This window comes from Halichoerus grypus, chromosome 11, assembly GCF_964656455.1.
Source record: "Halichoerus grypus chromosome 11, mHalGry1.hap1.1, whole genome shotgun sequence".
In the NCBI taxonomy this organism is placed as follows: Eukaryota; Metazoa; Chordata; class Mammalia; order Carnivora; family Phocidae; genus Halichoerus; species Halichoerus grypus.
In genome coordinates, this window is record NC_135722.1 from 16,856,820 (window position 1) to 16,999,845 (window position 143,026).

The 143,026-nt window shown below is 52.0% G+C and overlaps 1 protein-coding gene across 2 annotated transcripts; it reads right to left on the reverse strand.

Moving 5' to 3' along the window:
- Positions 1 to 45,748: 45,748 nt before the first annotated feature.
- On the reverse strand, positions 45,749 to 96,159 carry CD82 (CD82 molecule). 2 transcript variants are annotated; one of them, XM_036097698.2, is made up of 10 exons: positions 96,008 to 96,159; positions 76,421 to 76,495; positions 70,491 to 70,573; positions 64,885 to 64,957; positions 60,466 to 60,590; positions 60,252 to 60,326; positions 51,437 to 51,538; positions 47,766 to 47,972; positions 46,970 to 47,053; positions 45,749 to 46,666 (listed from the first exon to the last, which is right to left on the reverse strand). In XM_036097698.2, the coding sequence occupies exons 3-10, from the start codon at positions 70,551 to 70,553 to the stop codon at positions 46,589 to 46,591; spliced, it is 807 nt and encodes a 268-aa protein (XP_035953591.1). In that variant the 5' UTR covers positions 70,554 to 70,573; positions 76,421 to 76,495; positions 96,008 to 96,159; the 3' UTR covers positions 45,749 to 46,588. The 2 variants fall into 2 exon arrangements, with proteins under 2 accessions (XP_035953591.1, XP_035953592.1); XM_036097699.2 differs by lacking the exon at positions 76,421 to 76,495 and having other exon boundaries at positions 96,008 to 96,141.
- Positions 96,160 to 143,026: the final 46,867 nt, after the last annotated feature.

A 143,026-nucleotide genomic window follows, 5' to 3' on the forward strand; every position in this document is an offset into this window, starting at 1 on the left:
TTGAGCCCTTCCTCTGTGCCAGGCTCTGTGTTAAGCACTTCACATGGATTTTCTAATTTAATCCTAGAAATAACCTCATGGATAGTTACTATTATTATTGCCAATTTATAGATGCAGAAACCAATGCATAGATCAGTCAGGTAAACATGGTGCTGCTTCTCTAACTCCACACTTCTAGCCTCCAGGGTTCCTCAGAGCCCAGCTGAAAACCAGTGCACAGGTAATCCTAAACATTTCTGGAGCCATGGCAGCCACCTTGTGACCATGAGGGTAGTTGAGAAGCCAGCTGAGGGCCCTACTTCCACTGAGCCGCTGAATTTGCCAACTCTCCAACTGCTCATTCTGGGTGAGATAAGACATTTCTTGCTATTTGAGCTCTTTTCATTGGTCTTTCTATCACATGCAGGCAAAACGTGCCAACTGAGGTGCTCCATGAGGTCTGCGGTGGAGTTGCCTGAAGTCACACCCTAGCCAGGGACGGTGGAAGGCTATTGCCCCGGTGGAGAGCTGTGTGACCCAAGCCTCCTCCCCATCAGGAGGTTCTGTCTCTTCTATCCGGGAGGGGCAAATCCATCCTCAGACCTTTCTAGACAAAGCAGCTGTCAAGAGAGTGTTGCTGTAAGAGAGCTTCCATGTTTATCCAGCAAGAAAAGACATTCCACCTAAGGTGAGTGGCAGACAGACCGTGACATGTGTCCTCTAACCAGAAACACACATGAGTCTGTCCTGGGTCCCTGGCAGCTTTACCCTGAGAGCTTTTATATCTGCCCATGACTTGCGTTTCATGCAGCCAGGAGTTCCTGTGGATCACTCGGGATCTTGGAAGATGCCAGAAATCCTATCAGCTGGGACATTGAACAAGGCTGAACGAAGGGACTTTATAGAGGTGTAAACGAGGAATGCCTGCGGAAGCACCCTAGAACCAGCCACAGCAGGGGGCCGTTACCTCCCTAGGCCTGAAGGCACCGGGGCAGAGAACCCTGCCAGGACTGGGGTGTGAGAGGGGCCCCCACGGCGGGACACAGCTGAACCTAGTTGTAAACACCCCAAACCCTCTCCCCTCCCACTCTGGTCTCCCACCGGTGTCTCCCAACCACCATGGAGAGTAGGGGAGCCTGGGATGCGATCCCTAGAGGTTGACCCCCCCCCCGGGGCAGGGAGGGCAGGGCGTAGGGGGAGGGGCAGGAGGTCCACGGGCGTTCCAGCCACTTGCTCCAGAACCTCCACGGCCCCCACGTTGTCGGAGGTGCAAGGGGAGCCGAGCGAGACCAAGGCCCCCCAGTTCCGGCAAGGCAGGACCCAGGTTCGGAGGCACTGAGCAGACAGCTGGTGGTGGGCTGCCTTACGGTCAAGCAGGGAGAACCCCAGGGGTGAAGGAGGCAAAGAGCCAGCTACCCTGCCAGGCAGGCACCAGAGGGGTTCTCAGGAAGGGCGCTTGCAAATCAATGGCAAATGATGAAAAATGCAGACGGATAAATAACTTAAAAGATCCAGGCTTCCTGGAAGTGGTTTCTGATCTCGGCGTGGCTACTGGGCAGCCAGGCTGGCAGGCTCTATTTTTAATCAGTTTGGTGGAGACAACTGGTTCCTTGGGATTGCTTTGAAAGGGGGCTTTGCCTCTGTTTTCCCTATGGGGCTGCTTCCGCCCCCGTGCCCCGGCGCCCTCCCTCTCTAGCCCCAGCATGCGAAAGGTCACCGGGAGCCCCTTCTGTGCACACAGGAGAGGTGGAGACCGTGGGTTTGGATCTCAGAAAGAAGTGTGTTCAAGCTCCCGTCCTGCTGCTTGAATGACGTATCTGGGGGCAAGCTGTTTGATCGTGGAACCTAATTGCCTCATCTGTGAAATGGGACAACAGTAGTACCAACCTCACAGGGACGTTCTGAGGATTTAACACAACTGTGTCTGTGCAGGGCTCAGCACGCAGTACCTACAGAGGAAGCGCTGGATGAATGGGAGAGGAAGCTGAGCTGAAATTCGGTGGGGGCAGAATTCGGGTCCACGTCCTAGCTCTACGGAGCTCTCTAGGCTTCGGTGTCCTCGCCTGTAAGATGGGTGGCTTGGCTGTATCCACCGTCTGTGGTTGACCCGAGGGCCGGGTGACATGATACCCATGTGGCGCCAGATCGATGGCAAGTGCTAGACAGATGGCAGCTGTGGTGGTTGATGTCATTATTTCATAAGAACCCTGGGATCAAAGAACAAATAATCAGAGTCACTACTAAAGGGCGGCGTCTGAGCGGGGGGAGGATGCTGCCACGCGCACACACAATGGAATATTATTCAGCCTTTGAAATTAAAGAAACTCTGTCATTGATGACAACGTGGATGAACCTGGGGGGCATGAGGCTGAAATGAGCCAGATGGAGAAAGACAAAGACACCTGCTATCACTTATATGTAGAATCTTTATTTTTTTTAAAAAAAAAAGTTAAATTCGTAGAAACGGGGATAGCAAAGTGGTGCCAGGGGCTGGGGGTGGGGGGAGATGGGGAGAGGTCGGGGAAACGTACAACTTTCAGCTATAAGATGAATAAGGTGAGGAGCTAATGTCCACAACCGTGGCTACAATTGATAACACTGTATTGCATCATTGAAACTTGCTAAGAGATCAGAACTCAAGTGTTCTCACCCAAAAAGGGTAGGGGGAGTAGAATGTGGGGTAAAGGAAAGACACAAGACACGTTCTCATGCCCAGTGAACAGACCGCGCCCCAGGATGCCGTAGGTAGAGAGGCAGAAGCTCTCTCTCCCCCACACCGAGGGCCTGCATTTCCTAGTCGATACCGCACACGTGGGGCCCTCTGACCTGTCACAGTGCCTCCCCCAGCCAGACGGGTACCCTGGAGAGCAGGAGACCATGTCTCTCTTTCCCCATTTCCCATATCTGAGTTCTGGACCGGTATACAGTCAGTGCTCAATAAGGACAATTGCACATGTGTGCATTGTGTTATGGCTTACAAAACATATCCACACCTGTTATCACCTCTCAACCCAAAGCCTCAATCCTCAGGCTACCCCCATTTTACCAACTCAAATGGCCCAGGAGACTTGTCTCAGGCCACCCAGCGGCTGGGGATCTAAGTATGCTCGCATCAGAGCTTGGCTAGTCCTCTGAAATGCTAGCTGAGCTGGTGGTTTGTTGGGTTTTTTTGTTTTTGGGGGTTTTTTGGGAACACTTACAGTGTCTCAGACCACGTGCTCTGTGTGTTACATCCACCGTCTGATTTAACCTTCATCACAGCCTTATAAGGGAAGTGCTACGCTTGTCCCCATTTTACGCTTGGAGATGCTGAGAATCCTGATGTAGAATTACTTGCGCCGGCCACACAGCCGCCGAGCAGAGCCCTGACTTGGAACCAGGTCCACTCCGGAGAGCCTTCCAGAGCCTTCAGAGCTCACCCTCTCAGCCACCACACTCCGACCACCATTTTCTCTCCTGACTCCAAAGCCAATTGGGTGATGATGCAACACCCCTTCCTCCAAGATGTCCGTGTCACTTGTCCTCTCGCCTCATGCCCATACCCAGGACAAAGCAAGGCTGGGGGGTGGGGGACGCGCTGAGAGGTGAAATGGCATGACCAGGGTCAACGCAACAGTTAGGCAACAGATCCAGGATCAGAATGAGGTCTGGTGCATTCCAGAGCCTGCGTTTCTGTCATATGATATTGCCTTTAATCATATTTAATTAATTTCATATTTAATGTTACATACTTACATGTCATAGCAGAGTCCTTATAGGTCATTAATTTCTCATTTATGGTTCCTACACATTACATTAAGGATTCATTTGTTGTAGTTAAGGATTCAAGAGATGCTGTGTCTATAGTGTTTACTGCACATGGTTTCTATAGAGAGTGTGGACTCTCCAAGCAGCTCTGAGCTCCTTTTGAGCAAAGACTGGGTTTCAGCTGCCTTTTAGCTGTGGCACCCAGCGCGGTGCCCGGCACAGCACGGGTACTTAAAGCAATGAATGAAATAAATGAAGAGTGGAGGAGCTGAACGTCCAGCCACATTTTCGAATTTCCTTTGCTGCTTTCCAGTGCTCTTTCCTTCCCATCACGACCTCAAAGATCTGAAGTTGCAGGAACCACGTGTGGCACAACAGTATGACCCAGGATTCGTGTCAGCTGCCAAGGGGTGGACTGTGTATGGCAGGTTGGCTGAGCACATGGGCTCTGGACCCCGCTTGCCTGGGTTCACATTCTGACTCTCCCATACTAGTCACGGGACCTCAGGCAAGTTACGAGCCTCTCCCATTAGCAGAAGGGATTGCCACAGGCAAGCAAGACTCGGGGATAGGAGTCCCTGCCACCTGGGTGAAGGCATTTCGGGCTCGACGAAGGGGCCAGGGAGACGGGGTATTTGCAATCAGTGCCTTAATGCCTCTCCTCCATCCGACTCCCCTTGCGGCCAGCTTTGTACTCTTGCCTGGCCAAACGCATAAAGCCCTGTTAATAATGAATAGGCCCCTGTCTGCCTTACTTAACACTGAGCTCCAAGCAGATGCACAGTCCTTTATAAATGATCTGGTCCAGCTGATTAGGCCCCACGGGGCGCATTCCTGCAGCCAGCCTCTTGTTCCCCGTAATGGAATCATAATGTTAATGTGATTTCAATTAGGGCTCCGTTACAGAACACAGGTGCTAGAGTGAGCCTGCGGGCCGGGAGACCTCCCCAGGGACTCATTTTCCTGGGAAAGGTGCGTGTGTTTCCAAGGCCTCCGCCAAACTCAGGAAAAAGCAAGTCACCGAGGCTGAAAGGAAGCTGTGAAAACAGAGAGAAGAGATATCAAAGCCCACATTCCCTGCTCTTCGGGGGCCCTGGACCTGTGTTTCTTATTTGAACTTGACTAGTGTGTAGGCGCCCTTAAGAGGAGGAAACATGTCTTGGGGACCCCTGAGGTCCACAGGCCCTCACACCCCTATTTGAGCAATTTGGGCCCAAGATCCAAAATATTACTCTAGGAAAATATCTTTCCATTGTAAATTATCACTGCAAAAGAGAGACCATCTTGATAAATGGCAACAGCATTTTTTTTTCTTACTAAAAATAGCTCATATGTAAGGAGGGTTTACTACGTGCCAGGCATAATCCTTAGTATTTTATGTGTATGAACTCATTTTTTAGATTTTATCATCAAAACGAAAGCATGCGTTTTTGGAAAATTTTCTCGGGATGCAAGGATCCCCAAGAACACATTGTCAGTCCCCAGTCTGAGAAACCCTGATCTGGATCAGCCAATCTGGATGGCACCTTGAAGCACACTGGACCAATTCTCGTCCTCTGGATGAGGAAGCAGACAGTCAGAGAGGGGAAGGGTCTTGCCCAAGCTCTTCCAGCAAGCCCGGGGCCAAAAGGAGACAGGAACTCGGGTGTCCTGACTCCCACCTCTAGTGCCTTCCATCATGCTCACTGTGGAAAAAGTACAGAGGAAATTAAAAAAAAAAATTCCAATTCTAGAAATTTCCATTGTTAAGATTCTAGATATCCTTCCAGTCTTTTTTCTATATACATATACGCACTTTATAGCATAAAATGGGGTAATAATGAATAGACTATTTTGTAATCTGGTGTCTTTCCCTGCCTAAATCTATCAGGTCCACTGGGCAGCCCTGGGACATTTATTTCTCAGACCGTGTCATAAAGTACCCCAGAGGTTCAGGGTGGCCTTTCTTGAAAGCCTCATCTTGCCCCAGTTCTCCCATGGCTCCTCTACTCCAAATACTGAAAGCCATTTGCATTTCTCTGATCAGGTCATCTCAGTGCCTCCATGCCCTTGTACTTGCTGTGCCCTCGACTTGGGAAGCCATTCCCTGCCTAGAAAAATTATATTCAACCCAAATATTACCCTCATGGTGAAGCCTTCCCTGATCTTCTCTGGTCTCCTCTTCCTCTCCCCATGCCTTTCCCCTCTTGCACTGCTTCTGCAAGGACTTTCTTTTTAGTTCCGTTAGAGCATGTACTACTTTGTCTTTCTACTGTACAGAGTGTCTGCGAATATAGACAATGTTGTCAAGGACATTTTCAACCTGATAGATATATGATAGATAGAGATCGATCGATCGATCAATAGATAGATAGATGTTAGATAGATAGATAACATTGTCTATGCTTCTAGACTTTATGGACACCCTGTGTTTTCACTGATCAGTCTTCTTCACTCTATGGTGAGCACCAGAAGTTAGAGATATGGTATCTTCTTCCTATTTGTATCCCCGGGGATACAAATTATTTATTTATTTATATGATTATTTATTTATCTCAGGTGATTATTTATTTATCTCAGTTTTCTCAACTGTAGCATGGAACTCCACTGGATAGAGGTAGATTAAATGACATAATACAAGTAAAGCACTTAGCACAGTACCTTTCATAGTCATATAGCTTTCAATAAATAGTGGCCATTATTGTTCATTGCAGTATTGTTGTTAAGCCTATATTTTTTTGAACAAGGGATGTACAGAATGAGGGAGGGATAACTGAATGAAAAATGATGAATGGATGTCTAATGAGTGAAAGGATGGAAAGATGGAGGATAATGGATGATGTATAGAGGATGGATCGATGGTCTTAGAATGGAGAGATGGATGGATGGAAGGATGGATGGATGGATGGAAGGACGGATGGATGGATGAACAGGTGGATAAGTAAGGATAGAAGTAAGGAAGCAAGAAAATGGCAGGAATATCCAAAGGTCTTAGTGACTAGAGATAAGACTCAAATTCTACCTGTCATCCAAGACTTTAACTACAGCCCAAATGTCGACTAGGTTCTGTAACTTAGCCTCCCACTGGCTGCCTCTAGACCAACTTAGGGTTATGTCTCTGAAATAAGTAGAGATTTCCTTTGGGGCACCTGAAGAACCAAATGCCTAGTCAGAAAACTCCCCTTGGCCAGAAAGGCTCCCCAGAGCCACAGAAGTCCCTCAGTTCAATGACCCTAAGGTTGCTCCTTGGGGAAGAGAAGCCCTGAGCCCTTCTTCTACTGACAAAGAACAGTGAATGATCATGGAGACTTGAGGGTCTCAGAGACGAATGCCCCAGAGCTGCCCAACTGGCCCTAGCCTCAGGTTCTGAGGGGCCTTCTCAGACTCACTCAAACAAAGTCTCAGAATAATCTCCACCCAGCTCCAAGATGGATTACAGAAGGAATGGGGAGCAGGGTGAGCCCCCAGGAAAGACCTGAAGGGGATCCCAGAACCCTAGAGCACCAGCACCAGCAGGGACTCATGGATCCCTCCAGCCACTCCAGCCCTTGCACAAATGGAGACACAGAGGCAGGAGAGGGTGGTGGTTCCCAAGGTGTCCCATAGGTCAATCAATGGCACGGTTGGGCTTAAATGCAGGTCCCAGGCACTGGGGCCCATTCCCCACCCTCACTGCCACCAGACCCTCTTATCTACTCCTTGGTTGAGTGTGTGGAATCAGTTAGGAGCTCCAGGACCTCTCAATGGGACCATGGCTAGCACAGTCTCTTGTTTATATTCAGAAACTGATGTTCCTTTCACTGCAATCCCTGTAATGTAATAGGTGAATCAATACCCAGGATTCCTGGAAGCCAACAGACCCTCCCCACCAGCCCTGCAACTGCAGGAAGGAGGTGGGGCAAATGTCTTTACTGCGTGAGCCCCTGGTTATTATCTCCGGGACTCTGACCTGAGGAGGGGTGAGGATGGCATAGTGTTCCGTGGACCTGCAAGTGCAGCACTGTCTAGTGGTAACTAACTCACGCCAAGAGGCCCATCCCTGTGTAATGGAACCATGTGCCTGGGGTGGCAAAACTGGCACTTCCCCTTACCAGCTGTGGGGCCTTTCTGCATGGCTGGATACAAGGACAATGGGGCAAGGGACACCGAGGAGGGTGGCCTGCCAGAAAAGAGGAAAATTAGGCATGTATTTTGGGTCCTAGATGCCAAAGGAAGAGAACTTTCCAAGATGCAGGAATTTTAAATAGCGGATTGAAAGCCTATTTACTCTCCTTAACCCAAAGCTCACTGGAAACAATGAATTTGGAGAAGAAGAAGAAGGAAAAAAAGAATAAGACCTCCATCTTTTATTAAACTATAAAGAATACCTGCTAAGTGCTATAAAATATGATCTCAAACAAGAGAGAAAACAGTCCACAGGAGGAAGTGGTTGTCCCTCCAGATGGCATAGTGGAGAGGACTGTGGATGACAGGGGTCCGGGCTGAGTTCAGGCCATAGACATGTCAATCACTTCCCCATCCAGACCCAGTTCAATGCCACAGGGCAGTGTGGGGTTGGGGAGGGAGCTTGCTTGCTGACTCACCTCTCTCTCTGCCCAGCACCTAACACTGCCCAGCATGGGGACACTGCTAGTGAGGCAGAGAAGGAGGGAGACAGGTAGAAGTTGCAGATTGCAACTCTGGAGCCTCACAGCCTAAAGGTCTTTGCTGAGAGTCTTGGAACGCTCAGCATGGAAACTGGGGGGCTATGCACTCAAAAAGGAAATGAAGGATTTAGTAAGAGTGTGTTGGAGAGCACACACCCAATCACTCCCCAGATTACCTACCCTGCTCCTTTCAACATCATCCTTCAACGAACAGCTGGCCTGTTCCAAGGTGAATGATGATCACAAAGAATCATCATGGGGCTTAAAAAAAAAAAAAAAAGGAAATGGAGGTGAGGAACATAAGCAAAAGGAAAAGAGCTTATATCATAAGAGGAATTACTGTAAAAAACAAAAACAAAAGCTGAGGGAGAGTTCAAGCACATAGCTCTCCATGCACTCAAAGAGATCGCTGGCGGTCTGAGCTCTCTGAGCTAAGAGATGTCCAGGGTTCCTTAAAGAGGTATGGCAAGGCCATAGACAGAAAGAGACTGAATTGGCGGCACTCAGGAAAGAACTGGAAGCAACAAATAAAGCTGTTTAGAAATTAAAAAGCGTATCAGAGAAAAAAAAAAAACCAGGATAAACAAAGAACAGAGAAGGGCACGTAGCGAACACCTGCAGAAAACCACACAAAAATAAATGGAAAGGCACAAATAAATGTATAAAAATAGTATATTATTTTACTAGGGCTGCTGTAATGAAGTAGCCTAAACTGGATGTCTTAAAGCAACAGAAATGCCTTCTTCCGAAGTTCTGGAAACCAGAAGCCCGAAATCCAGGTGTTAGCAGTATTGGCTCCTCCTGAGGGGTCGGAGGGAGAATCTGTTCCTTGGCTCTCTCCTGGCTTCTGGTAATGCCTTGGCAACCCCTGACTTGCAGCTGCAACCCTCCAATCTGCCACCATTGTCACATGCGTTCTTCTCTGTGTCCCCTCTTCTTTTTTTTTTTTTTATGAGTAAAGAAAGTTCTACTTTAATACCTATAACAATACAATTATAGATTGTGAAACTCAGGTTTAGAATAACAAAGTATCTTTTCCAAGGTCAAATACCTCATAACTTGGAAAGACAAGGTTCAAGAAAATGTGCTTTTCTCATAAGTATTTAATTTGAGGAATAAAGTAATACTTTCGTTTCAATGGCAAAAAGTAATTAAATAAACCATGAGTGTTGGAAGGACTATTCAACTCCACCATGTGAGGACTTCAGTCAACTGATACTTGTTCCTCTGACTTCACACACAATCTCAGGGAAGGATGTTACCAGATCCTTGCTTGCAGAAGAGATGTGATTTATGACCTTCATTATGGTGACCCACCACAATGTACTAGACAGCCCCAAGAAGCTCCTCCATGCATGCAAATCTCAAAAAGGGTGCCCCTGTGCCAGGGGATCCCCTCTTCTTAAAAGGACGCCATATTGGATGAAGGGCCCACTCTAGTTCAATATGGCCTCATCTTAACTAATCACATCTGCAACGACCCTATTTTCCAATAAAGTCACATTCTGAGGTACCAGGGATTAGGACATCAACATATCTTTTGGAGGAGACCTAAGTCAGCCCATAACAAGTAGTTATAGGAAAGACTAAAAGACATGAAGGACAGACCAGAAAGATTCAATATTTGCACAGTGTTTCCAAAAAATGGCATGGAAGAAAGATGAAAAATATTCAGACATAATGGGGAAAAACTGTCCTGCAATGAAGATCTGAATGTGGAGACACAAAATGGATTCAGGACCATTAGGGTAAAGCATGATATTCTAATAAAGTTCCTGAACTTCAAGGCCACAGAGAGAATTATACGGCATCCAGGCAAAACTCCATCTTGAGTCTCACAATGGGAGAAATCAGGCTGGCTGCAGACCTCTCAACAAATACTGTGCCAGGGTCAGTGGGCAACATCTACAAGGTCCTGAAGGACAGAAATTGTGAATTTATACCTAGATATGTTTCCTTCCAATAGGAAGGCCAAAGACAGACATTCCCAAGCAACCAAGAGCTTTGAGAATGAGCACCTCTTACTCCTTCTTGAAACAGACAGTTGGGCAATAAAATCTAGCCAGCAAAGGATTTTTTTCTTTTTTAAAAATTATTTATTTATTTATTTATTCATTTTGGAGAGGGGGGAGGGGCAGAGGAAGAGGGAAAGAATCCTCAAGCAGACTGCCCACTGAGCCCAGAGCCTGACGTAGGGCTCAGTCCCAGGACCCTGAGTTCACGACTTGAGCCAAAATCAAGAGTCAAACCATCAACCAGCTGAGCCACCCAGGTGCCCCAGCAAAGGATTTCTTAAAATAAATAGCTCAGAATGGAGAAGGCAGGGTAAATATATTGGTGATAAGCACTGAATCCATTTAAATATAGAAATAACAATCTTTGTGAATTTGGAGTATTGAGCACAGTATAAATGCTGTAAACATCAACAATAAAATAAGTAATATTCATGTGACTAACAAAAATTGGGATATGGAGGACAGAAAGTGGGAGAAAGTGTGAATGTGTTGATTTCCTCATTTTTCACAGCAAGAATCAATAGATATTTGGAATAAAGTTGGAAAAATGGCATTTTTGAAATACCATAATTATTCTAATCTCGTAATTAATATTTTACATAATCATGTTTCTTAACTTTAAATGGCCTGCTAGAAACTAATATCACTGGTAATGAAAAAGAATTTTATCTGAAATTTAGCACTTTCTTCTGTTTCAATTTTCTGATGTATTTTTAAGCTTTTTATTTTGAAATAATTTCAGATTTACAGAAAAGTTGCAAAGTGTTTTCCATATATCCTTCCCGGCTTTCCTTAATGCTCACATCTTACATAACCATGCCATATTTGTCCAAGCTAAGACACTGATGTTGGTACAATACTGTTAAAGTACAGACTTTATTTGGACTTCACCGAATTTCCTACTGATCTTTTTCTGCTCCAGGATCCAATCCAGCAAAGCACAGTACATTTAGCTCTCATGCCTCCTTAATCTCCTTCAATATGTGACTGTTTCTCAGTCCTTTCTTGTCTTTCATGACACTTTCGAAGAGCCATGCTCAGTTATTTTGTAGACTGTCCTCCAATTTGAGTGTCTGGTGTTTTCTTATGATCAGACTGATACTATAGATTTTGGAGAATACTGAAAAATTCAAGTGCCCTTTTCATGTCATATCAGTAGGTATATGATAGCAACATGACTTATTACTGGTGACGTTAACCTTGATCACTTGCCAGGTTTCTCTGTGAAAAGAAACTATTTTCCCCTTCCATACCTTATTTTGACAGAAGTGGGTCACTCAGTCCAGCCCTTAACTCAAGGGGAGAGGAATTAATGTCCACCTTCAAGAGGGAAGAGTATGAAAGAATTTGTGGAAACATATTAAAACCACCACAGTAATTAATAAATATTTTTGGAGAGATACTTTGGGGACATTCATCTGCAGTAATTATTACTCTTGTGCTCAAATGATAATTTCCAATTGCCCTCATTCATCCCACAGTTATTATTTGGCATTCTGCATAAGGAAGATTTCTCCCTTCTCCTGCATTTATTTATGTAGTCAATCATTTGTTTATGTCAGTATGGACTCATGAATATTTATTTTATTCTTTGGGTTATCACCAATACTATCATTATCTATTTTGTTGCCCAAATTATTCCAGGCTTATCCATTGGCAGCTTTATCAGGGTGGCTCCAGGGTCCTTTTTCTCTTCTTTCTTTCTTTTACTGACAAGACTTAATATTTTAGAGCAGCATCAGTTTTACAGAAACTGAGTGGAGAGTACAGAGAGTTCCCATTTACTCCTCCCCAGCCCACCTCCATTTCTTCTATTATTAATACCTTGCATTAGTGTGCTGTATTTGTTACAACCAATGAGTCAGTACACATTATTATTAACTAAAGTCCATAGTTTGCATTAGAGTTCACTCTTGGTGTTGTACATTCTATGGATTTCAACAAATGTATAATGACAAGTAACCACCATTATAGTCCCGTGCAGAATAGTTTCACTGCCTTAAAAATCCCTTGTGCTCCACCTAGTCATCGCTCCTTCCCCCAGACCCAGGCAACCACTGATCTTTTTATTGTCTCTGTGCTTTTGCCTTTTCCAGAATGACATATGGCTAGAATCATATAGTGTATAGTGTTTCAGACTGGCTTCTCTTACTTAGCAATATGCATGTAAGGTTCCTGTATGTTTCTTTGTAGCTAGATAGCTTATCTCTTTATTACTGAATAATATTCCACTGCTCGGATGTACCACAGTTTCTTCATCCATCACCTATCCATTCACCTATTGGAACATCCTGGTTGCCAACTTTTCTAAACATTCATGTGCAGCTTTTTATGTGGACAAAATTTTCAAGTAAATTGGATAAATGCCTAAGAAAACAATTGCTGGATCATATGATAAGATTATATTTAGCTTTGTAAGAAACCACTCTCTTCCAAAATGGTGGTAACTTTTGAATTCCCACCAACAACGCATGAGCGTTCCCAGTGCTCCACGTTCTCACCAGCATCTGATGTTGACTGCATTTTAGATTTTAGCCATTCTAATAGGTGTGTCGTGGTACTCATCATTGTTTTGATTTTCAATTCCCTAATGACTTATGACATGGAGCATCCTGTGTCCTTTGGAACATGCTTCCATTTTTTCGTTTTGTTTTGTTTCGTTTTTGTGAGGACTTTCTTCCTTTCTGGTACCATATGATGCTCCAGGCTCATATTATCTGTTTCAGCATTAGAATCAGCCATGTCTCCAAAGATCCTTGGTCTTTGTATTGGAGAATGGTATTTAGAAATCAAGATCTGAGGGCCAGGTGTGTTTGTTGCTATTGGGGTATCACTGCTTCTGGGTCCTTTCAGTAGACAGAGCTGGGAAATATAAGTATACACACATAACTGTATTTATTTCTGTATCTACCTGTGTGGATATATAATGCATATATATTTATGATATACATGAGTTACATGTGTCTAATACATACAATAAACATGTGTTCATGCTGACATCTTGAGTGTAATCCAAGATTACAGCATTCATTCTAGCCTCCCTGCCTTATTTATTTGTGACTTCTTTCTCTGGCAGTGAAAAACCTGGCTCTCACAGTCTAGAATATACATACTTATTTGTTCAGCCCTAGTATACATGTAAAGTAGTTTTAGCATGGTTCACCTGGACCCCCTGAAGAACAAATAATGAGAACAGAGTGTCTGTGTATAGTGTTTCCTCTTTAGCTTTATGGTATCCAGTCAAAATACTGTTTTTAAAATTAGGTCATCTTTTTCCCCCACTGGATTCATTTTTTATACTGTTAAAGTCAAGTAAAATTAAACTCAGTATTTTTTTTACCTAAAAATAGAAATTTGTTATCTCAGATTATTATAGTATACCTCTCTGTCTTTCTACTCTCTCTCCATACTTCTATCCCCCTATATGCATAAAGGCATGTTTGGAATTGTAGTAATCAAATGTTAATAACAGTAGCTTCTGGGTGATAGGATTTGGGGGTGATTGTTTTTTGCATTATTTGAGTCCATATTCTGTAATTAATTTTTGTATAAGCATGTATATTATTTTGACAGAAAATGAAAAAGTGTTCTCTAAAATCAGGGAGAAAATGGCCAACAGGTAGAACACCGCTAAGGGGTAAAATTCCTACTGAACTTAGTAGCTAGAATATAATTTTTGAGCCTGACGAAAGCTATCACTTGGGAAGAGTGAGGGGCAGGAGCCAGACTGGATGGGTAGAGGAATAAATGGAAGGTATGGACAAGGCAAGCAATGAAGTTGAGTGCTCCTCAAATATGTAGCATGCCTAGGAACTGACTATCCTGTTTGAACATATTCCTGAGCCCCACCCACCAGGGGTTTAGTTCAGCAGGTCTGGGGTAGAGCCAAGAACTGGCTTTTCCACCGAACTCCCAGCTGATGCTCATGCTGCTGGTCCTCAGACCACACTGAGCTGCCCAGATGTAGCCAAGTCATTTGAGAAGAATGACTGGCTGTGAGAGAGGCAGGAGAGAACAGTGGAGAGGAGTTGCTTTGTTTGGTTCATTTTACTGTTGATGCCTATTTTTTATATGCACCTAGTAATAGAATTACAAAAAGAATTAGACAAATCAATAACCCTAGTGGGAGATTTTAATACACATTCCTCAGTAGCTTGTGTAACATGGTGGCCAAAAAAAAACCCCACAAACCAGTAAGTATGGAGATGATGTGAACAACATGATTAACAAGCAATGCCTGATGTACAGAAAAATACATCAAATAATGACAGAATTATTTTCAAGGGGACATGGAATTTGCCAGAATGATTCTACTGGGCCATAAAATAAGTTTCAACAGATTTCCACAGATTGAACTAACACAGAATCCAGTCTGATCTTTGACCATTGTGACATCCATTATGACAATAACCACAAAATTTCCAACATTTGCAATTTATGCATTACACTTCTTTTGCTGTAATTTCAAATTTACCCAAAAAAGTTGCAAACATAAAAATAGTACAAAGAACACTCTATGCCCTTTACCCAAATCCACTTATTGTAAACATTTCACCCCCATTCGCTTTATCGTCCCCCTCCCCCACTCTCCCAACACACACACACACACACACACACACACACACACACACACACAATGTTTTACAAGTTCTCAGCTGAGAGCGACACTGGCTTACCGGCCATGGGACTGAGTCCCTCATAAGTGGATCCTCTAATCTTCAGTTGAGCTGCCCAAGCACCTAGATGGGACAAAAGTGAGCCTAGCCCCAAATTGCAGATTTGTGTGTTAAATATCATTTTATGCCAATGAGTCTTGGCCGTTTTGTTACACAGCAGCAGGAAATGGAACAGATATTGTGGGCCTTGGGGGCTCCCAAGGTACATGAGGGCATTGTAAGTATTATGAGGGCCCACTGAAGCTCCTGCATTTCCAATGAGACCAGTACACCCTAGGAGGTGATTTTCTTCTGCTGTCCTGGTGCAGGTAAGGAGACAGCTGAGAATTAACTCATCTAAGACTGGAATTTTGTAGGTGAGTACAAATGATAAATGGAAGAGGGGGGATTCAGGAAGGCATTGGCAAGAGTGTCTTTGACAGGGTGGGTCATGGTAGTCTAGAGAAAGGGAGGTAAAAGGTGGTTACCGGAAAGGAAGTAAATAGAGGGGTATGATGGTTAATTTTGTGTGTCAGTTGCACTGGTAACAGGTGGTCCAGACATTTGGCAAACATGATTTCTAGGTGAATCTATAAGGGTATTTCTGGATAGAATTAGCTTTTGAATCATTAGAGTCAGTAAAGCAGTGCCCTCCCCAATGTGGGTGGGCATCACCCAATCCATTGAAGGCCTGAATAGAACAAAAAAAATGGAGGAAGAACAAGTTTGGCCCTTCCTGCCAGATTGCTTGAGCTGGAACATCATCTCCTACCCTCAGGGCCCCTGGTTCTCAGGCCTTCAGACCTGAAGGTAATTCAGACTGAATTACCACTGCCCTTCCTGGATCTCCAGCTTGTACATGACAGATTATGGGACTTTCAGCCTCCATAATTGCATGAGCTGATTGCTTATAATAAATCTCTCCATATATATATATATATATATATATATATATATATATATATATATATGTCATCTCTCTTTGTGTATATATATATATTCTCTCTCTATATATATGTCATCTCTCTCTCTCTCTCTCTCTCTCTATATATATATATACACACACACACATGCCATATGCCACACATATATAGGTGTGTGTGTGTGTCTTTGATGAAACCAATCTCCTATTGGTTTTGTTTCTCCAGAGAACCCTGACTAATTCAAGATCTCGTGACATTGACAGATGGCTGTAATGGGACCAATTCATCAGGTAAGATGGAAACCAGGAAGCCGGGACCTCCAGTGAGAAGATGCATGAAGAACTGTGGCCACATAGGGCAAAGCAGTTTTGGGTCTGATGTGACTTTCTCCTACTGGCCACTGCTGATGGTCTTTCAAATTCGAGCCTTCCCTGACCTTTCAATACCCTTCTGTGTGCCCCTCAGGGCTCTGCCTCCCCTCTGTCCAGAGCCCTTTTCTCCCCCCGCCGACCTGCTGCCCGCCCCCATGTCTGGCTCCCTGAGGGCTGGCTCCATGCTTTGTCACCTCGTCACCCCCGTATCCCCAGCACCTAGTCCGGCACATGCAGAGGCCCAGAAAACCTTTGCTAAATGGACCAATGTGGGAACACAAGGAGTGATGGATGGACCAGAGTCCAAAAGGACTGTCGTGGTGCCGGGAGTCCAACACCCTTTCTGCCTTGTTCTTTCCATCCCACTTTCCAGAAGGTGAAATGAGAAGCCAGAGAGGTTAGAAGGCCTGCCGGAGTCACAGGGCAGAGCAGCCCTGGCCACCAAAGCTGTAGCAGAAGCAAGATCAAAAGCGAGGGGGGTTGAGGACACCTGGAAGGGAGCCCAAGAGTCTTTGCTCCGCGGTGGGTCAGCACCTTGCAGGACCACGGCAGACTCCCCTCTTCCCCCATCTTCCCCCACCACAGGGGCCGGGGTGGGGAGTGTTGGATGACCTGGAGCATACATTTGGCAGCCTGTTAACTTCCTCCTTGCCCAGCTTGGGGGGGCGGGGGTAGGGGGCTGGCTGTCACCTCATTTCCGAAGCAGCTCCAGCTGCTGGGGAAGCAGCTGGACCGCCCAGCTGTATTTCCCCCTCACCCCGCACCCCCCCCCCCAGCAAGTCAAAGGAAAAGGACAATTAAAAAGAAAACCCAGGGGCAGGAAGGCAGTTTTCCAAGCCCAGGTTGGGGCTGCCGGGGGGGAGGGGGAGGCACCCTGAGGAAATCCCATTAAATGGATGTTTATTTTAATGGGTGGTGAAGGGAGAGGGGCTGAGACCAATCCTGGGGGTGGAGAGAGACAAGAGAGGAGAGAAGATGCAGGGTCTGTGCCCACAGATGGGCCTTTGTGAGGCTGCCCTTGAGTGAGTAAGTGGCCTAGGTGCAGTGCATGAGGCAGGCAGTGAGTCCTGAGGTGGCTGGTGCACAGGCTGCCTTCTTGGGGAAGGGAGGCACTTCCACCTCTGTTCTTTCCAACGCACCTCCAACAGCCCGAGTCCCTGTGACACTCTCTGCTAGGGTTAGGGCCGGGCAAACGGTGACCAATCAGCCCCGGCCCAGGGCCTCAAGCAATGGGGGAGAACCCCCCACCCCAGCTAGGCAGGCTGTGATAAGGGGCGTGGGGCAAGTGCTGGTACAGCAGGATCACAGAGACCACGGGAACACGAGTGTGGGCCCAGGGCCACAGGGCAGACATCCTCCCCATGGCTGTCCCAGCCTTTGGGACCCAGGGTCCTGGGGAAAGGGTGCCCTGGGACCTGCCCTCACCTCCAGGCAATGGTCTGGAGGGCAGCCACATCCTGAGCATCTGGAAACCGAGTGAGACACTGGGAGCCCTTCCCCCAGCTTCTCTGCCCAGGTGGGTCCCTGTCATCCCTGATGGAGCTGAGGACCTTCCCGACGACTGGTCAGACGCTAACATTCTTCAGGGCGAGCTCACTGCTGCCCTCCCACTCACTCCCTCCCGTGGTCCATGATGCCTTACCAAGACACTGAAGGGTATTCGAGCTGAAAGCTGAAATGCTTCATTCATTACCTTATTCATTCACTCACTCATTCATTCATTCAACAAACTTCCATGGGGCATCTCCTCCATGTCAGGGACTGTTCTGGGTGCTGGGAATTGCAGTGAAGACAATTAGAAATCTCCATCCCCTCATGGATAGAGATGATAAAGAAGTGGGTAGAATATCTAGAATGTCAAATGTTGACAAGTGCCGTGGAGAGGAATCAAGGCCAGGGCAAGGTCGGGGAGGGAGGGTATTCACGGCAATATTCAAATAGCTTCCAATATTCCTCTTCATTCTGAGATGGAGAGGTGCGTGTGGCCAGGCCCAGAGCTAAGCTTTCTCTCACTCCCTCCTCACTGCTGCCCTGGGAGTCTCCGCTTTGTGAGTGACAACACAGAGGCCACCCGGAGAGGACACCACACCTGCTAGCAATGACAAGCCAGTTGGAGTGGGCCCCCACTGGCCCCCCACCCTCAAGGAGTCCGGTGCGAGGGGGAGGCAGAGAAGAGGTGGGCCTCCCCCAGCCAGCCTGGGGGCCCCCAGTCATGGGCTCTTGCTTTGGCTCTGACTCAGGAAGCCTTCACTGATCAGGAGTCTTGCTAAGTGTGTGGCCCTGGTCTGGGGACGGCCCCAGCACTGACCATGTCCCAGGCCCTCTTAGGGGTCCCACCTGCCCCTGCTCAGCAGCTAGGGAAGCAGTGCGCTCAGAAGAAAGAATGCTGGGTGGGAGTCAGGAGTCAAGGGTTCCAGCCCCAGTCCCCGACCCCAGCCTCACCTGCTTTGTCAATTCAAGGCCCCGTCACCTCTCTCTGTCTCTCTCCTAGTCTGTAGAAGGAAGGAGTTTGACCCAGAGAATCCTTGAGCCCCATGGGGTCTATGGCTCAGTTTTCCCATCTGGACGAGACGCTTTAGCACTGATGACTGCACCCCTGAGATAAGATATGATGGCCTTCCCCATGAATGCAGATTCAGGGGGAGCCTGTGACGTTGGAGGGAGAAACTGGGCAGTGGGGGGTGTGGGAGGCTGACTTTTCGCTGACATCCTTCCAAATTATCCACTTTTTTGTATCTGTGTGTACTAGCAATTAAAGAGCTAAATTAAAAAAAAAATTAAACTCGGGCGTCTGGGTGGCTCAGTTGGTTAAGCGACTGCCTTCGGCTCAGGTCATGATCCTGGAGTCCCGGGATCGAGTCCCGCATCGGGCTCCCTGCTCAGCGGGGGGTCTGCTTCTCCCTCTGACCCTCCCCCTCTCATGCTCTCTGTCTCCCATTCTCTCTCTCAGATAAATAAATAAAATCTTAAAAAAAAAAAATTAAACTTAAGCCGCTCCACGTCGTCCCGCCTCCCAGGGGCTGCGAGCCTGCTTCGGTAAGTAAAGGCTCACGACGGACCCTGGAGCTGGCCTTGCTGCGGATGCTGGCTCAGGGCCTGGCACGTAGCAGAGACTTCCACCCACACCCTCTGCATTTGCTCCTGTGAGCGTGGATTCGCCGGCCTCCCCACCCTGCACCTGCTGGAGTCAGGCCCCTTGGAGCACAGAGGTCCCACCTGATTCATCTCAGAGCCCCCCACCGCACAGGCACGCACGTGCTCACACACACAGGGGCACACATACGTGCAGACATGCACACGCACACACACACACGCACACACAGACACACACAGACATACAGACGCATACACACAAACAGACACGGCTACACACCCAGACACGTACTCCCACCCGCCCTCTGGGGTGCTTTACACATCCCTTAGTCAGTGATTAAGACATATTTACTAAATAATAAATGAGTGCAAACTCTCAGATCCAGGAAGCCAGAGCCCCGCCGGTCTGCAGCCTCCCTCGCCCCCCAACCTGCCTGCAGTCGGCCGGAGGGAGAGACTGCGCAGAGTTGGGGTGCTCCCGCTGCCTCTAAGGGACCCCACCCTCCGTCTGGCGGGCCTGTGAGCACTCTGGGTCCACCCCAGCCAGTCCGCACGCCCTGAGACCAGCAAGCCTGCAGTCCTGACCTCTGTGGTCAGGGCCATCTAGCCCAGCTGGGCTGTTCCCTGGCTCAACTTGAACCTGGCTCTCTCGGGATGCAGCATTCCCCATTCACAGGCAATGGCCATCAGACCACACTTGCTGTGGAGGCGGGAACGGCTCCCTCCCTCCCTCTCTTGAGCTGCATTGAGGGTAAGGTGGACTGAACATCAAATGTTGGGGTTCAGATGGCTTTTTGAAGGCAAGACCCAGTGCTGGCCCAGAGTGCCCGCCTACACCTGGACCCCAAGGCCCCTGCTGCCTCCCGGGGCACAGATGGAAGGTTCAAGAGGGAACTTGTAGGCATCAAGTTTCCAAATCAGAGCCCGGCTGCAGAGGGGGTACATCTAAGAACTACACCCAGCTCTGGAAGTTCCTTTAGGAATTATCTGGTTTAGTGGTTCACAATTTGGGGTTTCGTGCACCCCCAATAATATACAATAAAGGGGGGCTGTCTGACAAGATTACCTTGACTAGCCCTTATTTCATAAAAGAAATGGCACTCTTCAATGCCAAAAATGTGAGGGGAAGGTGGGCATGATTTCAAGATCATGGACAGTTCTGCACATGGAAACCGTGGTGCCCTTTGGAAAGCTCAATATACAGTGCTTGCTTTCCTTCCTTAGCGATAAGACCGATAAAGACCTCATTGCTGACTAGCTCCAGGAGGCAAGATGGTGTTTGGAATGATGTAGAAACTGTGTGCAAACTGGGGCCCGGAAAGGAGTGACGAGTTCGAGGTCCCGTGGGAAGCAGGTGGCAGAGCGGAGCCCAAGTCTGGGGCTCTTTCCGCACTGCTGACTCCTTAAAGCGAGGTGGGCTCCGAGGGCCTGGGGTCGTGGGGGACTGGTCCCTGCTGGAGGCCTGGAGGGGCGATGCCTAGAGCCCTGGAGGATGGGGAGCCTGTGGGCCCACCTCTTCTCAGCTCCCTGCCGTCTGCCGGGCCCTGCTCCAGAGCCAGGCTCCAGGCTGTGGCGTCAAACTCTTGCATCCTCCCCAACTGCCAACTGTTCCCTCTGGAATGCTCTGGGCCCTTGGCTGCCGGCTTTCCCGGCATGATGTTTGTCTGGTGCCAGGAGGGACAGGGCCACATGTCCCCCATATGCCACCGGGGTGGGACGTTCACACTGAACAGCTGAGCTGGCCTCCCCTTCCTCCCTCATCAGACTTCCCTGCCTCTCTCCTCCTTGTCTTCCTCAGGGCACCTCCCCCTCCTGACCAGGAAGGAGGTAAAACGGGGTGTTCTAGCATTTGCAGGGCCCCCATACCTTCCAAAGCAGGTCCACGTGCATTGGTTTCAATTAAGCAAATACACATACTCTAAAATCAAACAAAAATCAAACAGGCTCGTATCTTTTGCCAGTACCTATAGGGACAGGTGAAGAGGTTGACCAGACATCCGTCTCTCCGCCCTTTTCTCCAACTGATCACCCCATCATCCATCTGTCTCTCCATTTCTCCCTTCCTCCCTTTATCCACTCTTCCCTATATTCATCTTTCCCTCTCTCTTTCCACCTCTCTGTCTCTTCCTCAATCTCTCTATCCTTTCATTCCTCCATTCCCTCCCTAACTTTCCATCTCTCCATCCATCCATTTCTCCCTTCCTCCATCCCTCTCTCCCTAGTCCTTCTACTCATCCTTCCACCCTTTTATCCCTGAATCCAGCCAATCAGTCATCTTTCCCTCTCTCCCTCCATGCCACCGCTCATCCATCCTACCATCAATCTATCTATCCATCCATTCCCCCATCCACCCAACCAATCAACCATCCATCCACCCATCCATCCAATCACCCATCCCTCCCTCTGTGCCTCCCTCAATCTCAGCATCCCTTATTCTTTTTTTTTAAATTCTAAGTCTCCCTTTTTTAAAATTTTTTATTGTTATGTTAATCACCATACATTACATCATTAGTTTTTGATGTAGTGTTCCATGATTCATTGTTTGTGTATAACACCCAGTGCTCCATGCAATACATGCCCTCTTTAATACCCATCACCAGGCTAACCCCTCCTCCCACCCCCCTCCCCTCTAGAACCCTCAGTTTGTTTTTCAGAGTCCATCGTCTGTCATGGTTCGTCTCCCCCTCCAATTTCCCCCCTTCATTCTTCCCCTCCTGCTAACTTCTTCTTCTTCTTTTTTTTAACATATATTGCATTATTTGTTTCAGAGGTACAGGTCTGTGATTCAACAGTCTTGCACAATTCACAGCACTCACCATAGCACATACCCTCCGCAATGTCTATCACCCAGCCACCCCATCCCTCCCACCTGCCCCCACTCCACCAACCCTCAGTTTGTTTCCTGAGATTAAGAATTCCTCATATCAGTGAGGTCATATGATACATGTCTTTCTCTGTTTGACTTATTTCGCTCAGCATAACACCCTCCAGTTCCATCCACGTCATTGCAAATGGCAAGATCTCATTCCTTCTGATGGCTGCATAATATTCCATTGTATATATATACCACATCTTCTTTATCCATTCATCTGTCGATGGACACCTTGGCTCTTCCCACAGTTTAGCTATTGTGGATATTGCTGCTACAAACATCGGGGTGCACATACCCCTTCGGATCCCTACATTTGTATCTTTGGGGTAAAAACCCAGTAGTGCAATTTCAGCATCCCTTATTCTGCCATCCACTTTCCACCTTTCCATCCCTCCCTCCTTCTCCTACCCATCCCTCCACCCTTTTACCCTTCATTTAGCCAACCAGCCCTCTCTATCACCCCTCCATCTGTCTCCATCCCCCTCCACCCTTTCTCTCATCCATCTCCCTCTCCATCCCTCTCTCCACTTATTGAGAGCTCTCTGTGAACCAGGCACTACCACCATATCCCATGAGGGGACCAGCATGCTGCATACTGTGACATCTCAATAAGCATTTGTTGACTGGACCTAATGGCACCCCTGCCTTCCAGAGCTTACCCTACAGTGAGAGTTAAGTCCACAGCTAATTCCAATTCTGCTGAGTCAGCAGTTGAGACTCCTCTGTGCTAGGGGAGCAGGTGGACAGAAGAGAAGCATGGGAAGGACCACTGTAAGGAAGGAGTCCTTACAGTGAACCAGGATCCTTACTTACCCGCTTTCTGTGTTTCCTCTTAACCGTCCTGGGAGGAAGATAGGATTTATCCCCATTTTATCAACTGAGGAACTGGGCCCAGAGGCCCTGGTGCAGGAAGGAAATCTGAGTACACCTCTGCCCTACCATCAGTTCCACAGTAGGGATCAAATGTGTGATGCCTTTTCTGGTTTTATTGTAAATCCTTCCTCCAGCAAATCCTGTGTTCCCCCAAACACAGCCCCCACTTCAAGGCGTGATGGGTTTGCCCCTGCTCCTTCCCCTGGAATACTCTAGTCCTCTTCTCCCAGAAGAAATTCTACCTGCTCTCCAATATTCATCCCCAAGGATGCCTCCCTCAGGATGTCTTCTAAGATTGCCCCTACCTCTACCAACTTCAGCAAGAGTTAACCATTTTCTTTCTTCCCGCAAAAGTTTACTTACTTCCCACACACACACACATACACATTACATTGTCTGCCTTGTCTGAAGATGTGTTGAGTGAGGGGGCGGTGTGTCTGTTTTCTCCTTTTGAGCTCCTTAAGTGGGTTGGGGACCTACCATCTGAGTCACTTTGCCGCCCCCACCCAACATACACACTTCACCTAATACCAGAGCATGTACACTGGGCAAGCAATATGGGTGAGCCAGATTGATAGTACCAGGCCCAGCTGCCACTCTCCCAGGTCTGTCTCTGTGGGGAACTGGGAGATGGGAGGCCTGAAATCCCTCGTATCCCTTGCTGAGAAGGTATCCTTTGTACTTTATCCTTTGTAAGTTAGCTCTGACTTCTACATGTAGGTGTGTTTGGTTTTGGCTGAAAGTGGAGGAAAATGGAGGAAAATGGCTCCCTCCATTTTCCTTTGTTGTCTCTCCACCGTTGAGACATGAATGACTGACTGTGTCCCAGGGAGGGGAGGAGAGGAGTATTGAACGGGACAGAGTGAGAGCAGAGGGAAACAACCAGGGAGAAACAGAACAGAGAGCCCAGCTTCTGTGGGTTTTTTTTTTAATTAATTAATTTATTAGAGAGAGAGAGAGAGAGCAAGAGCAGGGGGAGGGGCAGAGGGAGAGGGAAAAGCAGGCTTCCCACTGAGCAGGGATCCCAAGGCAGATGCTTAACGGACTGAGCCACCCAGGTGCCCCAGCTTCTATGTTTCTGCTGGGGGACCCAGAACCTTGACCAGAACAGGGGCTGTGACCCTCATGCCCCTGGCTCTCTGCCCAGGATGTCTGGGGGACTCCGTTAGACCACCTCTGAGATTTCCTGGAGAGTCCCATGTCATTGGAGGACTCTCGCTGGAAGCTACTCTGGTGCCTGCAGGGGAGCCTCCGAGAACATGGTTTTGTGTGGGCCACGTGGAACTTCACGAGGTCATGCCCTCCCAGGCCTTGTCATGTGGGAGAGAACTCAGGGTCACGGTCCCTGGCAGGTGGCGGCAGAGTGACCATCCGTGGAGATGCCCAGTCCTTCTCATCCATCCATGAAAGATGAACAAGACAATGCTAGAGGTACCAATAACTGTGCTAGGTTTCAGGAGATGCTACCTTCAGGAGCCATGGCTTCTGAAAGGCCATTTTTGCATCCATATAAGGGATTTTGGCTGTTTTTTTTGGGGGGGAGGTGTGATTGGAGCTTGGGGCTGGGAAAACCCTCCCTGGGGCTCCCCACAAGTCCCAGGCCCAGTTGCCACTCTCCCAGGCCTGTCTCTGTGGGGAACTGGGAAATGGGAAGCCTGAAATCCCTCATATCCCTTGCTGAGAAGGTATCCTTTGTACTTTATCCTTTGTAAGTTAGCTCTGACTTCTGATGGATTTACATGTAGGTGTGTTTGGTTTTGGCCGGGCCTCCAACCCAGCTCTCTGTGGAACGCAGAGCACCATTCTGCCTATAAGCTCATGAGCCCCTTACCCCTACACCCACGATCTGTTGGAGGGCAGAAAATGCCCTCCGGCCAGAAAGCGCCATTCACTGACAGTCAGAACCCTAGGTAAGAAGGGGCATTTGAGCCCGGAAGGAGGGGAGGGGAGCCGAGAGCGGGGAGCGGGGGATGGCAACCCCTGATCCACCCCAGCTGTTCAAACATCCAGGCCCCTTCCCTCTTCCTTGCAAAGTCCCTGGTCAGCGCTCAGCCCCGGATCGCAGCCGCCCTGGGTCCCTGCAGTAAATACCTCGCAGAGATTTCCTCCAGCAAACAGGAGGCTTCTTGCTAACCCTCCTAGGCCGGAAGCCCACCAGCTCCACAGGAGCCACCAGGGCTGGGTGGAGCAAGGAACAGAGTGGATGATCCTGCTGAGCTCAGAGGCAAAGCACAGGAAAGAGCCTGGGAGGAGGTGAGAGGCCACGGTGCCGGCTGCCACCCACACCAGCCCCTGGCACTCTCCCCATGCTCCCACCTCTAGCCCTCGTCCACACCGGCCCCTCCTATCCCTTCTCCGCGGCTCTCGGTTCTGCCCACTCCAAGTTCCAAGTGCTTCCAGATGGAAAGCATCTCTCTCCAGCCGCTGGTCCCGTGGTGCCTTGTGTCCTGTGGCCCCGATCACGTTCTGCCTTACAGATATTAGGGTGAGGGTCATGCTGCCTTCCTGTAGCTCTCGAGGCCAAGATGTGAGCTGAGTCCTGCCACGTGGTCCCCAGAGGGTACTGGACCCAGTGGCCTGGGGAGGAGCAAGGAGAACTCGCGGTTACTCGCTTAGTAAGCCTGCACTGGCTGGGACTTTACTTATCTCCTTAACCCCGCTGCAAACACGGCGAGGGGGGCACCCCCGTCCACCTTTCACCGATGAAGCAACCACTATACACACTGCCCTCCTTATTTACATTTTCTAAGAGTCCCGGGACAGAGGAACATCATGGAGTTTTCTACATCGCTTTCGTATCCAGTAACCTTGCTAAATTCTCTTGTTAGTCTTAAATCAGCCAGCCCTGAATGACACGGGGTCCGAACTGCGTGGGTCCACTTATATGTGGATTTTGTCCCCCAATAAATACAGTCCCAGACTGCAAATGTGTTTTCTCTTCCTTATGATTTTTTAAGTAATATTTTCTTTTCTCTAGCTCCCTTTATTATAAAAATACAGTATTTAATGCGTATCCCATACAAAATATCCAAACAAAAAATATGTGTTAATCGACTGTGTTCTCAGTAAGGCTTCCAGTCAACAGTAGGGTATTAGTAGTTCAGTTTGGGAGGGAAGTCAAAATTCTACACAGATTTTTGACTGCAAAGTGGGGCTGGCACTCAGTTGGCTGTACTTTATCTGCGAATTCTTTTGGGTGGTCCATGAAACAATCACAGCTTTTGCAATCACCTCTTATTTTTTTCTTTCCTTCCAGTATTTATATCCTTTTGCCTTAAACATTTTTACTTTATCTTCTTTTCTGTCTCGCTGTGCTGGCCGGGACCTCCAACGTAGTATTAACTAAAAGGGCTATTAGTAAGAATCGTTGTCTTATGGGCTATTTTAAAGCAAATGTTTTCAATCATTCTTCCTGCTTTATAATGTCTGTGATAGGGTTTCCATAGATAGTACTTATTAGGCTAAAGAAACATGTCTTTTCTTCCTAGTGTCCTGAGAGTTTTTTCATGAATGGACATTGAAAGTTATTGCACACTGTTTCTGCATCTGTTGAGTTTGTCATGTAGCATCTCTCCTTGGACTTGTGGATTGCGCTAAATGATATTCATCTATCTTCCTAAGTCAAACCAACTTTGCATTCCTGGGATACATTGAACACGACCTGATGTGTTGTCATTTTTGTTCATTTGAAGATTCCATTTGCTAGCATGTTATCTGGAGTTTCGTCTCTATGTTCATGAATGAGGTAGTTTTCTTTTTCATTGTGTTGTGTCTGGAGGGGGTATTAAGATTTTACTCATCTCATAAAAATGAGCTGGGGATTATCTTCATTTTTCTGACCTCTGGAATATTTTGTGTAAGACTGGAATTATCTGAAACTTGTCTGATAGAACTTGCCTGTAAAGATGTCTGAGCCATAGAACTTGCCTGTAAAGATGTCTGAGCCTGGTGTTTTCAACAGTGGAGAATCTGAAACTCTGGATTTGGTTTCTTTTGTGGTTCTAGGGCTATTCAGATCAGGCGTCCTATGGGAACTTTAGAAGATACAGCTTTGCATCATATTTCTTCTGGTGCCAATTTTTAAGTTTTATTTTTCTAAGCAATCATGCCACATAATTTTAATATGTATTTAGAGAAAGTTGATAGTATCTTCTGAGTATTTTAGCAGCTTAATTGAAATGTAATTGACATAAATTAACTTTACATATACATGCATACAATTTGATGAGTTTTGAAATATGTATACATCTGTGAAGCCATCACTGCTTTCATGATAGTGAGCGTATCTATCATTTCCCAAAAGTTTCCTCATGCCGTTTGATAATTCCTCCCTCCCCCTCCCCACCTTCCCTATAGGTAACTAATGATCTGCTTTATGTCCCTGTACATTTGTCTGCATTTTCTAGAATTTTATAAAATAAAATCATACAATATATACTCTATTCTATCTGACTTCTTTCACTCAGCGTAATTATTTTGAAGTTCATCTACTTTGCAATGTGTATCAATAATTTATTCCTTTTCATTGCTGAGTAATATTCCAGTGTATGACTACACCAGAATTTTTTATCCTTTCAACTTTCAGTGGACATTCAGGTTGTTACTAGTTTGGGCTACCATAAACATAAAGCTGCCATGAACATTGATTATAAATATCTGATTGAAACATATACCTTTACTTCTCCTGGTAAATAGAAGTGGAATGGTTGGGTCGTTTAGCTGGTATGTATTTAACTTTTTAAGAAACTGTCAAACTGTTTTCCAGAGTGGTTGGACCATTTCACATTCCTACCAGCAGTGTATGAGAGTTCTAACATATTCTCACCTAACACTTGGTATGGTCAGTCTTTTACATTTTAGACATTTTAATAGCTGTATAATGGTATTTTCTTGGTTACCTAAGACATTTCCCTATTTGACTAATGATGTTGGGTATATTTTCATGTGCTATTTGACATCTGTATTGTATATTTCCCTTGGGGAAGTATCTGTTCAAGTTGTTTGCCCATTTCTAATTTTTGTTTCTTGAGTTTTAAGAATTCTTTGTGTATTCTGAATAGAAGTCCTTTCTCAGACATGTGATTAGCAAACATTTTTTTCCTGTTTGTGAATTGTCTTTTCATTTTCTTTTTTTTTTTATTTAAAGATTTTTATTTATTTATTTGACAGAGAGAGACACAGCGAAAGAGGGAACACAAGCAGGGGGAGAGGGAGAGGGAGAAGCAGACTCCCCGCTGAGCAGGGAGCCCGATGCGGGGCTCGATCCCAGGACCCTGGGATCATGACCTGAGCCGAAGGCAGACGCTTAATGACTGAGCCACCCAGGCGCCCCTGTCTTTTCATTTTCTTAACAATGCCTTTTAAAGAACAAAAATTCTTAATTTTTGAAGTCCAGTTTTCCAGTTTTTTCTTTAATGGCCCAAAGTCACATGTCTTCTCTTGTATGCTTCCAGAAAGTGTATAATTCTATATATTTTACATTTAGGTCTGCTATCCATTTTAAGAGAAGTTTCATATATGGTGTGAGGTATGGATCAAAGTTAATTTTTAAAATATGGACATTCAATTGTTCCAACCCCATGTGTGGACAAGAATATTGTTATGACTCTGTTAAATTAACATTTAAGTGTGCCAGATGGTGAGTCAAGATTCAACAACAAACCACAAGACATATTGAAATAGAGATAATTTATTATTCACAGTCCTGGAGGAGGTACAGGGTATGCCCCAAGGGGCCACACTGGGAAGTCAGAGCAGAGTGCAGACAGAGAGAGAAAGGCAAAACCTGGGGCATTTGCCTTTCTTAGGGTAAGTGGGTGGAGTGCTTTGGAGTTCCCTGGGCTAAGATGGGATGGTCAATTCAAACCAAAAGAACGGGGTTTTAGTGAGCTCCATGGGGGTCTTAGGTCATCCAGGGGCACACAAGGGAAAGGCCCTTGGAGGCAAGAGAGACTGATGATCACAAAGGCAGTTGCAAAAGTCATATCAGGAGCTGGCATTTGCATGTGACTCCATTGGCTGTTATCTAGGGCACACACTTGCACTGGGGGCTGGGGGGAGTATCAGTTTAAGGTCCCTGCAGGTCAAACAAAATCGATGCTGAAGAAGCAATACCATGGAGTACCTCAGCTAAATTCTCAGCAACTCTCCCTTCTCTGCTGAATTGCCTTTGTACCTTTGTTCAAAAACAACAAACCATATATATGTGGGTCTAGTTAGAGACTATTTGTTCCATTGATCTATTTGCTTATTCTGATGCTAATATCACACTGTTTTGATCACCATAGCTGTATACTAAGGCTTGAAGTGAAGTAGTGTGAGTCCTCCAACTTTGCTCTTATTCTATTATGCTATTCTAGTTTGTTTGTATGCCCAAGTGAATGTTAGACTAAGCTTGTGAATCTCTACAAAAGCAGCTTGCCAGGATTTTGATTGGGATTGAGTTGAATCTACAGATCAATATAGGGAAAATTGACTTCTCAACAATATTGAGCCTTCCAATCCATAAACACAATATATCTCTCCATATTTAGATCTTCTTTAACGTCTCTTAGCAATATTTTTCAGTGTACAGGTTTTTCACATCTTTTCTCAGATTTATCCCTAAGTATTTCTTTTTTTTTTTTATATGATTGTAAATGGTATTATTTTGTTTCGATTGCCTACTGTGACTGGAATCTAAACATACAATTGATTATTGTATATTGATCTTATATCCTGCTACTTTTCTTAATTCATTTAGTTAGAGCAGTGTTTTTGTAGATTCCAGAGGATTTGTTGCATAGATCATAATGTCATCTGCAAACTAAAGACAATTTTACTTCTTTCTTTCAAATAAGGATGTCTTCTATTTCTTTTTCTTGCCTGAATGCACCAGCCAGAACCTCCCGTAAAATGTTGAATTGAAATGGTGACAGTGGACATCTTTGACTTGTTCCTGATCTTAGAGGAAAAACATTCAGTTTTATGATCATTAACATCAAGTTGTAGGGTTTTATTTTAATAGTTACCCTTTATCATGTTAAGGAAGTTCTATTCTATTCTAGTCTAGTCTAGTCTATTCCTGAGAGTTTTTATAAAGAATGGATATTGGATTTGACAAATGCTTTTATTGATTCCATTCAAATGACTTTTCTTTTATAGTTTGATAATATAGAGAATTATTTTGATTGATTTTTGAATGTTAAGCCAACCTTACATTCCTGTAATGAAACCCCACTTGGCCATAATGCATTGTCAAGTTAATGGTTAAATTAAAAAGTCAGATAATAACAAGTCTTGGAAAGAATGTGGAGAAATTGGAAACCTCACATGTTGCTAATGGGAATGGAAAATGTTGCAGCCACTTTAAAAAAATCAGTCAGTTCCTCATATGACCCAACTATTCTAGTCCTAGAAAACATAGGTCCACATAAAACATATGAAAAATAAAACAATGTTCACACAAAAACTTGTACATGAATGTTCATAGCAGCATTATTCATAATAGTCAAAAAGTAGAAGCAAACTAAATGTTCTCTGGCTGATGAATGGATAGATAAAATGTATATCCATTCAGTTGGATATTTTTTGGCAATAAAAAGGAATAGATTACTGAGACATGCTACAACATGGGCAAACCTAGGAGAGATTATGCTAAGTGAAATAAGCCAGTCACAAAACACCGCACACTATGTGATTCCATTAAAGTGAAATGTCCAGAATAGGGAAATCTATAGAGACAAAAATTAGAAAGTAATGATTGCCTAGGGCTGAAAATTTTTGAGGGAAATGGGGAGTGACTGCTAGTGTGCATGGGGTATCTTTTTGGAGTGATGAAGGTGTTCTAAAATTGATGGTTGCACACTCTGTGAATATACTAAAAACCATTGAATTGTACACTTTAAATTGGTGAGTTGTGTGGTATGTGAATAAAGCTGCTATTTTTAAAAAAGAAACAAACATACAAGCAAATGTAGACTCAAAGACTAAAAATAACTGGCTTAGAGCTGTAATTTAATTTTGAATTTAGTCTGAAAACTTTGTCTTTTAACCAGAACATTTAGTCCATTTATATTGATTGTGATTACCTGACATATTTGGGTTTATTCCACCATCGTATTGTGCTATTTGTACATCTTTTCTGTTTATTTCTTTTCTTTTCTCCCCCTACTCTCTTTCTTTCTTTCTTTCTTTCTTTCTTTCTTTCTTTCTTTCTTTCTTTCTTTCTTTCTTCTTTCTTTCTTTCTTTCTTTCTTTCTTCTTTCTTTTTCTTTTTTTCTTTCTTTCTTTCTTCTTTCTCACTTAAATGGATTAAATGGATTTGATCTTCATTGAAAAACATATTAATGGGAGAAAAAACACACAATAGGAACAAAAAGTAATGTTACCTGCCAATGCCCCTATATCTTGCACTTGACAATCTATCTGGTTTGTGGCAAGCTTTGCCTTCTCTATGAAACTCTGCCCATAGGTACAGCTGCCTCATGATCTGCTTATATGGCCACTGATTTCAGATTTCCATGTGTATTGAGTTCCATTTCTCTCTCTACTAGCTAAGCAGTTTTCTTTATTTTTTGGGTTGTTACACTTAATATTTTCACATTCTAACTCAGCATAACACAGCTAAATAAGTTCTACCTTGTTATACTAGACTCCCCCAAATTAAACATTATTAGCGTTGTGTCATACAGTCATTATGTTAGGAATTTAACCACATATTTCTCATCATCTTTGCTCAACATTCTTTTATGCATCTCAGACCTTCCAACTCAGATATTTTCCTTTCTGTTTAGAGTATATTAAAAAAGCTGCTTTATTAAGTTGTAATTTGTATACCACAAAATTAATCCATTTAAAGTGTACATTTCAATGGTTTTTAGTACATTCACAGAGTTGTGCAACCATCACCACAATCAATTTTTGAATATTTTTTCACCTCAATAAGAAACCTCGTAACCATTAGCAGTCCATCCACATTTCCCCTGAAATCCCCCAGCCATAGGCAACCACTAATCTCTTTTCTGTCTCTATAGATTTGCCCATTCTGAACATTTCACATAAATGGAATCATATTATATGTGGGGTTTTTGTGACTGGCTTCTTCCACTTAGCATAATGGTTTCAAGACTCATCGTATTGTCGCATGTATTAGTACTTCATTGCTTTTTATTGCCAAATAATGTTCCATTGCATGAATATACTACAGTTTATTTATCCATTTATTAGCCTAAGGACATTTGGGTTTTTTCCAGTTTTAGCTATTATGAGTAATGCTGCTATAAACATTTATGTATAATTTTTTGTATGGATATATGTTTTCATTTCTCTGGGGTATATATCTAGGAGTGGAATTGCTGGGTCATATGGTAACTCCACATAACTCCACATGTAATATTTTGAGAAATTGCCACTGTTTTCCAAAGTGGCCGCACCATTTTACATTCTCATCAGCAATGACTGAGGGTTCTAATTTCTACAGTTCTCACCAATATTTTCTTTCTTCTTTTTTAAAGATTTTATTATAGCCATCTGAGTTTGTGTGAAATAGTATTCATTGTAGTTTTGATTTGCATTTCCTTGATGGTTAATTACGTTGAGCATGTACTTATGTTTTTAGGTACTCACTGGCCATTTGTATATATTTTCTGGAGAAATGTCTATTTAAGTCCTGTTTCTCAACTGGGTTATGTGTCTTTTTAATATGGAATTGTAAGAGTTCTTTACATATTGTGGATACTAGTTCTTTATTCAGTGTATGATTTGCAAATATATTGCCCCATTCTGTATTTGCCTTTTCACTTTCTTGATGGTGTCCTTTCAAGCACAAAAGTTTTAAATTTTGATGAAATCTAATTTATCTATTTTTCTTTTTGTTGCTTGTGCTATTGCTGTTGTATCAAAGAAGGTTCTGCCTAGCCCATAGTCACTAAGATTTACATCAATGTTTTCTTCTAAGAGTTTTACAGTTTCAGTTCTTATATGTTGTTTCATGGTCTATTTAAGTTAATTTTCATGTATGGTATTAAGGAAATGGTCCACCTTCATTCTTTTGCATGTGGATATCCAGTTGTCTAACACTGTTTGTTGAAAAGACTATTCTTTCTACATGGAGTTTTCTTGGGACTGTTTTCCATAAATGTACTGGTTTATTTCTGGACTTTCAATTCTGTTCCATTGGTCTATATGTCTGTCCTTATACCAATACCACACTGTCTTGATTGTTACAGCTTTGTAGTGAGTTTTAAAATCAGGAAGTGTGAGCCCCCCAACTTTGTTCTTTTCCAAATTTGTTTTAGTGACTTTAGATCCCTTAAATTTCCATATGAATTTTAGGATCAGTTTGTCAATTTTTATAAAACAGCCAGCTGGGCTTTTGATAGACGTTGTGTTGAATTTGTAAATCAATTTGGAGCATATTGCCATCTTAACAATACTAGGGCTTCAATCCATGGACAGTAGAGGTCTTCCCATTTATTTCAGTCTTCCTTACTTTATTTCAGCAGTATTTTGTCATTCTTCAAAGTCCAACTTTTGCCTATCTTTTGTTAAGTGTATTCCTAAGTATTTTATTTTATTTTTTATGTTATTGCAAATGGAATTATTTTCTTACATCCATTTTTGGGCTATTCATGCTAATATGTAGAAATACAATGATTTTTTGTACATAGATCCTATATCCTGCAAACTTGCTGAATTTGTCTATTAGTTCTAATAGCTTTTGAATTGATTCTTTAGAATTTTTTACATACAAGAATATGTTATCTGCAAGTAAAGATAGTTTTACTTCTTCCTTTCCAATCTGGATGCCTTGAGTTTCTTTTTCTTGCCTAATTGCTCTGGCGAGAGCCTCCAAAACAACATTAGATAGAAGTGGTGAGAGCAGACATCCTTGTCTTGTTCTTGATTTTAGGAGGGTCCCTGGAAGTCTGTGGGTGGTGACCCCTCTCAATTTTATTACACCTTTGCTCTTGGAAAAGTAGAGTCGTTAGATGGAGAATTCTAAGTAAACAACTATTTTATTTCAGCAATATAAATTTCAAATGTGCTAGAAATACCATTCTGCTATCTTTTGGATTAAACTGTTACTGTTGAGAAGTCAGCCCCATCTGCTTAAATGCCATCCCATTAGAGGCAATTTTTTGTCTCTCTGGTTGCTTTCATAATATCTCCCTCTTTCTCTGTCCTGTAAATTTGCTGATTTACTTTAATGTGTGTAGTTGTGGATTTCTTTTAACTTTTAGTGCTTAGGAATTACTGGGTTTTCTGGATGTAAGGTTTGCTGTCTTTCAACAGCTCTTGAAAGTTTTCAGTTAGGATCTCTTCAAATATTGCCTCTTCCTTATATTCTTTCCTTTCTGTCTAGTACTCTAATTACATGTATTAGGTCTTTGTACTCTATCCTCCACGTCTTTTTACTTCTCTATATTCAATTCTTTTCCTCTTGGAGCTGTGCTCAGGATAAATTTCTACAACTCTATCTTACATTTTACTTATTCTGTCTTCAGCTTTACATAATCTATTTGGCTCATACCTTGAATTCTGCAATTTCAAGGATGACATTTTTCATTTCTAGCAGTTGTGTTTGACTAATTTCCGAATGTATTTATGTGTATTTTTGAGTAGGCTGAGGAACTTCATCTTCAGCTTTACATTTGCCTCCATTGTGGCTTTTTACAGTCATCATACATTTTTATAATAAGAACACCAATAAAAACTTGTGTTCATTGTGAAAAGCTGAGGTAGGGTTGGGCAGATGGGGGGTAAAAGGGGAGGGTTTTGACATTGTTTCCCAAGTTTACTCTACACATGCCTTCACTACTATTATTTTATTTTTGGTGGTGGTAGTATGTGCATCTTAGGAATGAATATCCCACAGAGATCAAGATAGACTGAAGTTGCTTCCCTGGGGCAGAACCCTAATGGACAGGACCTCACTTAAGCCTTGTATTTGCCTCTCTGCTCTGAGGCAAGGCTAATTCTCATCCTTGTTTTAGAGATGAAGCCCAAAGAGATAAAGGCCCTCATCCAGGGCCACCCAGCTGGAAGATCCTGAGTATGCATTTGGATCTGTCTGGCTTGGTCTCTGGGACCAAGACTGCTCCAGCAAGACAGGGAGGGGGAAAAGGCAGTCTGAGTGTGTTGAGCCTGGGGCTGAGGACCTTCAGGCATCTGTCCCAGGGGACGGCCCCCTCCCCCACCCAGAATGTGTCATATACTCAGGGGCAGCCAAGGGTGAAGGGTAAGCAGGGCCAGGGATGGGGTGGGACGAGGAGGATGATGTCACCCCCACTCTTAGTAATGCTTTGGCAGAGGCTGAGGCTCCCACCTTGGGAAGGAGAGGAAGGAGGAGGGGGAACACTGGAGCCAGCAGCTAGGAGGCTGCCAAGTTGCTGATCAGGAATGGGCACCTTGCCAGGAGCATCCGAGACCAGGCCTCTTGGGTGGGGGGCAGGGGGGGGGGCTTGGGGAGAGGAGAGACATTCTCAGAGTCCTGGGAAGGGACTCTGGAAAGTGGGTGTCCACATCAGATTGAATGCAGAGTGATCATCGGTTGGTCTATGTGTCTGACTGGCCAGGCTGGTGTCCGATCGTCCCCTGATGGATGTTCGACTGCCTGATGGCCTGTTTCTTTCCTCACTGGTTGGTGGGCTGTCTGATTTACGTGACTGACACTTGGAGACGCCAGCAGGGATGGGCCAAATCTCCATCCACTTCCACGAGAACTTGGGCTACCCTCTCACAGGTGCCCCTTCTGAGCACGTGGGGTCAGGCAGAAGAAAGGGAGGAAATTAACATCCACAGGTGGCCAGATACCAGAGGGATGGAGCTGACTCGGACAAGGCCTGCCCTCTGAGAGCTCCCATTCTAGGAGCGGGGACGGACTCATACCCATGATGACTGAACCCAGCGCCTTGCCTGATCTGAACTCATGGGCTGGAAGTGGAAGGCAACTGTACTCTTGTCTCCCGATGTCTCTTTATGATTCGTCCTTGGGAGTAAGTCCTTCTTCCGTTCCTGGTCACAATGCACGGTCAGGAAGGCTCTGCCAGGGAAAGGAAGCAGGGAGCCAGGCACTGAGAGCTCGTTCGGCCCCAGGCAGCCATCTAAGCCTACACGTGTGCTAACTTACTTGGCCTTGGCAGCAACCGTGAGGGTGAGCCTATGATCGTGCCCATTTCTGAGAGGAGGAACCAAAAATGCCCCACTTGCTGATGCTTGCACAGCTCGAGCGGGCAGAGTCTGGATTCGAACCCGTGGCCCATGTGTGGGCAGAGAGGAAGCATGCTTTCTTGCTGCCTCAAAGGAGGCCACGGGAGGGCACAGCGAAGCCACCGTGTCATTATGGGACATGACAGGCAAGCTCCCTGAAGGCTGATGGGAGAGAAAAGTGGGGTTAGCCAGGAGATCTGGGGGAGCCTCATTTCTAAGCGGGACAGCACAGCGGAGGACCTCAGGGCATGAAGGGAGTTGGAGGCTGACAACTTGCTCTGCGACATCAGGACCCGCCAGCAGCTGGGGCACCAGAAGGGGCGTCCAGGCCCCTGTCACCTTGAGCCCCCCGAGCAGGGAGGCCAGCAGCCGTGTGGCCGAGCCCCTGGGCTGGGAGCTGGGGTGGCTGGGTTCCAACAGCCTGTGGCCACCCACTCACCAACTGTGTGACCCTGGGAAGCTCCTTAACGGCTCGGAGCCTCCTCAGGTTTCACATCTGCAAAACGGGGATGATGCTAAGAATTCTTAGGTCTCAGTGTTGTTTGCGGGGGAAACCAAGCTAACGTGTGCAAAGTGCTAAGCACGGACTCAGCGTTAGTTACGAGTGTCTGTGTGGTCTGTGGCTCTGAGCATTCTCTGTCCCATTTCACGATGAGGAGATGGAGGTCCAGAGAGGTAGCGTGACTCGTCCATGGTTTCTCAGCTGATGAGGGCCCCCAGGGCAGGGGTCTCTCCAGCCCCCATGTTGCCCCGGAGGGGAGGACAGCCAGGTGTGGTTATGAGATAAGATTCCTCCCATTGCCTGAAGACCCTCCCACGTCCTAGCCTCTTTCCTCTGTACCCCTCCCACGCCCACAGACACACGAGCTGCAGCTCCTGGGCCACCAGAAGGCTCCTTGCAGCTAGATTCTGATTGATCAGGACAGTTGGGTGGGGCCGGCTGCCAGCGTGGAGGAGGCAGCCTCCACAGCCGCCAGCAGCTGGGCTCTGAGAAACTGGGGAGGCCTACAGCTAAGTCCCTACCTCAGGGATTGCCCTCCTTCCAGTCCCGACTGTCCCTGAATTCCCCGTTTGCAAACAGGTCAACCAGGAGGAGCAGGGCACCATGCCCAGTGTCTGGTGAGGACAGACGGCCGCGGTCCAGCAGCGAAGCAGAGGGGTGGGGCAGGCGGGGCCCAAGGATGGTGGTGACTTATCCGCTAGTCACAGGGGGAGCAGGATGGAGCCTGTGGTTCTCCCTCCACCCCCAGCACACGCCCCCTCTTCCTGGGCCTGCTGCGCCCACGGCCTTACCCAGGCCAGCTCTTGGAGTCAGGGAACATTTTCCGACACCCCACTACCCCTTCTCCTCTGGGCCCTCCAGCCCCCTACCTGCCATCCACAGATTCCAGTGGAAATTTTGAAATCCCTTTATAAAAAGCCACCACTGTGGTGACAGAGAAAGCAGAGGTCCTGCGTGAATTCAGCCACACCCAGAGCCGACTCCTGTCCAGGCCACTTAGCGGTTAGGTGGCCTCAGGTGGCCGCTGCGCTTCTCTGGAAGCTCAGCTTTCCCCTCGATGAGGTGGGGGGTGATCCCGATGACCATGGCGTCACTGGCCCGGTTACCTGTGCTGAGTGAGGGCCGGACACACGACAGGGGCCCCGGGAATGTCACGAAAGAAAGAACATTATGGAAATGGGCTCATGACAGGTGCTCAATAAATATTTGCTGATTAAATAGGAGGTTGAGTGAAAAAAGAGACAAATGATCCCCACATCTGTGCTTCTGTCTTTCTTTCTAAAAGCACACTGGAATTCGAGCCACTGGCTAGGGGTGAGATAAGAGCAGGGCGGGATGCGGCATAATTCTTGGGGAACGGAAGGCTGAGAACATTCTCAGTGACGTCAGCCCCTGTGTGCAGAATACATTACACCCTCTCAGTGCTGCTGGTTTGCTCTGACATTGAGGCTCGTCTGCGAAGGTGACTCAGGGCTGAGCCCATGAAGACGGACTCAGGTTTCGATCTTGTCTCTGTCTCTGACTATTCAGGAGGCCGTAGATGAGGGTCTTCTCTGACCCTCTGTTTTCTTGTCTGTAACGTGAGGATGCCAAGTACCAACTCTCAGAGCCGCTGGGAGGATTAAATGAGATGATCTCTGCCGAGAGCTGGGAACTGGGCCTGGCAGGCCATAGGCCCTCTGCCGATGATAGCTGTCCTCATCATTCTCTAAGGCCGGCACTGTATCAGCTAGCTCTTGCCGTGTGATAACGTAGCCCCAAATATAAGGGCCCCAAAACAACCACCATCTATTTAGCTCCTGATTCTGCGTGTCGAAAATGTAGGTTGGGTGCAGCTGGGTGGTCCACGGGTCCTTCTCTCGCATCTGTGGCTGGCCGTAGGTGAGCTGGGTGGCTCTGTGTCCCAGGGCGGGCTGGCTGCTGGCTGGGGTCACGAGGTGACAGGGCCACTTGCCTCTCTTCCTCCAGCAGGCTCACCTGGGCTTCTTCACAGGCAGTGGCAGAATTTTGAGAAAGAGAGAGTGGAAGCATACGACACCTCTTGAGGCTTGGGCTCAGAATTGGCCCACTGTCCCCTCCCCACATCCTATTGGCCACGGCAGGCCACAAGGCCAGCCACGATTCAGAGCAGAGCTGGCTGCAGGGCCACATTGCTGAGGGCATCAACACAAGAAGGGGAATGGAGCGACCATTTCTGCCAACAACCGACCAAGCGACCACGGGGGACACCCGGGCCAGGGACCAGGTCTCTTGACGCCCAGGGCAGTGATCCCACCTCAGCTGCCCTCCCTGCCCTGTAACACCAGCAGCAAAGCCTGTCGCTCTCCCGATGGCTTCACCGCTCCATTTTCCACCTTAGGCAGAGGCTGGTTGCCACCTGCAAACTCTCTTAGCTTCAGGAGATCGAGAGCAGAGTCCAAACAGGGCTGGCCACATGCACATGCCATGCATGGAGTCACGGGGACCTCATGACCGAGCCCCCTCAGTCCTCAGCGGAAGAAAGCCGGCCCAACACACCCGGACACCCCTCCCCACAGGGCAGCCCCAGCGGCCCACTCAGTAAATCTTTAACTATCCCGACGAGGCGGTCCTTAGACCATCACCAGCCCCAGACAGTTTTCCTCGGCCACCTGGGAAAGGGTTTTCTGCCCACGTGGAATCCACGAGAGGCCGTGACATTTACATCCACATTTTGACTGGACCCTGGGCCAGCCAGCCTCCTGGTGGAGTGGCAGCCCGTGCGGTACCCCAGGCAGTGAGAGTGACGACATCCAGTCTGGGGACAGGCTTCTTCCGTCATGTCCTGTGCTTTGACTGGTGGGTAGAGATGGAGTCTTGAGGGTCTTCCAGTTTAAGTTTGTGTGTCTTGCCCGTGCCCCCCCTCTAGACTGCCAGCTCCGTGACACGAGGGACTTCGCTCACCTGGCTGAGCCTGGATTCCCTCCACGGAGCCTGGCACTCAGTGGGTGCCCAATAGTTACTGCACGGATCGACAGATGAAATGTCAGATGTCATTGAGTCGAGCCTGTTCGAAAAGGGCCCCCCTCCTCAGCTCCGTGGAGAAGGCAGGGGACGCAGAGCCAGGGGCCAATCCCAGCGTCTGCCCTGTGTGGTCGTCAGGTACGGTCGTTCTGGTTGCACACTGCCAACTCCAGGGGAGCCGCTTATTTAGACGACAGTGTGAACGGCTCCTCCTCAATTGGTGCAGAGGGGCAGCCTGCGGCACACAGAGTAGCTCTTCCAAGCCTTGGCTTCCACAACCCACAGGGGGCGGAGGTGGCAATCGCATCTCCTCTGCTGGGGGGAGGGGTAAAAGTTAGCACTGTGTACGTGCTGGCTGCTGAGAGGACGTGATGTTGCTGACTGGGAAGGAGACAGGGTCCAGGGAGAGGCACCGGCCCGTGCCTGCTGGCTTCCCGCCCTCTCTCCTCGGGAGGCCCTGCGCAAGGCACGCCTCACCCTGCAGAGCTGGCCCTCCTCTTACTCCCGGCTCCTCCTCTGGCTGGGGTCCCGTTCACAGCATCCTTCTCACTCCAGCACTCCCTCCCTCCTCCTTGTGGGCTCCCTCGGGCTTGGAGCCGGGCCCCTCTGCGGAAGGGGCTCTCTCCTCCCATCCCACCAAACACAGGATGCCTCCTGGCCCCAAGGCCCAGAGTCCTCCATAAACCAGCACCAAGAGGATTGGCTACTGGGAACATGGGGTCGCTGTCACCCTGGAAACCCTAAGCTGGACTCACCAGGTGTGTGATGCAGGGGCAGAGGCTAGACCTCTTCACTTCTGTCAGCTGCCACCAGCACCCTCCGACCCTGACCAGTCCTCCAAGAGGTCGCTGGGGCCTCTCTAGACCCCACCTTCCATCCTCCCCGCCCCCGCAGCCCCTCTGCGCTTTCCGCCGTTTCTGCCGAGCTCCACAGCCCCCGCATCCTGCAGGAAGCCCACTCCTGTTCCCAGAGGACCTACTTGAGGCATCTGAGGTGACATGGGGGGGTGGGGAGGGACTTGCTTCTGGGACTGACATCGTCCCAGCCCAGAAGGCAGGTGCGGGTGGGGGGGGGTGGTGGAAATGACTTCAGAGGGGGCAGCTGGGGGTGGGGGTGGGTACTCACAGCTCAGATGGCCTCAGCCGGCCCCTCCGAGGCTCCACCCCACGGGGCAGGGGCCCCCCCCGCACAGATTGCTTCCTGCCCCAGTCCCCAGCCTCTTGGACCAATCCGCAGTCCCTGCCTTGGAGACACCGAAGTTCTCCACTTGCCTGTTCCTGTCCAGGGAGGGCCACCTCCAGGGGATGCCCCTGAAGCCCTCCCCGGTCACGGTCACGGTCACGGGAAGAGGCTGCCCCGGGAAGCAGCTCACTGTGTCTGTTACCTCATGCGATTCCCACGGTAACACAGTAAGCCCGGGAGGTTGGAATGACGGCCTATGTCACGGAGGAGTCCCAGAGGCTGCATGTCCCAGTGCAGGAGCTGCGTGGTTTGTTTCCGCAGGGAGGGGGGCTGCCCGGGGCTGCTGATTCCTGTGGAGCGTGGCTGGAGGGGAAGGGGGCCAAGTGTGAGTGCTTCCGCGCTCTTTCCTGTTTGTCCACTCGCTGGTCATTATTCTACTTCCTTCCGCAGGATGCCAGAGGCTCTGGATGGGCCCCAGGGGTCCCAGAGCCCCAGTCGGCGTGGACCGAGCTGTGATGGTGACAGCATGTGTGCACGTCCGGGCGTGTAGGTGTGTTCGGGGGAGTGTGCCGACCCCTTGTGTTCACCAGAATACAGGTGCCATACGGTCAGGGACCTGCTTTTCTTCGCTGCTGTGTTCTCAGGAGCCTAGAACGGTGCCTGGCACAGAGGAGGTGCCCATTTAAGCATTCATGGAATGAATGAAGGAAAAAACAAATGAATGAACAAGTGAATGAACAAACAGTGACCAACTGAAGTTTGGCCCACAGGTTCCAGAAACTCCGGAGAGCAGCCAGACAGCTGCCCGGAAGCAGTGTGGCAAGTCGGGTCTCTGTCCCTCTGCAGGGAGAAGGAAGTGGTGGCAGCCCTGGCCTGGGAGAGGCCCTGGGGGCTGGACACTCCAGTGTGTGACATCAGTCGCCTTCAGCACGCGGCTCCTCAGCCTGGGAAACTTGCTCACTTGGAAGACCCCAGGGAGGGGGCTGGAGGAGGCTCTGCTAGGAAACAGGCAGGACGGGGGTCTGCCAGCGCAGCTCTGGAACATTCCAGGCTGGCAGACATTTGACCTTTCCTGCCTGCCCAACACTGGCCACAGCTTAGTCTGAGGAGAAGATCCGGGTTCCCTCACAGCTAGGAATGGACTGAGCCCTCAAGGGGTGGCAGGGCCTGCGTGTGTGCGTGCGTGTGCGTGTGTGCGTGCGTGTGCGTGTGTGCGTGCGTGTGCGTGTGCGCGTGCATGTGAGCTGACATTCGGGGGGACTTGCCTACGCAGCCATAGCAGTTCTGAAAATATTGGAATATTTCTCTCCTCCCCAGGCCACCCCCTAAGCTCCCCCGCACCTCCTGCCAATCCACACAGAAGGACCTTATTCCTGTTCTAATCTGGCTTCCATGCCCCTAATCAGTGTCCGTGCCAGACAGCCCCCTTCCTGGACACTGCCATTGACCCCCAAAGGACCCAGAGAGCAAGCTGGTTCCCCTCTATGCTTCCCCCTGGTCCCAGGGAGCCGTGGTGGGCTCTACCCAGGGGCACCCTTGCACCCTCCTGCCCTCTGTCTCAGCAACCAGGCCATCATGGGGCCCCTGTGGCAGTCATCTGAGCTGCATGTCCCTTGGCCGGGACCTTCGTGGCAGAGATGACAGCCTGCGGGTGCCCCCCAGCCCCACAGAAGACCTCACAGCCCCTCAGCTGGTCCCGCAGCCCATGGAGGGAGGCAAGAAGGCTGGAAGCCCCAGGTGGGCTCGGGATGGATGACTGGCTAGAGGGGCCAACTCGGGATTTGGAGAAGCCGGACTCTGTTCCCTCCCTACGGAATCTCAGAAGCCTGGGGGGGAAGGAGGGCAGAGGAAATTGGTTCCTCCCCAGGAGGTAGGAGTGAGGGGCCCAGCAGGCTCAGTGCTCAAAATGACCAGATGTCACAGAAGTTAGGCCCGCGGTCCGACAACACAGCCCAGCCTGGGGGTGGGTCCCAGGAAGCCTGCGAGGCAGTGGAGGCGAGAGGACGTCTTAGAGTCAGATCTGTGCAGTCCCAGTGCTGGCTCGGGCACTTTCCAGCTGTGAGGCGTGGGGACAAGCCTCAGGAGGAAGCTGGCTGGGGGTTCAGCCCGTCTTCTTAATAACTCCTGACATTTTCTCAGCCTTCTTTAGTTTGCAAACACAGTTTTGAGCTCACCCCTGCTCTCTGGCCCAGGGTCACACAGGAAGACGGCGCTACAGCTAGATCCAAACCCAGGTCCCCAGACTCCCTGCCCTTCTGAAGAGCCAGCCTGAGAAGCTCCCTGTACCCTTCCTGAGGGTGAAGTAGAGAGGGCCCGCATTAAGATGACAGGACCCTTAACAATAGGCCGGGTAGAATCTTTCACCTTCTCCTCCACTCTGCCCGCCCAAGAGGGAGGCAACCCAAGGCCACAGAGGGGATCTGGAGCTGACACCCCGCAGCTGGTTGCATTTAGGTTGGGGGTCAGCAGCTGGCCTGGGACAGTGGCTACCTCATGTCTCCCTTACTTCCTGTGGGCATCACGGAAGGGCAGGAAAGCCCCACCATCTGGTGACCTAAACTCTCCTGCCCCATCATGCCCTGTGCTTCTCACCCCCACCTCCTGCAGACCCTCACCCGCACCAGGATCCCCGCAGCTATCTCCTGTCACAGTCTGGGACAGAGACTGGAAAGGTGTCTGCTCAGCTGGGAACACCGTGAGATGGGCAAAGCCAAGGGGTACGGTTGCTTTTGCTCTGGTTCAGGGTTCTCAGGGAGCCAGGCACTTGCTGAGGCTTCTACCTCCTTCCCATCACCTGAGCCTCACACGACCCTGTCAACATCCTGGCGTTCAGAGGAGGAAAGGCAGGTTCCAAGGGGTGAAGGGGTTTGCCCGGGGTCACGTGGCTAGGAAGCACCAAAGCCTCCATTTGAACCCAGGTCGGCTCTACCCACGGCCCAAGCCCTTCTCAGGGAAGCCCTCCCCAAGACCTGCTGATGTGGGACTGTCGTGTGGGCACCGAGGGACCTCCGAGCTGAGCCAGACTGTGTCCCCACCCCATGCAGCTCTGCATCCACCTGAAGCCCCAAAGTCTCGACTGCCCACAGCCAGGGACCAAGCCTTGTCTCTTAACTTAGCCTTTCTCCCCCTAGAAGGCCATCATCGGGGCAAGGGTGGCATGTGGGTCCCTTCCATGGGCCAGAGGAGGCAGACAGTATGTGGGGCAGCTCCTGATTCCCTAGGCAGCCGTGCCAGCTACACAACCAGCAGGCCGGGGGGTAGCTTCTGCCCCTCCTAGCAGCAGAAGACGTGTTTTGCATCGTCCTCATCTGTCAGTTGGGGATCATAATGAACATGTGCCTCCTAGGATTATAGTGAGTCAGTCGGTTAACATACATCAGGGGGACTAGAACAGTGCAAATGCTATTTAAGCCCCAATTACTATGTAAAATTGTCCCCTAGTCGCTTTGCATGCATTCGCTGGGTCTTCCTGGTTCCTCCTTGGCAGGCGCACAGCTTCTGTCCTCGCTGCCGGCCACCAGCACGAGGTCAGACACAGTAGGCTTGTATATGCTTTCTGCTCCCGTCATGAAGGGATATCAAAGTTTGTGTGAGGGTGGTCTTGAATTCTAGATTCCAGCCAGCCACATTCTTCCTAGTAGCTAAGCTAAGGAAGCCCTGGGAAATGAGAGCTATAGAACTGACAAAGTTTCCCTTTTTGCTTTGACTGCCAGGAAGCTCAGAGGCAAAATTACCTCTGATTCAACTAAACAACTAGAGCTCAAAGATGGCAACTGCTTTCATGTCTCATGCCAACTGGACTGACGGACAGTACTGAACTGGGAAGGATTCTGAGGCTGCAGTGAGTAACATCAGCTTGGAGTATGGCCAGGGTACCTCTGGGCTAAGGAAATGAGGGGGGTGATCGACTGGTGATGTCCGCTGCAAGTACAGTGGTGGAGAACATGGGATGTGCACAAAAGGTTGGGCAACTCGGCTGGCCTTATTTCACCCGTGTCTACACTTCCTCACAAGCTTATATTTTCCCTGGTATGTTTCATGTTTTATTACTTGTACTTGCCTGTGGAATGAGGCAGGTTATAAATAAAATAAGCTGGGAGGCTTCACTCCGAGCCCTCAGCCCTCTGTGCAGGCTGAGAGCTCGGGGGAGAGCTTCTGACTGCAGCAGAGAATAGGCTCCGTGGAGCTTAAGGGTTCTTTGGCTCCCGGGGCTGTTCCCCGTGCCCTCCACAGGCCAGAGAGTCAGCCACAGAAAGTCTCTTGCCAGAAATTAATTAGGTTCAGATCAACAGTTGCACTGTCCCTAACGTGTGCCCCCTTACCACCTCGCTGAAGACAAGGCCGTCTGGCCTGCCCCCCCATCTCTCTTGGGGGAGCATCTGTACCTACATCTTATCAGGACCTGAGAATCTAAAAGCAACATGATTCAGGAGTCACTTGGAGGGCTGCTAAAAAGGCAGATTCTTTGTCCCCAAGCCAGATCTGCTGTATCAGAATCCCCGAGGCCTGGAATCTGCATTTTCACCAGCGCTCCCACAGGAGTGAGAGACCCACCGGGCTGGAGAAGCCACAGAATAACTTTGGGCTCCGCCAGGCTCCTAGGCTGGGGCAGCAGCGCCACCTGGTGGGCCCTGCGGAAACACCTCCCGACCATTGCCCTTCCGGCCCCACTGGAGGGTAGTGGGCCTCTTTCCAGTTGGTCTCCAGAGCCAGAAGCAGCATCTCTTAGACAGCAAGCTGGATTGTTACAAATCCTCTTTAATAGTTAGTTGTCAAATCTCAGACATGTTTTACAGAACTGTGCACAGAGCCCCTCCCTACTCCAAGGCACAGATTCACCCACCCATTCCCTAGGGGGCAAAGGACAGACCCACCTAGCTTCTCCCAGGGGAAAGCGTCCTTCCCCTTCCCTGGACAGCTCGGGATCCTGGCGAATGCAGGACCCCCTCTGTGTCGGGGCCCCCAGGGTTCACCCCCGATTCCCTAAGCAGCCCAGAGCCAGTCCAGATTCCCTGGCCCAGAGGGCCCCTCTTCGGCCCGGCCTATGGCATCATCCTCGGTTGATCTGAGCTGGCCTGGGGAAGGCTGCTGCTCCTAATAATGTCAGGTAAAGCCCACCCTCTCCCGCTACCTTCAGTGAAAATGTGAAAACCAAAGACATAAGCATTACAGTGGAAAAAAATGTTTACCCACGCAGTGGGCAGTCCCCTGACAGCCCAGGGTGCCTTATCCACCCCCCACCCACCCCCAATGTTGAGTACACTTTTCCCCGCCCCATATACACAGCTCCAAGGCAGGCCGAGACCCAGCGCACCTGCTCAGGGACGCCGTGGGAGCGTTCTCTCTGCGTGGCTAAGAGAACCCCGGCGGGCGATAAGCGAAGGAGCCACAAAAGAGCTGGGGCAGAAATGTAGGGAGAGGGGTCCAGGCCCCAGAAAGCCCCCCCGCCCCCCGCCTCCAGCCAGCACAGGACGGGCATGGGGGAGTGAGGTGGGAGGTGAGCCTGGAGCAGAGCCTGGAGCCCCTGAGGAGCCCTGAGGCGGGGGGACAGGCAGGGAGGTGGGGGACAGCAGCCGCCTCAGTACTTGGGGACCTTGCTGTAGTCTTCAGAATGGACGTGCCGGCACAAGCAGATGGACAGGAGCATCCCCAGGAGCTGTCGGGGCAGAGGGCAAGAGTCAGAGGGAGGCATGGCCGCCCGGGGCCCCCCGAGGCCCCAGGGCAGCATCTCACTGTCCAGGTCAGCGAGGGTCACAGGGATTGAGCGGGACGAGGCAGATCCCCAGCTAAAGCCTCGTGACCAGCCTGTGCCTCCAGCGGCAGAGGGGCCCAGGGAGGGACAGTGGTCAGGCCGGGCCTCAGCCTCCCTGAGGCCATCAGTGGGGCGGGGACGATCCGGGATGGCAGGGCTGGGGGCGGGGCGGGGGGAAAGCGCTGCTGGAGGGGAAGGGGTTCAGACCTCGATGACAGCGACGCCCACACACACGCCTAGGATGATGCCCACGTTCTCCTGCAGCCAGGCCTGCACCTTCTTCATGCAGCCCTACAAGGGGAGAGCACGGTCACGCCACCCCATGCCATGCTGCCTCACCCCACCATGCAGAATCACCGGGAGGGCCCCCCGCCCCGCCCCGGCCCAGAGGGCCTGCAGAGCGGGGTCTGTGTGTTCCCTGACTGCATAAATTAACGAATATGTTCATGTAGGTACAAATGACAAGCAAATAGATGAGTCAAAGGCAGGAACAGCTAAGTGAAGGAAGGGAGTGGAGCGGGAAGGAGGGAGGGAGGGTGAAGGAGGGAAAGAAGAAAGGGAGGGAGGAAGGAGGGAGGGAGGGAGGGAGGGAGGAAGGAGGGAGGAAGGTGGGAGGGAGGGAGGGAGGAAGGAAGGAGGGAAGGCAGGAAGCAAGGAAAGAAGGAAGGAAGGAAGGAAGGAAAGAGGGAAGGAAGGAAGGAAGGAAAGAGGGAAGGAAGGAAGGAAGGAAGGAAAGAGGGAAGGAAGGAAGGAAGGAAGGAAAGAGGGAAGGAAGGAAGGAAAGAGGGAAGGAAGGAAGGAAGGAAGGAAAGAGGGAAGGAAGGAAGGAAAGAGGGAAGGAAGGAAGGAAAGAGGGAAGGAAGGAAGGAAGGAAAGGAGGGAAGAGGGGGGAGGGAGGGAAGAAGTGGGAGGTAAGGAGTAGGCCAGGCAAACCTGAGTGGCCTGAGAACCCGAACCCCAGAGTGCCCCAAGCCCAGCCCCAGCCCCACAGCCTTCCACACACCTCACGGTACACGGGCCAGGACTCGGGGCTGTTCCCGCTCTCGGTCCTGTTGCTGTCGAAAGCCTCACAGAAGCCCTTCCTCACCAGGAAGCCGTCGTCCGCCTCCTGCCGGTCCTCACAGGAGCAGGGGTAGGTGATATTGGTGCGGTTCCTGAGCTCCGCATTGTCCGTCCAGTTGTAGAAGCTGACCCAGCCGCAGCACTTCACCTGCCGGGAGACCAGCTGTCGCGCCCACTGCCCTCAGGCGGGCCGCCCTCCGCGCGGAGGTGGCATCTCCCAGGACAGAGGCTCAGATCGGCCACTTTCAGGCCCCCCTTGGCCCAGCCAGACCACCAGGATGAGAGTTTAGGTTTCGCTTTGGCTTCTGGGAGCCACAGGGAATTTAAAGGGGCTTTCAGGGAACACACAGCATAAATATTAAAACAGCAAGAGACCAAAAATCAGGAGCAGTAAAAATATAAAGCAGCACAGGAGGGACGTTCAAGTTGAAAGGCAGAACACAGATGAGTGGGACACAAGAAGGGCAAGCGACACCCAGTTAAGAGTGTGGGGTCTAGGGGCGCCTGGGCGGGCTCAGTTGGTAGAGCATGCAACTCTTGATCACTGGGTCGTGCATTCAAGCCCCACGTTGGATGCGGAGCCTACTTAAAAAAAAATAATTAAAAAAAAAAAAAACATGTGTGGGGGTCTAGAGTCCGGCTACTGGGTTCAAATCCCAACTTTGCCACCTACCAGCGGCTTAACTTTGGCTAAAGTGCTTTCCTCAGTCTCCTCATCTGCGAAATGAGGTAACAAAGGTTCCTAACTCAAAGGGCTGTTAGGAGGACTCCATGGATTGAGGCAGGCCAAGCATCCGGCCCCGATCTGGACAGCACAGGGGCTGCTCGGGGAAGGCCAGCTCCACTTTTAGGTGCTGTGTACATGTTGGAGTTGAGATTTGGCTCTGAGCTTCCCAGTTGCCAAGGCGAAAAAGGAGATATGGTCAATTCTGCCTTTTGGAAGAGAAAATGTTCTAGCTCCAGAGGGGAAGAAGGCCCTTCTAGGCTCCCCGTGCTAGAAGGCGTGTCCGTGGGGCTCGCGAAGGGGACCCTGAGGGGCTGTGGATCACATCTGGGCTTGAATTCCTGATGGGACTGGGATCTGAGGGGCTAAACCCGTGCTGGAAAGGCCCAGTGGAAGGTGGAACCGAGTCGGGGAGGGCACACACCCTGGGCCTGGGCGAGCCGCCAGCCCTGGCTTCCTCACGTGGAGAATGGGATGACAAGAACCACTCTGCCAGGGTCCCTGGGAGGATTAAGTGGACTGGCTGGGTGCCCCTGCGCTGGGTGTGTGGGTCCCCCACCTGCTTCCCTCCGGTCTCTGGTCTCCGGGTGGCCAGTCCCTGACCAGCAGCCTGGTGACCAGCAGGGGGCGAGCCAAGCATGCTCAGGCGTTCCTGGGCTCCAGGCAGCTGCTGGGGCAGGTTCCCTCCCTCTGTTCCCGGCTCATGCAGATACCCGGCTGCCTCCTCTGGCAGGGAGGCTGGTCCCGCTGAGGGGCACCCCCGGCCCTCACACACTCAACAGAAGGAGACAGCTCTCCTTGGCCCTGCTACCACACCAGGCAGAGCCCCCGACCCTGCCTCGTGCCGAGATCTGTCCCCAGCCACCACCTGCCCTGTGTCTCAGTGGTTGGGTGTGACCGATAAACCCTCATCAGCAACATGCCACCTAAGCTCTGCGTAAGTGCCACGGGCTTCATACACTCCTCTCACACGAGCACGGATCCATCGCCCCATTTTCTAGATGAGGAAACCGGCTCAGGAAGTGGCAGAGTTGGTATTCCCACCCTCAGGGGCCTGACTCAAGTCAGCTTTCTTAACCACCATGCCAAGCAGCATCGGACAGACATCAGAATGATCTAGAGGTCTTGCCTGCGGCAGAAATCCCCCAACCAGTCAACTGCTTCCCATGGTAGGGTGCGCACCCTCTCTCAAGAGACCCAGCTCTCCCCCAGGCTCCTTGAAGGAGGCACGTGTTCATCCTGGGACATGAGCATCCCCCTAACCTCAGCATCTGTGGGTCAAACCGAACGCGGAGGAAAACATCTTCCCACGTGCACTGAGCCCCCCAGCCGACACAGGCCCCCCGACCTGGCCCCAGCTCCTCACCAAAAATTGGGAGGCACAAAACACTGCTGTCCTCTCTTCAGGGCCCAGAAAATGGATGCGCCTGTGTGGTCTGGACAGAGTCCCACCTCCAGACACCCTGCTCTCCTGGTGCCATGGAGTCCTCTTGCTGCCTCCACCCCTGCCCCTCGCACCCCACAGCCCTCCACCAGGCAGCAGGCAGGGCTAGAGGCAGGCCCCGGGGACCAGTGTGGCCGGCGCCCCACGGGAGACACGAGGACGCTGCAGCCCAGAGATGCTGGGTCCCAGCCAGGGGCACACAGCACCTGGGACCTGATCCCCAGGGTCCGTTTTTGTGTTTGGTGACTGGTTCACCATCAGGGCGGGCTGGGAACCTAGTGGGCCAGTCAGTTATTCTGTCTGTCTGTCAGTCAGCCAGTCAGCCAGTCAGCCAGGCATTCTGTCAGTCATTCCAGCATTCATTCAGTCAGTCAGTTTCTGTCAGTCAGTCCATCGTTCATGCATTCATTCATTCAGTCAGTCTGTCAGTCATTCTGTCATTCATTCACAAAGTCATTCATCCATTCATTCAGTTAGTCTGTCATTCATTCATTCATTCCATCAGTCAGTCATTCTGTCTGCCAGTCAGTCCATCATTCATTCAGTCAGTCAGCCAGTCATCCTGTCTGCCAGTTAGTTCATCATTCATTCATGCATCCATTCATTCATTCAGTCAGTCATTCTGTCTGCTGGTCAGTCCATCATTCATTCATGCATCCATTCATTCATTCAGCCAGTCATTCAGTCAGTCAGTCAGTCATTCTGTCTGCCAGTTCATCATTCATTCATGCATTCATTCATTAAGTCAGTCATTCTGTCTGCCAGTCAGTCCATCACTCATTCAGTCAGTCATTCAGTCAGGCCAGCCATTTTGTCTGCCAGTTAGTCCATCATTCATTCATGCATTCAGTCATTCTCATTCAGTCATTTAATCTGTCAGGCAGTCATTCCATCATTCACTCACTCAGTCAGTCTGTCTCTCTCACTTGGATTGAGGTGGAAAACACATACACTAGAGGGCACAGCCTGATGACTTTTTACACATACACTGGCATAAGTGCCAGTTGGATCAGGATTTGGATAGAACACTCCTTTCACCCCAGAAGGTTCCCATGGGCACAGCCCATGTCAATACCCTCCCAGAGGTAGCCTCCACTCAGACTCGTGTCAGCATGTCAGCCTTGGCCCCCAGTTCCCTAACCCCCAGGATGGACTCCTGACACTCCCCAGCCTCGCTTGAGATGAGGACCCTCCCCCACCTCCCGGCCACAGACTGGAGCTCTGTGAGCTACTGGAAGCCTCCAAGACCCTGGGCCCCCTGAGTGAGGGACTGTGGTGGTAGCCGGGGTGCCAGGCAGGGGGACTACTCAGAGGCCCCTTGCCCCCAACAGATACATACTCACATACAGACTCTGGCATGTTCTGTCAGGCACATGGACACCCAGACCCAGACGCATTAGGCCAGGACCCTCAGGCCACCCCGCCCCCGCCGTGGCCGCCGTACCTGAGCCTGCACGTAGTCCCAGGCCTCCTGCAGTCTGTCCTCATGCCCGTCCTTGTAGTTCTGAATGAGCTCGGTCACGATGTCGCCCATCTCCTGCTTTAGCTGCAGAGGGGAGAACAATGGTCGAGGTCAGATTTCCTGAAACCCGTGCCCCACCTTTGGTCACATCTACTTAAACGGCCTCTCTCCTCCCCTGCCCCCACCCTGGGGACATGCTCACACTCGAAAGCATTTCACTGTCCATGCCAACTACTCTCCTAGTGCTTCCAGGGTGTCAGCCCCCAGCAGGCCACCACACGGAGCCCGGGGCCAGCAGGGCCAACCGCTCCTGCGCTGTAGTCTATTCGGCACTCAGCACCCCGGGGACCTTTTAGATGTGAATCTTTGCATGTCACTGCTGCAAACCTTCCAGTGGTCTCTCATCCCTCTCAGGGAGAACGCCAGCATCCTGTCAATGGCCCACAAGGCCCTGCATTGTTTGGCCCCTGCTCTTCCCAAACCTCATTTTCTCTGTTTTTGCTGCTTCTGCTTCAATTACACAGGTCTCCTCTGCTGTCCTTCTGCTAGGCACACTCCTGCCTCAGGGCCTTTGCACTTACTCTTCCCATCACCTGTTATCCTCTTCCCCCAAATATTAACATGGCTCACTCGTCCACTTGCTTCAGGGCTCTGCTTAAATGTCACCTCCTCAGAAAGACCTTCCTGGACCACCCTACAGAATACATCCCTTCTCTACCACCCCCTTGCAGGCCCTCCTCAACCCGCAAGGGTGGGCATGTCATCTTTTCCTTCACAACGTGGTCATTACATGCTCATTCATTTTCAGGATTTATTATCTCTCCCCTCCACCAGAATGTCAGATCCACGGGAGCAAGGACCGTATCTGGTAAAGCCTGGCCAGTGTAGACATGTGGTGTACTTGAAGAGCGAATGGGTGTATAGTACCACGACACGCCACACACCAGGGTAGTACTCACATACTCTCCCCATTAATCCTCATGCTTGCCCTGAGGCCCCACAAAATCCAAATCCTGCCTGTGTTGGGAATTCAGGGTCCCTTGGTGAGGGAGAGAAGCACCCCCTTTTCCTTAACCCCACCAAGAAAACAATGATTTACAAAGAAGGCAGATGAGGGGTGCAGGGAACAAAAGGATTCAGCCCCAACGGTCCCCCTAGTGGGGCTCTCAACAGAGGATCTCACTACAGCAGCTTTTCAGGAACAAGTCACCTGCACAAAAGAGGCAAACCCGAAACCAGCCTTGAGCACTGAGAACAGGGCCCCACGCCCCAGGTGGGAGCGAGGGGCGCCCCCCGAGAGCCAGACCCAGCCTGGCCCTGCTGGCGTCTCCTGCGGACCTTGTTCAGGGGCCTTCCTGGCACTCCAGCTTGAATAAGCTAGTCACAGCCACCTGCTGTCACCACAGAAGCCCAGGGGGAGGGGCCAGGGCACCGAGGGGACGGCCACAAACCTGCCCCTCAGTTCCGGAGAAAGGGGAATTAGGATATAGGACAGGTACTTCCAGGCAGGGGTTTTCAGAGCCCGGCTCACAGCGCAGTGAGTGGGCTTCCGTCAGCTCCCCACAGGCAGCTCACAAACGCAGCGTTCGGAGAACCCACATCCTCCGGATGGCCCTGCCACCCTGGCTCCTTGCCCCCTCCCTTCACTGGCCCCACTCCCCAGGTCTGCCCTCTGCCCCCTCCCTCTTGACAGAACCCCTAGCACAGTACTCTTCGTTTTACTCACACAGAGCTTTACGATTTACAAAGCTTTCCTATGGGCAATTAATCGCAGTAACAGTGGCTAAGTTTTATCAAACAATTGTTATGTACCAGCCATGCTAAGCACTTTTCGTGCATTAATTCATTTTAATCCTCAGAGCAGACCTAGGGCCTAGGGATTTACCTCATTCCCTCATTTTAGAGATGCAGAAAACGAGGCCCAGAGAGGTTGACTAACTTGGCCAAGGTCACACAGCCGACATGTGAAGAGCTGGGATTTGGACCCAGAACCCAAGTCTTGACCCATGAAGCTCTATCAGCATTGGAGCCACATGGCCACGACTTGAAGGCGGTCAGAGACGCTAAGTGGCTGGCCCCTGTCATACAGCGGGCTCGTGGGTCTTGGGTCTCTCTGCCCTGACCATCTCTGCTCCACCTCTTCTCCCCAGTGGGTGGATGATCCCCGAGGCGTGGAAAGGAGGGGGGCGTCCCCAGAGGCATTTGCATGGAGAGCCGCCTCTCCCACAGCTGTCCTACCTGCCCGCCCCCCCCCCCCCCCCGCGGACCTAGTCTCTATTTATACCCCAGCATGGTTGCCACGGCAGCCCAGACTTCCCTATTTCAGGCCCCCCTGAAATGAGAAAAGTGATGGAAGCCGGGGGGTTTCCACTGAGGCTGGGTGGTTTCCATGGAAACACCACATCACCCCGCAGCCCAGACTAGAGCTGAGAGACCTAGCTGGGGCCACAGGGACCACAGCGGCAGGGGCTGGTTCTGCTCAGAGCTGATCCCTTGGGATCCCCATGCCCAGGAGGCCCTGTTGGGAGCTCAGGGAGGTCACCCTGGCAACCAGGTAGTTCCTGAGACAAAAAAGAGCAGGGAGGGGAAGGGGGAAGATGCCCACTCTCTCACTTCATCCCTGCAAGGGCCGCCTCTGTGGTTTCTGCCTGCTCTGCGGGCCGGGAGTCTCCCTCCTTGGAACAACACTTCCTTTCCTTAGGGGTAACCACCCCTCAATCCCTCCATGAGCCTGGGAAGCCCTGTCCCCTCGCTGGCCCGGGCAAGTCCTAGGCTGTCGCTGGTCGCCTTCCCCACCCTGGGCATGTCACCCAAGCTAACCTTCTCTTTCCGCTCATCTGGCTAGGATGAGGGTGGCCGCCTCAGGCTCCGCTGGGGACTGCCCGCCTGAGAAGGGAGCCGACGGAGGAGGGAAGGAGCAAGGAACGGAGAGGGACAGGGTCCCCGGGGCAGCCTTTGGAAATGTGGATCCAGCTGAGCATCCAAGAATCCAAGCACAGACCCTTTGAAGTGGAGGGTCCTGTGTAACCGCTGGGGTCACACGCCCAGGGGGCCAGCCCTGGAGCACTGCCCGGTCCCATCCTCCCCACCACCCAGAAGAGAAAACAGGTTCAGAGCGTTGGCACGACTTGCCAAGATCACACAGCTAGCAGGCAGCAGACAGGACTTGTAACCCTGATGCGTGCGGTCCCAGAAGCCTGCGATCTCAACCACAGCTAATCACCCACTGTCTCCCCCAACCCCAGATCCCACTGTCCTCCGGGGCGGCTCCCCACTACCACCACGCTGTGCTTTCATTTCACCTTGCAGTGCGACTTTTCACAGAGAGGCAGGATTAGAAGAGACCTCGGAATCTAGCATATCATCCAAATGTAAGGGCCCTTTCCAGATTTTCCTGGGCTCTGCTTATATGCTCCCTGTATGGGGAACTCAGGACCCCACAGAATGGCACATTGCAGGGGCGGGGAGGCTCTTGATACAAGCAATTCATTTTAAGTGGAGCTCAAGTGACTTCTGCCCATTAGCTTGAGTTCTCCTCCTCTCCGCTCCCTCGCAAGTCCCTGATGGGACCATACGGGACAAATCAGATCACTCTCCCAGGACAAACCATTCGGATATTCGAGCCCTTCTCCCTTCTCCCCCTCCTCTCCGGCTCCTCCGACCACTCCTTTGGATGGTGTCCAGACCTCTCTCCGTGCTCTTTATTCTAATGTATCAAATTGCACTTGAGAACGAGGTGCCCCCCCCCCCGCAACGAAATGGACCCACATCTTCCTGTCCTCTCCCCGGGTTCCCACAGGATATGTTACCAAGTGCTTTGCCATAATGCAGATACAACGGGTCTGAGGCTTCAGCCTGGGATCCCGATAGGAAATGAGGGCCCTTGGCAATGGTGGATGCAGAGGGCATGGTGTGTTTACTCCTCAGCACCACCTAAGTTATTTCCTGAAAGCCGACTGCAAAGTACATAACGGCTACCCCAGAACTCCCCAGGCTCCAGTAAGTTCCTTGAGGGCGGGGTCTGAGTCAGGCACCGCCCCCTGCTGCCAGAGCCACAGACCATGGAGCCAGGCAGGCACCAGCACCTTAAGAACCTTAATCCGGGGTCCCTGGGTGGCTCAGTCGGTTAAGTGTCTGCCTTTGACTCAGGTCATGATCCCAGAGTCTTGGGATCGAGCCCCAGGTTGGGCTCCCTGCTCAGCAGGGAGCCTGCTTCTCCCTCACCCTCTACCGCTCCCCCTGCTTGTGCTGCCGTGCGCCCTCTCTAAGTAAATAAAATCTTAAAAAAAAAAAAAAAAAAAAGAATCGAATCTCCATCCCACTGCTCTCCATGATCCCCTTCCAGAAGGACTGCCTGGACCCTTCTTCTTCTTCCCAAAAGGGAAGACAAAGGCTCTGTCCTGGCTCCAGCTGCCCACCCCCAAGGCTGGTAGCAACCCAGGCCAGGGGATCAGGAAGTTTCCATCACAGGGGGCAGGCCTCTCACAGAATGGCACTGTCCTCGGGGAACCTGTCTTACCACCCGTACGTTGGCTCTTCTGAGCTTCTTAGGTAGGAAAGGGAAAGAGGGGGAAGGGCATCACGGTGCTCCTGACCAGCCTCCCCCAGGGGTCACAGCAGTGTGGCTGGGCCACTGTCACCACCCCCAACCCCCAGTGTCCACCCAGCCCACTCAAGCCCCTTCCCCTCCAAGCCCTCAGCCCGCAGGCCTTCTGCTCAACCCCCTGACGTAATCCACTGAAGCCTCAGCGGCCTCACCAGTGCGGGCTGTTGGGCGGGTGAGCAGTTGGGCCTGCGTGAGTGCACCAAGCCCAGTGCTCAGCACATCCCGGCAGATAGCATGTTCGCTTCCTTCCTCCTGACCCTCTCCCACTCTCCACTGCTTGGAGAGAACAAGCCAGAATCCCAGAGCGTCAGAGCTGGGAAAGGCCCTAGAGGTCAGCTGAGACTCCGAGAGGCAGGGCAAGTTGTCCAAGGCCATGGAGCAACCAGAGGCAAAGCCCACCCTAGAACACAGGGCCCTGGAAGCCCAGACCCGGGCCGTGCCCACTGAACAGGGACTGGCTATATGGTCAGATGAGGAAAGAGCCAGAGGAATCTCCACTCCCAAATCCTGGCCCCCACGGCTCTTGCTAATACTGATATTAACACCAACGACAATAGGAACGGCTGCCATTTACTGAGCCCTTACTAAGCATTAACGGAGTTAACGATGGTGACCGTCATAGCAAACCCTTGCAATGATACCAGCAAAGGCCCTTCCCACCGGCGACGCGCTTCAATCCGCAGCACAGCGCTCCAAGACGGCTTTGGGGCCCGTGTGCTCTGGCGCTGAGCAATGTTCCAATTTCAGAAAGGGATTGGGGTCTGGGTCACACCCCGCACTCTCTCCCATTCATAATTCCCAAGGGCCACCAAAATGGGGTACACAGAGGTCATAAATAGCCTGGCTTCTGTTTGGATTTGATTTTGCCACAGAATGAGCTGCAAAGGGCATTTTTGCTTTTCCAAAGTGGCTCTTGGATTTCAGAACTGCTGCTAAGGGGAGTGGACCTGGATGATCACCGTTGTTCGACCGGTGAGGTGAGTGGAGTACAGAGAGGCTGAGTAACTTGCCGAGGGCCTCAGAGCAGCGATTCCAACACGGGCAGTTTGGTTCCGGAGTTGAGGCCTTGGCCACCATTCTATCTTATAAAAGCGTTGAGGTCTGTGCTCACTTCAACTCTGGGTGGGAGTGGGGGCCCAGCAGCTTTCCCCTAATTTATAGACGCAGAATCTAGGGCTTGAGAGGCCACATGCCTTGCCCAAGGCCGCCAGCCTCCCCTGTGGCTGCCCTGGCTGCTGGGAACTCGGGCCGAGAGACCAATGGCATCCCCAGAGACCACTTCGGGCTGGGGGGGAACGGGGGGAACCCCAGTGGCTCAGTCCCTCCCACCAGCCCAGGAGGCCTGGAGAGTGAGGGAAAGGCCAGCCCATTGCCTTTAGAAGGCCTTTTCCTTCAGGCTCAACAAGGCCCAGCTCCCCAGCTGGACCTCATCTGCAGGAATAAACATCATCAAGAACGTGTTTAGTCTTCCACTGGGATTTACAATGTGCTGGGAAAGAAAAAATAAATCATTCATTCTAACTTGGGCGAGAGAGTGCTGCCAGAACCTTCCCAGCAGAGCCAGGAAATGTCCCTCCGCTTACAGGACAGGTGGGCTGGGACCAGAGGGCACGAGGTATGGAGGCTGGTGGGGCAGGGGAGCAGGGCGCAGAGGAGGGAATCGTGGGGTATGACAGAGAGTCTGGACTCTGGAGTCAGGAGTCCTGATTCTCCAAACAAGCCTTGCTCTGGGGCTTTGGGACACCTCCGAGGCGTAGCTGCTGGTTGTCGGCCAAGCCCAGACTATACCAGCCCGCAGGGAGGCAGCATGCTGGAGAGGGAGACATGGGCCTTGGGTCAGAGGGATCGGGATGGAATTCTCCACTCTGGCGCATCCGAGCTATGTGTGGCTGTGGCCTGAAGTCATTTTGCTGTTCTCGGCCTCAGTTTCTTAAACTGGAAAATGCTTGTAAAACTGAAATGTGTATCAAGTTACTAGCTCAGCTCCTGGCACATGGTTGGCATCCAATAGATGGGCGCTGTCTTTATTACTGTGATGGGGAAACTCAGACGAGGAGAAAGTGGACGTCCCAAGACCCATGCAGAGTTGACCGGCTTCTGAGTCATGGAAACCAGCTCACCAGGGCCCAGTTCTTATCTACCCTGATTATAATGTACCACTGACTGGGTCCCAGAGAAGCCCCAGGTGCCACAGGGCAGAAATAAAGACCAGATCTCACAACCCTTTCACTGGGAAAAGAGTTTCCCTCCTTTAAACACCGCCTTCCTGTCTGTTGGCCAAGCGAGCTTCCTTTCATCTACTGAAACCACTCTTTCCCCTTTTGCCTTGGCTGCCAGGAAGCTCAGTATTCAAGTTAGCCCTCAGCTACTGTTATCTAGTGCCCTGGCTTCAGGGACATTGCTTTTCCTCTTCCAGTGTGTGTTCTAATCTCTCTCGTTTTGATTTTAGTTACCCTGTGCCTGTGTTGGAACTCAGCTCCACTTCTCCTGGGGAACAGGCTGGGTGTGGATTATAAAGAAGTAAAGCAGACTCGGGTAGGAACCACTGCAATGGAAATTGCACCAATATGAACCTGGGGCTGCCCGGGTTCAAATCCTCGCTCTGCCGCTTACTAGCTGTGTGACCTTTGGTCAAGGTGCCTCATTTCTGTGCTTCGGCTTCCACATCTGAAAACGAGGGTATCACATCCATGACCTCGAAGGACCACAGTGAGGAAAAACTAAGTGAGCACAATCTGTATGCCACAGTGCGGGGGGGGGGAGGGGGGGGGGCTTGTTCTAGGCTCCACTCCACGAAGTGTTAGTTGTTGATGTTGGTGTAATGTTTTCTCACCTTCCTTTTCAGAGTGATATGAGGCAACTGGACCTTCGAGTGGTGAGATGCAGGAGCCCACTAGCCACCAGCTGTCTCCCCAGTTGGATAAGAACTGTAGCACTGGAGGAGGGTGGGGGGTCCTGGGGGCATCCGGGTCAAGGGCCATGTGCAGTGGGTCTGGGCTGAGCTCTGGGCCCTCGCCTGGCCTGGCCACTGGCTGGCTTGGTGCCCTCGCCCCTCACCTGTCGATGGGGATTCTCACACTACCCTGAGAGGGAAGGCATGGGGAGCATCAGTGAAAGAATGAAAGTAAAGTGGCCAGCACTGTACCCCGTAGTACATGGTGTATGCTGACCCAACCACAGGGATGCCGGGGGCACTGCCGTAAGGATGAGACGATGTGTGCAAAGCTTCTAGAAGATACCATGTGCACATAGTAGGTGCTCCGTAAGTGCTAACTTTGACAGTCACAGTTGACTGGCTTCCCCAACAGCTATTCCTGGCTTCCCTTCTCCCTTGTGCCTGTGTCTTCTAGAGTCCCCTTGAAGCCAGGGGTGTCTTTGTGACCCAGTCTGGGGAAGACTGTTGGAGGACTTGCTTTTCTGATCAAAGGGATGGCTGGGGCTGGCACTGCCTGTTTCCCTTTCTTCTGGCTATAGCAGCACGGATGGTGCTGTGGCAGCCATCTTGTGACCATGAGGTGAGTGATGTGATATAGCGAGTGGCATGATGAGGATGCTGAACACACAGCCAGAAGCATGGTCTCTGATTCCAGCCCGACTTCTGGTTAATCAACAGCAAATATCTTTAGAATTTAAGCCACAGTCAGCCTGATTTTTCTATTCCTTAAAGCTGAGTGCCTTCTCTGTGATGCAAAACTAATTTTTTTATTGACAGTCTCCTCCCTGGGTCTCATCTGCAGATGAGTGGCATGGATTTATTACTTGCTGAGGTGCTTGAATAAAAACAAGAACAACAACATTTATTGGGCGCTTACCATGCCAAGCACTGTGCTGTGTTTTACTAAGATAATCTCACTGAATCCTTGCCAGAACCTTGCAAGTTAAATTTATTATTGTCCTCCATTTGCAGAAGGTGAGACAGGCCCAGAGAGGCAAGCGGCTTGCCCACCGCCCCACAGCTACAAGGTGCTGGGGTAGAGCTGCGTTCAGGCCCACGGCGACTCTGCCCAAGACGCTGCCCCCCTCACATCTCGCTAGGAGATCACAGGGACCAGAGGCCCAGGAGGCTGCCAGGCACCTCCTGGGTTTGTCTGTGATAGCTGAGAGGCCCCTGGTCTCTCCCCTACCCCCAGGGCCAATCTCCCTGCAGGGCCAGCCCAGCCCAGCCCAGCCAGGGGCCAGGAGGGTGCTTACCTTGCCCATGTTGAAATAGAAGAGGGTTCCCGCGGCCACCTGGACGATGAGGATCAGGAGGAGGAAGGCAAAGTACTGGGGACACAGAGCAGCACGGAGTCAGCCGCAAGCACCCCCTGCCCTTGGTGACCCCACCCCGCTCACCTCTGCACGAGCTCCCACAGTCGGGACCAGGGGGCACCCAGGCCCCACCCAGCTGGACAGCGGCACTCACCAGCCCCAGAAGGCAGCGGACCTCCTTGATGGCACCGATGCAGCCCAGGAAGCCCATGAACATGGTGACAGCGCCCACGCCGATGAAGACGCAGGCCCCCACCTTGAGCGAGCTGGAGGAGGTCTCTGGGGATGGAAAGAACGGCATTCAGTTCGGCCCAGCTATCTCACCCTTGTTAAGCACACCATCAGGGGTAAGGCCCAGAGGTCTAGCACTGCTCCCCCTGGAGTCAGAGCACTGGGGTCAGCCCCTACCAGACGTTGTGCTGGCTGCTGGGGAGACAGGAGTCGGACTGCTGAGGTCCCCACAACAAGGAGCTGCCATTCAGTGGGGTGGGGCGTGGGGACAATAACACACAGCACACAATGACCAGATCCCCTGGTTGTGGAGAGAGCCACAGGGACACTGAGGCCAGCTCCAGTAGATGACCATGGGGTGGCGAGTGGGTTGGGGGGTTGGGGAAGCCTGGTATGAGCAGGTGACATTTGAGCCTGAGCCTGAGCCTGACACTGAGAGGAGAATGGAGAAGCAGCCTAGTGAAGATCTGTGAGGGGAAGGCATTCCAGGCAGCGGGGAACAGCAAGGAGGAAGGAGCGAGCCTGATGTATTTGAAGAAGGCGAGACAGATCAGGCCAGTGTGAGTCCAACAGGTGATATGCTTGAGGCGTAGAGAGAGGCTCCTGATGGCAAGAGACCCTCTTCAGGGCCGAGGGCGGACAGAGCCCACCCTCGTGGGTGGAGGTCGGGGTTCCATCAGAGCACTTGACCACCATTTCCCTAAAAGCCCAGCACATCACCTGCCAGAACAGAGCACAGCTCACACCCACCTCCAGATGCCCTCTACCCAGAGGCTGTCATATGCCAGAAGGGCCAGGGGAGATGTGCCTCCCCCTGGCAGGGGGCGGCAGACTCCTCCCACAACAGCCCCTGCACTCTCCGGGAGGCGGCCGGGACAGGATGTTTCCAGAAAGCTGGAGAGCAGCCTGGAGTGCATTAGCGGATCAGGGGAACCTCTTAGGGATGTAGAGTCCTGGGTCCGTCACAACTGGACAGACTTTCCTGGGAGACCACCTGGAATCTGCCATTTTAATGTGCTCTCCTAAGGAGGGCATGGCCAGGGCTGGCCCAAGTGGCCGTCAGCAGGGAGGACGCTGGCCGGCTCCCTGGGGGGCTTGGGAGAAGCTGAGATCCACCCCCACCCCCAGCCACCCAGGGCGCCTTAGTGCCCTTAAGCAGTAACTACAAAGCTAAAGTGTAGGTGGATAGGAGGGCCTGATTCAGCTCCACTTCCTGGTCACAGACGGAATGTTCTGAACTCAGGAAGAGCCCTGGCCAGCCCACCCTGCTCTCAGGGTGCCAGGGCAGGGCTGCCTCCACCCAGCTCCTCACAGGAGCCCCCAGGCAGGCTGGGCGGGCATGGTGGGGACCTGCTGGGGTGAGTGGGGGGGCTCCTGGCACTGAGCCCCCATTTTCATTCTAGGCCCTCAGCACCCTGCTCTCAGCAATCAGCATAGTCAGGAAGAAGCCATCCAATGCCACTCTTTCGAAGCTTCCTGGGTTTGAGTTCCTCCCAGGGACGACTCCCAGAGAAAAGAAATTTGGCACAGTCTGGAATCCACTGCGTGCCAGCCCGAACAAGGCCCTTTATCCGAATCATCTGCTTCATTTCCACAACAGGCCCATGAGGGTGGATTTACATCCTGATTTGTCCCTAAGAGCCCTGAAGCCCAGGCAGGCTAAGAGGCCACCTGGGGGCCCAGCAGGCAAGACCCAGGGCTAAGATCCCCCAACTCAGCTTCTCCCCCAGGAGGCCAGCCCAGCTGCGAGGTCTCAGCTTCTCAGAACATCTAGTGGACACCAGTCCCTGACCGCACCCAGGGTCTCAGGCTGGCCCCAATCTGAGCAACCTGACTTAGGAAGGGGACAAGTGGACATTCTGGGCTGGCCCTCCACTGTGCACGGCAGAAACATCTGGGTCCTGCCGGGCCTGGCAGGTACCAGCGAGGTAGAAGTGGCCCCAAATGAAAGGGACCGAAGGCAACAAGAAAGGGGTTCTCATCCCAGCTCTGCTGCGAACGAGCTCTGAGCCTGGGCAAGCCATCCTCTGGGCCTCTATTTCCTTCTCTGTGAAATGGAACTAAATCCTACTTCAACGTGTTATTATCAACTTCATCACTTCTGTAGGGTTGACTAGTTACTAGGAGCTGTTCTAAACGCTTTTCCTATATTAACTCATTTCATTTCTCACAACCTCATGAGATATATTCTATTATTATCCCCATTTTCTAGATGAAGAGGCACAGAGAAGTGAAGTAACTTGCCCATGATCACCCAGCTAGGAGGCAGCAGAGCCAGGATTCGAACCATGGCAGCCTAGCTCCAGAGTCTGTGCTCCTGACCATGGCACTTGCTTGCTCTGGTTAAGGCAGGACTGCATGGTGAGTGTGAAACCCCGCAGTACAGGGGCTCAGGGTATGGGGGCTCAGGAGCCATGCCCTCTGTTCATATCCCAGCTCCCCCCCCCCCCGGCTGTGTTTCCTGGGACAAGTTAACTCCCCTTCCTGTGCTTTGGTTTCCTCCACTGTGGAATGGGCACAGCAACACCTCGCCCCGTGGACTCACAGTGTGGACTCAGTTAGGTGAGGGGAGAGCTGTGTCACACCGGCCTGGAACGTACGTAGTAGGTCAGGAGCCCTGGGTCCCAGCCCTGACCCTCACTTGCTGTGTGATTCTTAGCAAGTCTTTTTCCTCTGCTAGATCAGTGCTTCTGAACCCTGGCTGCCTGGGAATCACCTGGGGAGCTTTTTAAAAACCACAATGCTCCAGGCCCCTGCCCACACACCAATGGAGTCAGATCCCCTTGGGGTGGGCCTGGGGCCCTTGTATTTGTGAAAACATTCTAGGTGCATCTAGGGGACCTCTGCATTCTGGCGGCTCCGGGAGAGTCTGCAAACTGAACAGGGAGGAGGCGGGAGGAGCGGTAGGAGGTTCCTGGGGCCTGGGGCAAGGTGCAGAGGACAGAGATACAGTGGGTGAGCTGGGCCTTGAGACTTTGCCCCCTGGCGTAGTACCTGCTGGGTGTGGCCCACGGCCAGGAAGCAGGGAGCCTGGGCCTAATCAGGGCAGAGGCGGATGTGTCCCATGTTGGAAAGGGTTGGGGAGCATGGGCATCCCGCTGGGGTGGGAAATGCAGACCCTAGCCCCAGAATGGGAGAACATTCTGCAGCCCTCCACCCCAGCAGGAGGCAAGGCTAACAGCCCCAGGCTGCATCGGATGTGGCTGGAGGGTGGATCATCCTTGCTTCCTTTCAGGTCTGAGGGGAGGCCTAGCCCCCTGGGGCCACAGTGACAGGTGTGGCCTCTCCATCACCCATCCTAGCCTGGTTCCGCTTTATTCAAATCAAGCAGCTGTCATGGGCCTGAGTCCAAACCTGCTGCTTCAGCAGCAGCTGGGAGGGAAATGAGCCAAGGATGCACTCACTGAGGGGAGTGGCATCACTGTGCTACTTGGGGCCCTCAGCTGTGCCTCCCTTCCACCTCAGGGCATCCATGAGATCAGTGCAGCAAGCCTGGCAGGCTTCCTGGAGGAGGCCGGGCGTAGACCTGGAAAGGCTCTTATCATCTGTGCAGGAGTGCCTTGGGCTTCTTTCCTCCTGCTTCAAGGGTGAGAGAAGGGGCTTGCATGCTGTGGTTCACCCTACCACAGGCAGCATTTAGGACCAAAGCTCTGGGGGTTCAATTCTCCCACCTATCACTGGAAGTTCTGTGAACGTGAGCCAGGGACATCACTTCTCTGAGCCTCATTTCCTCACCTGTAAGGCAGGACTAGAACAGTTCCTACCTCACAGGGCTATCGAGGGATTAAGGCAATTTTCATGTGCAAAATGCTCGGCCCCGTGTCTGCCTCGGAACGAGCACAGACCACGGACGCTGCGCCCGGTGTCTTCCTCCGCAGTCCAGAGGCCCGACGAATCTAGCCGGCACTGGGCACACGGTGGGCACGTCATCGGCTCCTGACGACCTCTTTCCCGCCCTTTCCTACATTTCTCTGAACTGACCGGGGCCGGACTGGGGCCCACATCTTGCTGAGCTCGCAAATGGAGGGACAGAGACCGTAAGAGGCTTTCTCGAGGTCAGGGCTGAGGGAAAGGGGCCGGGCTGGGAGAGCAAGCCTCCCTCAACCCCCAGTGTTCTCCAGACAACAGCAGCTTTGTGTGGGGAGGGAGAGAAAATTCCTCCCGAAAACCCCTGCAGAGGGGGCCTGGGGCAGAGCGGTCAGCGCAGGACCCGGGTGAGGCCCTGAGGGCAGCTGAAAAGTGACGCGCTGTGAGGTTCAAGTTCTTGTGGAGCAGCCCTGCCCGTTGCCCTGGCCCCACCGCTCCAGAGCCAGTCGGGCAGGGAGATTGGAGGGACCCTTACGTAGCACAGAGATGAAACTGCTCTTGTCGGCCAGGATCCACACCCCGAAACCCAGGATCACCGCGCCTAGGATCTGGAAAGAGAAGGCACAGTCAGTGGGGGCCTGAGGGGGCCCTGTCCAGCTGCCCCTGCAGCCAGGCCAGGAGGACCTGGGGGGGGTGCACCACCTCCATCCTCAGGCCCCACACCCCAAGTCCTGACAGCAGCGCCATGTGTGGGGAGTCCTTTCTGCCTCCCACCTCCCCCACCCCACGCCCACATGTGGTCAAACCAGGCCTATTAGCTTTGAGGGGTGCAGCCTCCTTCCAGGGGTACCCTCCGACTTTACCTCCTAGCCCTCTCCCATGCTCATCGCCTCCACTCTAGCCCAGCTCAGTGGCTGGGGACATCCCAAACAAGCGCTGGGGAAAATCCTGCATGGACGTGAACATCAAAGCCCACTTGCCCTTCAGAGCTCGGCTCAGAGGCCACCTTCCACGGGAGCCCTCCAGACTCCCCCAGGCAGACTAAGGTGGCAACCACCCTTGGACCCTCCTTAATAGCCATTCCCACGGGCTTTAATGTGCTGTGTGTCTCTGGCTGGACCGCGAGCTCCCTGAGGGCAAGGGCTGGTTGCACGAAGCTCTATGTGCCTGGGGGGCCTATAGCACAAGGGTTGAGTGCTCAGGAAATGAATGAGCTCAGGAACCCACTGGAAAGGCAGGAACAGAAAGGCAGATGTGGGGCAAGTGGCTGGGGTAGGCCCAGGGATTCCCTGCTTCCTTCCCCCTCCCGTCATCTGCAAGGCCCCTAGCCTGAGCCCATCTCCCCAACTGGAACCCAGCCAACATCCACATCCCACAACACTGGCCCTCACCTGGGACCTGGCCTGAGCCCACCTGAGGAATAAGCCACCTCGAGAGTCCTAGCATGTCACCACCCACCTCTATCATGGGCCCTGGGTTCCCACCTCAGCCATCATCCCCTACTCTGCAAGGCAAGCAGCTGCTGATAAAGCCTTCAGCGTGGGTGAGCACCCCACCCAAGGGGCTCAATCTACCTTGCTCTACTGGGCCCAGAGTAAGGCGAACGGGGCGCTTGCCTTGGGCATAAAAATTAAGGGGACATGAAAAAACTCAGTAACCAAGATAAATAAGAATTTACAGCAATGATTTTTTAAAAACCAAAATTAATTTTAAAAATCCATGATGAGCAAAATATCAAACTTTTAAATAAAGGCGGGATCAGTATTGTGATTTTTTCCTTTTAAAAAGGAGCAGACCCTGATAGGGCACATTGCAATGCTGTTTCTCATTCCCAAGCGAGGACCTCACTCACCCTACCCTAGTCTGGGCCCCTTTAAAGACAACAGCAGCTGCTGATGACCCTACATTCTTCCCCAGTGTCTCCCAGCAGACCACCTGTCCCCTCCTCCCTCCTTGCCAGTGGGCCCTGTTATTGTCCTCATGTTACAGATGAGGACACAGAGGCCCCGACCTCGCCGAAGGTCACCCATTCCATCCTTCAGGGGCTCGAAGCCAGATCTGACTATTACTCCGGGCCAGATGGTGGCTCACACTAGATGCAGGATACTTGGGACCCATGCTGGGTCTTCACCTGGAAAGCCAGTTTCTTGGGACAGGGAGGCTACTGAGGCTCTGTTGAGGGGAAGGGTCCACCCTTGGGTAGGGGTGCCTCAGAACGACACAGCTTGCCGGGATGAAGGGGGACTTTATAGAATCTGGGAGTTTGGTTCGCAAAGATTCCTGAGGCCCTGCCCACCCGAGCCCGCAGCTCACGGCACAGCTGGCCAACGGCCAGGCATTGGGCCCATGGTCTGCTCCTGTGCACCTTAGAGCCGTGCGGCGGAGCCCCTGACTTGCTCACCTCCTGCCCTCATAGGGCAGGGCAGAAAATTCCTTCTGGGCAAACAACCCCAAGGAAATTGAAATCCAGGACCGCCCAGCTAACCTCCTCAGCTCGCCTCTAAGCACCCACGAAGGAAGTCCCCGGCACCAGCCCAGGAGTGCCTCTGCGGGTCTCATGTCCAAAGACTGCCATCTGGAGTGGCTGGACCAGCCCCGAGGCTGTGGGCCAGCCAGGAAGAGGCCCAGCCAGGCGGCCAGCCAGAACGGGGGAGGCACCGTGGCCCCCTCTTTCTTGGTGAACTAAGACTGGAACCATGGGGCACCACCCACCACCACCACCACGAACCACCCCCCCAGCTCCACTAGAATCTCCCGACAAGGCTCAGCCAGGAGCCGGGACCCTCACACCAGCGTCCTTCCCCCGGAACAGCACAGCATCAGCAGCTCCTGGGTTTCTGTGAACCTCAGAAAAGCTGACGAGGCAATTTTCTGGGGAGCTTGGGGCCAGGAGGGGCTGCAGGCAAGGATGTACACGTGTACGTGTGTGCATATGCGAGCACACACGGCTGCCAGAGCGAACTTTCCAAACCACAAGTCTGATCGTATAACCGCATCCCGACGCGCATAAAACAGAGAGCAGGATCCTTCCTGGAAGGCTGGCACGGCCGGCACCCCAGAGCCCCACACTCTGCCCCACTCCCCACACTGGACTTTGCTGCTTCTCCCAGAACTCCTCTCCCCACCCACCTCGTCTAACTCCAGGGAGCTTCTGCTGACCATCCCCACAAGGTCAGCTGCCTTATTATCTGCTCTCCTGGGGACTGTAACCTTCACGCCCAGCACCCTGCACAGCTGCCTTTATCATCCATTTGAATAGTACTTGACTGGAGCCCACCACCCCCCAGAACAGAGCCCCCAGGGCAGAAACCACGGCTCTCCTGCTGGTGAGTGTCTGCCTGGCACCCGCAACCGGGGTCTGCATACACAGACGTGTCAATACCCACTTGGTGAATGAGTGATGAGTGAATGAGTGGACGAACCAATGTTCACTGTCCCTGGAAGTCTCTCCTTTCCCCTCACCCTCCTGTGATAAAAAGCTCCCCCTCTCCCTGCCCACCCCTCCCCACATCCTGATGGGCCATCTCTGCCCCAGCACACAGGGGGTTAACACCGGACTCCCGCCAGCCCCCAAAGCTCTGGCCAGAGACAAGCTTTTCCAGTCTCTGGCTCCACAGGGCCGGCAAGGAGCTGGAAGAGAAGGGGGGCTTGGCCAAAACCATCAACCCCGTTTCTTTTCTTCACGAAGTCTCCACCCCTCCCTCCCACTGCATGGGGTGAGCGGGCTGTCTGGGCCGGAGACTGCAAGCCCCCTCACCTCCTAGGCTGTCGCCCACACCCCTCCCTCCAATCCCTAGGGTCCCCAGGGATAGAAGCGCAGCACCGCGACCCTCCTGCTCCCCAGTCCCGGCCAGCTGGCCCTGGAAGCCAGGCTGAAGCACAGGAGCCAAGCACTTGCCAGGGAAGGCTGGGCTCCGGCTGTGTGGCCAACTGTTTTCCAGAGCCCTGGTCCAGCCAGGAGGGACCTGTCTAGCTGGGGAAGCCCAGGTGCCCAGGCCCTGCCCGGGTAGCTTCCAGACCTAGCTGCCATCCGTGGAGGGCGTGGAGAGCCACAGCAAGGCCTCAGCACCGTCCTTGAGGAGGGGGCCGGGGCTAGAGCCGGGTGGACAATGGCAGGGCAGGCGGCACCCCAGCGGTCCGCACGCACGTGTGTGTTTGCGTGTGCCGGGAACACGCTTGTATCTGTGTGTCGGGGTAGTTAAGAGGGGGAATCTAGAATGATTATTTCCCAAACTGTCTACGATCCTATGTAACTTGTAATGTAAAACGTCTTTTCCCCAGTAATCCGTGTCCGTTGTAGAAAATTTGGAAAATGCAGAAAAGCATGAAGAATAAAATCCAAATTCTCAGGAATCCCAAGATGAACATTCAGAGGCATTTTCTTCTCCTCTCAAAAATACTCATGTATGTGTGCGCTTTTTAATAAAACTGGATCATAATAAACATCCTATTTTTCAGCCTGATTTTTGAACAGTAGAGGGTGAACCAGCAACACAGAGGAGACAGAGCCCCAAGCAGCTCCCTGCGCCCAGGAAGGCCTCTCCCCCTGCCCCATCACACACGCACATATACACACACGGGCACACTCACACATGCACACACACTCCCCCTGCCCCATCACACACGCACATATACACACGGGCACACTCACACATGCACACATGCTCCCCCTGCCCCATCACACATGCACATATACACACGGGCACACTCACACACGCTCCCCCTGCCTCATCACACACGCACATATACACACACGGGCACACTCACACATGCACACACGCTCCCCCTGCCCCATCACACACGCACATATACACACGGGCACACTCACACATGCACACACGCTCCCCCTGCCCCATCACACATGCACATATACACACGGGCACACTCACACACGCTCCCCCTGCCTCATCACACACGCACATATACACACACGGGCACACTCACACATGCACACACGCTCCCCCTGCCCCATCACACACGCACATATACACACGGGCACACTCACACATGCACACACGCTCCCCCTGCCCCATCACACACGCACATATACACACGGGCACACTCACACATGCACACACGCTCCCCCTGCCCCATCACACACGCACATATACACACGGGCACACTCACACATGCACACACGCTCCCCCTGCCCCATCACACACGCACATATACACACGGGCACACTCACACATGCACACACGCTCCCCCTGCCCCATCACACATGCACATATACACACGGGCACACTCACACATGCACACACGCTCCCCCTGCCCCATCACACATGCACATATACACACGGGCACATTCACACATGCACACGCTCCCCCTGCCCCATCACACACGCACACATATACACACGGGCACACTCACACATGCACACACACTCCCCCTACCCCATCACACACACACTCTCTCACTCACATACACAACCACACACACGCACGCACACACACGCGCACACACACACACACACACACACACACCCCATCATCCTGGCAACTCGAAGCAAGAGGAGTCAGTCAGTGCCAGGCCCGAGAGGAAAATTGAGGCCCCAGGAAAACCAGCTCCAGATGTGCACCGGGCTTACATCTGGGCAGCCCCATGGCTCAGGGACGCAAGGTGGGGCCTGCCAGGGTGGGTCTGGAGAAGGGGGACCATGTCCCCACTCTGGCCCCAAGCCTGCCTCTCTTGCACACCCTCTGGGGGGTGTGGGTACATCCCCCACAGTGGGGGTGCGGGTGGGGGTGGCAGCTCTAACAGCAAGACCTTCAGAGGGGGCACGGGAGGGCAGGGGGCCAGCACATGGCGAGAAAGATTTCAGAGAACTCCCTGCTGATGAGTTAGGGGACACCTGGGGGCTCTTCCCCACCCATGCCCACCTCCAACCCTGACTGGCCCGGACCTCAGGGCCCCAGGAGAGGGGACAGCTGGGAGAGGCATCAGTGCTCCGCCACAGAACCAGCTGGAATGCAGGCAATCTCCTGGCTGGCCCCACACGGTTCCATTCCCAATGGTCCGTCCTCAGCCCCCACTGACTGCCCCCCCCCATCCCTGGCCTGGAGTCTCTGGAGGGTGTCAGCTGCGCTGCCCCAGGGAAGAGTGTCCGTGGGAGGCGGTCGGCTGGTGCTGGTCATACTTACAAAGAAGAGCAAGTTGAAGAGGAAGAGGAAGTATTTGGTGACTCTGACACAGGCTGACCCCATCCTGCTGGTCCTGGAGCTCCCTGGCAGAGAGAGAGAAGGCAGGTAGGTCAAGGCCAAGAGGAAAGGGGAACAAAGCTGACAGGCAGTCAGTGACCTGCTGGCCCCACATCATCCCAGCACATCCTCACAGCAATCCCGGGGGAGGTACTAACACGAGGTCCCATTTTATGGCACCCTGAGGCCCAGAGAGGTTAGATGACTGGCCCAAAGCCACACAGCTAGGAAGTGTCGGCCTACAGGCCATCTCGGTTGTTTGATGTTTGGCAGCTGGAGTCTGGACTGGCCCCTCGACCGGGCAGGGCCTGGAGGGAAATGACATAAGACCCTCACGGGCTTTGGAAATACCCAGATGGATGCTGGTCAAAGTCAGGTGGCCAGGACGTTAGCAGGTGACTGCTGGAGCCCCAGAGGTGAGACAGTGGCTTGTGGCACAGATCTGCAGCCCTGGGGCCAGGGGGCTGCTGGGGGAGACAGAGAGTTCTAGCCTCTCAGAAAAGGGACCGAGTGCTCCCTTCACCATCGCCTCACAAAGGAACAAGTATGCATTGTCGAGCATCGAACGAATAGAACATTCAACAGAACAACACTAATTAAAAAAAATTTTTCTCTCACCCCAGAGATAAAAACTGTCATCATTTTAGTAGCTAAACTTGCAGTATGTGTGTTTCCCAGATGGTTTTAAACAAAACTGGGCTCTTACTATATAGAGTGATTTGTAACCTGCTTTTTTTCATTCAACAATATACTCTCTGTGTATGCTGGTAAAATGCTCTACAATATAACTTGACATGTTGCATGGGATTCCATACTGTAGATCATTTTACATTTTGGAGGGTCGGATTCCTCCAGAAAATTCATGTATAGGCAGCATTTTACATATAATTTCTGGGGGTTCAGAGGCCCCTTTAAGCCCATTCAGGAGCCCCCAAGAATCCTAGGGTTAAAGTCCCAGATACAGATATATCACAATGCATGGAATCAATACTCTATGATTAGACACACGGCTGTTGCCAATTTTTCACTGTCATTCTGGGTGATACAGTCGTGCTTTTGAAACAGAGCAAACCATGCCGGAGTACACTAGTGTGTCTCTCCACACTGATGGACCCCAAGCCAGGGCAGGACTCAGGGAGGAAGAGGGAAGCTTGCTGCCTTCACCCCCTCCCCAAAGCCATACAATCCAGGAATGACAGCAGCCAGCTCTCAGGCCCTCAGGGGTGACAGGACCAGTGCCGGGCAGCTGGGGCCAGGACAGCTGCATGGGACAGCTGGGCTTGGGGGCAGGGAAGCAGGCATAGGGCCCAGTTCTGTTCCCACAGGCCCTATGCGGGAGGGGACGGGGGGAGCAGGCCACAGAGCAGAGGGAAGGAGGGCTGAGGGGTAGGCTTCACCCCTTCCTCTTCCTCCAAGGGTAAAAGGCAGTCCTAAGCCTTATGAATATCCCCTGTCCATAAGGAGGTCCCCTCTGCCTTTTCTGGAAATAATCACATTCGATCATCCTTGCCAGGGGGAGCTCAGCTTTGACTTTCTATACCTCCAAGGAGAGGGGAGGGGGCTTAAGGAGGAGGGTTCACTACCTCCCAGGGGGTCCAGTTTGGTGTTCTGACATCTCAATTCGAGAGAATTTTCTCCAGCTGCCTTGCTGTGGGTCAGATTGGGGCACAACATGAAGCCAAAGCTGTCCAAAGAAGGAAAAGGCTGTCTTGGGTGGTAATGAGCACCCCATCGCAAGTGGCATGGAAGCCAAGTGTGAGTAAACACTTTCGGGGATTCAACTGCTACATGGGGAGTTTAGACTGCGTTTAGACACCACCAGCGTCCAAGGCTTGGGTCTGAGAAATGCAGGGACAACAGGGACTCGGGAGCCAGGGAAGTCTGGCCTCGGTAAGTCTACCTGGGGCCTACCTCAGACCCAGGGTGGGGCAAACAAGGGCTCCCCTGCGTCAGGAGTTCTAGAGATCTGCGATCCCGGACCCAGGCTGGCCTGAGGGAGCCCTGCAGCGGATGGTCTGCATAAAGGAGCGTTACTGGTCTCCTCCACCACAGCGCTCGACAGACTAGAGGCTCTGCGCAAACTTGCGCAGAAGAGAAGAGCAGCAGAGGAAAGATTCTCGCATGGCGGCGGCACGTTTTTCATTCCTACCTGGGCCTGCTTGCCCGGCTGGGTCTCCTCCCAGTAAGTGACCTAGGCTGAACCCCAAGCAGTCTACAGAAAGGTCACCCCTTTACTGGAAGAACCTCACTGACTGCGCTTTAGCGGCGGCCAAGGGCCTGAGCGGCGTGCGCCGGGTTCTTGTGCAATTGGAAAAGTACGCAAACGGTCTTTGGCAACCGTTGCCTGCTTCTAGAGAGTACCGGAAGGGAGTTTCTACATGTCCCGCTCCCACATCCTCTGCTCAGGCTGGCCCACCAGGGCAGCCTCACAGGCTTGGGGGTGCTCAGAAACGGGCAGTCTGTGGACGAGAGCGATTTCTGGGCCCGCTGAGTGAGGAGCAGCTGCCAGCGAATGGCAGTGACTCCAGGCGGCCACCAGCATGTGTCATCCCCTTCAATCCTCCTGTGCCCAAGAGGTGAGCGAGGTATTCCCATCCCTGGGGTCGAGGCTCACAGAGGTGAAGGAACTCATCCAAGTCACAGAGCCGGCAAGCAGGGGTGGGCTCCAGAGCCCAAGATCTGTCCACTGTGAAGTGCGTCCTTCCAGAGAGTGGCTTCAAGGGTATGAAGGGACCTGTGGGGATGGCTGGGATTCCCAGGTAGGCAAGGAGGAGGCGGAGGCTGCTGAGCTGGTATTCTCTGATGCTCCAGACTCTGAGCAACCTCGCTGGTCTCAGGCACTCGCACAAATTGTACCAGGCATTGGGCGAAGACCTTCAGTGTCCTATGAGCAAACTAAGGCACAGAGGGGTGAAGGAGCTTGCCCCAGATCACTAGTACATGGGCCAGCAAGGACAGAATCCAGACTGTGTAGCCCCTCGGGCCCCCCCATCCTCTCCAAGAGGCAGCTGGGTGAGCTCAGATGCTAGAACAGGAGCCACGCAGCCCCATGACTCGCAGGCCGTTTGGCCAAACCAGGCAGGCCCAGAGCCTACCTGGGAATCACCTGGGGGAGGAGAAGGTGCTGAGCACCAGAGCCTGGGGTGGTGGCTCCAGGGCATGCTGGCCAACACCCAAGGATGCAAAGTCCCTCTTCCCTCCAAGTACAGACGTTTCCCCCTCAAAGCAACATGGAGCAAAAGATGGGCAGTTCCAAGAAGCCCAGGGGGTCAGCTCAGGCTGAGAACATGCCCAAGTCACACCATGATGGGGTGTGGCATCAACTTCAGGGAACCCCCCCCACCAAAGTTGGATTCAGAGGGCCTGGGAGGATCTGAGCCTCAGTCTTCTCATCTATGAGATGGGAATAAGGGCTGGTATAGGGCAGGGAGTGGCCAACTGGGTCTGTAAATCAAATCCAACCCACCACCCGTTTTTTGTACAACTTGTGAGCCAAGAACAGATTTCACATTTTTAAATAGCTGGAAAAAAATAAAAAGAAGGTTTTGTAGCCCAGGAAAGTCACACTTTCATGGCCCTAATTAAAGTTGCCACACCCCCTGGCTTATGTCTTGTCCCCCGGCTGCTCCCACATTAAGGCAGTAGAGTGGACGTTACGACAGAGGCCACTGGGCCCACAAAGCCTAGAACATCTACTCCCTGGCCCATTCTGGAACAAGTCTGCCAGCCCCCAGTGCAGGGGATCCAATGACGTACACCCGTGTGTCTGTAAGAAGCAGCAAGGGTCAGGACCACCGTTAGTTTGAGATCTTGGGGGGCGAGCAAACTGGTGGCAAGAACTGAATGTAAGGAACTGCAGTCGGGAGACAGAAGACAAAGGACCCCCGGATAAGGGGTCAAATACTGGCTCTGCCAGCACATGGCCCCAGGGAAGGGCCTTGCAGGTCCCCGATCTCCTCACCTGTAGAGTGAGGGTCCTAACTGAACCCGCCGCTACAAACAGAGTGAGGTCGGTGGCTGGTACGGTCGGGGCACAGTGGCCAGAGCTGGGGCAGGCCTTTCTCAGCACTTGTGGAACAAGTAAGGGGTGAGGGTTTCATCCGCAGATGAAATTAAACAAAGGGAATGTCCCCCGGTGTTATGCTTCCAGGTATACACTTTCCGTAAACACTGGAGGGTCTGCCCCTGCTTCCCGCAAGCTAGACAGACCGCCAACAACACAAGGGAATGACACGCATGCACATCTGATTAGAAAATTCCAGAGCAGCCGCTGGTACCTGTCTGAGCAAGAGGAAGGAGGTTCTGATTTTATGTTATACTTTATAGCCGGTAAATTGACCATTTCTAAGCAGCTACAATTTAAATTGACCAAATATATAATTTTACGCCAAATCAATTCATACAATGAAATTACTGCGCTGATATTTTACTAACTCCCACTCATCCCTCAAGACTGACTTCAGAGATCACCTCCAGGAAGCCTCCTACTCCAGCCAGTCTTGTCTCTACCACCATCGTCACCCTGGCTGGCCCTGCCAACACGCTTTGGTTAGCCATGCTCCCTCTCTGCTTCCTTCCAATAGCTTTGGGATACTGGATCAGTTCCCAGAACAGGCTCAGGCATTAGACTGCCTGGATATGAATGTAATTCTCTCACCTCCTAGCTGTGTGATCTCGGACAAATGACTTAACCTCTCTGAGCCTCACCTTACTCATTTGTGAGAGGAGGAAAATAAAACCTATTTGGAAGATTTGTCCAGAGGTGAAATTAGATAATGTGGATAAAATGCCTGGCATGTGGTAGCCTTTCAATAAATGGAGGTTACTATTCTAATCCCCAATGCTATACAGTAATTCTCTACTTAACTGTCCCATTCTCCCCGGTGAAACGTGATACCTTGAGAGGAAAGACTATGTATTCTTTACGAGAACAAAGAAGGCTCCCAGCAAATGTTGCCTAATGAAAGATGGGATGGTGGCTGGATGGAGTGACGGATGGAGCGATGGCTGGATGGAGGGATGATGGGCAGATGGATGGAGGGATGGAGGAATGAATGGATGGAGAATGAAGAGATACAGGAATGGAGGGGTGGAGCGATGGCTGGATGGAGGTATGATAGACGGATGGAGGGATGGAGGAATGAATGGATGGTGAATGAAGAGATAGAGGAATGGAAGGGTGGAGCGATGGCTGGATGGAGGGATGATGGGCAGATGGATGGAGGGATGGAGGAATGAATGGATGGAGAATGAAGAGATAGAGGAATGGAAGGGTGGAACGATGGCTGGATGGAGGGATGGGTGGACAGGAGAATGGAGAGATGGAGAGATGCAGGGATGGAGGGGTGAAGGGAGGAGGGACTTCCACATAAAACACCAGGATTTTCATACACTCAGCCACCTGAAAGGGGCCTGATACCCACTGCCCCTGAGTCAGCTGAAACTATTTTCAGGCCTGTTCTGTCCTCACCCAAGGGGTGGGGGGGGGGGGGGGTGAGCACCCTGAGCCAGCTCTGAGTGCCAGGACCTGCTGCCAAGGCTCCTTTACCCTCCCAGAAGCCCCTGAGTACAGGACGCGGGACTGGGGAAGAGCCGGTGCCTTCAAGAGAACCCCTTGTCTGTGTTGGGCACCTGTGAATTTGCACCTGTAGGCTAGGAGGACTGGTTTGTCCCTCCCCTGAGGATGGGGTAGGAGCCCTCCAGCCTGATCCTAGAACCTGCGCGTCTCCAGACAGCCTGGGAGAAGGGAGTTATGTGATGGCATGGCACCTGCAGGCCCCGGGTAGGGAGGTGCAGGCTCAGTCCCTGCTCTGGCAGAACACGAGGGACGAGACCTGGCCCGGTGACCGCCCTCCCCGGGCCTGCCACCTCACCTGTCCAATGACGGGCTGGGACCAGAGCAGCGTTTTCGGGAGTGGCTCCTCAGATTAGGAATCCTAGAAGATGCCCTGTTGAGAACAGAAGGTTTTGCTGTCATCCGGTCTGTGGAGTGCCACTTCTCGCCAAGAGCCACCCACACGTCAGGCCGTTCACCTCTCCAAGATGCCCAGCAGCAGCACTGCTGAGCTGAAGCCATTTTTCACTTAACAGCCCTCAATACCACATGGAGCTCCTCTTAGGAAACGCCAGACCAGAGGCTCTCGAGAGTACCTGGGGGGCTGGTGCTAAGCATTCTAAGTGCTGCAGGGTTCCTGGGGGGGGAGGGGTGGGGGATGGCCCAGACCAAACACCTAGGAGCCACGCTCTCCCTCCTCCCTCTCATCCCACAGCCCGAAAGTGTCTCCTCCAGTCTGGCACCTCGCCCAGCCAAATCTCACCTCCCGCCTGGCCCAGGGCAGCTCCCTACTGGTCACAAGTTCCATTCCCGTCCTCCCCAGTCCCTTATCCACACTGCAGGAAGGGGTTTGAAAACTGTAAGCCAGACCTTGTCACTCCCCTGCCTACAACCATGTAACCATGATGTAGCCAACAGGTTTCCTATAAAATCCAGGCTCCTATGGAACCGACGGAGCCCTGCCTGGATTGCCCTGCCCCTCCTCTGTCCTCAGCACTCCCACCCCTCCTCATACACACACTCATTCCTAAGGCCACTCTTTTCTGTGGTTCCAGTACCCCAGGCCCTTGCCCAGCTCAGCGCCTCTGCCCTGGCGGTCCCCTCAAAGCCCTCTGCTGGCTCCTAAGGCCCTTCCCATAGGCCAAGTTCCCTCCTCCCAGAGGCCTTCCCCAAATGCGGAATCTACACAGCAGGCCTTGCCTCCAACTGCACAGTAGAATCGAAGCCTGCCAACACCCAGCCCTCTGTCCCTGCCCCGACCAAGTCATCAGAATCCTGGGGGGGGGGGGTTCCCCTGCCGACTGTAAGGAACAGCACCTTTGACATGGGGAGGGCGGGGGGTGGGGGCGCCTGTCACATGGCCCACTCACTGCAGATAGCTCATTGGTTCACGAGTGCATCTAGAGCCCTGTGAGAACTTGACTCCTTCAGGGGAGGGCCATGTCTGTCTCATTTGCCCTGGATCCCAGAGCCTAGAGCAGTGCCAAGCACGTGCTAAGCACACGATGTTTTTGCAGAAAGAAGGAACCGGAAGGAGGTGTCTGGGGAAGTCAGGAAAGATTTCTTTGATCCTGCAACTGGAGGTTTCCAGTCCTTAAAAATGACATTGTTGGTTTATGGGAAGGGGTGGTTGCTTACTCCCAAGAATGGATTTTGATCTCCTCTGGGTCAGAAAAGCTGGTGGGAGCTGCGGACCCTCTCCCCAGATGCAGAGAGGCAGGCACATGCGTCCGTTGGGTTTCAGGGGGTCACCAACCCTGGAAAGCCAAGAGGTTCCTCCTTCCCCCATTTGCCTTTGAGTAGTGGTCCCCAATCTCGGCTATAGGTCAGAGTTACCCTGGGAGTTATACAACTTGCCCCTGCCCCGGGCCCCCTCCGAGAGATCCTGATTAAATTGGCATTAGGATCTTTTTAAGTTTTTAAGTTTTCCAGAGGATTCTAACGTGTTGAGACCCACTGCCATAGGCCATAGGCCCGGCCGCTAGCATGGCCTGGCCCCTCTGCTCCGAGGGGGAGGCAGGCGGGCCTGGGGTCCCTGGGGCAGCAGAGCCTGGCTGGAAAGAATCTCACATGAAGCTCCCTGCACCTCTGCTCCTTCCTCAACTTCCTGGAGGCTCATGCCCTCCGGGGTTATTTACTCCAGGAGCAATATCCACTCTGCAGAAGACCTTCGAGATCACTGCATCTCTCAGAGGGGATGGCGAGAACAAGAGCCGGCAAGTCACACAGCAAGATCAGGGCCAAGCACACCGCGGAGGACTTGGCCACCCCCAGTGCACCTGCCGCCTTGCCCTGGCTCAGCGGGCCTTCCTCCTACACAGACAGAGGGTCACACAGCAACCTTTGCTCCCCACCCCCGGAGCTGCCAGAGCGGCCACATAACCTTGGGAGGCATTGCAGAGCTGCCTCTTTCTCAGCAGATGGGGATACTAACCCACCCACCCTGTACAGGTATGAAGAGGAACCACGATCAGGCTAGGGCATAGTAGGGCTCAATCCACGCTGGGCACTCTGGCCACTCCTCCCATTCTCCCTGCCTGAAGATGCCAAATCTGCCACATCTTTACCAGCTGTGTGGCCTTGAGCAATCACTTCATCACAGTGCCTCAGCTTCCCCACCTGTAAAATGGACTTACTAAGGGATTATGGCAAGGCTTATGTGAGCTTGTCTCTGCAAAGTGCCTGGCACCCAGGAAATGTCAAATAATTGCTACCAATTACAATAATGACAGTTACTATCCAGAAGTTGTTGCCTTTCTGACCAACAGTCCAAAGCCCTCAGGGGGGTGAGGGGGGGCTTGATTCAGTCTCCAAATGTATATGCCTGGCCTGGAGGCCTCCATGCCAGAGGGTGAGGACTGACACTCCCCGGCAAGAGGGTGGGGGTTAAGCAGGGCAGGGCTGGGCCAGAGGGTAGGGATTAAGCAGGGTGGGGCTGGGCGGCCTAAGGAGCATGGCCTGTGCCCTGCACATGGGCGGAGCCTCTGTCTCTGAGCCCCTAGCTGTGTCTCAGGGGCCTGCCTGAGGCCTGGAGGTCCAGCCAGTTTGGTGAGTTGACGACTGATCTCACCGTGTGGGCTCAGCTGGCCTGCTCGGGCAGAAAGTGGAATGAGAAAGCCTGGCCTGGATGTTCTGCTCTGGAAGTCCGCCTATCTGGGGGCTCTGCACCTGCAAGCCGGTCCTTAGCCACTCAGCTCGCCAGGTCTCTGGACTTTGTCCCGGTCATCCATAAAAAGAGGCTGGCCACAGGTGGCTGTGTTTGTTTTCACGTGTGACAGGTGATACGTTTCCTGAAACCTCAGCTAGCTCCAGGGGCTGGCTTTTTGACCTCTTCATGATCTTATTTTTCATTCTCAGCTTTTAGTGTTGTTGTTCTTGTTAAAACAGGAAAGAAAAGAAAAAGTAAAAGGCTGTTTCCCTGGCCGACAGGAAAATCACGAGGCCATAGAACATGATTAGGCTCAAGTTTCCTTCAAGACCTAGGTTTGAATCCCAGCTCTGCTTCCGACTAGCTGTGTGACCTTGAGCAAGGGAATTACTGAATCTCTCTGAGCCCCAAATCTCATCTCTAACACGGGGGCACCACCTCTGCCGCCCTGGGTCAGAAGACCACTCACCCAGATCAGACCCTCCCAGGAATCCCAGGATGTTGAAGCCCCAAGCCCTGTTGTTTGTCTTACAGATGCAGAACCCGGGGCCCAGTGAGAAACAGCTCCTGCCACACGATCCCACTAGCCGGGGGGACAGGCTCTGGTTCTCCTGAGGACCTTAATACCTAAAGCTGGGACTGACTTCTGGCATTTGAGGGAAGAAGGCCAGGGGTACCACAGGAACGTAGGCAGCAGCTACCCCCCGGCCAGACTGTAACAGAGGGGTACAGCACCTTATAGTTTCTATCACACCATTCCCACTGTCTCTTATCTAATCTCTGGAACAACTCCCCCACCAAGATATTGTTATCCCCATTTAACAAATAAAGAAACTGAGACTCAGAAGTTCAGTGACTTGCCTAAGGCCACACAAGTAAGTGGCTAAGCCCTGATTAAAATTCAGCTCTGACTTGAGACCAGAGCTACCCCCCCAACCACCACCACTCTGTGAGGTGGAGAGCGGGACTTCAACATCCCTGTTTTATAAGCAGGATCTCCGGGGCTCAGGAAGGTGGAGGTACCTACCCTCGTCACGTGGCAGATGGGGGCCCAGCTGAGCTTTGTGTCCTCCCAGACTCTCTGACTCTGGAGTCCAGTGTCCTGCCCACTTTGTGATCCTGCTCTCCACCGCCGAGCATCCTCACATGGGGGTCACTGAAGCCCGGCGCTAGAGGGGCAGTTCCTGGGTCCCGAGCTCATGGAATCAGAGCAACCAGGGATGGGGCCAGGCCTTTGCAGGCTTCACGTACAAGCGTTTCAGAACCCAGACCCCACGCGAGCCGGCGGGGACAGTGATGGTTGGGCAGGGTCAGGCTGAAACACCAGGACACGAACCTGGGCCTGACTGGCACAGGCAACCCGAAAGGGGGTAGCATGTCCCCCCCCCCAGAATGGCCCGTGGGTCAGAAGACCTGAGGGGCTGTCCTCCGAGGGGCTCCCAAGTGGCCACTTCTACTCAAGAGATTCCGTCCTGAGCCAAGCCCACTGCAGTGCGTGGAATCCCCACTCCAGGCGGGCCCTGCGCTGGACACGGGAACAGGATGAATGAAACCCATGCATCCCTGCCCTCAGTGCCGTCTGGAGGGACAGAGCCATGCAAGTGAGCAAGTACACACCAACATCACCTGCAAGCAGCACCGAGCCTCCCGCTCTCCCTCTGAGGGATAAGACAGGCACTTTAGAACATAGTCTCCGGTACGGAACAGGAACAAAAGCTAATGCTTTTGTAGTTACTACTTGCCAGAGATTGTGCTGGGCGCTTCATGTGGCTCGGTTCATCCTCACAATGGCCAACGAGGTGACAACTGCTTTGAACTCCAGTTTATGGGTGAAGAAAGTGAGGCTCAGGGTAGGAAAGAGACTTGCCCAAGGTCACACAGACCGTAAAGCTGGGAGTTGAACCCCACCAGTCCGACCCTCTGCTGTCACGCTACGCTGCCCGCAGAAACCAATTTATAAATGATAGGGCACTAAAATAGCCTCACCAAGGCCCGACCTACGTTCACTGGGTTTTACAGCCCAGCCTCTGAACCCAACCAACTGAGGACATTCTGGAACCACACTAGGCACCAGGAACCAGCTTACACACCCAACACAGAGCCTGGCAGCAGGTGGTTAACAAAGGGCTAACCTCTGGGCCAGGCCTGGGGTTCCTAAGAGACTGAGGCTGGGCGCTAAGTGTGGGCCCCAGGGAGGCAATTAGGGAGAAGGAAGGGGACTCTAACCAGGGACCCCACATGGCATCAGGCAGGCTCTTCAGTCACAGCATCCTCTCCCGAGGCACTGGGTTCGGGAAGAAAGAGAACGGGCAGCTGAGATGCCACCTCCTACAAGAAGCCTTCCCAGAAGACTCTCCCGGAGCACTGTCTGGTAGCCCTCATTCTCTCAGCATGGGTAGTGAGGGTGGGCATCAGACAAACGTGGGGTCAACCCTGGCTCTGTCTACCCCCGTTACTTGACTTTTCTGAGCCTCAGCTCCCTCATCTGTAAAATGGGCTAATACTTCCTACTTCCCAAGGCTATAGTTCTCAGCACCCCAAGGCCTGAGAGCCATTTTGGCTCTAGGGATATTTGACGGGAAGAGTGAGGGACAGAGTCAGAGAGGGCAGATGAGTGAGACACAGTACAGGAAGAGTGGGGCACACATGGGTATAGGGAGGGACTCTCTCCCTCTCATGGGTCCTTGGGTGAAAACACAGAAAAGATGGGGCCAAGGGTGGAGGGCAGGAGCAGGTCTCTAAGTCCAAGAGCAGGGAAAAGGGGGTCTTTCTGGCTGGGACCCAGCTAAAGCAGCTCAGCCCAGGCGAGAAGAAAAGGGCAGGGTTCTCTAGGGTCTCACACTCTCTCCTTCAGTGCTTCCCCCCCACCTGCCTCTTCCCTTCTATATATGTCCCTGCCTCTGCCTGTGGCTTCTTCTGAGCCTTGCCCTTGACCCTGTCACTCCCTGTGTCCAAGACCAGCTCTCAAGTCTCCTCCTCTTGCATCCTGAGAGTGTCTGATATCTGGAATGTCCCAGGGCAACCTGGCCAGCACACGGGCCCCTGGCTCCAGCCTAGCCAGCCTTCCCCAGGGCAGGAACCCAGCTCCAGGGAGGAGTGGCCTGGAGAAATCCATTTCCACAGTTGGCTGTAGGCATCCGGGGCCTCTGAGACTGGGATAAAGGGCAGCACCTCCCATATGGCAGGTAGAGCCCAAGCCCTAGGGTGGGCCACCAGCCCAGACACTTGACAGCTGGGGCACAGCCCGTTAGGGCTCCATCCCCAGGGAGATAGGGCCCCGGGCCTGTCAGGTCCTCTGGGATTGCCCAGCAGCAGGGCCTGGGCAGGCTCAGCCAGGGTGGCCTTGGGCCTCGGCACCTCTGGAGGCGTTCTGGCTTCAGAGGTACTTGGAGGGCAGGTAGAGGTAGACTGGTGGGCGGTGTTGTTGGGCAGGGAGTAAAAGAGAAGCAGGAGAGGGCAGAGACCCAGAGGTAAGGAAAGAGAGACAGAGAATGACAGGGGCAGGGGATAGAGACAGATCCCAGGTGAAGGGAGCCTCCTGGGCACCCACGACTCCAATCCACAGGCCTCAGGCCCTCTCTGGTCTGCATAGGAAGGCCCCAGGGGAGCCTAAGGCAAAACCCACCCAGGCACGCAGGCCCTGCTAACCCAGACTGGATCCCACCCTGGGAGCCAGCCCAGCTCCGCCTCCCCCATGCTCACCCCTCACCTTCTTCTGTAGCCAAGAGCCTGCCTCCCCTGTGGCCTCCCTGAGAGACTGGTGCCCTCCCGTTCTTACCCACCCTGTCCTCCCCCCACCAGCCATCAACAGTGGCCCATCCCCTCCCCAGTACATTCTCCTCAGCCTTGACCTCCCCCAGATTCTGGGAGCACCAGGCAGAGCCACGGGCGGAAAGTGCACCCCCCTGAGATCCCCCTTCTGAGCAGGCTGGGTCTGTATCACCCAAAGGGGCACTGGAGCTACTCAGAGACCCCTCTGATTGCTGAAGCCGGCAGAGGACTTGACCGCAGCCCAAATGAGCAGCCAGGTCCCAAACAGCCGCATGGGGTCCCCTAACTTGAGCCCTCGGGGCCCTGGGGAGGTGGAAGAAGAAAGGAACAGAGCCCAGCTTGCTCTACTCCCTAATCACTGCCCTTCCCTAAACCTTAGTTTCCCAATCTGTGCAATGGGGCAGGCCCTGTGCCAGCTCCTAGATCTCCTGGGGCGGGCATCTAGGACCCTTTACCCTGGAGACCTCAGGGTCTGCCATTTCCACCTCCTCTGAACCCACCTCCCACCCCCAGGTGCTGGGGCATGCCTCTGCAAGGTAAAATCTAGCCAAGAATGTGAGCACGGCTGAGAGGCGGGGAACGGGGGTGGCTGGCAAGGTCGTGAGTCCCAGCAGTGGGCCTTGGCAAGCCCCCTTCCCTCGCTGGGATGACAACAGTTCGTTCCTACCTCACAGGGAGGTGGGAGATTTGAGGAATAAAAATGCTCTAGCACAATAAAGGGAAGCATGTGATTATTATCACCATGAGAAGGTTCTGGGCCACAGGGAACTGGGAGGAGGGGTGCACAGACAGACAGACATGGAAAGGAAAGGTGCCTGGCACTACAGGAAAGAGCCTGTGTCCCCAGTGGGCCCCAGGGGCCAGGCATGGCATTCCAAGAGTTCTCATCATAGGACCTGCGGTGACACCACCTTGGTCTCAGACAGTTAGCTAGGGCCTCAGGTCTGGCCCCCCAGACGTGCTGCTTCCCCCAGGCGACCCAGAACACCAGGACCAGAGCCAAGAGCTTAATGGCCAGAGAGAGAGAGGGGACTGTTTGTGTTGCGGTAGGAAAAACAGATGTATAAGTCAACCACTGCGGGCTGGACCCAAAGCTCCTGGGAGGCAGCACTCAGGGCTTCAGGCCACCGGGATTCCTACCCCTACCCTACCAGGAAGCCTCTGGAAGGATCCCGAGAACACAGAAGGTAGGAGTATCCCCCTTCTACAGATCGGGAAACTGAGACTCAGGGAGGTACTATGCCCAGGGTCACAACTTGGAACTAGCAGAGCCTGATTAAACCCATTTGTTTGCAGCTGATTCTGTCCCTCTGCCCAATCTGTCCCCTTTTATCAGCCTAGAACACCCCCCAGGCTAGAGCAGATACAACGCAGGCCTCAGACCAAGGCCCAACCAGACACCTGCTCTAGGGTGTTAGGTGGGTGGAGGCGGAATGAAGCCTGAGCTGATTGCAGGGGAGGGGAGGGACAGGCATTTCCTGAGCTCCTCAAACCCACCAGACGTCAGTGGTAGGTGTTTTGCACACTTTATCTCACACAAACCTCACAAGTGGTCAGTGAGGAAAGTAGCGTTCTTATTTTTAGGAGACGGAAGCCGGAGGTCAGAGAAGATAGTGAAAGCCACAGGTCTGAGGCTGACCCTGAGGGGGTCAGCCATCCCCAGCCCACACAGACCCAGCACCCTGAGCCCTGGCAGCCTGGTGGACCCTTGTGGGGCTCAGACCTACAGCAGCCACAGCCCCTGCTCTCACAGCCTTGGTGGGGGAATTAACTAACCCAGGTAACTAGATTACCAGCTGGACGGAACCCAAGACAGCTGAGTCGGCTTGGCCAGCGCACCATGGCTGGCCCCAGGGAAGACGGTAGCCAGAGCCAGGCCTCAAAGAATGAGGAAGACTCAGGTCAGGGGACAGGGGAGGAGGGGAGGGCATTCAGCCGGAGCTGCGGGGCCCGGGCACCCCGGTCTGGGAGTCTGGAAAATTCTATACTGTGCAGGAGTACAGGAGGGCAGACACAAGCCCCAGGGGAAGCCAGGGGCTGAGGTAGGAGGGGTAGCTGGGCCCGACCCCACCTCCCTGGGCATTTGGGGCCCACCACCAGGGGCCCCAAATGCCCAAGCAGGAGCCGGTAACAGAGACAGCCTGAACATCCTATCTTTCCTCCACAGGTTCCTGGCCCAGAGCGAGGATCCCAGTCTAGTCCTTTCATGGAGCCCCTTGCACCCAAAACCCACCAGCCGAACTAAGAGCCCTGGGATCTCCAATGCTGAGGCTGAGAATAGAGAGAAGGCCAGAGTTCTCCCTCCTTGCTAAGGAGGCAGCTTGGGGCGAAGAGCCAGGTCAGGACAAGGAACAAAGGCAATAGGGGGTCAAGTCCTGGCTCCAGCACCTCCTTAGCTGTAGGATCCTGGGCATGTCACCCATAGCCTGTCATTATCTGTAAAGTGGGCTCAGAAATAATACCTCACTGCCTACTTCACAAGGTGTGCGGAGGCCTGTGGGAAAAAGTACGTGAGAAAATGTCCACGGCTAAAAGCTATAAAGCATAAGGTATCATTAGCAGAAATGAGAACTCCAACACCCTGAGGAGGGGAGTGACTTCCCCAAGGTCACACACCCAGGTGGCAGCAGAATACCATTTGACCTGGGTCTCCTGATGGCTAGGCCAGCGCCCTCCCACAGCAAGACTTGGAATCCCAGGGCAGCTGCGCCCCTCCGGCTGACCCTCTTTGATAGGCTGCATCCCCCTCCCCCATCCCAGCTCCTTTGGTCCAGGACCTGCTGCCACTCTAGACCAGGGAGTTAGGGAATGGAAACCTGGCTCTGTGCCCTTCAGCTGTGACTTTGGGCAAGTTGCTACAGCCTGGGACCCTCCATGTCCTCATCTGTAAAATGGGGGCAGCTGGGTGACTGAGGCCGTGGCTGCCAAGTGCCCAGGGCAGGGCCTGGCACCTTAGATGCCCCATAGATGAGGGCTCTCTCCTCTTCCCCTTGTGCCTGCCAGGCAACAGCCAGGCTTAGGCACACATTTCCACGGCTTCCCAGAAAAATGCCCCGAACAATAACTGGGAACATAAACGGGCTGGAGAACACTAGATCTTAGAAGAAGGTCACGTTACTGAATGGCTAGTGGGCGGGGGGTGGGGGCGGGAATAAAAAGTAGAGCAAGACCCTGGCTCAGAGACAGTGTGGGGGAACCTGCCTTCCAGCCCCCTCACTTGAGGTCCCCTGGGACTGGCACAGTGCTCAGGAAAGGCATCTCTGCCCCCACACCAGACCCGCAGGACGGAAGCCCAGAGTGTGTGATAGGGTTCGGGGGGAGGAGGGGTGTTGAGGGGGAGCAGGGAGAGGTGATAAGGCCGGGGTTCCTGTACTGGTGCTCCTGATGGCTTTCAGGGCTGCCTTGGACATATTAGGTTGCCTGTCAGAGCCTCAGTTTTCCTTTCTGTAAAATGGGGATGATGATAAGCATCTTATCCTCTTGCACATAAATATATAACAGCACATACTGGAAAAGGTGATGAGGTGAAGGCAAGGGAAGGTGAGTTTAGGCCTCCCGCAAGCCTTTACCAAATGGGACAGGGTTCCTACTGTGAACAGCACTGGGAGCTGAGATTCACCACACAGCCTCCCCTGCGCCATTCCACGACTCCATTGGTTCCCCCATTGTAGTTCCCAGACCAGCAGCAACAGCATCTCCTAGAAACCTATAAGCCATGCACATTCCCGGGCTGTACCCCAGACCAATGGAATCAGAAACCTGAGGGGTATTATCTGTGCTTTAAACCCTCCAGGAGACTCTGCCCTATGTCAGAGTTTGAGAACCACTGCCCCCCTCCATGACCCACCTCCTACTCCAGACAAACTTCTCCCACGGACTCATCTTCCCATTCCCTGGCTCCCAGAAGACTGTTGAGAAGGAAGGAGTCACCATGGAGAAAGGCCATTAAATAGTAAAGAGATCTCATAATTAGTTAATGACACCACAGGCTGCTGGAAGGGAGACAGGAGGAGGGTCAAAAGGCAGAATCTAGTTGAAGAGAAAAAGCTCCCCATATCTGTCTGACTTTCTCCTTCTGTCTTACTCCCCTCAACACACACACGCACCCCAAGCACCGGCCCCCTTCCTTCCACGCGCTTGCCGCCTGGCACCTAGGGACACAGTGCCCTCTCTCCCTAGTGGGGCTGGAGCTAAGTTTGGGGGTACATTCTGGTGGGTATAGGGGAAAGGGTTTTTCCCTGAGAACTGGTCCTCAGACCATGAGTTTACAAACCACCTGACTGGAAAGCCTCTTCCAGAAATTCACTCCATTGAGAGTATTAGAATGTGAGCACGAGATACATGTCTGGACAAGGCGGTCACTCTAGCAATGTGGAAGCTAATGAAAAATTCAAAATGGTCTAAATGTGCAACAGCAGGAGAATGCCAAACTGGGTCATGGTGGATCCACAGAGTGTGATACTACGGGGCTGGGAAACACGCCGAGGAAGAATACTGAATAACATGGAACAGTCCTCCCTCTACAATGTTAACCCAGAGTGGCAGCACAGGAAATGGTTCACATGGTATAATCCCAACCGGGTGTGTGTGTGTGTGTGTGTGTGTGTGTGTGTGAACACCAAACTGTTTGCAGTACTTATTTCTGAGTGGTTCTTGCGTCCTTTACATCTATCCTAACCTCTAAATTTTTCCACAAAAGAATATTTCTCCAATAATTATAAAGTTTGTGTGTGTGTGTGTGCATGCACGCCCATTTGGTTCAGATGGAGATGACATTTTTAAATGGTTGAGAGAGATATCCTTCCTACGTCAGAACCACTGGCCTGGGGTGGCCTCTGCTACAAGGGGGACTTGGTCTCCCCCAGGGAGTGTCCACGTTCCATGTGGGCATCATCCCAATGAGCCTGGTCAGGACAGTAAGTGGAAGCTAAGGGAGGATGTATTTGCTCAAATTCTATACCATATCTTTTTTAAAGAGTCAGATCTGTGCAGAGTTGAAAGACAGTGAGTTCTCCAAGCCTCCAGCAAAGGCTAGATGCTGTCCAGTAGCCTGGGTAGGTAGAGTGACTCAATGAACTACGGAGCTACTCACAAGACCATGATCCCATTAGTGTATACACAAGCCCCTAACTTCCAGTCTAAGACAAGAACACCCAGGTCAAAGCTGGGCTCAGACAGTCCCATCGAGGGCTAAGCCCCCTGAAGCCTAAGGCTGTCCTGACTCCCAGAGCTCCAAACAGCCCTGGAAATCTCCTTCACTCCACATCAGAGACCTCTGCCTCTGAGGAGAAGGACTCTGTCATTTCTCCACAGGAATGGCAGGAGTAGCCTTCACCTATCATTCTCTGGCTTTTCCTGGGGGCGCATTCTGCTAAGCATTTCACCCATATCCATTACCTCATTTAATCCTCCCGCAGGCAAGCCACGGGAGAGGTACCACTATCATTCCCCAGTTCACGGATAAGGAAACCAAAGTTCTGAGCGGTTGAGAAACTTGCCCAAAGATGAGCAGATGGTGGGAGGAAGAGCTGACCCATACCTAGGTCCCCCACTTGCAGCTTGCCCCCAAGGGGTTTCTGATATGCACGGTTTGAAAAGCATGCTATCTGGCCTCCTGGCAAAAGAGGAGCCTGCTGCTCAACCCTGCCAGGAGAGGGTGTGGGCAGAGAGAAAGGGGATCAGAGGGCCTTGCGGAGAGCCTCTAAAAGTTCAGGGCAAGCCGACCGAAACACCCTCCCTGCCACAGTTACTCCCCCGCGGTGTGGTCCTGAGAGGTCAGGGAGGTGGGTTGTCGATGTGACCTACAGTGACCCAAGGACTGGCCACCCACTCACTTACGCAGGACCTCTGACAAACCAATCCTCCGCACCCCCACTGAGTTTTTATTTCCTCTACACACCAGGGCATCTCATGGGGTCCCGCTGCAACAACATTCTAATAAACCATCTCCTAAAACAGTGAGTGCGAAAGTGATTTTCCAACTGTAGTAGAATTATTCATTGTTATCATTATTATTCGCAATGGCAGATTAACATTTATTGAGTGCCTACTGCATTCCTGGCTTCAAAGTGCCTTACATTTATCGCAGGAACACATAGTCCCCTCTCCACTTGTTTCCCTAAGGAGGGACCTCTACCGGGAGAACACCTCTGGGCTCGCTCCGCCCCTCCTATACTTCCCGGACCCCAACAGAGACTTATGCGATTGGCTGGTCTCGAAGACGCACTGGGCATGCTCTGCGGGGCCCCGCCTCCCCCAGAGCCTGGCTGCCTGCATGTGGCCTGCCATCTGGGCTGCCCTCCGCTGCTGCCACCTGCACCTGCAGGGAGGCTGGCCCCTGTCCAGCGCTGCCTGTGACCGGACAGGTAACTCTGCCAGTTCGAGGACGACGCTTAGAAAGCCCCGGATCTAAAGCCATGTTCTCCGGCCAGCCTTCTCAGTGCTGACGCTTCCGGTCAGAGCCCCATCTCTGTCATCTGTTTCCATTGGGTTCCGAATTCAGAAGAGGGGTTCTCTCTAAAACCTCAACATGTGTTCAGCTCCTTTAACCCTCACATTAACCCTCACATTAGCCCTGAATTAGATATTATTATTATCATCCCTATTGTACACATGAGGAAATTAAGCCCTCTGGGGTCAGGGACTGTTGAAAAGCTTTCTAAACAGGCAGCGCTCAGGGTGTATCCCCCTGGATGGAAGTTGGGATGACGCTCCCAACCATATCTGACTCTTGTCCCAGGCTCTGAGGCCAGTGGACATGGCCACTCCCTCCACAGACACTCCCTCCGTCTTTTGACAAAAGGCTTGGCAAATTGATACTCACTTCAAACCAACACCCACCCCCTTTTGGGGAAAAAGGCTTGGCAAATTGATACTCACTTCAAACCAACACCCACCCCCTTTTGGGGAAAAAAGTATGATTTATCAACAACAAAAACCAGAATGTGATCCCAAGTTCAAATAATACATTTCTGTTTAAATATGTATAGTAAGTTTCTCCATAGCTTTATTGTGTGTGTTCCTTCTTTCTTGAGCATAAGAATATGGAATCACTGCAGAAGATTCAGAAAATTGGGAAAAGTAAAAACATAAAGGTCTGTAATCTGATCTGTATAATCCCATTGTTGTGTATTGAAATGTACTTATTCATCTACTTTTCAGCCTCAGTACAGTCGTGGGGTGGGGGAAGCTCTGCCATTCTGTGTCTGCAGTGCTTCCATGGGAACACCAGGACCTGCCCACCTACGGTGGCTGTCTGTCTCAGTGCGGGCGAATGGGCTGGGCACCCAGTGTCCTTTTTCTGAATAAAACCTTGCAACTGCTCACTGTGACATCGTGTGTGCCTCACAAAAGCCAATCGCAGCAAAGGCGGGATGATAGTTTATAGTTTTGCAGCCCAAGAAAGGCTGTAACTTGCCCAAGGTCACATGGCCAGTAAAAGATGGGCTGGAGTCTCCTGATCCCCACACTCAGGCCATTCACCAAGCTTTCCTGCTCCCCTCCACCAACAAAGATTTAAATCCTGCTTCCTATTAATAATAACAGCACTACCAAAACCAGCTGATATATATATGTATATATATCATGTGCCAGGCACAGGCCATAAATGCTTCATATATATTAATTCACATCATTCTCAACAACCCTATGAGGTAAATACTATTATGATCTCCATTTTAGATGCTGAAACGGATGCACAGAGGGGCTGAGACACTTGCCCAAGGTCTCACCCAGCAGGTAAGTGGCAGAGGCAGGAGCATCGTGAGGCAGTTTGGTTTGTGACATTGCTGATGGTTCCTTCCCAACTTGGGCCCACCCCAGCTGGACCCCAGGCAGGCTTCTGGAGCACTGACTGCCTCAAAAATAAGAAAATCAACCTAGAAGGTCACCTCCCTGGACAAAGTCACTCTGCAACTTCACAGCCGAGCCAGGATCTGAACCCAGACTTCCCAACACCCAGACTCCAGCGCTTTGTCCACTTTCCTACATTGGCTCTAGAAGCCTAAGTCCAGAAACAACAACTTCTAGCCTGGATCCCCCCTCAGCACAACAAAGTCAGGCATGGGGCCCAAAGAAGAGTCAGAAGCCCCTACTGTGGGGAAAGAAGCCAGAGGGGACAGTGAAGGGCCTCCCAGAGTGACACACCTGGTGGCCTGCAAAGAGACTGTCAGGGATGGGCCTCCCAGAGGGCACCTTCCCATTCCCCCCAGCCTTGAGCCTGAGCCCTCAAGGACAGTAGCACCTTCCACAAATAACTGTGAACTGAGTCAGGGTTCACTAAGGGCCAAAGTGGCCCCTTCACCAGGCTGGAGCTAGAGGAAGTCAGGCTGTTCCCTTCTCGGGAGGGGAAAGGCCAGGCCTCACAAGGGAAGATGAAGCCCTGACTGAAGCAGTCCCAAGCCAGCCAAACCATTCTCGCCTCCCTGGACCCAGGTTCCAGGAGCAGGATGGGCAGGCCTGAAGGGCAAGGCCCGGGCATCCAGACCCTGCTTCCCAGCTCCACCTTTGCCAAGGAGTCGCCAAGGATCTGGCACCGAGCTGGGTCCTGCTGGGCCACCCCGAGGAGAATCACTTACTTATTCATTCAACCATCATTTCCTGAGAGTATGCTGTGTGCCAGGCCTTGTGCCAGGAGTCAAGGATACAGAGATGGACAGGGCAGTCCCTGCCTGGGAGGGTTCACGGAGACACTCCATATGCCACAAAACAGTGTGAGAAAAGGAAAGTACTCAGTGTAGACAAGCAGAGAAGAAAGGGGAGGAAAAGGAAGGGTTTGGAGAAAAGCTGCCATCCACGTTCAGACTTCCTTAACCCTCAGAAAGCTTGGGGTCGCACTGGGGAGGCACATGCCCTGGGGAATGCACTTTTTTGTTCTAGCCTCACGTCACCCTATGAGATTGTTCCCATTACCCAATTTATAGATTCAGAAACTGAGGCTCGGAAAGGGTCACAAAGCTAGGAAGGGGCAGAGCCAAGATTCTAGCTCCAGAGTCCAGCTTTCTGCCACCATGCTCTACCATCTCCCTGATCTGCAGACAGGCAGAAGGTAAGTAAGGTGGCTTCAAGTGGGGTAAGCAAGGGTAAGGAGGTGGGCCCATTATTGCCTGTGTGAGAGGAGTTGCCCAGTTCACCCGATATGTGTGTGTGTGTGCGCGCGTGTATGCACGTGCACATGTGCTCACATGTGCCCTACTTTACAAACAACAGATCCCAGGCCACAGAACTTCCTAAAAGCCAAGGAATGAAGAAGCCATTAGCACTGACAGAGAAGGGCAGCCCAGAGAGGAGAAGGAACTTATCTGAGGTCACACAGCCTGTAAACAAAGGAGTTGGAACTAACTCCAAGAACCAGAACACAGGGCCTCTTCTCTCCCCCTCAGCTGCTTCTCCATGTCAGCACTGAGTGAATCAGCTGCTGACAGGAAAACCAACGAGTAGGGGGAACCCCGGGGGTGAGTCAGGAGCCAGCCAGCCCCCAGACACCAACTGGACCTGTGACTGAGGCCCTGCGCCTGTGCTTGGCCTCACGGGCAGCATCGGGGGGGGGGGGGGGAGGCAAGGGGAGGAGGAAAGCAACACATGCTCACTGTGTTTATCTCTGAGCTTCCCTCCTGGCTCCTTCGATCCAGGCTTAGAGGGGGGAAAGCCAGTGGGCAGGGCAGTTCCTGCTGAGATGAAACAGGCCCCCCAGCCCTGGCCCCATCCTGTCCCACAGAGGGGCCCAGGCTCTTGCCTCCCTCCCACCTCTCACTGAGCCAACTCCTGACTGTTTGATGCTCTTGATTAAATCATAACCGCCCCCTCCGAGCTTCCCATGGGGTAGAAGTGGTTATAACGGTTTGGAGTAAAGGGTCAGGGCCAAGCCAAAACCAGGGGATGCCAGCTGGCCCCAGATGCTCCAAACCCAGAGGAATGCTCAGGGACTGGGTCTGCTCAGCCTCGGGGCCAGGATGGGGCTGTTGAGTCTTCAGGTGCAATGGGGCTGGGTCCCCAGGGTGGGGAGGAAGGAGCTTTCAGGCAGTGGCTCAAAAGTCTGAAGCTTCGAGAGGGGACTGCCCCACATTGCAGAAACTTCAGAAGAGCCAACCAAAATCTACCCCCCCCACATGTGGGAAATTTGTGTCCTCACTGGCTAACCTCTCACCCCAGCCCTCCCTGGGCTGTAGCCAGGAGGGGGAGCGCCACAGGCTCACTCCCTCCCTCTCAAACCCACCGCTGACTGGTGCAAGCTCCCACCACTTGGCCAGATGCCCCCCCTTCGTGGGCAAGCACAGGGCCTCCTGGGCGGCTCCCTCCCTATCACTCCGTAGCATGCATCACCCTCCCCAGCACCTCTGAGCCCCTGCTAGGCATGAGGGTGGAGGCTGGGTGGGGGAATAGGAAGAAAACCAGGGCATACATGGGGATCCTTTCTCTTCTCCCTCCCCCCCCCCCATGGTGCCTCTTTCTTTACTCCCAGCAGCAGACATCCCCAAAGGCCTGCAGGCCCCTCCTTCCCCATCACCACAGCCATGGAATCCTTCTCCCTTGACCACTGGGTCCCTCACCCCAGCACATCTGGAGACTGCTTTCCTCAAGTGCCCCTCTGAATACGTCACTCCCCGGCTCAGAAACCTTCAGTGGCTCTCACTTTCTACAAATCAAATCCAAACATCTCACCTCGGCATTGAAGGCCCTCCATGAGTTGATCCAACCCACCATTCCCCCCTTCACATCCCTGCAGGATCCCAATTCTTTGGCCAGACTGATCAACCTAGCAGGTTCTTAAAAAGTCCCTGAACACTCTGACCTCCTGCTTTTGCCTAGGTATTTTCCTCTGCCCAAAACTTTCATTGTAGCTGAGGAAAACTTCCCAATGCTTAAGACCCACCCCAAATTCCACCTCCTCCGTGAAAATTCCCTGTAATACTTTTTTCATTTATCTCCTACCAGAGTCACTGGTATCCCTTCCCAGACGGTAAGCAAATGAGGATGGGAGCAGTGTGTCATCCTTCGTCATGCATCATGTGGGCTGGAGGGGTGCTGGGGGAGACTTCCAGTATTTGCTTACTAAGCACTGTTTGAAATGAACACCTTCTCCTCCGCCCCCCCACCCCCCGTGGGTCCCACCGACTGACCCTCTTCCTCCCCACAACACCACACTCTAATATTATGCTGTTCACATGCTTGACAGGGGAGTCTGGGGCCCCAAGTTGATCCAAGCCCAACCAGGACTTGGGAGCCCAGGCAGAAAGTCTTGCTCAAGTGTCACCAACTCCAGGAAGCCCCTCACCCTCTGCCCTGGTTTCTCCAGTGTCTCACTGCTTCTAAGCACCCTCCCCTCCCAGAGGCACACACACCATTTCCTCCCTATAGTGCAGCCTTCAGTCAGACTCGTCCCACACTACTTTCTAGCTGGTTCCAAAGTGTAGGGCTCATCTCCCCAGGACATTCAGGGAACCGACATGCAGCACCCCCAGTCTCCTTTGGGCCCCAGCCTTGATTGAACAGGTTAGCAAGTGCCCACACTGACTCTCACCTTCACCCCAAGCCAAGTGTTCAGTGGAATAGCTGGGTTCCAGACACGAGAGCAGTACAGACTCATGAAATCTCATCTGGCCCCAAGCCCTGAGTGTGCGTTATCTGCCCCAGCAGGGGCATGGTGGGGGTGGGGGGCCCTCACTGTCAGCAACCCAAAATGAGGGCAGAGCCCAGGTCTGGCCAGGTCGCCTCTGTATCCCTAAGCTCCATCTAATATATAGTAGGTGCTCAGTAAACATTTTCGGGTTTATGTAACTGGACAACCACCAACTTCCAGCACTATTACAGAAAACGCAGCCACTCTTTGATCCAGATGACACACTCCCCAAACCTGAAATGGACAAAGTGATGCAGGTGGCAGGGGCCAATTTCTGGCCCTCACAAGGTCAGGAGGGGCTGCAGCCAGCTTCCAGCCCTCCGAAAACAGGCTCATTCCCAGGCAGGAAGCCATCGGCGTCAGGGCAGCTGTTACATAGTGAGGGCTCACTGGGTGCCTGGCGCCTTGCTAACCACTGTATATGAATTATTCTGTTTAGTCCTCACTACTGCCCTTGGGTTCTGCCAGGACTCCCATTTTACAGATGAGGAAACTGAAGCTTGGAGGGGAGTGGAATCCTAATCGGTTTGGTCCCAGAGCCTAAGATCTTGCCCAATGAACTAGGCTGCCCAGCGACTATGACTCTGGCACAGAGCACCCACCAGCAGCACCAGGAAGAGAAACCTCCAGCCCAGTGAACTAACCCTGAGCATGCAGCAAGAGCCCTGGGCCCTGGGCTTGACTCTGAGCCCAAAGTTTGTCGGGGTTTTCCCTTCTCTTCCCCCATAAGAACTTGTCCCCTGGTTTCCAACCAGGGCCTCCCAGGCCAGCTCACCTGGAAATGCCCCAGGAAGGGGACAAAAGCTCCCGCTGAGGTTGTGGTCTGAAGACTTACTGGGATCTCAGTGTTGGGGGCAAGGGGAGACTGACATTTCCCTGCTTTAGGCTGCTTCCCCAGGGCTTGTGGGCTTAAGCCCCATCCGAGGAACTAGGGTGAACTTTAAAGTACTTCGCTTAACGCTCCGGGAGAGTTCCCTTGGCTCAGTGCCACCGGGTAGGGAGAGCTGGGCAGCCCGCTGTTAATACCTGTGGCTGAACTGCAGTCCGCTCTCACCTGCCGGCCCTCACCTGCCGGGCTTTTTGTGAGAAAGGGCAACGGGAGCACGGAGTTCACCTGGTCCAACCTCCTCCGTTTATGGAACCCGAGAAGTCCAGAGCAGGGGGAGGGGGGTCGGGCCCGGGGCCACACAGCTGGTAGATGACGCAGCCAGAGAACTGGGGGTCAGGACTCGGGGATTTGGGCTCCTTTTCACCCACCAGCTGCTTCTGTCACTTGCTCCGAGAAAGCTGCCCAAGCGGGCTCTGGAAGTGGGGACGAAAACTAACTTTGCTACTCTTTGTCCGGCAGGCCTCCCCCCTGCCCCTCTCACCTGCTGGCTTTGCTTTCTGCTCGGCGCTGCAAGCCCGGCGTCGCCCGCTCGCGCCCGTCAGCGTCCGACTGCACAGCCCTGGGCTCAGTCACTCGGTAGTCCTCCCAGCGGCCGTCGGGGAACGCAGCGGCTGGGCCAGGCCCCGCCCCCTGGAGAACACGCCCTGGGCACGCCCCCTGCCCTGCGGGAATGTTGCTGGCTCCGGGCCCGATCCGGCTCCGCCCACCAGGCCTCCCTAGGAGATGCCCGCCAGCCCCGCCCCCGTCCTGGGAAGAGCAGGGTGCCCCTTGCCCCGCCCCGCCCGCTGTGGCCTCCCTAATTCACCCCGCCAGCCCCGCCCCCGGGCCCGCCTCCTCGCCCCGCCTCCTCAGAGCTGTACTCTGCGCCCCTCCTGCCACCCGACCCTGCACGGCTGAAGCCTGGCTCCCAGCCTGGCCGGGCCCGCGCTCGAGCCCTGCTGGGGGGGGTGGGGGAAGCCCCACTCACTGCTCTGCCTAACGGTCCCGCCCCTTCTGGGCCTTCCTCGTCCGTCCCAGCCTCCCCCCAGACCCTCCCGCCACCACCGCCGGGGTCAAGTTCTCCTCCCGGCCTACGCTAGCCCCCTCGGGCGAACCCCCGCCCCAGGCTCGCCCTTCCCCGCCTCAGTGCCTCCCTAATCCTGTTCTGCCCTGCCAACCCCAAACCGGGGCGGGCCGGCCTCGGCCCCCAAGCTGGCATTCCAGGGCGGGTGCATCCGGGTGCGACCGGGGGACGGCGTGGGAGCGGTTTGCGTTCCAAGTCGGGGCCTTTATCAGCAGGCGGCCTGGGCCCAGGCACTTTTTGAAAATACTAACAACCACTGACTGGACCCTCGCCAGGGGCCGGGCTCTCTGCCAAGCCATGTTAAAAGGACTGGCCCTTAAATTCGCACAACTCTATGCGGCGATGGTCCTCTCGTTGCGCCCATTTTACCGGTGAACGGCCTGAGGCTCAGAAAAGGGAAGTCGTGGCCTCAGTCTCACGCTGGAGGGGAACAGGATCCGGCCCCAAGCCCTGAATCACAAGCTTGATGCTGCCCCAGCTTGCCTGGACTGGCTCCTGAAAAGTGGCCCAGAAGAGCCAGCCGTTGGGGCTGTGCTCAGCAGGCTGCCTGGGGTGAGGGAGGAGGCGTGAGCTGATGAGGCAGGTAGCAGGAAGGGCTGCTGGCCTGAGCCCCAGAAGCTGGTTTCCTCCCTTAAGAAGTGACTCAGAATTAAGATGGCCTGCAAAGATCTGCAGAAGGCTGTGGTGCCCAGACCTGCATCCCAGCCCTCTGCACTCCCAGACCCCAGGGACCAGCCCCAGGCAGGTTTCCTCGTTATGACCAGGACCATTCACCTTGCAGCTGACAAAGCTCTTTAACTCCTATTATCTCATTGGTATCTCATAAGGAGGCCATTGTGGGGAGGGTATGATTATGCCCATTGTGCCTGGGTGGAGTAGGGTGGGGAGCTGGATCCCAGCCCAGCACGGTGGTTCCCAAAGCATGGTCCTTGGACCTGCAGCAGCTTCAGCAGCGTCTGGGAACTTGTTAGGAATGTGTGTTTTGGAGCCCCATCCCAGACCGACTGAATGAGAAACTCTGGGGTAGGAGCCTAGCAATTTTGTTTTAACAAGGTCTCTGGGTGATTCTGAATCACAAGCAAGATTGAGAACCACTGTTGGGCATAATGGTGAAGAAGGTAGGGTGGTCTGAGAATTACAAAGACCAGGTAGCATCCCGGGAGCCTTGTGACCCAAGGCAAGGCAAGGTACTGAACTTCTCTGGGAGAAACCTGTGCAAGGGGAATAATAATAACAATACCAATCTTGAGGGTAGTTGTTGAGGATTAAGTGTGGTAGTGTTCATGAAATGTTGGTCCACTCTTGCACACTGTGCATGCTCAATAAATGTTCTCTTTCCAGTAAAAAGTCTCCTTTATAGAATCTCCACACCAAGTCAGGAGACTGGGGCTGGGGGATCTTTAAGCCCAGCAGGGTCCACTCTGTTGTCCTTCCCACAGAGGGACGCCATCTTTCCTGCAAGTGGCCAGCAGCTTAACAAGCTCCCAGATGATGTTGACGCTGCTGGTCCAGCGGCCACTTTCAGAACCACTGTGCTATTCCATCTTGGACTGGCCTCCTAGCCAACCCATGCAAAATGGACATAAAATACCCTCCTCTTCTACCCTATTCCATGCCCCTCCCCTCAAGCTGGGGGTGTGTGATGGTGATTGGCAGTTGGCAAAACAGCTGGATCACATCAGTCCCTCCCTCCCCTCCAGGCAGACTTTCAATCACATGAGTCCCATCTGCTACCCCTTCTGGTCTGTCACTCCAGATTAGAGAGATTGGCAGCTGTGGCAACATGGAGGGGCCATCTGCAGGCAGATTTTAGAATCTCTGCCATACTCCCCTACCACCCTCTACAGCCCCATCAAAGAGGGTCTTTCTAGAGGAGCTCATAGTCTATTGGTCCTATTCCACAGAACTACCCTAATACGTTAATATGAAAATTGAGGCCCACATAGCTTACATCTAAACATTCAGCAGACCGTAAACTAAAATGTTTATTCTCCTACCTTGAGAAATATTCTTTATCGTGACCAAGAGGGCCATGTTCAGATTGAGAATTCTTGGACTCTTTAGAATCCTCTGTAGGAACGTGGAAGTGTGGAGTGGGTTAACCCTGACCCCTCAGCCAATCCACTAAGATTCTCTTCCCAGCCCCATGTCTGTCCTGTGCGTACAAGTGACCTAGGACTCAGGCACATAAACACCCCAGCCCTTGTGCCCAAACTCTGTCCACACTTCTTACCTACAGCTGCCGCTCACTCACCCCTCTACGAGTGCACCTGTACTCTCGGAAGGATGGACCTGGGGGATTTGCTTATGTGGACCATGTAGGCAGAGATTTCTAGGCTTTGGGATATCTGAAGCATGACTGCAGAAGGCAGTAGGGTGTAGGTTCCGAGGTGACACAGGTGGCCCTCTTGCCTGGGTCTATGAGTGGCCCCGCTATCTGTCTCTGTCTCCCCAACACCTAGCACACTGCCTGCTACCTACTGGGAGCTTAAGTCATTGAGGAGGGGTGTGTCTGAAGTATTTACTAAAATGTCAAATTGGCTTGGCTCCCCGCAGTGTTTCCTCTCTTTCAGCCAGGGTCAGGCTTTATCATGATTTACCCTGGGCATTTTGCCGGGCAACCTCTCGCGAGAGACCACTTCCTTCTTTTGGGAAACTCTTCGGGCCATTCCAGAAGTGAAGCCAGGAGTTTGGGAGGTGGGAAAAGGAGCAAGAAGAACTACTCTAGAAAGACCTGAGAGAAGATATCAAATGGACAGCTTGGAAGTAGGGAAGATGGTAGTATGGCAAGACCTTAAAAGGCTTGGGGCACCTGGGTGGCTCAGTCAGTTAAGTGTCCAATTCTTGGTTTTGGCTCAGGTCATGATCTTCAGGTCATGACATTGAGCCCCACGTTAGGCTCCATGCTGAGCATGGAGCTGGTTTGAGATTCTCTCTCTCCCTCTCCCTCTGCCCTCCCTCTCTCCCCTGCTTGTGCTCTCTCTCTTAAAAAAGAGGGGGGGTATGGTATGGCTATGGGGTTCCCAGCCTCTCAGATGATTCTCCCACCCCAAAGGGGGCACAGGAGCTGCAGAGCAGGAGACCTGAAGGTCCCTGTGGTCAAGAACATAGGTGACACAGTCTTGTTGGTACCTAGGTACCCAGGCCTAGGTAAGGCCCTAAGACTTTGACATAACTCTGGGAGGAGGAAAGGAAGGAGGGTGGTGTACCTGTTTCCTATTGCTGTGTAACAAACCACCCAATCATTTATGTAGCTCATAAATCTGCAATTTGGGGTGGGTTCATTGGGAAAGGCTTATCTCCGTTCTATGCAATATCAGCTGGTTCAACTGGAGGTGGAGGATCCTTCACAAGATGGCGCACTCACATGGCTAGCAAGTTGGTGCTAGATGCTAGCTGGGAACTCAGCTAGAGCTGTGGAGCAAGACCTCAGTTCCTCTCCATGAGGCCTCTCTGCAGGCTGCTGGGGCTTTCTCACTGCAAGACAGCTGGGTTTCAAGAGCAAATAGAGAACAAGATAGAAGCACATGGCATTTTATGACCCAGCATCTGAAGCCATGTAGCATCACTTCCTTTGTATTCTATTAGTGCAGGCAATCACAGAGGCCCACCTGGCTCAAGGGGAGGAGACATAGTCTCCCTCTCTTGATGAGGGGGTGGCAAAGTTCTCGAAAAGATTGCAGAAGAGAAGATACTGTCACAGCCATCTTTGGAAAATACAATCTGCACCAAGTAAGTCCTCAGAATAAGTGGAGAATTTCCTCTGCTTGGAACTGAGTGTCTGAATTAAGCTGAATTAAAGAGAAAGGTGTATGATGTTTCTTGCATAAGCACTCGTGCACAGATGAATAAGAAGTCCAGGGGACAATGAGTCTTGTATGCTTGGGTTATTTAGGATCTTCCTTCTTCAGAGAGTCCTCAGAATAGAGTTAAGACCTCTCTCCTCACCTTCTATAATGTCTCTTTAAAGCTGTACATTTAAACACCACTCATTTGATCCTCTTAACAATGACTTCTATGAGCTACAGATGATCTCTTAGGATGCCCATTTCCAAGATGTGGAAATAGAGACCCTGAGAAGGTAAGTAACTTGCCCAAGGTCATACAACTAGTCAGTGATGGAGGAAAGAGAAATGAGTTTGTCACCAACCCAGTTTGCTGTTACAGAAACTGAGCCCCAGGGGAGAAGCCCAAGTTGGGCAGAACCCAGATACCCAGATTCTGAGCACCCAACACTGAGCCACGCAGGCTATCCTTAAGCGCTCACAATGGGTTAAAAAGCTCAAAGGGACCCTGCTTCCTGCCTAAGAAGCAGAAAGGATGCTGGGCCCTGGAATGCTGGAATGCTGGGCTGTAGCCCTCGCTTGGCATAAGCCTTGCTCCAATCTCTGTCCTTAGAAGTGGTTGGTAGCCATTTCTCAAACCTGAGCTCATTTGAACGTGCTCAGCAGGGCCACGGACTTTTACTCGCTTCTCCAAAGGACTCCATGAGGATCTGACCTCTAAGCCCCTTAGAGCTGGTTTGTAGCTGGGGAGGGCCCAATTTCCCATGGGAGAGACTGACCCACGGATTCCTTCCTGGCTCAGTCATTTCTCAAAAAGCATTTAGACCCCTGTTCTGATCCGCCCCCCTCCGCAAACCCCTGCCACACTCAGCGTCTGAGGGTTAATGCCACCCAGCCCTGGTCTCAGGGGCTTTTGGCACAGTGGGGAAGCTGACGCCTCGACAGGGGTGCACTGCGGGCTTACAATGCCAATTGCAAGGGGACAACAGTAACAGCAACCTTCATTTTTCGGCTAAGCTGTTACCGTGTGCCAGACATTTAAAAAATGACTTCGAATATATTTAACTAATTTGATGACTAGCATTTGTGAAGCATGTCACATATTATAAAGCTTTTTTTCCTTTTTTTAACTGTTTGAAATGATTCAGTGACGTCTCCCCGTCCACAATTCCCTGGACACCAGGTGTTTTGAGCATCAGCTCAACCCTGTGGCAGGGGTTGGAGCACCCCAAACAGTCCTGGGCCCACGTCCCAACATATGTTATTTTATTTATTTATTATTGAGACATACGTACGATTTCGCTAGCCATTTTGTATATTTTGAACCATATACAGAAACAACATTTAAACGTGAGACAAAAATCATTTAAAATATTAAATACATACAAAAATAAAAATAAAGAATTATAAGCCTCTCATTATCTTTTCCTTGAAAGCCAGTAGCTCAACTGGAGTCCAGCTACCCATGATCTCCTTGCCCACTCACGCCCAGGTAAGAGCTGTTGGAGCAGAAAACAGAGCATGTTCCTCGGGGCAACCCTTCTTCAGTGTCTCCAGATACTTATAAGTCCCTAAGGGAGACAGAGAGATGTTGCAGAACAGGGATGGGAACTGCCATTTTACACCTGCCGATGGCTAGAGCTGCACAAACCCCGTGTGAGATCCCTCTCTGAATCAGGCTGAGGTCAAAGAGAACACTCCTGAGGCCCAAGAAGTCAGTGGTGTAGACACACTCCCCATTGTACAGCTGAGAATACCAAGGTCAGAGAGATGAGTTGAAAAAGCTTTGAATTTGTCACCAACATTTCAAAATTGGGCAATTTCACATAACATTTATATTGATGACTTCTGTTGAAAAATTGGAAAGTCCAAACACCCTGATATACCTTCTAACAGGGTGACGACTGGCTGGGCCAGAGTGTGGCTGCCCCCTTCGCGTATAATATACACCCTGGAGCTGACCGCAGTCCCCACCACTCCCTGTTGCCCACCCAACCTGCTTCTCTTGTTTCTATAAGCTGCTCTCTGCAGGCAGCTGGTTAGCGACCCCGAGCTCGACAGAGACTGGTTGAACTGGTGTACACACTGAGAGCTTTCTGAGTAGCGGCAGCACCACAGAGACCTTTGAGGAAGACCAGGACACCCCATTCTGTTTTCCCCTTCTCTCCAACCCCCTCCCGATGAAAGCTGCAGGATTAGCACAGCCCCCCCGCCCCCCCGTGAGAGATGGTGTAGGTCCAGTCCCTGCTCTGCAGACTTCCTAGCCCTGAGGTCCAAGGCACGCCCCTCCACCTCTCCCGGTCTGTTTCCTCCCCTGTAAGGTGCACACACAGCATTAGCTACCTTAGCGCTGTAACATGGGCTTGCTAGTTGTCTCCAAGTCATTTCTGTCACCAACAGAAGTGGAGAGAGAAAAAACAAACAAAACGTCGCCACACCCTTCCCTCCAAAATGAGTATGTATTGCCCCCTGGTGTCCACACTGCTCAGTGCAGCCAATCCAGAGAAGTGGGAGACAGACCGGGTGTGTGTGTTTTGGGGGGGGGGGGTGTCCCCACCTGCTCCCCACCTGCTCCTGGCCTCAGTTCAGTCAGTCCCCCAGGAGCAGAGTGGGGCCCTGGCATGAGGGCCAGGCTAGGGTAGACATGAAATTAGGTCTCCCCAGCAGATCCCAGCAGCAGACTCCCCACCCATCCCACAAAAGGAAAGGTGTGGGATTTAGGAGCCGATGCTCACTGGCTTACAGTGAGCCTGGTGTCTGGAGGCCTCGAGGACCTGGTGACTGGTTTAACAATGGTGACAAAATAATAACTATAGTAGGCACTGTAATCTAGTTGTTGATGTAGAACACTTTACTAAAAGTCGCTTGCCAAGCCCCCTAATTGTTGGGGGGGGGCTGTTGGCTGGAGAGTCAGGCTCAAACCCAGCCTGCAGAACTGGCCTAATAAGACAACTGTCACTGTCACCATGCTCTATCCGATGCCCCCAGGCTCTAGGAAGTCAAATTCACAACCCCTGGGAGACGCCCCCCCAGGTTACCCAGTCACACTAGCAAAGCAGGGGCGCCCCTGGCAGTCTGTTCCCTCTGAAGCCGAGCCTTGCAGGGGGGCGTCCGGCTGGGGAGCTGGCTGCACCAAGGCTGGGGGGGGTGAGAGTTCTGATGCCCACTTTGGGAGGTAGAACTTGTCGAGTGAGCATTTCCTCAAATGTAGAAAGACTATTCAAAAGACACAGGGCAGCTGTGAGAGTAACAGGCGGCTCTGCCTGATGGAAGGCATAGTGTGGTCCGGGCGCTGGGTGTAGCCTCATCTCGTCCACACTCCGGCCCTCTGAGGTGGGAACATTATCACCTCCATTTCGTGGAGGAGAAAGCTAAGGCTCAGTGAGTTTAAATTAATTTGAATAAGATCCCACAGCTGGTAAGTGGCAAACCTGGGGGCAAGCCAGGGACTGACTGGCTGTCTCCAAAACTTAATAAATATGCTATATTGCCTCCCTTTATTAAAATGCCTTCTTTTTCAAGACCCATGTCCCATTTACCGAGATTGAACCAGGGAGTCTAGAATGAGAGCCTAGAAGGGACTTCAAAGGTCATCTACCCTAAATACTTCTCTAGCACCACCCCCCTTAGGCTTGTATCAGTCAGCTTTTGTGAGGTTATGCTATCGTAACAAAGAACCCCGAACATCTCATTGACTTACAACAGCAAAGATCTGTTTCTCCCGAATGTGAATGACTGCTGAAGGTTTCTATGGGTCAGGTGGCCCCTGCTCCTTGTGTGTTTGTCATTCCTAGGTTCAAGATGAAAAATCAGCCCCTATTTGGGATAGGCTCTTCTCATGGCCAAGCCCCAGGATGGCTCCTATAACTTCTGCTTGGATGTAGCATGTGTCCCATCTGCCCACATTCCACTGGTCAAAGCAAGTCACACAACAGAACTCCACATCAGCTCTGGCAGGTGAGCCCAAGACTGACCATAATTTAGCCACTGCAATGCTGGAAATAGAGAAAGAATCTGATTCGGTGCTTTCCAGAATGAGCTTTATGGTGGTGATCACCTTTATGTCTTTGTGGATGTGCCTGGAGTCCACTACGGTGGTTCGGTGGGGAGGGGCTTCGGGCCCACTACCCCCTTCCTCTGGCGGCCCTGCTCTCCACTGTTTTGTAGGTATCAGAATAAGATTTCTTCTGAAGAGAGGGCGACACACATACACACACACACACACACACACACGTGCACGCACACTGACTTGAAAAAATGTTTACCCCAAATTTATTCTCTGACTAATGAGCAAACAGCCTGCTCTAATGAGTCTGTAGGACAGTAGCATAAGGATGTTTATGCTGTGAGTGGATCCAGTGAGAAGACTCATGTGAGTCCCCATTGCATCTCTCTGCAGTTCTTCCCGGGGATCCATAGCCAGTGTCTACACTGTCTAAGGGGCCATAAGCCACCATGATCATTGTCCCTGCATTATTAAGTATAAATGTCTTCTTTGAGGGAGGAGAAGCCTGTGAAGAGAGAAGGTGAGCCAAGAGACCTAGAAAATCCAATCTACTAATAGAAAAGCCTGGTAATGAAGGAAACAAAAGGATGAAGCCATTCCTTTGGCCACACACTTGCGTCCATCTACTGCATCTACTTTTTTTCATATATAAGAAAATAAAAGACAATTATAAAAGTGCAGTTGGGTCTGGAATGCATTACCACATTTCTTGAGTATGACATGGTGTTTCTGAAAAACCTCAAGAAATCGGTTGAGCGGCGAACACACAACCTTCATCCTCCGAGGAGCCCCTGGGCATCAGGTCAGCATTGCGCATGCCCTGTGGACAAACAGACCGGCTAATGGATCCAATAGAGGTTGAATAATTAGGCAATTGGTGTTTTAGTTGCTTTATGTTATACAAAAATCCTTAGTAGATTATTATGTATGTTTACATCACATTTTGGGGACTTGGTGAGGAATTTTGGATGGGTAAGGAATGCATTCTTTTTCCCACTTACAGCAAAAAGAATGCAGTGCCTAGCTATGCAAAATTTACTATCTAACACTTCAGGCATGGATTAGGTTTTTACACTAAGGCATACCTCTCTGTGCAAAATTATAGACCTGGTCTTAGTGATAATGAATATTATGAGTACTTCCCTTTTCCCAGGCACTGTGCCAAGCCTTTAACATGTAATTTATTTGGTACTTGAAACAGGCATGTAGGTGAGATTTTTTTTTTTTTTTATAATGACTGATGGTAGGTGACACAAGAGGAAAGTGAAGCGAGAGGTTGAGTCATTATCCCAAGGTCACAATTCCTGGCTTGGGTAAGCAGACACTTGGGTAAACAGACACATACAATTTCATATTCATTGGTGTGTGTCCTAAATTTTGCCATAAATAAAAGTAAAAGAAAATAGAAGCAGAGGGAATACCTCCTAACTCATTCTATGAGGCTGGCATTACCCTAATACCAAAACCAGACAAAGACATTACAGGAAAGGAAAGCTACAGATTACATAGATTGATGGAAGAGAATAGAGAGCCCAGATTAAACCCATGTGTGTATGGCCAATTAATTTATAACAAAGGATCCAAGAATGTGCAGTGGGAGAGGGACAGCCTTGTCAATTGGTGATGCTGAGAAAATTGGACAGCCACATGCAAAAGAAAGAATCTATCTTATGCCATACACAAAAATTAACTCAAAATAGATTAAAGACTTGAACGTAAGACCTGAAACCATAAAACTCTTGGAAGAAAGTGTAGGTGGTACACTCTTCTACATTGGTCTTAGCAATGACTTTTTTTAATCTGACACCAAAAGCAAAAGCAACAAAAGCAAAAATAAATGAGACCACATCAAACTAATAAAAACTTCTGCACAGCAAAGTAAACCAGTCAACAAAATGAGAAGGCAACCTGCTGAATGGGAGAAAATAATTGTAAATCACATATCTGATAAGGGACTAATACCCAAAATATATAAAGAATTCATACAACTCAATAGCAAATATATATATATATATGCAATCTGATTTTTTTTATTTGTTTACTCCTTTTTTATTTAAATCAAATTAATTAACATATAGTTGATTATTAGTTTCAGAGGTAGAATTCAGTGATTCATCAGTCTTATATAACACCCAGTGCTCATTATATCATGTGCCTTCCTTTATGTCCATCACCTAACTACCCCACCCCCACCCCCCTCCCCTCCAGCAACCCTTAGTTTGTTTCCTATGATTAAGAATCTCTTATGGTTTGTCTCCCTCTCTGATTTCATCTTGAGTCTATTTTTGTGTATGGTGTAAGAAATGGTCCGGTTTCATTCTTCTGCATGTTGCTGTCCAATTTTCCCAATGCCATTTGTTGAAGAGACTGTCTTTTGTCCATTGGGTATTCTTTCCTGATTTTCTGTTCCATTGATCTATGTGTCTGTTTTTGTGCCATTACCATACTGTCTTGATGATTACAAGTTTATAATATAGCTTGAAGTCTGGAATTGTGATGCCATCAGCTTTAGTTTTCTTTTTCTCATTCCTTTGGCTATTCAGGATCTTTTCTGGTTCCATACAAATTTTGGGATTATTTGTTCCAGCTCTGTGAAAAAAGTGAAAAAAAAGTTGATGGTATTTTGATAGGGATTGGATTGAATGTATAGATTACTCTAGGTAGCATAGACACTTTAACATTATTTGTTCTTCCAATCCATGAGCGTGGAACGTTTTTCCATTTCTTTGTGTTTTCCTCAATTTCTTTCATGAGTATTCTATAGTTTTCAGAGTACAGATCATTTTCCTCTTTGGTTAGGTTTATTCCTAGGTATCTTATGGTTTTTGGTGCAGTTGTAAATGGGATCGACTCGTTAATTTCTCTTTCTTCTGTCTCATTGTTAATGTATAGAAATGCAACTGATTTCTGAGCATTGATTTTATATCCACTTCGCTGAATTCCTGCATGAGTTCTAGCAATTTTGGGGTGGAGTCTTTTGGGTTTTCCACATAGAGTATCATGTCATCTGCGAAGAGTGAGAGTTTGACTCCTCTTTTGCCCATTCGGATGCCTTTTATTTCTTTTTGTTGTCTGATTGCTGAGGCTAGGACTTCTAGTACTATGTTGAACAACAGTGGTAAGAGTGGACATCCCTGTTGTGTTCCTGACCTTAGGGGAAAAGCTCTCAGTTTTTCCCCATTGAGGATGATATTCGCTGTGGGCTTTTCGTATACAGCTTTTATGATATTGAGGTATGTTCCCCCTATCCCTACACTGTGAAGAGTTTTACTGAAGAAAGGATGCTGTACTTTGTTAAATACTTTTTCTGCATCTATTGAGAGGATCACATGGTTCTTGTCCTTTCTTTTATTAATATAGTGTATCACATTGATTTGTAGATGTTGAACCACTCTTGCAGCCCAGGAATAAATCCCATTTGGTCATGGTGAATAATCCTCTTAATGTACTATTGGATCCTATTGGCTAGTATCTTGGTGAGAATTTTTGCATCCATGTTCATCAGGGATACTGGTCTTAATTCTCCTTTTTGGTGGGGTCTTTGTCTGGTTTTGGGATCAAGGTAATGCTGGCCTCATAGAAAGAGTTTGGAAGTTTTCCTTCCATTTCTATTTTTTGAAACAGCTTCAGAAGAATAGGTATTAATTCTTCTTTAAATGTTTGGTAGAATTCCCCTGGGAAGCATCTGGCCCTGGACTCTAGTTTGTTGGCAGATTTTTTATTATTGCTTCAATTTCCTTGCTAGTTATGGGTCTGTTCAGGTTTTCTATTTCTTCCTGGTTCAGTTTTGGTAGTTGATACGTCTCTAGGAATGCATCCATTTCTTCCACATTGCCCAATTTGTTGGCATATGGTTGTTCATGATATGTTATTATAATTTAACAATCTGATTTTAAAATGAGCAGATCTGAATAGACATTTTTCCAAAGAAGACACACAGATGGCTAACAGGTACATGAAAAGTGCTCAACATCACTCATCACCAGGGAAATGCAAATCAAAACCACAATGAAATAGCACTTCACACTGTCAGAATGGCTATCATCATAAAGACAAGAGGTAACAGGGTGCTGGCAAGGATGTGGAGAGAGGGGAACCCTCTTGCACTACTGGGGGGAATGCAATCTGGTGCAGCCTCTCTGGAGAACAGTGTGGAGGTAGCTCAAAAATTAAAAACAGAATTACCATATGAACCAGAAATTCCACTTCTGGGTATTTATCAGAAGAAAATGAAAACACTGACTCAAAAAGATATGTGTCTCCTTATGTTTATCACAGCATTATTTACAATAGCCACGATATGGAAACCACACCTAAGTGTCCATCGATGGATGAATGGATAAAGAAGATGTGGTCTATATACACAATGGTATAGTATTCAGCCATAAAAATGAATTAAAATTTGCCATTTCAGTGGTGACAGCATAAATGGACCATGAGGGCATTATGCTAAATAAAATAAGTCAGACAGAGAAAGACATATTCTGTATGATCTCTCTTATACGTTGGAATCTAAAAACAAACAAAGCAAAACAAAACAAGCTTTAAATACTTTTTTTCTGGATCTGAGAGGAATTTGCTTGCATGTCTTTATGTATAGGGATATATCCATGTTATAAACTTTATCCATAATTGCTATATTTAAAAGAATGTTGTCTGAGTTGAGCGCCTTTTTCTCCTCCCCCTGTCCCTGCTTGCTGCATTCCCACTTGGCTAGAATACAGATGTGATGGCTGGAGAGGCAGCAGCCGTCTTAGACCTCAAGATAGCAGTCGAATGTTGAGGGGGCTGAGTAATAAGACAGAAAGCGCCAGGGTTTCAACTGTGTACTCAGCTGGGCCCACCTACCTGAATGTTCACATAAAAAAGAAATCCGTTTTAGCAGCAGCATCACTAGGACAACCACCAAAACTACCACCATCCACAGTGTCACCACCGATGTCCTCAATGTCATTACCAACGCCATCACCTCTCACCAATACCAGGACAATCCAGTACCACCACCCTCCCAACCACCACTACCCTCCCATCACCTTTATCACCATTACTATCGTCATCAAATTAGCATTTGAATCTAGGCTTTCTGACTTGAGGATCCTTTTAACCTTGATTTGATGGATGAATGAATAGACAAGTTGCTGATGTCTGACTGTCAGCCTGCTCCCTGCTCCAGAGAAGAGTCTGGAAGGTATGTTACAGACAATGGGCCTAAGCCTTCTGAGCAGCATTTTTCTCACCTGTAAAATGAAGGCAATAGAAAGAACAGTTGTATCTATTGCAGGAGATTAGAAATGGTACGGGTGACATTCTTGGCATTAAATTTAACATTTAGTAGTTACCAGATAAGCAGCAGATTTTATTAATATAATAATTGGTATTAAAAGAATCCAAATTATGTTCTGGGTGGACAGAGACCCCTCTCTCTGTCCTTGGGTGTGCAGGGAAGTGATGTGTGCGACTTCTGCATCATGTCCCCACAGGAGATGGGAGTGTCCTTCTCATCCCCTACTTCCACTGCCTGGAATGTGGACAAAGCAGTGAGAATTGCGGAAGCTTTCTTGGGCTGTGAATGGAAGCTGCAGGTTGAGGATGATGGAGAAATGTGACAGAAAGTCTGGGTCTCCCTCAACCTCAAGCAGCCATGCCAGCCTGGCCCAAGACAGAGATAAATTTCCATCTTGCTGATGCCACTGATTTTGGAGTCCTACTAGCAGCCGATTATTTATATCATTGAAGTTTGTCTTAGAAAGATTTGTTCAGGGGGGCCTGGGTGGCTCAGTCGTTAAGCGTCTGCCTTCGGCTCAGGTCATGATCCCAGGGTCCTGGGATTGAGCCCCGCATCAAGCTCCCTGCTCAGCGGGAAGCCTGCTTCTCCCTCTCCCACTCCCCCTGCTTGTGTTCCCTCTCTCACTGTGTCTCTCTCTGTCAAATAAATAAATAAAATCTTTAAAAAGGAAAAAAAGAAAGATTTGTTCAGTGTCTATGGATTCTGAGGATAACATTTTCCCCAAACTCATCTTCAAATTCTAGGATCCCTGACTCAAATCCTCATTGCCAGAAGCAAAACCTGTCTCTTATTCCACAGCTGGTCCTCAACAAGGTCCTGCCCCTGCTTGAGTCTCCCTTCACCTCCATCTGCAAAGTAGAAAATGTGAGCTCAACATCACTGAGGAATAGGGCAGATGAGTGAGATCACAGGTGAAGGGCTTTTGGCTTTACTAGAAGGATGACATTCAAGAGCTAATAAGGATGAGGATGACAGTGATGGTGATGGAGGGGGTGATGGTGGGGATGGTGGGGATGGTGTAATGACGGTGCCAGTGGCGATAGTGATGAGGAGGAGGATCGTGGTGGTATGGTGTGAAGTAGTGGGGATCATGCTGGAGATGCTGGTGTTGATGGCAAGGGTGGTATGGTGATAGGCTGCTGGTGATATGTCACGGTCATGCCATATAGAGTGATGGTGATAGCAATGGTGGTACAGGGGGGGATGCTGAAGACAGAACTGATTATAGTGATAGTTTTAGTAATGCTGATAGGGTGGTCAAGATGGTCGTGTTGCTGGTGGTGTTCATCGTGAAATTGAGAGTGGTGGTGGTGATGGGGATGATTTTGATGACGGTGGCCATGGTGGCAATGATTATAACGGTGACGGTGATGATGAGGGTGATGTGGTGATGGCGATGGTGGTGGTGACATTGATGGTGGTGACGGTGACTGTGATTGTTGATGACACTAATGACTGTAATGTATTAACATTCCCATTGATCATGGTCTGGTATTGACATTGGTGGTATTAATAGCGATGTTGATTCATTCATTGTGTGCCCAGACATAGAATTGTGAGGATCTTCTCCCAGTCCACGGCTTGCCTTTTCTTAATGAGATGACACCCAAATTTATAATTCCGGATCTGATCTGTTCAATTGTTCCCAGATTCTTGCCCCCGTGTGTTTATGCCTCGTCTCTTCTTGCAGGACCACACATACGCATGTTCCCCTCAGTCTCTTGCCGCACACCTGTTTCTCCTGCGTCCTTGTCTCAGCAAATCATGGCACCAATCCTCCATAGTCCAACCTCTGGGACACACCTTTGATTCCTCCCTTCCCTGTGCACCCGTCATTTATAACCAGTCAGTAAGCTCAGCCAATTTTATCTCCAAATACATCTGAATCCTTCCATTTCTCTTGATCTCTGCCATGTCCACTCTACTCCAAGTCACCCTTCATCTCCCTCCTGGATGAAAATAATTGCCTCTTAACTGGACTCACTGCTTCCACTCTTACTACCCTGTAATCTTTTTCTGCTCAGCAGTCAGAGTGGTTCTTTAAAAATGCAAATCAGAACCTGTCCTCCTCCTGCCCCAAACTTTCCTATGCTATCCTGTCGCCCTGGACAAACTCCAAGCTTATTACCGGGTGTGTGATCTGACCCTTGCCTACCTCTCTGACCTCCTCCCCTCCCATGCTGCAGTCACACTTTTGTTTCTCTAATATCCTAAGCACCTTCCCACCTCAGGGCCTCTGCTAGAAACACTCTGTCTCCAGATCTGCATAGTCAAGTGGCAATATGGGAATTCAGCAGGTCTGGCTCCAAAGTCTCTACTTTGAATTGCTACAAATACTGCCTCTCTGAGCACACTGCCCTGCTTTAGCTGACCCATCTTCATTTATCTTATTTACTTTTTAGATTATTGTTGGACTTCCCCAACTATAGTCTCAGCTCTAGGAGAGCAAGACCTTGCATCCTTTCCCACTCTATCCCCAGCATCTAGAACAATGGCTGACACATAGGAGATGTTCTATAAATAGTTGTGAATGAATCGATTGGTTCATGAAGCAAACTAGAAACATATTCTCCCCCCTCCCAAGTAAAGGAAAAGCAAAGCTTGTGTCCACATGGTTCTGTGACAAAGACAGATCACCTTCCCATCTCTGCCCTCCTGCCCCCTCCTCCTATGGCTACTGCCTCAATTCAGCCCAGTAACTGTGATCACAGCTTCCAGTCCTGAGCCCCTTGCTCCACTCTGGAATAAGACCAAAATTACAACACAAAAATCTAATTGTTCCTCCTCTGCACATAAAACCTGTCAATGTCTCCACATCAAGTATGCACTGATTTCCACACCGAGGTCAACAGCTGTTGAGGGCTCCTTTGGTGTCCAGAGGAGGTAGAGGATGGGCTGAACAAGCATGGCTCCTAAATCATCCCCGTCCCTTTCAGCCAGAGAAGCCTCACTTCTATCAGCTGTACGCAGAGGCAGTATAACATTGAAATGAAGGGTGAGGCTTCTAGAGCCTGAATTCAAATCCTGATTCTGCATCTCTTGAGCTGTGTGACCCTGGCCAGGTTACTCACCTTCTCTGATCGCCAGTTTGCAAATGGGGCTGATGATATTATTACCATGTACATGATGTGATGTGTAGCTAGTAATATATTTACTATCTGTAAAATGGAATTGATAATAGTGCCTGCCTCCTAAGGGTCATCAGGAGAATTAAATGAGTTTGTTCATACAAAGCACTGAGGACAGTGCCCCGCGTGTAGTAAATGCTCACTAAGTGTTGGCTATTATAGTAAATTACATTTCCATGTAGGATTTTATTTGCTCTGATTAGAAGGGGAAAAAAATGTGAAACCCGGTTTTCATACTTTGCAATTATTGTTATACAACAATATTACATGCTGGAAGTTTCTCGAAGGAAACTTCTCTCTTACGTTGGAATTTTTTGAGAGAAAGGATCACATTTAGGAACTTAGCTCTATGTTCCTGACACCTCAGGCTGTGCCTGGCACAGAGTAGGGCTTCAACAAATAATGCACTGCGGGCGGAAGTGTGGGAGTGAGCATGCGCAAGCATCTTCAGGGTTACTCCGGTAACTTGCAGCAGCATGTCATGCTCACAAGTGCCCACCAGGTGTCGCCAGTGTCTCTGAAATGGGGCAGCTCCGGGCCCTGAGCACCGCGGTCCAGCCTCACCAAAGGGCAGGTGACACCTGAAGATGCTGCTGGCCCAGCACATGGGGCGCCGGAGCGGGGGGGGGGGGGGGGGGGTTGTGCAGCAGGAAGGCATGCACTGTGGAGTCTCAAGGCCCGGGTTCTGGTCCCAGCCAGGAACATCAGATGTCTGTTTACCTCTCTGAGCCCAGTTTGAGCCCAGTTTCCTCATCCGCCAGGTGGGAGCCATAATGCTATGCAGGACACAGGTAGGTTACCAGGCCGCCCGTGATAGTGGGTGAGGGTTTGATCTGCTTTCTTGTCGCTTGTTTTTAAGCTGACCTTTCCCCTGCATTTGCTGGGGAAGGCTGGAGACACGGCAGACCTCCCTACATTACCAATTCTGGCTCTCTATGTGGAAATGAAATGAAAAATTCACCAGCCTGGATTTCTGAGGAAGAAAAGACAAAGAATGAGGAATAAATGAGATGGTCTGGGTTGCCCCAAGATGTCAGGAGAGCCGGTGCCCAGGAGGACCCTACCTCTGGGTGACTTCTGTGCCTGCATGAGCCCACCTGGATAGACTAAGGGACTTTCTTGAGGGGCAAACATGCTCAAATTAAACGGGACAAGGGAGATAGGGTTGCCACTCCTCTCTCGCCTCTGTCCCCTCATTGGCTGTGTGACTCCAGCAAGTCCCTTCCCCTCTCTGGGCTGCTCTCTGTGAGATGGGAGGGGCCTAGGTCAGGCATTCTCAGGCTGACTTTAGCAGGAGAAGCCTGCTTCATGCCGCATCTCCTATGGGAGTCAGGTGTGGAAGCAGATAAAGCAAAGCCAACGGGGGTCTGTAGGGGCAGGGCCAGGAGCTCGGCCCCTCCAACCACCATCTGCTGCCATGACCCTGAGCACCTCAAATGGCTCAGAGCACAGGCCAGTTCCTCAAAGGAACCTTCCTCCCAGTGCAAGTATGATGACTCTGCAAGTCCTCCCACAGCCCAGACAGCCCCCGCCCTCAAGGGACCTCCCATCGCCCTGGCCTTGGGAGGAGGCCCACAGAAGGGAGTCCACAGCAGCATCCATCATCTTTCATAGGTGGGTGGCAAACTGGCCAAGAGGTGAGCAGGGAGTAGTCCAAGGTCCCCAGAGCCTGGAGGCAGAGCCAGGGTTGGAAGGCAGGTCCCCTGACTCCCAAGTTTGAGCTGGGCCCTTTCCACCAATCCGCACCCCACCTCTGTCCCTCACGTGGAGCCTCTCTGGGGCCTGCTTAAGAGTGGGCCGGATGTCGTGGGTGCTGGCCCGCTGTCGGGCCAGCAGGAGGCCAGCCACCTCTGAAGGTCACCGCCTGCATATTCCCCTTCCAGGGGCTAATGAACTCCAGGCCAGGCCCGCCACAGCTCCCAGAAGGCTCCTGAGCTGGGACCTCGCCCTGACCAGACCGTCGCTCCCCAAAGCAAGGGTGAACCCAGCCTCTGGTGCCTGCCCAGGTCACGGCCCAGCCCCACCAGCTCTTGCTTCTCCTCCAGGCCCATCTCTCAACGCTCTCAACCGCCTCTTCTTCAGCTCCCCCTTCATTTCCCACAGAAGGAGCAAGATGCTCTGAGTCAGGGTCACATAGCAAGGCCAAGGCCACAGTAGACCTGCCCCCACTTCTCAGCCCAGCACACCACACTTCCCACCTTCGGAAGGGTACCCCAGAGGGTGGGCCAAGGCTCTGCTCCTGCTTCTACCCCCTCCCAGCTGTGTGACCTTGAGAAAATCACGTCCCCTCTCTGGCCCTCAGTGTCTTCATCCCTAACAGAGATAATACTAGTTGTTGATAACAAGAGGGTCATTCAGAATATGACATGAGACGGTGTGTAAGCACCTGACGCATTATATGCCATCGGGAGATCATTTTATTATTTTTTATCCAAGGACTCCCAGTGACAGGAATTGAAATTTCTCTTCTCAGCATTCCAAGCTCTTCGGCCTGGCCCCAGGCCCTCTGTCTGAACTTCTCCCCTTCCTCCCCAACCTTCCCAAACCGCCCCCCCCCACTCAGGTACTGGCCCCTTTGCTCTTTGAGAAAATACCCACTCTGCCCCTGCTGTTCTGCCTGCTCCCACCCACCTCCCTGAACATCAAGAGTCCCCCTCCTTCCCCCCCTTCTTGTCCACTTGTCTGGTCCCTCCTCGGCCATGCCAGTCTGCTCCGAGGGGCCTCCCAGCTCATTCTGGTTCCCCGTAGGCTGCCTCCTCCACCAGCACCCACCCTGCTGGGTCAGAACATTCTCTCTGGCTGAGTCCCCCTCCCCCCCGCCCCATTCGGCCACGAAGCTTTTCAAGCTGGGCCTGTCTGCACCCTCCACGTCCAGCTCAGCCAGGGCCAGGCCCACAGGTGGTGTCTTGTCTCCCACCTGCCTTCCCCGAGGGCATTCTTGCCCTGCCTCGTCACACCTTGTCCTGCCCGAACCAAACTCCCTCCCCGGTCAATTCCCAAAGAAAGGAATAGTAATGGCAACACCATTTATCACAGATGCTCACGCGTCTTGAGGACTGACAGGAGCCGGGCCCTATCTCCAGTCCTTTTTGTGTATCAGTTCATTTAATCTGCCCAGCAACCCTGTGAGGTGGGAGCTATCATCTGCCCCGTTGTACAGATGAGGAAACTGAGGCATGGAGAGATGAAGCAACTCCTCCGGGGTCACACATTTGGTACGGAGCTGAGCCAGGCCCCAGCCCCAGCCCGGCCAGCTCAAGCCTGGGCTTTTAGGAGGCGCTGGTTGCTGTGGGCGGGGATGCAGGTAAGGCCCTGCTCAATGGTTAGCGTCACCAGGTGAACCAGAACTTGGACTCCAGGACAGGCTGCTCACTGTGCCCCACCAGGTGGCACCATTCACATAGAATGCAGCGTGAGGGGTGCCCCCTGGAGTCGGACCACCCATCGGTCCAGCCCCCGGAGCCCCCCTGCCCGGAGGAGGCAGCTATGTGCTGGAATTCTGCCATCTTGCGGACACACTGGGAATTACCTGTGCTCTGCTGGGCTTGTATCTACTTTGTTACTTTCTTACACACCCACCAGGCCTGGCCTCTGGAGGGGCCAGTAAGACCCACCCTGCCCTTGAGTCACTCAGACCCCTCAGTACATCCGTCCACAGGAGCACAGGTAGGTCCATCCAAAACTTCTATCAACCCTCCCTCCAAAAGGATGCCTGATCGGACCTCCATCCCATGTGTCCCACCTCCGGCCCAGCCACCAGACCTTCTCACCTGGACAACCGAAGTCACCTCCCTGCTTCTTCTGGCGTACCTTCCGGTCCATTCTCGGCCAGCACCCAGAGCCATCTGTTGAAGAAGATCCCATCCTACTATTACTGGCCAAACACCTCGCCCAGGTTCACCCCACCCGCCCCAGGGCCCTGCTCTCCCCACCCCTTTATCACCTACTCCTCCCCTACCCTCATCACATTCCATCTGTACTGGCCACTCTCTGTCTCCCGTGCACCAGATTTATACCTGCCCCAGGACCCTTGCACCGACTGTTCTCACAGCCTGAGCACCCCTCCTCCAGAGTGTCACATCATCCAGGTGTCAACTCAACTGTCTCTTCTCAAGGAGGCATCTTTAAGGACGCTATTGGGGCCCTGCCCCTCCCACCTTCCACCAGTGTCTCTTCCTCACAGATCTTATCATCTAAAACCATCTCGCCCTGTTTCTTGTCTCTCACCTCATCATCAGGTGTGCGCTCAGTGAGTGCCGGACTGCGGCCACCTCCTCCTGCTGGCTGTGAACCTAGAACAGCTCTAGCTACTCAAGAAATATGTGTTGCTTTATTGGGTGAACGCCTGCATGCATGCACGGCTGGCATTTTTCTCTAGAGCTGGAAAGCTCTAAGTAGCTCACAGGCTGGATGCTTCATCAGACTTAAAATACGAATTTCTGGGCGCCTCCACCCTGAGATTCTGGTTTAGTAGGTTACGAGTGGGGCCCTGAAATCACTACCAGTACTGTTGTCAGGGCAAGACACGCAGGATGGAGGAAAAGGACAAGCTTTAGGGGTCCCACCAGTCCAGCCTGGGTGGCCAACTGTCTCATGACTTCCTAGCAGGTGGTCCTGTCTTGACTCCCGTACGCTTCAGTTTCCCCCTCCGTAAATTGGGGGAGTAACAGTCTGCCTGTCTGGGGTTGCTGCAAGGGTCAACTGAGGAAGAGCATGAACGGGCCTCCCTGGTCAAAGGCCATCCCCCTTCCCGGTGCTCACGGAGTCTCTGGCACAGAGAGGGTCTCCAGGTGCTTTGCTTGGAATTAGTCTGGAAGCTGGCTGTCTAGGAAGCTAGGAGATACGAAGGGCAGACATAGAAATGTGGGGTGGAAATGAAGGCTCCCAGTAGACCAGTAGACTTCAACTCATCCCCTGAGCAGCTTTGTGCCCAGCCTAGAAACATGAGGAATCATGAACCTCAAGAGCAAGAAAGACCTCAAATTGCCCCAAGGTGAGCTCACTGGGAAATCGGATGCGTGCCATGGTGGGCCATCCCTGCAGGGCTAGAAAGACCCAGCAGTTCACAACATTGACTCATGGGCCCAGACAGAGAGTTGTTCCTTTTCTCTTTCTCTCCTTCTCATCAAGGCAAGGAGAAGGTCTCCGTGTGCTGAGTCCCCACCCTTAGCCCCTCTTGGATCCTCCTGCCTTTCCCTGCTACCAGCAACCTCCCTGTTACCTCTCTGATCTCAGCTCCTACTGTGCCCCTTGCAACTTACTCCACACTGGGCTCCTCGTGATTCTCCAGACACACCAGCACCTTCCTGCCTCAGGACCTTGGCACTTGCTGTTTTCTCTCACCTGAATGGTCTTTTTTTGGATACCCTCACAGCTCAAGCCCTTGCTTCCTTCCGAGCATTGCTCCACTTCACATCAGGACCTCCCCTGCCCCTGCTGGGTAAGGAAGCCACCCCTCCTCTGTCTGCTCTCTTGCACAGCATGTGTTCGACCATTGCCCAGCACCTGGAGCTCCGGGCAAGCAGGGACTTTCTCTATTTCTTTTAAATGCTTTATCTCCAGCATCGGAACAATACCTGGCACAGGGAAGGAGCTCAAGGAACATTTGTTGAGTGAATGAATAAAGCAGAGAGCAGAGCACTGAGACCACAGCTTTTGGCAGGGAATCATTTCCAATGACGCTAATAACATTATTTTGTCTTCATTGTATTTATTTTTCTGGGTGCCTTTTATTTCTCATGGCAAATGCTACTGAGCTTTTTCATGTGTGGAAGTGATTTAAAATTTCCTTTTAAAATAAATTTATCTAATTGGAAAAAAGTACCTTTATTTAAAGCATAATATTCAGTTAATAAAGTAATAAGTGGTAGGTGGGCATGGCAAAAGTTGAGACGGGGCAGCAGGAACAACTCATTCAAGGGGCTGTTAGAGTCCCCATCTCCCACTTGCCAGATGGGGAAGCTGAGGCCCAGAGTCCAAGAGACTTTTTCAAGGTCACAGCAAGTTAACGGCAAGTGAGCCCTTCTGCCCTGGTCTTCTGATTCCAGGCATGGCTTTTCTCTTGTAAAGTCTCTTGTAAATTCTCAGTTCCATCCCTCAGTGGACACCTAAGGGAGGCCCAGGGACAGCCTGTGACGAAGGTGATAAGACTGAGGACGTTGTTTTTCAAAAGGTTTTATTCCCATCAACAGAACGGTGCCGGGCAGAGGCAGGAGCTCGACAAACCCTTGTTAGAGGCATGAATGGAAGAGAGAACAGAAGGTCCTGCTCTGAGGAGCACCCAGGGCTGCTGGCGGGAGAGACCAAGCCTCCGGCAGCAGGTCAGACAGTGGGGGTCACCTGTTGGGATAAATCTCTGCGAGTAGATGCCCCAGGAACTGCGGAGGTGGAAGGTAGGTGCAGGTGGTGGGACTGAAAATTGGGAGGTCAGCCTGCCCTTCGGCATGGGGGGAGGTTGGGCCACATGAGGCTGACTGGGTGGCAGGGAACAGCAAAGAGCAGGAAGTGGAGATTCATGCTAGCCAAGGATGCCCGCGGCCGCGGGATCCGCAGGGAGGGAGTGGAGGCTCAGACCCCCTGACGGACAGGACAGCTCTCCTCAGAGTCCTGCCTCTGCTACTCGCGACACCACCTTCTTCATCATCTTCATCATCTTCCTGCCTGTCCAAGGGGCTGGTGTCAGGACTAAGTGAGAAAGTCCCCAGACAGTGCGTACTGTGCCACTGGGACCACAGACAGAGCTCAGAAATCGCTCATAGCTGGCATGTTAGGGTAGGGCTCAGGTTCAAGGATGGGTTAAGGGCACCAAGATGTCTGCTCTGCCCATTTCTTGGTAACAGCTTTCTGAGAGTGTTGTTTCCTTTTTTTTTTTTTTTTTTGAGGAGACTCAGTGACGCTAAAAGGTCCTCTGTCTTTGTGTTCGGGGCTGGGGAGGCAGGAGGCTAGGAGGCTGAATCAGGAGGCTGGAGAGATTCCAGAAGTAAAAGGGTGGCAGAAACAGTCTCAGAGGGGTCAAACCCATTGCCATGACCACACGACTGGTTGGGGGCAGAGCTGGAAATGGAGATCAAGCGTTGGAGGGGGTCCCCTCCTCCATGTTCTGCCCATAGTTCCTAGCTGCTTCCAGACTCAAGAATTAGAAATGCACTTGCATTGGCCAGGCCTTCGAGACATGCCAGGTCATCCTGGCGTGGTTGCTGAGTTGGCCCTGAATGACTCAAGACTGAACCCGGGCCTCAGTTTACCCCTCTCTGGAAGAACAGAAAGGTACAGCCCAATCTGTTTCACTCAGTGCCTGAAAGCAGGCTGTTTCCCTTTTAGTCCTTCTCCCGCTGTTTGGATTATTCTGGTTTCTCAGCTGCCTGGCTCAGCTTCTGGAGGCCAAGGGACACCTGAGGACACAGCTGACCCCCTGCCTGCCTGGAGACCCGGGGAGCAGGGTCTCAGAAGCCGGACCTCTGGGCTCTGCAGAAGCTCGGGGCGCTCTTTCCCGGGGCCCCGCCTGAGAAGGATTTATGGTTTGGCCTCCAATGTGGTGAACTGCTAAATATGCAGATTATGGGTACAAATCCGGGGGTGGCGGGAGAGGCAACCAGGCGGGGTGGGGGGGCGTGCTGGAGGTCTGGCTGCCGGACCATGTGTGCGGGTGGGGCCCGGCTACTCCAGATGGGACTGCAGATGTGCCTGGGGCCAGTCCTTGGGAGGGGCGGCAGCGAGGAGGCCCCCTTCCCACCTCCGCGGCCTCCTCTGGGCCCCCAGGCCGGGCCACTGAGCTCCTCCCCAGCGGCGGCCCTCCGAAACGCTCCACACTGGTGCCTCTGAGTGTCTGGGACAATGGGAGAGGTGGGTGGAGGGAAGGAGGGATGCATTCACGGCTCAGAGGCGGAAATCAAGGCACAAAGATGTGGAGTTCCTACCCCAGGTCACGGCAACTTAGTGACCAGGTCTGAAACCAAAGGCTGGTCTCTTGGCTCTTGGCCAGGGGGTCAAGAGGGTGACTCAGAGTGTGGTATCTCAGTTCATACCTGACACCAAACAGCCCAGTGAGCAAGGGGCGGTGATCGCTGTCACACACGTACAGGGAACATGAGACACCCTGCCTGAGGGACTGGCTCGGGGGCAGGGGAGTCGGGGTGTGACCACAGCGCTGGCCATTGCCATGAGACTGGTGTGACCTTCTCCGCAGAAGAAGGGGGGGCCTCAGGGAGGATGGGTGAGCACAGGAACGTAGGATGCCCTCCTTAGATTGGATAGAAATTTCATGGAACACAGAGCTGGGTTGCCAGAGGGAAGAGGATGCAGGATGTCATCCTATTTTAGGGGAAGATGAGAACGATGAAGGTGGAGAAGGTCCTACCATCCCAAAGTGGGGACTGTATGAGGAAGGGTCTCATCCCTCCTATTTTTTTCACTTGGGGGAAACAAGGCACAGAGCGGGGCTGTCATTCACTCAAGGAATACAGCAGTTGGGTAGACTCCTAGCAAAGGGACTGGTATCTTGGTTCCTTCCCAGGGTGGCTGGAGGGAATGAGACTGGGGTGGAATGCTGGGACCTGAAGCCCCTCTTGTCTTTGGCTAAGGTGCCACTTTGGCCAAAGTATCCCCTCCTCAGCCTGACCCTGGAGCTCCCTGAGGATTGTGCAGACCAGGGGTGACTGGGGCTCCCTCCCCATCCAGCCAAACTGCCTCCTTCCTGCCAGGAGTCCCAAACCATGAGAGTCCCCACCCTGTGCAGAGGAGATTGGCCAATGAACGTGGTTCTCCCCAGCTCCCTGTCTCTGGGTCCTGGACCCCCATGTGCTTGGCCTAACTGGGACCAAGATGGCGGCCAGGAAGGCAGACTGTAGAGACTCAGAGTGACTGGGGTCAGGATGAACGGGCAAATCCATCACCAGGACGTAAGAATTGGAATCAGAGATGCTGGGACCCTGGGAAACAGACCCCACTCAGGCATGAGTCAACAAGCTATTCCCAGGACACTGGGGGTTTCCCTCAGGCAAAAATGGCACCACTCAGAACCTGCCTGGTACAGGGGGAAGCAGAATCCGTCATCATGGACAGTGAGGGCTGCCAGAGGAAGGGTGACTGTGGGTCCTCTGCCTTAACCCCGCTCTCCCTCCCCACCCTCCCTCACAGCAGCATTCTACCCCAAGGGGCTTCCTCTGCTGCCCTCTCATGGATCCATGGATCGCCACAGTCTGCCTTTCAAGACTCCTTCCCATGCGGGGTTTCTGGGGAGACATTCTCAAGGGTGGAATACACTAAGCATGAACCGGGAGTCTGACAGACCAGGTCTGAATCTGAGTCTCTTGTTAGCTGTGTGACCTTGGGCAAGTAACTTAACCTCTCTGAGTCTATGGAATAAGGTTGCTGCATGCCTGACGCGTAGTGGGTGTTTGTTAAAAAGGCCATCCCCTCCTTTGTTTCTCCTTGCGAGGAAACCTCTACTGCCTGGCTCTTGGCATTGCCCGTTTCCCATAGGCTCCTTCTCCCCCAGCTTGCTTGTTCCCCAGTGATAGCACCGCCTTTGGGAAGGGTCTGTGTAGAGCAGTCGCTACCAGGCCCCGTGCCGGCTGTTCACCTCACTGTTACAGAAACGGAAACAGAGAGGTGAAGAGACTTGCTCAAGGCCACGCACAGCTAAGACACCAAGGAGACTCAAGTTTAGATCTGTGTGAGCCCCCAGGGCCTTGTCTTTCCAGGCCACGTTGCTGTCTGCCTCTTCTAATGAATCCTGGACAGACTTCAGACTCAAAAGATCAATAAGGTGGGGGTAGGTTGGGCCTTGGGGCCACGAGATGAGGGCGCAGTTTGGTGGGGCCTGGGGAAGGGAAGGGGGACTTGGCAGGGGGGTGGGATGCCAAAGACAGGCTTTGTCACCTCACAGTTTTGCAGAGGGAAGGGTCTGCACCATGCTCCCTGGTGACTCCTAGGCTGGGGGAGTCTCGGGGAGGGGGGCTGCCGAGGCCAGGGAAGGGACTAAGTGAGCCCACATCTTGGTCACCCATGGGCCCAGCTCTTTGCCTCCTGGGAAGGCAGGGATTTCTCCTTTGCCTTTGGGGGAAGCTGAACAGCCAATGCCCAACCTGTTCCTGAGTTACCAGAGGAATCTTCAGGCAAAGCTCTGAACTTCAGAAGGTTTCACCACCACCCCCCACCCTCCGGCCCCTCAAGCTAGCCACAAAGAGAGGGCTTTGATTCTGGGAGGGGGGGAAACCTTTCCCCCCATGTCATTTTATTGAATTCAGCAGAGTCTTTTATTTCTAATTCAGGAAGTGTCCTGACAATAAAAACATCATCAATATATTAACTCACTTCTTTAAAATTTCCAAGCACGTTCTAGAGAGAGACTTTGCAAATGGAAAACAACAGGGCAGTAAACTGCTTTTCTGGTTGGGCTTTGAGCGGGGAGGGAGTGCCGGGGGACAGAAGATGAGGAAGAGCTTAACCCACCGGCCAGGCAGGGCAGACTCCCACCATCAGGGCGCTCATTCTAGAGCTGGCCTCCGTGCCTGGGCACTGTTTCATTTCCATCTGCTTTTGCAAAGAAATTACAAGAAGCAATGGCTATTTGCTAGAGCCCAGGGCCATGCTTTTAACACTATTTACAACCCCACAGGAGGACATTCTGGCTCATTCTGTAATGTCCAAAGGTCACTGGTTTCTGTAAAGCCTTTTACTGCTCACTGGGGGCTGTGTTAGGATGTATTTGCAAGACCTCATTCCCTTGAGGCCTCACAGCATGCTCTGGAGGAGGGAGCTCTCTCCCCATTTTACAGGTGAGGAAAGCTGAGGCGTGTCCAACATCACACAGCAAGAAGGCAACAGAGTCAAGATGGCGTCCCAAGCGCTCTGACCCAACACTTCCTGCCGAGACAAAGGCTCTGGCTCTTGGTGGACAGTTGAGAGGCCCCTCCAGCCCAACACCCTCCTTTTACCTTCAGTGTCAATGTGAGGCCAGCTTCTTAGTTGGAAGAAGTAAATTCCTTAGGGGATATACTCATTCATTCATTTATTCAACAGAAACGTATGGAGAATCTTCTAGAAGCCAAGGCTTGTGCTGGTGCAGGGATAAAGCAATAAAAACAACAAGGCCCTCGGCCTCATTGATGTTCAGGGGTCAGACCCCTCTCCCCTGCCACCCCCACGGTCCCTCCTCGCTAAAGAAGGGGCAGCTGATCTGCCTCAGGTTTCTGACCCACCCCCTAGGAATAGCCCGCAGCCAGACATGGGACCCAAGCCAGTCCTCCTCACTCCCTCTCCCCCAGCCCGCCCTGGGCCTCTGCCCAGATCCGTATGGTTTGGGCTCTGCCTGGGACAGGCCAGGGGCAAGGGAGCCCCCTGGGAGCCCGGATCAGCAGCCATGAGGGGCGGGGGAAGGAGAGGGGGCAAGCAGAGGTGTGTTTTGAAATCTGCTTCCTTTTGGCCACGCTTGAACTTCCAAGAGGCTGGGTTTGACTGACAGGCGCAGAAAGGGAGCGCTGACTCCCCGCGGAGCCCAGGGCAGAGATGGAGGGGCTCCGCTGGGGGGGAGGGGGTGCTGGGGCCCCAGGGCCTGCATCCTCTGCCCTTCCTCCTCTGCCCTCAGCCGGGGGAGGCTGGCGCCTGGGTACGGCTCACTGGGCCCAAGAAGGCCAGGGCAGGGGTGGAGGTCTTGGAGTCAGGAAAATCCCAGAGTCACAGCAGGACCGAGCCCTTCAGGACCAATGTGACAACAGTAGCGCCGCCAACAAGGACCGGCGGACGTACTGCATGTTTCCTGTTCCTTCTTTACACAAATGCTCATTAAATGAGCTCATCTCTGTAGAAAGCGTAGAACAGTGCCCAGTGCCTCGTAAATACTACGTAAGCATTTGTGAGCGGATAAAGGAGCTGGGGCGAGGGCCTGCCATTTGCCTGTTCGTTCTCAGATCTGGCCCCTACTCTCCGTCCTACTCCGTGTCTCAGGGCTGACCCTGCCGAACTACAACTCCCAGGCTCCCTTGTCACTGGCTTCCTGTTAGCCTGGGCCAATGGGAAGAGCAGGTTGGGAACCAGAGGGCAGGAGCCAGGGTACTTCTACCCCCAACCCCCTGCTTTCGTGGCATCTTGGGCAGTGGCTTCAAGAACTCGCTTCCGTGGTTCCAGGTCCCGGGGACAGGCCCTCCCTGCAAGCCCCAGCTCTTGTGGGCAGCCCCGACACAGCTGTGGTTCCAGGGTCCCCCCGATCCTGGCTCCCAGGCTCTGTTGTCATCACTTCTTCCCTGGTCCCCTGGGTCCCAGGACGTGGCAGTCTCCCGCCACTGCTTGTCGCTGGGATGCCTCGCCATCCTGCTCAGGCCCTACAGCTTTTCTGGCATCTTCAGAACGAGTGCCCTGTGTTAAATTCCCTCCGTTGAAATACCTGTTCTGGTTTCCTGACCTCCTACTGTGTGCCACACTCAGGTCCCTGCCTCCAAGAAGCTTATAATCTAGTGGGGAAGAAGGGCATTCATCCAATCATCCCATAAGTACCTATATAATTATAGACAGCAGTCACCGCTGTGAAGGACAGAGTCTGTGAAGAAGGGCCCCATAGTAGTTCTTGTCCTCATGGCGGGTTCTGCAAGGGTAAGGGACAGCCTTCTACTGCCGGCCACACGGTCCCCGGTGGCCTGGGCTGGGACTGCGACCTGAGTCGGCCTGCTCTTTGCATGGCCGCACGCTGCCTAATGTCTGCAACTGACATTTTGCAGAGACGAGAAGAGGCCTAGAGAAGGACAGTGACTTTCCCGGGGGCTCCAAACTGGGAGAAGCCGGGTCACCTGGCCCCGGTGTCTGCCCTCTGAGATGTTTCACATCACTGCTCAAGTGCAGACTCAGCGCTTCCTCTCCATCCCTCCCCCCGCCTTCCCCAGCTCCCCTCCAGCCCCCAGGCAGAGGCAGCACCAGAAACCACAGTTCTGGGCCCACTGCCAGAGCCTGCCCCTCGGCCACCCCTTCCCACTGTCCTGAGTTTCTGGAACAAGCCCTCTGTCTCAGGGGAAAAGCTTTTGCAGCCCTCCTGAGGCTGTGTGTGTATGTGCATGTGTGTGTGTGTGTATGTGTGTGTGTGTACTTTCCTGGGGCATGTGTCCCCAGGGTAGGAGGTAGAGGGCAAATAGGGCCCTTTCTAAGACCAAGGAACCCCCAACCCGCACTGTGAGTCAACCCCCTAAAATGAATTACTGCAAGTATGGGCATGACCTCCTCCGCAGATGGTGGATGCGAGTTAAGGAATGTGGTGTCCAGGGGGAGTCCTGGGGGGCTTTTCAGGGCAGAGCAGCCCCCCCGGCAGGCATTATGGGGCATGAGGAGCAGCCAGTGACTTCCTGGCTAAGAGCCAACAGGGACAGAGAGCAGGCCCAGAGAGAGCCAAAGAGGCAAGACTCCAGGACATCTGGGCTGGGGGAAGGTGCAAAATATTCGTGCAGGAGGTGAAGGCCTGGCTGTGCGTGGCCCTGAGGTCTCTGACGGGAAGTTAAGGCCTCAGGGAACAGGGAGCTTGGCTGGGAATGGGCTAGGGGAGGAGTCTCAGCCTTGGAGAGAAGCTGGCTGACGCCTCCTCGAGCAGATGGGGACACTGAGGCTGAGGGGCAGATATGTTCCAGGGAGAGACTGGGAAGGGACTAATACTCAGTGCTTTCGACTTTTCACCACAGCATTCCTAAATTGAAACCAACCAGGACCCACTTCTTTAAACTCCTCAACGCCTGGGCCCAATTTTGCATGGGACCCGAGAGACACACTGGGTGACCACAGCCAGGATTCACTGCACGCTCACCCCGGGGCAGCTCTCATCTGAAAAAACCCCCAGCTGCCGTTCCATGCAGCCTCACCATTGCCCCACAGGGTAGCTGCTATATTCATCCCCATTTTGCAGATGAAGAAACCGAGACACAGAGAGGTTAAATACTTGCCCAAGATCGCTCATATAGCAGGTGGCAGATCTAGGATTTAATCCAAAGATCTAAAGCCCCTTGTGGCACCAAGGCTTGCTGGAAAATGCCACCCCCCGACCAAGGGCCCTTCGGACAGCCTCCAGGAACTATGAGAACATCAGAAGGGGCCTTATCTGTTCCCTTGGGCATCCTGGGTTCTGCCGTTCCTCTGCCTGCGCTCATTCATCCCTTCATCGCTCCTTCAACAGGTATTTATTGAGCATTTACTATCTTCCAGGTGGTGAAAACTGAGCACAAAATAGCCTCACCTCCACTCTCACGGTGCTTCATCCTTGTGGGAAAGATAGCTAAAATAAAGAAACCCGGAGCACCAAATACACATGCTGCTATTAAGTAATCAAGAAACGGGACGGTGATTGACAGGGTGGGATTTTAGACATGGGGGTCAGGGAAAGTCTCTCCGAGGAGGTGACATTTGAGCAGAACTGTGAGGGAAAGTGATTTATCACAGCAGGAGTTAATTATTCTCTCATGATCTGCCTAATGTCTGTCTTTCCTGCCAGAAAATTGTCTTTTGCTCTACGAAAATTGTCTTGTTCATGACGGTATCTCGATGTTCAGAACAGGGCCTCACACAGCAGGTGCCCCACAAACAGGGCCGTGCGCATAGTGGGTGAACGGGTGAACGGGTGGATAAACAGGATGATGGAGGCAGACCCAACTCCCGTCCCGAAGAGGTTGCAGGCTCGTCAGTTTCCTCCTCTGAGCCCCCCTTCCCTCCTAAATAGTGAGTGCACGGAATCCTGACTAATCCTTTGGGACAAGTGCTGAGAGTCCCAACTTGTTAAACACGAGAGCCAGCGAGTGGTGAGGCCGCGGGGATGTGGAGGGCGAAGAGGGGAGATTGGAGACCAGCCTGCCTCGCTTCACTCCTCCCCGTCAGCCTTGATGGACCATCATCCACACCCCTGCTTGAAGCAGAACCCCCACCAGGGAGGCCGAGGTGGTGGGAGAAGGCTGCTTCCTAACAGCTGGGCTGACCCTGGAGCCGCGGGCCGGGACAGGAAGGGGAATATGGGGGTGCCTCCATCCCCAGCACAGAGGGCTGAAGGTGGGCAGGAAGTCAGGGCCACTTGGGAGCGTCCCGGACTCAGGAGAGAACAGGCTGGCTGCCGGCCAGAGGTTTTATTCCACTGAAGGGAACTCTCCCTCCCAGAGTGGGGATGTGTTAGTGAAGGCCTGGACTTCGGAAGTTTCCTCTGTTCCCCCCAGTGGAAGGGCCAAGAGTCCACCTGCAGAGTTCCTCCATGCCCCCAGGTTGGCCCTCCTGAGTGTGGGGCAGGAGAGAAACGTCCAACAGCCCAGGCTCAGCCAGCCACTGGCCGTGACCCTGGCAGGGTGTGTCCCTTCTCTGAAACTCAGTGTTTTCAATCTGTAAAATGGGTGATCATGATATGCTGACCTCACAGGACTGCTGTGGGGATCAGTGGGAGAATATATGCCTAGTCAGACTGTCAAGCAGATGGGAATAGTGGCCATTGGGTGGCACACTCAGAGGAAAAGAGAAACCTCCTTCCCTGTTTGCTGATTCCCACCTTCCCACCCCCAGGCTGGTGCTTAGCTGAATAGTCTGAGCATTTGTGTTTTGCACTCAGACTCAGTTTGAATCATGGCTGATGATCCTCTGAGCCTCAGTCTCCATGCCTGTCCAACACTTAGCACAGCCCAGTAAGAGCTCAAGAAATGGTAGTTTGGTTGATGTCACTGAGTACATTCTGGAGATGTCACAGGGAAGAGAAATGGGCTCCCGGCCCTCAAGCTCATGGTCGTTTAGGGACAAAGACCCAGTGACTGTGGAGGAGGTTGATGAGGACTAGGAGCAGGCAGAGCCCTGAGAAGGAAACCCCACCCTTCCTGGCTGGAGCAGGGGTGTCAAAGGAGGCCTTCCAAGAGCAGGTGGCACAGACGCCAAGGCTGGGGGGCTGGGTGGGACTCCTCCAGAGCAGCCCACACTCAGGGCAGAGGCCACCGGGGGATGCGCAGAGGCTGAGGATGGGGCAACAGAGGGAGTCACCTGGAGGCCCCCAGGCCTCTCCGCCCTGCAGCCCTTAGGGGCCAGCCGACATAAGGAAGGAGGCCAGGCCTCCCCTCCCTCTGTGACCCGAGTCACCGCGGCCCCGCGGGGCCCGGCCCGGTTTCCCCTCCACTGCGCTGGGCGGAAATCCAGCAGGGGCAGCCGGGCTGACATCAAACCCTCCCACCGCAGGCCTGGCTGCAGCCCCTCTCCGGGCCTTAACGAAGCCATAAATCCTGGCCGGCGGCGGGAGGGGCGGCCCCCGCACATGTCCCGGCGGCCGGACAGAGGCCGGCATCTCGGGCTGGCGGGGACTGAGCGCCCCGACACCCCATCACTCATCCCCCACGCCCGGCCGCCCCCGCCTCGGCAGCAGCCCATCCATCTCCCCCGGAGGCTTTCAAGTCCAGCCTCGGGCCCTCTGCTTAGTGTTAAGATGAGCCCCGGCTCACGCGGACTGTTCTTATTTATCTTCGGGTCTGTCCCCTTGCGACCATCACTCCGCGGGGCGGCCCCGGTTCTCAGGACAGGCCCCCAGGATGCGCTCCTCCCCCGGCTTCCTTTCCCACCCCCACCTGGCAAGGCGCAGAGAAGGCCTGCGGCCGCGGGGCCCTTCTTATTAGCCACAGGCCACACTGGCCGGGCGTTCTGGCCTCTAGCTCTCGGCAGCTTTACAAGAGCCCTTTGAGGCTTGAGCGCGTCTGTGCTGTACACCGGGGGAAACCGAGGCACAAAGAAGGAAGCCACTCAGTTCAGGGCTCCCCTGGCTGCCTGCCTGCAGGTACCAACGGCTGGCCTTTGGCCAAATCACGCAAGGCCTTGTGGGTCCTTTGCTTTGCTACCCTGCAGGTTGGTGCACATCAGTTCATGTCTGGTGGCCTTTGCTAGGCTGGGAAGTCCTCCGGGCAAGGCTCAGGGTGCCTCGGGAGCCCCCGCCTGCACCCCAATCACAGGATCCCAGGCTCAGCCCTGGGAAGGGGTTCAGAGGGCCTGAGCCCTGCCTCTCCCCATCCCAGCTCCTGACCTCGGGGGCTACTGATGTCTCTGCCTTTGGGTTCCTCCCGTGTAGAATGAGGACGAGTAATGGAACCCGTGGGCTAACTTCCTGGAACCACCTCTGGCACAGAAGGTGAGCTCCAAGGAGGCCTGTGACTGCATTTGTCATCATTGTCACCTCTCAGGGGCTTTCAGCCGGGGGTCCTCGGAGGGGTGCTGGCGGTGGGGCCCCACAGATCCGAGGCCCTGACAGCCCCCCACTCGGGGACTCCTGGCCGGACAGAGAGCGTCCTGTCTTGGAGGCGGTTGGAGTTCTGACAGCCCAGTGTGGACTGGGTGGTCACCTCAGAGGATGACCACAAACATGTTGGAGAGATAAGAAGGGGGGAAAAAATTAATTATTGCTTTAAAACAAAGTTTGTTCAGGAGATAAGATCTTTCAAAACACAGAATAGTAAAAGCAGCCTTCCTTGGGGAAAAGGCCGGGCAACTCTAATTTGGTGCAGCCCCGAGCCCCCCCGCTGCCGCCCAGCTCTGTGCCTGATGTCACTGTGGGTACCCCTACAGCTCCCCTCCGACGGTGGTCCCCCTCTGCAGGTGAGGACCTCGAGTGTTACGGAGGAGCCTGATTTGCCCACGGTCACATTGGCCGAGGAGAAGCCAGCCTCTCCTCCGAAGAGGTAGAGGCCTTGGGGAGGCGGACGCTTGTGCGGGCTTTGGAGTCAGGCGGGCCTGGATCCCAGCCGAGCTCTGTCACCAGCTGCTGTGACATTTTGAGCAAACCACATGCCCCCATCTGGTGAGAGGGTGTGAAACCGGTTGAGTGAATCTAGGAGCAGTTCTGGAGGTGAGAGCTGGCTCTTGGGCACATTTTCAGAGATGGGGCTTGGCACTTCCTGACAGCCCAGGTTTGGGGTGGTCAAGGTCCCCGGTCCCACACCCTCCATCAACAGCCACCGATGTCTGTTCCTAGAGCCTGGATAACAGGGTGAGGTGGAGCTTTCCAGAACAGGAGCCTTTGTCCTCTGCTGCTACCCAGATGTGGAATTCTCCTCTGTCACAGAAGATGGGCTAAAGATGCTTGGGTCTTTGATTCTCTGGTTTTAATCCCCTTTGACCTTGGGGCGAGGGGAAGGTAGGAAAGGGAGATGGAAGAAAACTGGCAAGTTCATTGTCAGACAACGCAGGCACCCAGGCCGTTGTTCCTGAAAAATGGGTGAGAAAGCAGGCAAGCGGGTGATCTTTTAGGACCTGCCCAGCTAAGGGCTGGGTCTGCACTTCCAGAGGCTGGGGCAGGAGGCCGGTGGCTCGGTGCTCCTTCCACCCAGGGGTTTGCAGTCCCCACGAAGTCAGAGCCAGGAGAGACTTGAGTGACCACCTCCTTCTACCGATGAGACAAAGAGAAGGAAAGGGACTGGCCCGTGGCCACACAGGATGTGCCTGGTGAACCCCAGGGAGGACCCCAGCCCAGGGCTCCCCAGCTACACCATGCCGTGCGCAACACGGAGCCCGGTTGCTGAAGGAATGAAAGAAAGTTGAGAAACTCTATTCTCTTCCCTCTCCTCCCTCTTTCCTTCCTTCATCCTTTCCTTTCTTTCCTCCTCCCTCCTCTCCTTTGTCCATCCTCCCTCTCTCCCTCCGTACGCACCCACACCAAATGTCTGCTCTGGGCCAGGCCCCACCCCAGATCCTGAGGCTCCCAAGCTGAGCTGACCACATCCCCATCCTCTGGTGGCTCTCAGTCAAGTGGGCAAGATCCCCTTTGGAGGCCCTCGACCCTGACTGGCCCCCAGGAATCCCTCTTTCTCGGCGCGCCACGCCCAGGATGTGAAGGGGTTAAAACCCCCCCAGGCAGAGCAGGCCTCCTCCAGGCCATTCCCCTGCCCAGCCAGCCAGGCAGCTTCTGGGGTTTGCTGTGTTTCTTTCTCTCTTCCTTCTCGCTCCTTTTTTTTTTTTCTTTTTAAGAAACATATGTCACTCGCCGTAACTCATGTGCTTATTTTAATCATGACCATATGCTTAATGGGATGTAATAGAACCACTGCTAACCTGGCCCCCGCTCGCAAATCTCTCTCCCCACCCCGTTCCCACTCCGCGGGCCAGCCCGCCTGCCCCTGAGCTACTCCATGTTTTCATGGCAAGACTGACCTGAGGAAAGGGAGAAAAAAGGGAGAGTGAACTCCGTCATTCACTTTTCCTCCGGTGGTTCATTCATGGTTCATCCATCCGCTATTTATTGAATGCTCGCTTGACGCCAAGCACCCAAGAAGCAACAGTGAGTGAGGTCAGTCACGGTCTCTGTCCTCTGGTAGGAGAGGTGGATGTCTTGTCTTGTAAACAGGTAATTAAACACTTAATTACAGCCAATTACAGAGGAGACTGCATTACTGGGAGGCTTACCAAGAGCAGAACCCTGTGTGTTTGATGTGTCCATGTATTGACTCCTTCCTAGTAGGTCCTTGATGAATATTTGTTCAGTGAGAGAATGAATGAATGAATGAATGGATGGATGGATGCATGAGTCGTAGGTCAGAAAAGACTTCCCTGAAGAACAGGGGTTGAGTTCTAAAATAATCTCTCCAAAGTAAAGTGAGGTCAAGAGGATCCAGTGGGGTACATGAGGAGAAGAGCAAAACTTCGATTTATTTTTATTTCCCCATCTTGAAAATGAGAAACTGACATTTTCTGTATGTTTAATATACAGACTGATGGTAAAGTATGTGGCGTATGTATGAAATTTATAAATAGCTATACATTACAGGGGCAGGAGGTAATGCCCAGCGTTTTTACTGCTGGGGAGAGGTACATGATCAAGAGTTAGGAGACCCCTTGTCTCAGTCTGCTTAGGCTACCCTAACAAAACACCATAGACTGGGAGCTTAAATAGCAGACGTCTATTTCTCACGGTCCTGGAGGCTGAGGAGTCCAAGATCAAGGTGTCGGCCATACAGTTCCTGGTGAGAGCTCTCTTCCTGGCTTGGAGACACCTGCCTTCTCCCTGAGTCCTCACATGGCCTTGTGTGCATGTGGTGGGGGTGGGGCAGGGAGGAGAGAGCTATCTCAGTCTCTTCCCCTCTTACAAGGCCACCCACCTTATTGGATTAGGACCTCATCCTCCTGACCTCATTTAACCTTAATTACCTCCTAAAAGCCCTGACTCTGAATACAATCACACTGGGAGTTAGAGCTTCAACATGTGAATCTGGGAAGGATGGAAGTGTGAAGCTCTGGGTGAAGGTGCTGGGGAAAAGGGGGACCCACCTTCTAGAAGCAGTGGTCCTGACATGGGAAGGAGTCTGGGGATATGAGGAACAAAATTCCTACCTTTCCCTTCTCCATCCTTAGAAGGGCATTTCTCCCGTCTAGTCCGACTTCATGCTGGGGTGAGTCTAATACCTTTTCAGATGTGTGAAAACCATGAGAGGTAGAGTCAGAGTATGATACAAGAGTCCACGCCCATGGGGGTTCCTGGACAGCAGGATGGCTCGGTGGAGGTAATAATAATATAAAAATGTTGTGTGAGTGTGATGTCCCAGTGCATGCCCCGGTAAACACCCAAGGCAAAAAGCTCCATTCTCCATTCTTCTGATGCCAAGAATCCTCCATCCGCTCCTCCCTCCCCAGTCTCCCCTCTCTAGCTCAGGTCCTGCCCAGATTACTTCCTCAGCCCTCCCATGGTTTGTCCCATCAGAAGATAGCACACAGAGTAATCCTTTTAAAATGTAAAGATGAGTGTGTCACTCCACAGCCGAAACCCCCAGAGCTCCCACCACACTCAAAATAGACCCAGAGTCCTTACCATGGCCAACAGTCCCTACATGAGTTAGCTTCTGGCCACCTCTTCTGACTTCACTCCTGCCCCACGGGCCTCCTTGTACTTATTTGAACTTGCATGCTCCTACCACGGGGCCTTTGCACTTGCTGTATGGCTTCCTGGAGAGGTCTCCTTCCTTCTGTCCCTCATTTCACTCTGATAATCTGCCCAAATGGCACTACTTCCTTGGGTCCCACTATTTCATCTGAAATAGTCTCCCCTTTCATGTTGTATCCCTTATTCTGTTTTCTTTTTATAGCACTTACCACAATCTGGCATATTATATGTGTTTGTTTATTTGTAATATCTCCTCTCTTACACTAAAAATGTAAGCTCTGTAAGGGCAAGAGTTTTTGTCTGTTTGTTCCCTCCTATACTCCAAAAGCTTATAAAAGTATTTGACACCTGGGGCACCAGTGGCTCAGTCGGTTGAGCAGCTGCCTTCGACTCAAGTCATGACCCCAGGGTCCTGGGATCGAGCCCTGCATCGGGCTCCTCCCTATCCCTCTGTCTCCCGGCTCGTGCTCTCACTCTCTCTCTATCTCAAATAAATAAATCAAATCTTAAAAAAAAAAAATATCTGACACCTAACAGGTACTCATTAAACATTCATTGAATGGGAGTGTTTTTGCAACTTATCAAGCAAAGGGGCAGGGTTGTACACGATGAGACGGGGAGGGGGAGAGGCTCAGACCACAGAGGTCCTGGGTGACTTGGGTAGGGAGTTTGGATTTTGTACTCATTGCAATGAGGAGCTACTCAGGAACTGAGCATGATTTGGGCTTTTGGTTATTTGTTTGTTTGTGTTTTGACGACCCTTCCCCTTAGGTGTGCTTGGGCAGAATAAAAGGGGAGATTTTTTGACTACAGAATTGGAAGAAATTGGGGGCAATCTAGTAGAATTATGAAAAAGGAACAATTCTAATCTCAGTCTCCTCATCCATCCTCCCCGTCTTTGTCCCCCCAAGGATCTCTCTAAGATCTCTTTTCGGTTCAAAATAAACCAAGGGGATAAATATAAGGGTTGTAAAATCACCATCTGCTACGTCCAGCGCTCCGGGCGTTTCCTATCTGTTCCCTGCGTGTCTTCCCCATTCCCAAGTGTACAAGAAGAGGGTCCAGCCTTGATTTATGCTGCTGACAGCAAACCTAATGAATTGAAGACATAAAAGCATATGGGGTTCCCCCCCGGGATAAATCCATTCTGGATTCAGGCCTTTGAGTGGGGCACGTGGCTGGGCTGACAGCCCAGTGTCCATGATGGATGTGGCTCTGGACGCCCAGCTCAGGGGCACCGAGCATCTCGTTGGGGGTGGTAATGGGAGGAGCCGATGTAGACTTAGGAGGGCTCTAAAACATCCCAAGCTTGTAGCAAAAGGAGCTTAAGGCAAATCCAAAACGGAGATTCCAAGCACGTGTGGGGTGCATGGTGGGCCAACTGCGCCCCGCCGGGAACGGTGCACGGAGAACGTGAGGCAGGGATTTTGGTCCTCGCCCCCCTTTGCCACTAAGTGCAACCGTGCACTACCCCCTGCAGGCACCTGTGTCCACCTGTAAAATAAGGTTTTAAATGGGTCAGGGACTGAAGATGTCAGGGCCTACAGAAGCCCAGGACACATTTTGCATAAATGACAGAAGTAAGCTAGGTAAGGAGCTGTAGAAGAATGGAGAGCATTCGTGCTGCTGTAAGAAGCACTCACCACTCAGCTCCAGCCAGTGGGATCATTGTCAGAGTTGGTCCTGGGACGGGGGTGTAGGGGGGCGGCTCTTCTGCTTATTGAAGAGAAGTCAGAAAGTAGGGTTCATTCCTATGTGGGATCTCCCCCTTTAAAAATGAGGACAGCTGCTTCACATTGGATTTTAAATGATGCTGGCTGAACCCAGCCTGTGGGCCACCTGTTTGGAACCACTCGATGAGATGATCATTCAGGGTCCCATCCCTTTTTAATTCAATTAATTCAACAACCGTTTCCCGGGAACTCGGAACCTGCCAGGTACTGTGTAGACACTGGAGATGCAGGTAAGACCAGCATGGGCTCAACATTCAACAACTATCTCCTGGGTAGGGCAGGGTGAAGAAGGGCTCAGAGATCTGAGGGTCAGCGGCACATTCGGAAAATAGTCCAGAGGCATCAAGAGAAGGCGGGACTGGAACCAGGGCCCCAGGCAGGCAGCGGCAGATTTGAAGGACCCTCAAGGCTGGTGGTAGAGGGAACATTTGTCCTACAGGTCACCGCACTTGGAAGTTGGGTGGGAGGGTCATCCATGTGGGAAAGCGCCCTCTGCTGGCCATATGCTGGATGGCTAGAGGAGCCGCTGAGGAGGCCATATAGGGGACCATCTCAATAACCCAGGGAGAGATGACGTGGCCTTGGATCCAGGCAGAGGCAGAGGGAGAAGGAAAGATGGCACCTTGGAGGGACTGGTGGATTTCTCCCTGTATTCCCTGGGGCATTTACCCGCAGGCTGATGCCAACTACACAGAGCTCCCGGTGGCAAGCAACCGAAACCAAACGTAGCTACTTTAAACAGACAAGGGCTGGAGAACCAGGCTCAGAGGCCATACCATGAGGACCCACGCTCTCAATCATGCCGTATTACGGGTCCATGGAGACACCACGTTCCCTGCAAAGACCCTTGAGCAGCAAACTTTACTGTCACAAGACACCACCTCAGCCTTTGGACACCAAGTTACTGAGAAAGTGGGGATAATAGTTCTCACTCCCCTGGGATCATTTTGAGGTGCAAAGGCAATCCTATCTGTCAGGCCCTCAGCACAGTGCCCCAGGGCCTGGCACACAGCCACTCAGGAAAGGGCAGCTGTCACCGTGGTCTTCAGCATCCTTATCGTCATGGTTACTTTCTGACTCTTCGTCTCACCAAGCCCGTTAGACTTGCTCCTGAGGGCGGGTCCCTTATGCTGTGCTCGTGTGTCCTCAGCCCTACCCTGCACACGTTAGGGGCTCTGCACTCCAAAGTGTCAGCCAGTGTCTGGTACAAATGAGTCCTGAACAACTGAATGGGTGGGTGCGTGGGCTCTGTGGTAGGAGAATGAATGGCAGACGGAGCAAGTTAGCTATGTCAGATGTGTTCTTTTCGGTGGAACGACCACTCTCCGTTTTCATTCACTTTGACCATACTCCAGACAAAGGGAGAACAGATGTCCCCTTAGTCATACCAAGGATGCCCCAGAATTGGCGAGACACCATCTGTGGCCAGCTCCGTGTCTCCTACTGGGAAAGAGGGATTCCAGATGTTCCTGAGGAGCTGGATGCTCGGCGGAGGGGTGATGGGTACAGAGGAGAGGCGGGGTCTCTGAATGTCAGCTGAAATGCAGATGTGAGCCGAGGAGAGTGCTTGGGGGCCTGCACTGGGAAGGTGCCACGAAGTCCCCCCGCCCCGACATCATGTCATGGAGTGTGTCAGAGATCATTGGAACCCACCAAATAGTTCAAGTGCTCCTCCCATCTCTCAGACTCCCTTGCAGCTGGGATGGGGCCACAGGACTCCTTGGGCCAGCGGACTCTGAAAGGAAATGGTGCTGTCCCTTCCAGGCAAAGGCACTTAGAGCCAGTGTGCCTTCCCTCGTCTTTCCCTTCCCTGCTCTGGACCTTGGCGGCCACATGTTCCAGATGACGCAGCTAACACACAGCAGACATTAAGTGAGCGAGAAATATATTGTTAATGTGCTAAGCCACCGAGATGTCAGGCTTTATCAGCTCCCAGCATAGCCGAACCTCTCCTGACGAATAGATGCACATTTCAATAAGTCTCCTACATTTTTCAGAGATACTCGAGGGCTCCAATTTTTATAACATGAGAGCTAATTGCAAGGGCTCTGGGGACCTTCCAGTTCAGCCATCCCCTTTTCAGAAACTGCGGCAGGCCCAGAGAGTAGAAGCAGCATGCTCATCACCATTACATACTGTTTCTCCACTCTGGGATGTTAGGTATCCCTCTTTAGAGGGGCATCAGCTGGTGCAGGACTGAGTGCAGAGGTTGATGGAGAGGTTCAGTGTATTCATTGAACCAACGTTTATTGTGCACCTCCTTAGTGAACATGATATAGTCCTTGCCCCTGGGAGCGGATGTTCTGGCCGGAGAGCCACCTTGAAACAATGGATTATCTGCAATTGTGTTGAATGTTATTTGTGGGATATATAGGGCAGTGTGGGAGCAAATAACTTCCTCTAGGGTAGGGCAGTAAGAAGGCCCTCTTACACAGGATTTAATCAGGTGAAAAAGGAAGCAGTAGAGGTACTCTCAGCAGAGGGACCTGTATGTGCAAAGGCCCAGTGACAGAATGGAGCTTGGGGTCTTTGATGAGTTAAAAGAAGGCCAGTATACAGGAGGGAGAGGAAAATGGGAAGAGAGAGAGAGAGATGAGACAAGGTAAGAGCCTGGTTATCACAGCACCATGTCATGGATTTGGGGCTTCATTATTTTTATCGTGGAAGCCACTGAAGGACTCGAGACACAACCAGTGACTTTTAGACTGATGACTATGTCTGCTCTGTGGAGAAATGATAGTGGCAAAGCAGGAAGACCATTTGGAGGCCACTGCAGTGCGTAGGGGAAGAGCTGGGTCTTTGATTAATGTGGTGACAGGTGGATGGAGAGAAGAGGATGGATTCAGGATATATTCCAAGGGTTGAATGGGCGGACCTTGGTGATATGTTGGATGTGGGTCTCTGTGAGGGGTGGGAGAACAGTTGTCAAATTTCTGTCTTGGGCAATAGATGGATGGTACCAATTTCTAAGATGGAGAAGTTTATGGGGTAAGTGATTAGTTTATTATTGGATGTGGTCTGGAGAAGTGGAAGCAGCAAGGGTGGGGGGCTCTGGATGAGAACTCTCTACCTTGTAGGCAGGTGGCAGAGTTGCCTGTTGTCTAAGCCAATACCTAGTCTCCTCTTCCTCCCTTGATTCTCAACTGGTATGTAACCACGTAGAATAAAGAGTATATTTCCCAGCATTCCTGCTAATAAGTTGTAAGCAGAAATGTTGTATTGACTATTGCACAGTGCCCCAAACAGGAGAAAGGCTGCCTTCCTTTGTTTTTAATTCCTCCTTCTGGATAGCTGGGAAGTGCACTTGATGTCTGGAGCTCCAGCAGCCATCTTGGATCATGAGGAGTGAGTCACATGCTGAGAATGTGGAGTAGCAACATGAAAGGAGCTGGGGACAGACACTGTAGTGCCACATCAGCTCCAAACTATGTACCTCTAGACTTTGCCATGCACCCGACCTCGTCTTAATTAAGACTAGAGAATCTGACCCCTGACTATCCATTTGTCCTTACCTCCTACACCTCTCCCTTTCCCTCACTCCATGCCAGCTTTAGTGGTTTTCCTGTTCCTCTGATGCTCCAAACTTGTTCCCACTTGGAGACTTTGCACTTGCAGTTCCTTGAGCCTGGAATGCTGTTCCTTTGTGTCTTCTCATTGACTCCACTCAAACATCCCCTCTTCGGAGAGAGTGTCCCTGACCACCTTCCTCATAAAGGTCCTTCCCCTAAAGTTTTCTCTGTCACACCATCCTGTTTCCTTTCTTCACTGCATTTCTCATGGTCTGAGTAATTTACTTCTTTGTATGTTTATTTGGGATTCACTGCTTCTTCCTATGAGAATAGGTAATTTATAAGAGCAGAGAGACCTGCTCTTTGTCCTCCTGTGTCTCCCAAGACTAAACAGATAGCAGCATGCACTATAGGCTTAGCATATAATTATTGACTAATGCAAGGAGCTAGAGCTAGTTCCTCATTTTACCAAGACTGTTGAGGCCAGAAAAGGAAATTGACTTGCCCAAGATCGCCATTCAGGAGAAGGACCTGAACCTCCAAGGTCCAGGCCTCCAAGCACCCATCTGAGAGTGTGCCCCCTCCCCACATCTCAGCAGGGACAGTCACACTCTTGGGGGAGGCACCACCAACCCCCTTGCTGTCTCCCAGCCTCCCGGGGCAGGAACCTCTGCATCCGTGACATTCCACCAGCCTGGCCGGGCTGGCTTGGCTCCTATGACCCCAGAACACGGTCCCGAAAGGCCTTTGTCCCTCTCCATCCAGCCCAGCATTGCCCTGCTCGGCCTTGGTGGGAAGAAGGCAGGGGAAAAGGAGCCTTGCTGCGGCTGGGCCTTGGGCCACATCTGGAATTAAGAGCCAAAAACCCGGCTCAGTGCTGATCAGGCTTTACTGACAGGAGGCCAGTCCCTCTCCACACTCCAGTGTGCACTGTTTTATGAGGTGTGAGACACTCTGGTACCTTCGAGAGACCTCCTTCTCCCCTCCCGTCCACCCCCACCGCTCGCCTCCAGGGGCCCCTCCAGCCCCCTTTCCTGCTCCCAGCCCACACTGAGCCATTCATTCCAGCAGGAGCCCCGGCCACACTCCCACCCTTGGGCAGGGTGGGGGCGATTGGCCCTGCCTCAGAAAAGACTACAGAGGCCCAGGAAGGTCCAGGCCTTCGCCCCAGATGTCTCACTCCCACCTCGCCCCGTGGGAACTGGAACTGGGGAGCTGCCCAGGGCCGGGAGCGGGCCCCGCTCTCGGCTGGGTTAGAGGTCCAGGAATGGAGAGCAACTGTCTTGGGGGCCAGGGAAAGAAGGGAATGGTGGTCAGATGGGGTGAAGGGAACAGCAGCAGGGAGGAGGGAAGCAGAGGGAAAGGGCCGCCCCGAGGAAGCGGTCTATCAGTTGCCTATATCACTGCTGTTACGAACTTGGTTGCTAAAGCAGCACAGATTTTTATTTTATGGTTCGGGAGGTCAGAAATCCAAAATGGGTTTGCCTGGGCTAAAATCAAGGTGTTGGCAGGGCTGCATTCCCTTGCCCTCTCCAGCCCCTGGAGGCCCCGCTCTCCTGGCCCAGGGCCCTCCTCCCTCTTCAAAGGCAGTCCCGGCCTGCCTGCAGACCTCTCTGGGACTCTGGTGCTAACTCCCCACCTCCCTCTTTCGCTTACAAGGCCCCCTGAGATTCCTTTGAGCCCACGTGGATAATCCAGGCTAATCTCCCCCTCTCAAGGTTAGCGGACTCATAACTCCTTTAATTCCTTCTGCAACCTTGCAATGGACAGAACATCTGTGTCCCGAGGACTCATATGGTATTTGGAGTGGGGTCTTTGGGACACAAGTAAGTCATGAGGATGGAGACCCCCCACCCCACCCCAATGGGATCAGTGTTCCTAGAAGAAGAGAAAGGGAAAGAAAGCTAGCCCTGTCCCTCACTCCCAAGTGAGATACAGTGGAAGGTAAGTGCCTCCAAGGTGAGAAGCCGGAAGCTCTCAGCACAGTGCTGGTCCCCGTGGTAAGTTCTTGGTAAATCATGGTTTTTCTTACTGTTACTATTTTGATTTGGGAGTCATCATTTTATGTTAAAGTTTTATTTTAAGTTGTTCACACTCACAGTCCAACAAAGGCCTGAACCTTCTATACTGGACCTGCAGGCGCTTTGATCTTGGACGTCCCAGCCGCCAGAACCATGAGAAACAAGCTCATGTTGTGTAAGCCCCCAGCCTAGGGTATTTCTGTGACAGCCTGGACTAAGACAAGCCTTAATTCCCCCATCATGGAACATAACACAGCACGGGTTCTGGGAATTAGGACGTGGACATATGTGGGGAGGGGGGCATTTTCTGCCTATCACACAGGGTCAGGGAGAGACCCTCCTGAGTGTGTGTGTGTGTGTGTGTGTGTGTTGGGTGGGCGTGCAGAGAGCTGGACATTCTAGCAGGAACCAACTCTTAGCATGAGATGGACCAATCCGGCAGGTGTAAGTTTTACAGGCCATGAACCCCGTGTGCTAATACAGGAAACTTCATTTTTCTGTGACAAACTTTCGTTTACCAGGAGTCCTCATTCTGCCCGTGCAGTAAAACTTAGTCACCCCCACACACTGACAGCAATGAGCTTCTTGGGCTCTTACTGGGCCGAAGCAGGAGGCAGGGATTCCTCAGTTCTGGGCACTGCCCCCATCCTCCCATCCTTTTGATGCAGCTCTCAGCTGTCAGCCCCTCAAGCTGGTACCAGTGGAGACGGCTCGGCCTCCTTCCAGCCTCTCTTTGCCAGTTCCTCACAGCCTGGGGCTCTCCCAACCTCCCCACCTTTCTCTCATTTAGCTCACTTGAGCCCCACAGAGGCAGGGGGAGGTGTCCCCGACCTCCACCCAGAGGCTCTCCCGCCACACTCAGGGCCAAGGGAGACCCCGCACACCTAGCTCTGTGCCCTGGCTCCAGGCCCTGCTTGCTCAGGGGGTGTGGACACAGGCCCCCTCGTGTGGCCATTGTCACACTTGCTGGGACAAAGGGCTGCACTCCAGGCCCGTGGGCCTCCCTGTGCCCTGAGGCACCACTTCCGTCTCCTTGCCCATCTCCCAACGTGCTGGCAGAGCCCCCGTTCTGAGACAGAGCCTCCTGCTACTGCCCCAAATTCTGCCATTCCCCAGACAAACCCTCTGCTCAGCTCTTCACCTAAATGACATCAAATTATAGTTGAATTTCGGAATCTTCATTCTTTCTCAGTTGCTTGTGACAACCCCCTGGGAATTAGGTAAGGGCTAGTATCGTAGGGCTACTTAAAGTTAATGGCACAATATTTGGGTGTAAGAGGCAGAGAATGTCGAAGAGTTAAGAAAGTCATAGAACAATATGTATTTTTTCTTTCATTCATTTATTTATTTTTTCCTTTTTTAATTTAAATTTAATTAATTAACATATAGTGTAGTATTAGTTTCAGAGGTAGAGGTCAGTGATTCATCAGTTGCGTGTAACACCCAGTGCTGATTACATCCCGTGCCCTCCTTAATGCCCGTCACCCAGTGACCCCATCCCCCACCCACATCCCTTCCAGCAACCCTCAGTTTGTTTCCTATAGTTAAGAGTCTCTTGTGGTTTGTCTCCTTCTCTGATTTCCTCTTGTTTTATTTTTCCCTCCCTTCCCCCATGCTCCTCTGTTTTGTTTCTTAAATTCCGCATATAAGTGAAATCATCTGATACTTGTCTTTCTCTGATTGACTTATTTCACTTAACATAATACCCTCTAGTTCCATCCACGTCACTGTAAATGGCAAGATTTCATTTTTGATGGCTGCATAATATTCCATCGTATATATATACCACATCTTCTCTATCCATTCATCTGTCGATGGACATCTGGGCTCTTTCCACAGTTTGGCTATTGTGGACATTGCTCTATACACATTGGGGTGTGGGTGCCCCTTCGGATCCCTACATTACTACATTTATGTCTTTGGGGTAAATTTATAGAAAAATACATTAAGACATCACTTCTCAGCCTGCCAAAATCCCAGTGTGATGATAGTATAGGGCTCCTCTGTCCACCATCACTGGAGCTCAGTTTCCTTTTCTGTAGAATGGGTACAACAACGTTGCCATCTACCTCCGAAGGTTGCGTAGGGGTCCCAGGGGAGCCAGCTCGGCCCTCCACACAGGCTGCGCG

Coding starts and splice junctions, on each gene's coding strand:
- CD82 (XM_036097698.2), bottom strand. CDS start 70,553: ATGGGGTCAGCCTGTGTCAGAGTCACCAAATACTTCCTCTTCCTCTTC. Junction 51,539..60,251: donor TCTATTTCAACATGGGCAAG/GTAAGCACCCTC, acceptor TCCCCTCTGCAG/CTAAAGCAGGAGATGGGCGA. Junction 47,054..47,765: donor CCTGGCCCGTGTACCGTGAG/GTGTGTGGAAGG, acceptor CTCCCCTTGTAG/GGCTGCATGAAGAAGGTGCA.